Genomic DNA, 144,179 nt, shown 5'->3' on the forward strand with positions numbered 1-144,179 from the left:
CCGACCCCACCCACCTGCCATACCATATGACCGGAAGTAAGGAGAGACCATTTCAAGGAGGTTAGGTGATTTGTGTTTTTGATTAAAGATTATGAGGGCACATGAATTTTGTAAAAAATACCACAATATTCCCCATTTCAATTTAATTTCGACTTTAAACAGTTTTTCACCATTTAGGCGAGCCTAAAATCATGGCTTAACCCTCTGGGGTCTAAGGGGTTTTTAGGGCCCTTGGGAAGTTTTGACATGCACTGACATTTGTGCTTTTTTCAGTTGCTTAAAAACATATTAATGGCAAAAGTCTCATAACACTGTGTTCATCACAAACTGGGCTACAATATCATATAATCAACATGTATGTACATGTTTGTATTTTTGAGAGAAAAATGTTTATGCGTGGTTTTTGAAAAAGCAAAATTTTTAAGTCATTGATATAACTCCACAAAACTCATTCTAAATATGTTTTCCCAAGACTTTCCAAACTGGATCTAGTAGTCTAGAGTTTTTTCTTCAAAATGATGTGAAAATCATATGGCCTACTCAATCACATAAAGCAAGATATTGATTTACAATTTCTAAGACACTTTTTCTTGAGGGAGGCTGTATGCGTGGAGGCGGGAAAGCTCCTGAATAATCAGTGATTGACAGCTGAGAGACAAAAGAGTTGAATAATGAGCCACTAATGAGCCTTGTGTGGATGTTCAACAGGAATAACTTTCTCTGTAGTAAAACCATGATAAGGTTTACTTTTCAATATAATGTAAATACACACACACACACACATTATATATATATTTATATATATTTCTATTGAAATATTTTCTATTAATTTCACAAGTATAAGTTACCTTTTAAAAACCATAGTAGCTTAATCATGGTAAAGATACTGTTTGGCAATCTTAACATGAACACACTTCAACCCAGGGTTAGTGTTTGGTTGGCCAGCGAGAGGTTTACTTTTGTGCAGTAAAAAGCTCAAAAGAACAACTGCCTATCATTGTCTGGACTCTTATTTGTGTATTTGTAATCATTATAGTAGAAACACAAAGGGACACGCGTGGTAAACGTATCAATGTTTGTTTACAACCGCCGCCATTACCTCACGTGTTGATCATGAAAGCAGTGAATGTGTGCACACGCGAGTGATCCTGTGTTTAATAAACTTGCTGTGCGGAGATATGCGCTTAGACGCAACTAAATAAGGATTGTACTGTTTGGAATCGCGCATTATATAAGAATACCAAAAAGCGCGTCGAGTTTCCTGACTCGCGTGTTTGTGTATGTGTGTTTCAATCGCGTGAACTGTTTGACGGAAGAACAAAGAAAACACTCGCGTCTGGAGATACTGACACACATACGCAAGGAAATAAGGATTTATGTAATGTTTGGTGCAATCGGATGGAACAACAAGGAATGGAGAGACTGGATTGTGGATTGCATATCCATTGACTGCAGGAGGCATGAGTCATGCATATGGATGTTTCTGCTCATTCACTTCAATGGCGCGGGGGTGTGGCGATCCGATCTCATTACAGATAATGAGGTAACTGGCGAAATACGGTACTTCTCCTCCTTCTCATGCAGTTTACACCGAATGACAATATCTGTTTTCAATTTCACTTATATCATTTAAAAGGAGACATTCCAAGCATTATGTAGACATTTATCTTTTGTTTCTACACCAAGTATTCGTTAAGTTACAGTTTATTTTTCTGACGCGTTTCTGAAAGGACTTCACTGAGGGAGAGAGAACAGAACGTGCATCATGTTTATTTTCTTAATTTTGCGAAAAGCACAACATTCTGTTTTTATTGGGAGTGGACAGAAAAAAACTAGACACTTTAACGTTTGAAATGATGTATAAATCATATCTGTATGTCAAAAATCAGCAGAGTAATTTAAGTCTCTTTGCGGAGTGATTGAAAAATAAAGAGTTTGCGGCGCCCGCGCCACCGTCGACCCCAGAGTGTTAATGATGTCAATCTAAGCCAACGGGGATGGCCCCGCCCCTAACACAATCGCAAGCATTCATTCAGGTTATAGCGGTTATAAAAGTTAAGAGGGCATGGTTTCAGCAGTTACAACAGACATGCCCACAGCATTTGAGAGCAGATAATCCTGCCTGTTTTTCCCAAATTTTAATAATTATTTTATTTACTTGCCATTTTTCCATCATTCAAATAACACATTAATAACACATTTTCTGAGGTGGCAAACTCAGAAGACATTTAATATCTGACTTTTCTTTTTTTTTGTGTTACCAATTAAAGTAATTTAATCTTAATTTAAATTACCTTAATGTTTTACTTAAAGTGTGAAAATTTAAGTTGTAAAATGTTTTTAAGTGTTTTTAAGTAGATTCAACTTATAACCGTGTTCAGTAAATAAATATAAAAAATACGTTTTGGCAATACAAAACCTAAAACCTGAAATATTCCTTGGGCCCGTTTCAGGAAGGTGGTTAAGTGCAAACTCGGAGTTTGTTAACCCTGAAATAAGGGAAACTCTGAGTTTTCCGTTTCAAAATGAGAGGTAGGTTAAACCTGAGACAGCGGGGTAAGTCAAGCCTGTTTCAGAAGGAGAGGTAACTTATACTCAGAGTCTGTTTCCGGAGTAACATACTCTCTGAACCTAACCTGGTCGGGAGCAGGTTTTATCCTGTAAACTCAGAGTTTCTTGTGGTCTCCTCCCCATTTTTAAAGGAGTAGCTGTGTTTAATCTTGTTAGTTGCTTTAGTACATTCATTCTTGCGCACATTTTTATTATGTACACTGTAAAATATGTTTTTAGCTGACTTTAAGTTATAATCAAACTGCCAGTGCAAATCATTTTACCTTAGTGCTTTATATATTTTATAAATTACACTTAAATTGAAACAAAAAAAATTAAACAGTATATTGAGATGACTAGTAAAGCCAATTTGATATACTTAGGTGCAGTGACGTAAGTGACTAAAATCTCATATGCTTTTATAGAGGATCCTGTAGATGATGATGCTGCATTCATTTGTAGGAATTTACATTTATGTTGCAAGAGGATTTTGAGACCACGAGTGGATTTTTGTCATATCCACTTGCATTTATGTGAGCTGAATTTTTTTTTTTTTTTTTTTTGCAATCATTTTAGAAATATAAATATCCTTACGTCACTAATATCAGTCTTTTTGTGGCCGTGCTCTTTCATATAAACAGTTGCCTTGACATTTCTTTTGTATCCACTTGTCATTATCGCTGGTCCAGGGGTAGTGCTGTGCACAGTAGTTTGGGCAGACGTACTGTCAGTGATCTAAGTTCAAATCCCGGCTTGGTGAATTTCTGTTTTACTCATGACAAACATTTGTAAAGTTCGTAGCCTTATATGCAAAAGTATTATGCTTAATTTCATTTTTAGCATTTTTACCTCAGTTTATTTACTTCTGATATTTTAACTGTGATGAAAAATTAAATGTACGCATTAACTAGAGTAGCAATTTCCAAAAACAACACTTAACTTTAAAATATATGCTCGTAGTTGCTGTACACTTGCAGCAACACTTTTAGTTTAAGTAGTAAAAAGGATTAAGAACTCTTTGTCACGTGCTGTTGCCATTGTAAATCGTAATATCTGAGCTCCATTGATGATGGCTTTTCATTGTGGCTGTGCACGCGCTTAACTCAGAGTCAACCTACTCAGAGTCGATTGAACTAACTCAGATCAGCTGTTCTGTAACCGAAAACTCAGAGTTTCCTATCTCAGAGTAAGTCAACTCAGAGTTCAAGTTTAAACTCAGAGTTGGTTGAACCTCCTTACTGAAACAGGCCCCTGATCCCCTAGAAAATGATGTCTATGCAAAATGTGCGACAGACAGAAAATCACAGAGAAATTACTAAAAGCCAAAGAAAACCCTGGCCCTGCAGCAAAAACACACTTCATTACATTGTATAGGTAAGTAATAATTGACTCAGGTCCTTTGAATTGTTGGGAAATAATACACACCCAAGGTAGTAATGTGTTACACCGTGGGTGTTCAATATTTTCAAATAATTCAAAGGACCTGAGTCAATTATTCCGCTTATACCACGGTTACCACAAACATTGCTCTGGTTGTTATTGTTATAAGACATTTGACAAGTTAAGTGTGAGTTTTACAGAAAAATAATCAACACCCATAGAACATTTCTCAACCATAAATCAGAATAAAGCATTCAACAGCACCATGGTATAATACACTTTAAAACGCCACCATTGAGCATAAATCAGTGAACAAGTCAATTATCACACATGCAGACTTTAATTATGCAACACTAAAGCTCTTTATTGTCTGTAATGTTTTAATAATGAAACGTCTTTTCTCTTAAAACTCTTCAGGATGATATGAAGCCCTGCCAAGATGGGGTCCTCATTACAATGTCAATGTTTATTTTGTGACAATGACTAGCTGACTTTTATTATCACTTACAAATTGGTTAATATCTGCCTGTACATCTATCGTGTCTGTACATTATCCCTGACATTTACCGTGATATGTAACTCATAGATAGTTATAATACCAAAGCATTGCCACAAAACATGGCACTACTATGGTTAATGTGGGAAAAACATGGCAAGTAATGCATTTTAATAAAAAAGTATTTTCATACCATTGTACTTTTAGCAACCCTCACCGACGCTGTAAAAAACTGCGTTTTCCCCCATGGCCAAAAAACGAATTTGCATCTGTCTCTAAAAAGTTTATTTATAGTGGACCAACAGCAAACAGACATCACGCCGTTAGTGCCTTAGACCGAAGACATATGCTTTGATAATGAACACAACTCTCTCACCAGCCCACCGATAGCATTCAAGAGACACACCCCAGCCTTACACTCCACATAAATAATGTGCTCTTGTCCGTGCGCTCACATAATAAATAGTGTGGGAGAAACAGTCCGTACAAGAAAGGGAGGTTTTGAAAAATGTGCCGTATTTCACGGCCCTCTTCATCAAAGCTTAATAAACATCAAGATTAGAATTCCTATAAGAATCGCTCTTGCTTCTGCTTTGCAGGGTGCTTTACAACTAAATGAGCTTTTAATGAAATTATGCATAAAGAGAAGTGGAACTTGATAGAAATATAGAGACAGCAATGTCTTAATGGGAATTTGTAGTACAACTACAACCACAATAAAATGTATAATGTAACATACATACTTCATATGTTTCCAAACCTGTATGGCTGTGTTTTGTTAACCCTTGTATTGTGTTTGATTTTTGTGACGATTTTGATGGAGTGCATTGGATTCAATGCTAATTTTACATTAAATTCAACGTTTTTTTTTTTTTTAACATACCTATATTTAAAACATCCTAAATAAACATTTAAATATTGCTGTGAAATGAAATTAAGCTTTTCTTTCCCTAAACAGGTTCATTTTTTGTTCTTGAGGCTCATTGTACAAATTCAAGAAATATGATAGTTCACTTTTACTTTTCTGTGTCTGAGGAAGTCTTTATCAGTACTGAAAATAGTGAGGAAAAGCTCACTGTTCCCTTTCCAGGGTAGTAAAACACCAACATATACTCAATAAATGAATTTAATTTGTGTCTTTAAAGTTTCCTTGGAACAAAAAAATATGGGTTAAAAATGACCCGCGATCATCAAAATCATAAAAAATGTCTGTGTTAAAAACATTTCAAAACACATCAGTGTATCCTAACTTTGCATGCATGTTCATGGCCCTAAATAAGAAAAATTGACAAAATGTCTGGAATAAATTGATAACCTAAGTAGTATTTCATATACATTGTAAATAGAAATGATAGCTTACTTTTACCATCTCTGTCTGTAAAAGTCTTTTTAAGTACTGAAAAGGAGAAGAAGCATTTTTATCTACATTTTAGGATAGAAAAACTCCAATATAGCAACAAACACTGAAAACATATATTTAATTTGGGTCTGTACAGTTGCTTTGAAATAAAAAAAAATGCGGGTCAGATTGACCCGCGAACATCAAAATCGTTACAAAATTTGTTTGGTACACTTAAAAACATAACAGCATGACCAAACTTTGCATGCATGTTCAAGGCCATAAAAGAGAAAAAGTCACAATATTTCAAGAATAAAATCACAGGTTAACTGTTTTTTCCGACAGCTTACAAATCAAAACGAGTCAAATTGACTTGAAACATAAGGGTTAAACAAATTCAATGTGAAAATTCCTACCCACTCTCATGCGTATAAATAGCAAAAGTGTGAAAACTCGTGCAATACATAAGCCAAATTAAAAATTTGCATGCATATGATACGCCAGACCTTCCCCTTTACTTAATACGCCACATCATTTTGTGTCGTTTTATGTAACAATACACGTTTTAAACAATTTTCACTTGGGTTTGGGGTTAGATTTGGGATTTGCTTTAGGATGCTATTTAATATATGTTTTTTTTTTTTTTTATGCCATGTTCGCTTAGCCTGGCTCCGCCCTCCTACGTGCTTCCGCTTAATTTTCATTTCGCTTCAGTACTACGTCTGGGACTGCTGTGTAGAGTTTTCTCCTGCAAAAATCTGCAGGTCCAATCGGCGAACAGAGGGGGGTGGCTAAGAACGATGACGTTGAGGTCTTGCGTCAGTTTGATTTGTAGCTCAGTAATGGCAGCGGAGAAAGACGTGAGAAAATCTATTCGGTCCGTTGTTGCAAAACTGCCGAATATACAGAAGTTAAAGCCGGAGCAAGAACCAGGTTTGCTAAGTTTTGTTGGTCTGATTATTCGTACTTGTTGTTTCAGGCCGGTTTCGGCTATGATATACGTCACGACCACACGTTAGCGATCGCCTATGGCAGATCCTGAGTGACTCTGGGCAGATCCAATAATTTTTTACTTCAACAGAGGACCATCCTTAACGTAAGTAATGCTTTGCAATGGAGCGTGGCCAGACTCTCTGTACAAATGAAATTAATGTACGAGAGTCTGGTTGGACCAGGCTAATGTTCACTTTGAGTCGGGGTTAGAATTGGGATTTGAGAAGTCATTTTATGTAACAAAAAGTTGTTTTAACCTCAAACCCAAGCAACAATGGTAAAAAATGCATAACCCAATACACAAAATAACACATAAAGATGAGTCGTATTAAGGGAATAGGAAGGACTGGCGTATCATATGCACGCAAAATTGGAATTTGATGTATTGCACGAGTCTTCACACTTCATGCTATTTATACGCATCTCCATGAGACTGGGCTGGAAGTTACAAAGCTTCTAAACAATGACAATGAATGGGAACTAGGGCCAGTCAAGCTTAAAAAGCACCATAAAGGTAGTCAACCATTTAACATGTGCACTATATTCCTGTACTTTAAGTGTTTGGATGCTCTATGGTACAGTTGCTTTCTGAATTAAAACTGTTGAACTGAAAACTTAGCTTGACTTCTCTGGTCACCATACACTTCACCGGTTTAAATAAATCAGTGCGTTTCCGATGTGGATTTGTATTTATGGGTGAATGATTTCTTCAATACAGCATATAATCTAATATGTCGATTGTGTGAATCCTGCTAGATAAATCAGGTCATTCAACACAAGCACAGATTGTACATAAGCACAGAGAATTTGCCCGAGGAGGTCACAAGGAAGCAGATGCCACTGAGAAAAAGATTTTATGACTTTACCTCGAATCATCTTTGCAGAAAACTGTTCACTTCAAGCTGTTCAGTTTTTAGGCTGTGCTTAATGATGAAAGTTTTTTCCCATGAGCACTTACAGCTTAAGTACAACTGAACGCTAAATGTAGATGATGGCAAATCAAAGGTTGATGCCAAAGGTTAATAGCTTATTTGTGTGGTACACACTAACAAAACGTACACCTGTACAAACATTTGTGTAAGATTTGTATACATTTTTTCAAACATTAACTAAATGTCACATACTATTTTATATACACATGTATGTACTACATTTATAGTGAATTATTGTGACAAAATATTGTTTTAATTAATGCATGTACTTCAAAAATGCTGGCTTGTTTCAACCCATGGTTGGGTAAAATATGAACAAATACACTGTCGGGTTAAATTAACCTAGAAAATGTCCATATTTGACCAAACCAAACAACCTAACATTATTTTTTTTACTCGTAAAACCTTCTCAATGCCAATGTTTCAGACATCGCCAAATCATGACCCTGTAAGCATATCATCACTGCAGTTTCTGTGAATGCTAAATCACATCTGCTCCAACCTCTGTGCCACCAAACATCTGTTGTTGAATAAACATTGCTTACCTGTGCCATGCACAACACGCCCAGGTAAAGCAACAGAGTAGTTGGTTGGTTAGTTTCTGTAGCTCAGTTGGTAGAGCATTGCACTAGAAACCCTAAAGTAATGGGTTTGATTCCCATTGAGCACATCCTGATGAAATATATTAAATGTTCTGTAAGTACTCTGAGGTAAAAAAAAATAAAAAACTGTAAGTGAGAGGACAACATCAGATCAATAATTTGAGACTGCTGACATTGTGACCTTACATGAATACCTGTTCCCTCCAAAACAAAACATATTGTCATTGTGAACAAATAGAAGACAGACACAGACAGAAAGACAGACAGATGTTGCCATGGTTTTTAGTAAAGTTACACTTCTGGTTCACATTTGTCTACTTTGCACATTTTTAAAAGTCCTCTATCTAAACTAGTAGGTAAAACAAATATCCGTTTATGTGAGTTAAACATTTCTAGGAAATTCTGACAACGAAGTCTACACAGATTATCTGAATGAGCAACCATCCCATATGGCAAAAAAGTACATTTCTTTAGCCAAAAATATATCTTAAATATATGCTAAATACATTTTGTAGAAAAAAATATATATATTTTGTTTTAACCTTCATATTATTATTATTATTTTTAAATATATTTTAGGGGCAACAAATACAAATACTAATTTTACAACCCAACTGTATGTTTACAAGTTTGTACAACATTTTTCTTCCAAAGCGAGGTGAATATAAATGCTTTGAAATATATTTAAAATGGCCAAAAAAATTTGTGAACATTTTATTTTTATAAACATATTTCAAGCTATAGTTCTGCACATATATGTAATGGCCATCTTTTATATTTTGAAATATACAGTATAAAATTTTATTTGAATAAAATGTTATGTTTAAAATCCCTATATATATATATATATTTTTTTTTTATATATATTTTATGTATTTTTTGCCATATGGGACTAGTCTGCTGTGGTACACTCTCCATAAAAAAGGTACAAGAACGTACAGAAGTCATCGCTGGGGCAATCCCCTTTTAACTCTCTGGGGTCGACTGCAGCGTGGGCGACCCCAGATATATATAATGAGCTTACAAGACTCATTATACGTATCATTATGAAAGTCTTTTGTTTTCTCAGCTGTCAATCATATATTATTCAGGAGCTTTAACGCCTCTTCGCATACATCCTTTCCCAGGCAAAAGTGTCTTAGAAATTGTAAATCAATATATTGTTTTATGTAAATTAGTAGGCAGAATGACTTTTACATTATTTTGAAGCAAAAACTCTAGTCAACTAGATCCTGTTTTGAAAAGTCTTTGGAAAACATGTTTAGAATGAGTTTTGTGGACTTATATCAGTGACTTAAAAAGTTTGCTTTTTCAAAAACCAAAAAAATGTAGAGGGTTCAAAAGTACAATTTTGTACCTAAAAGGTGCATATTGGTACTTCAAATGTACATATCTGTACCAAAATGGTACATATAAGGACCTTTTCCTTTGTACATTTTTTCTAAGAGAGTGTACCATCAATTACATATTTACATGTTACATGTCCTGAATGTAACAGATGACCACTTCCTGTTTACATAAGCAATTCTTGGCCAGAATAAAGTAAAATATGCTCCACACTTCATGCAGATGGTCAAAAGTGCTGTTTGCTAGATTATATTTAAAGGGGACATATCATGAAAATCTGACTTTTCTCATGTTTAAGTGCTGTAATTGTGTCCCCAGTGCTTCTATCAACCTAGAAAATGTGGAAAAGATCAACCTATTAACTTAGTTTTGGTAAACAATTCTCTGCAAGCATGTGAAAAACTAGGCCATTGAAATCTGGCTCCCCTTGTGATGTCAGAAGAAGAAAATACCGCCCCCTAATCTGCACTATCCAACTATTATTTGAAAGTCTGTCCCCTATAAGAAGGCAACCAATTCATCATATAAAAACATTTGTAATCTACTAAGGAACTGGATTAAAGGTTATTGTACTTTCTGCAAAAAACCTTTACTTGATTTCTTATTAAGTTTGTTTTTGTTTAAGGATCGTCTTTCTACTGATGGCCTACAACAGGTGGCTTCATTCCATGCTAATGACAGAACAATAATTGCATAGTTTATCTCAGTAATACATGCATATTTCAAGCGCTTATCAATTAGCCGCTAGCAGGCCTATGTCTGAGCCAACTGCCATGATTGTTTTGTAATGAGTGGTGCTCATGTTTGTGCGCATGCCATACAATAACCTTTAGCCTGAGGCATCACGTCAGAGCTTTAGCACTGGCTAGCATGTTCATGTTAACGAACAGCGGGCTCGCGCCGTTGCGTGGTAATCGCGGCCCAAGGCCAACAAGGGAATGACAAAGGTTAACAGTTCCCTAAGGGGAGGAGAGAGAAAAAACAGTGAGGTGAAGAGCAGCCAAAGAGGCGGAATGATAAGAAAAACGAGCGGAAAGAAAACAAGGGCGAATAATGCACAAACAGAGCTGTGCAAATAAAGCGAGGTATAAAACAATTACACACACACACAGAAACGAGTAGAATAACTCACAGAAACACAAACGCGCAAAGAAATTTGTGGCACTTTAATCTTTTATAAGGTCTACTAAGTAACACACAATTACAGAAGAAACAAACACAAGCATGCTCCAATTTGCTGGCAAGAACGCGACCCCTTATCATGCTAGTTTTAAAAGCTCTTAAAGCATCCTCATTTCTCTCTTTTCCTTGCAGACTCATTACTTGGATAGCAGAAGAAGCCGAGCTCCCCCGTTGGCCCTGTATCCTTGTTAGCGCCTGCTGGCCGCGTTCCCCCGTGTGTTCGCGGGGCGGTCTGCTAAGTGAAGGGAGAAAAAGCAAAAGTGGCATGCAACAAATTATTTGACCCCTCGGGCCACCCTATAGTTCAAACACAACATTTTTAGGAGCTTCGGCACCCAACCCCCTGCCTCGCACCCTGCCCTCCACCCCCCGGCGTGCTTAGCACCCTGCCTGGGCATCAGGTCTGATCTCTCTCCTGCATGGCTCCCGAAGCGTTATTAACCGAGAAGGCTGTCCTTGATTTTGGCCCGTGGCACGAAACCTGCTTTTACGCTGAGATTGGCCTACTTCTACTCCATCAAGCTCTGTAGCATAAATGCACCCTCGCTTGCATAGGCCAAATAACATTTTGTGCCAACCTCACGTCACCTTGCTTTTAATGCGACCTAACGTTGTCGAGAGCAGAGCTTCAGACCCCGGAGGGGTTGAAAAAATCACTGTTTAATGCTTAAAGCTCTGTGCATGCGTTTGGATGAGTGCGCTTAATTGATGAATGGGTGTTATGCCGCATTCGCTGGTGAAAAACAGGTCATAAGCTAGTCAAACGGTCAAAGCTGTTTTTGGCTTAACACGACCTCAGCTTAGTCAAGGTTTACTAAGTGTACCAGCCTAGACATTAGGTTTACAAGATGGTCCAACAGGTTCGTCTTAAGGGCACTAAACATATACGCTTAAACAGTATACACCCTTTAAACTTAATCGCTTGGCTGTGCATACTTGACCTAAAATCGAAGAAAATGTATGGGCCAATAGCATCATGTCCTCTTTCACCTACATTACCATGCTTCATACACACAAAGCTCTTATACTCAATATTCATGTTTTTTTTCTTCACTATTTAAGACCCTTTGCGTAGTCCCATAGAGATTAAAAGTCATCTTTAATTAGACCACTGCACCTCTGAATATTCTTTTATCCTCTCTTTCTTCGTTTCTCCTGTGTATTACACGGCAGAGACATTCACGGCACTTCATTAACCATATGGAACAAGTTATTGTACATCATTAGCGAAGCGAGGTGGAAGTTCTTTACTCAGATGTGATATACTGTATTAAAATGAATGATAATGAGCAGTTAAGCCATTAGAAGTTAGGCATTTATAAAGATTTTCGTTTCAAGAACAAGCCCTTATCTGTGCTTGGTGGAGCTTTTATAATTCTTAGAGGCTGATGAAGTAAATTTACCGCCAAACCCCAAAGGGTTAAGGTGTGACTGATCAGCACGGCCACGTTTGCCCCTGATGGCTGATGCCGTAACAACACCATCTGGACAAAAAGCATTAGTTGCTTGGCAGCGAAACTAATAAATAAAAAAGTTAAAACAACACTCATGGTCACTAATTCACTGTTCATTATTTATTGATTATGATTATTTAAATTTAGTGCTAAACTCATTAAACTGTGCAATAACACATTCTGAATTATGAGAATAATAAAAACATATAACACAGCTATGACCACTGCACCCAAAGAGTTCTGTGTATCAAGGAAGTCGAATCACTCCGTCGCCACAAGACAAACAAGACCTGTGGCAGTTCACCAGTCACTCAAGTGGCCACGCCCTTAATTATTCAAAACTTAAAGGCTTAAAGGGACACTCTACTTTACAACCTCTTCAAACCTGAGGACCCTGTCCCGGGTCCAAAATTTCGTATTTTGACTTAATATAAAATATTCTTTTAATCTTTAATGGTCCGTCATGGACACCAGTAACACATATGAGATACTGTTTGAAAGCTTAGAGTCTCTACTTTCTGCAGATATGCATCACTTTGACATATCTTTTACTGTAAGAAAGTTATTTACACTTAATTTACACTATCACCCCCCCGTAATTTTTTTATATAATTTAATATTCACATATTTCATATTTTTCAAATATGACAAACATGGGCAAGTCTTATATCAAATGAAAGCTCTTATTCTCAGGAATAAGGTTACATCGTTTTTTTTTTTTATCTATTATCAACACATATCCAACAATCGTTGAATGAATAATAAGGTAAAAAATGGTCTTTTGTAAATGTATGTGAAACTTGAGCGTGAGCTGCCTCAGATAGCACAGATAGCCACAAATGATACACCATCTTTTATTTTAGGTCCTACTCTAAACAATGAGTCCATTCACAGCATTTTCTTTGGTTGTTTGCATAATTAATCCCTAGCTTTTTATTATATGTGCAAAACAAAAAATTAATATTTATATGAAAAATGTATTTCCGCACCCTTCAGTAAAATAAGAATATCTTTTGATTGCGACATGCTAATGAGTTCATTCTTTTTTTGGGTGTTTACTGTCTGCTGCTGCTAACAACCAGAACTGTCTGCAGTCTGCTAGAGCACCCAGAACCAGAGTTATACACTATCAAAGACAGTATTTACAACATAAAAAATAAAATTTGGTGTTTCATCATATGAAAAACAACATAAATAACAAAATTTGTCACAAACAGCAGCTTTTTATCTAACTTCAAAGGGTTTTCTTTAAAATGATATAAAGATATTGCATTTATTCCACTGTATGCACTGTAAAAAAAACTTTGCTGCCTTAAATTTCTTTTGTCAAATCAACTCAGATTTACAAGTCATGTCAACAGAGATGAGTTGTCACAACTTATAAAATATAGTTGGGAAAAGTCAACTTAATTTTATAAGTTATAACAACTCACCAGTAGTTATAACAACTCATATCTAGTCAAGATAAATAATAGTAAGTTGAAATGACTTGTAAATCCGAGTTGATTCAACAAAAAAATTTAAGGCAGCAAAGTATTTTTACAGTGTGTGGTTATGGGAGCACTTCAAATGTTTTTAGGCAGAAATTGTATACAAAAAGGGTATTAATCCTCCTTTCAGTTGGATCAAAATAACTTTTGCATTTATTACGATAGAGAAAAAATTCCTTTTTCTTCTGTAAGCTGACAATTGCTGGAATCAAACAAAACTGTCTGCAGGTAGCTGAGGCACTCAGGGCCAGAGTTATATACTTTCAAATAAAAACTATTGAAAAAAAACATCAAAAAGCGCCTATTTATTTTTGTGTTTATTAGAGGACTAACAACACATACAACCACTTTTAAAAGTGTTTTATGTAATTTCAAAGGGTTTCCTGTAAAATGATACCAAACTTTTGTATGTAAACCTCTGCATGTGGGTATGGGAAGCTTTTGAAATTGGGTAGGCCAAATCCAGGCAAAAATCCCCAAAATAGCTTCAGGGTGGAAGAAAAAAATATGCTCATTTTCCAGCTCTCCTAGAGTTAAACATTAGATTTTTACTGTTTTGGAATCTGTTCTCCGGGTCTGGCGCTACCACTTTTAGCATAGCTTAGCATAATCCATTGAATCTGATTAGACCATTAGCATCATGCTAAAAAATAACTAAAGAGTTTCAATTTTTCCTATTTAAAACTTGACCTTTCTGTAGTTGCATCGTGTACTCAGACCGATGGAAAATTAAAAGTTGCGATTTTCCAGCCGATGGCTAGGAACCATATGTGACCCGTCACGGAAACCAGTGACAAAAGTCGGCAACACAAGTTTCGAGAAAATGAGAAACAAAGGTTTTTTTTTTTCAAAATTTGTGATTTTCGTTTTATTGCAGAATCTGTTAGTTGAGATCACGAAGAAGCCTCTCCATGTTTGAGATAGCAGTTTTTGTACATTTAAAAGCGTAAATTTTTCGGTTGAAATCGGCTTGTTTTTCCGGAGATTCTAGCGTGCAGCGGGGGGCGTCATTGTCTGTGTGTATATGTACATACTGGATAAGCTTGTGTTTTCGCCTCCGCCCCCAAAGGGAACAGCGTGACTACAGAATAAGGATAGTTCGCCCAAAACTGAAAATAATGTAATTAATGACTCACCCATATGTCGTTCTAAACTCAGAAGACCTCCGTTCATCTTCGGAACACAGTTTAAAATGTTTTAACATTAGATTTAGTCCGAGACCTTTGTGTCTCCTCCATTGAAAATCTATGAACGGTTTCCATGTCCAGAAAAGTAATAAAAACATCATCAAAGTAGTCCATGTGACATCAGTGGGTCAGCTTGAATGTGTTGAAGCATCGAAAATACATTTTGGTCCAAAAATAGCAAGAATTACGACTTTATTCAGCATTGTCTTCTCTTCCGGCTCTGAACCGCGTGAAGTCACGTGACTGTAGTGACGCGGCTGACCTGTCCCTCAGACATGTTTGCTAAGTTTTTTTTTTTCGAATTAAAAAATGGTGCGTCTCCCCAGACTGTAAACAAAGCTCGGGCGCACAAAACAAAAGAAAAATAAAAGAAGCTGGGGGGCGGAACAGATAACAGTCAGCCGCCTTGTACGTCAGTCGCGTCACTGACTTTATGCGGCGACGCAGTTGGATGACGTCAAAGTACCGCAAGAGCTCTTCAAGAAATCTTACGGAGTAGTTTAATTTGGACTCGCTCTCGCGGTACTTTGACGTCATCTCTCTGTCAGTTCTTGCTGCGCAGCATGAAGTCAAACACATAATTTACACAGAGATTGTTGAATTCTTCATATAATTGGCTTCATGTTTTGTCTATCAATATTTTCCATGAAGTCATTGGCTGATGGAGGAACGAGCGAGCGATTGGTAACATCCCTGAAGGACTTCACGTTTTTGACGGCGCTGTTTGGATTATCTATTATACTACCGCCCTATTTTAAATACAAAATTTGAAGGCGGGTTCATGTGTTTAACGGAACGTAAAGACCGGAGTGTAATCTGATATACCCTTACATGTTATGATGTAAATAGTCCTCAGATTGTATATTATATTCTATTACCAGACGGTCATGCGAAATCTGATGTAAACAATAGACTATATATCTATATTTCACTGATAATACGCATTTGTGGACAAAAAGATCATTGGATGATTCACACATCTGAAACAGACTGGATTCGACTTGTACGATCCCCACAAAGGTAAAAAGTTCTGTTTATTTTTGCATGTTGTCATCCATACTTCTTTCACAAAATACTACATATGATGCTAAAACATCTGTATCTCAAAACGGCTTTACAGGGGGTATGTCTAAGCTAAATGAGATGTAAATGAGCCCCATTGTCTCTCCAGGCCAGGAAAAGGGAAAAGTGTTAACTCTTCTTTCTCAAATTTCTCAGCATTCTCTTTCTTGAATGTGTTATATTAAAATGGCCACAACTTCTCCAAATCTTATTAGATTTTCATGTGTTACACATCGTTGGAAAGCTTAGAAACTGCACTTTCAGAATATGTGAATAACTCAAAATGCCCCAGATCCGACTTGTGTCACTACTTTCCGTGACTTGTCACATATTGTCATTCTTAACTTTCCTTCGGTCTTAGTACACGATGCAACTACAGAAGAGTCAAGTTTTAAATAGGAAAAATATTGAAACTCTTTGGCTACTTTTTTTGTATGATGCTAATGGTCTAATCAGATTCAATGGATTATGCTAAGCTATGCTAAAAGTGGTACCGCCAGACCCGGAGATAAGCTGAATCGATTCCAAAACTGTAAATATCAAATGTTTAACTCTAGAGGAACTGAAAAATGAGCTATTTTCCAAAAAAGTAGAGTGTCCCTTTAATATAATTTAAAAAGATAAGTTACAAAAAAGACTGTCATTGAATTGCAGTTTAAGTCACTTCTGTGTTGGCTCCTTCAGAGAGAGCTGAAAGTTGCCCCTTGCTAACCACGCCCTTCAGCAAAGACTTATTTCATGATACTGCACAGTCTTTCGTAACTTATTGCCTATTATTGGAAAAAGTAAAGATATGAGCAGGTAAAGGGATGTGTTTTGTGATGCTATCAGCATTTTCCTGCAGTCACCGCACTCTTAAAAAATATTTGTTGTTTAAACAATCATTCCCTTGGACATTTAGATAAGTTTGTTCCTGTTTTGCGTACCTATGGGTTTAAACAACCCAGCTTATTTTTTAGAGTCCACACAGAAAACTATGGTCCTGTAAGCAAAAACGCCATTTTTAAAAACCTGTACATCTAGTGCACTGTAATGTATAGCTCAGTCCACCAGGTTTAATGCACCTCCCCTGCGAACCCCCATCACTGAAAACCGTCTTTGAAAAATAGTGCAGATTTTATGTCTGAGTCTCTCAGTTCTGCCACCGAACCCATCTTTCCTTCCCTCAATAACCATTTCCCGCATCTCCCCTCGAATATCCCGAACAACTTCAATTTCTGACTATTACTCTGTCAAAAGCTCCCGCAGGATGACAGCGGCGAAAATGTGAGCCGAGAGCGGGAGAGCAGGTGCCATCAGCTCTCAGGTCACAGATTCCTCATGTCAAAATGACCTACAATGAGGGCTTGCTCTGTGACAGGACACAAGAGGCCTGGCATGAGGGAGAGAGAGAGAGAGAGAGAGAGATATCATATGACCAAGTATAGGGTGGTTAATTTGCTCAAAGAAAATGTAATGGCCTATTGGGGCTTAGGCAACCCTAGTTAAAGGAAGAAAGAAAAACTTTGTCTGTGTGATGATCTGAACACAATGCCGTCTTTGTGCTCTCGGACGGGAGCATGCAGGCGGAGAAAACAGTGATGAGATGAGATGAAAGGAAATTATTAACATCCAGAGGTGGAGAGGAAAGCTGAAGCGAAAGGTAATCGCTAAGGACACGCAGCGGTGTGCTGTCATAGCGATCTTTTACACATTGCTTCTTTAAGATGGTGAGAATTATATCTAGAATAAATGCACTTAAAATATCTTGCTAATTACTTACATAAATTAACTCTTATTTATGTATGTTCGTTTAAATAAAACATTATTTCTATGATATAGTATATTTTTAAGTAATACAAAATTATTTACAAAAATATAATCTTATGTTGAAATAACATGAGCTAACATAATTCTTAAGCTTAAACTTTTTTTTCTTTTAAAGGGATAGTTCGGCCAAAAATGATATTAAACCCATGATTTACTCACCCCCAAGCTGTCCGAGTTGTCCATCATTTTTCAGACAAACACATTTTCGGATATTTTATCAAATGTTTTAGATCTTTCAGTTAATTAAATGTAATGTTACGGGGTCCACCCATAGTCCACGACCTTCAAGTCCAAAAAAAGCGTCCATCCTTCACAAATTAAATCCAAACGGCTCCAGGATGATAAACAAAGGTCATCTGAGCGTAATCCGTGTGGAGTTGTTGTAGAAATATCCATATTTAAAACTTTATTAACGAAAATAAATACCTTCCGGTAGCGCCGCCATCTTAGTCGCGTCCGCATTCAGGATGAGAGCTTACGCAGCCTACGGAGGCTACTCTGCTGCTGCTCTGTGCCCCCGCCCTCCGAATTTGTCATACGTCACTAAGAAAAGTGCGTACACTACGCTAATACTCTCTCCTGAATGCGGACGCGACTAAGATGGCGGCGCTACCGGAAGGTATTTATTTACGTTAATAAAGTTTTAAATATGGATATTTCTACAACAACACCGCGCGGATTACCCTCAGAAGACATTTGTTTATCATCCTGGAGCCGTTTGGATTTAATTTGTGAATGATGGATGCACTTTTTTTGGACTTGAAGGTCGTGGACTATGGGTGGACCCCGTAACATTATATTTAATCAACTGAAAGATCTAAAACATTTTATAAAATATCCGAAAATGTGTTTGTCTGAAAAACGTTGGACATATGCAACTCGGACAGCTTGGGGGTGAGTAAATCATGGGTTTAATATCATTTTTGGCCAAACTATCCCTTTAAGAAATTCACACAAAGTGGGTAATTTTAATAAACTATAACCCAGCAATGCTGAGCATTTATCTTAAAACAAATTTTAATTGCGTTCATAGGACAAGTAACACAAAAATAATGTTGTTAATTAAATGTAAATTGTACACACCATTAAAACAATGAAAAAACGCTGTGATCTCTCCTAAATCACATTTAGAGATTGCAATGTGCATATTATAATAATGAAAACCTCATGGAACTCAAAGGATTTGCTCTTTAAAACACACAGTGACACAAACACGCACGCACACACATGCTTTTTTAATTACTCTTAGTCACTAAAATTGGGATCACTGTCTAAACTAATCTTCATGCATGTCTGGTTCAGGATGTAATATCTGTAATAGAGCACTAAAATACTGTAACATCGACTTTCACTGCTGAAACGCTTATAATTCAAATGAGACTGCTGGAGTAGTTATATTTCATTTAATCTACCAGCCTAAAAAATTATCTGCAATCAGAAGCAGATTGTGGTGATTAAAATGAAATATGGTTTAAAATGTGCATTAATTTTAAATGTGACAGCGTGTTGTGCCAGAGATTTGCAGTCAATCCAAAGACTTACGGATTCATTAATAATACAATAATAATCACCGCCCCATCAAAGGGCAAAACTGTCGTATAAAATAAAAACTGACATATTTATAAAAGTGTTGGATTGAAATCGCTCTATTATCCCTAGAGGATCAAGGTTAATGCTGTCTGGTACAGGTTGATCAAGCTGACAGAAAAAAAGAAAAACGTTATTACAAAATTGTGAAAGTTACAAAAAGTACATCATTACTGCACAGGAGTTATATCAGCACACAGTGTTCGACAAAATACGGTTCAAATAAATGAAACTGACTTCGAGTTTAATAAAAAGGAAGAACATGAACAATTGAATTGTCCAATGTTTCACTTTTTTAGTATGTAGCCAAACTCTAAATGGTCCAATAATATATCAAAGTAAGCCATAATTATATAGGTGGAAGTCCAATATTTACATTTACATTTATGCATTGAGCAGAGTTTTCTCTAAATTGTAAAATTTAATGCAAAAAATTTGAAAAAATGTTTTTATTGTACATATTGTTCGCTACCTGCTTTCATAATTTGTCTAATGCAAATGTGCCACTGTCCTATTTGTATATACATGGTGTGTGTGTGGACACAGTGTCTGAATTTTTTGGATTACAGACCGCCAAACCATTGATTTCCATGTGAAAGAAATGAAAAAGGACATAAACAGTGAGCTCTCTGTCTAAAAGGAGGCATATGGTCGACGATGGAGTATCATATGACAAGAGCCCAAAAGCACTTGCATCTCATGACCGCTTTGCCTCTTTCTGGCTGAACATTTCAACATTTCAAATTCTAGTTTATCTCGTGCTTAATTTGTCAGGTATCTATGCAAACATCAAATAAAATACATCCCTAGGAAGAGAAATTAGATCATTTCCGCACCAAACTGTTTTCCCTGTATGAACACAAAAAGATGCATATCATTTATAATGCTTGATGTGGATCATCAGTTAGGCTAATCTTTAAAATATCTTCCCCATAGAGAGCTTGTATATGTTTACTTTTCCTATGAATTTAACAAATAGCTAAGTCTCATGCTTATTTTGTACTTCAGGTGTGAAAAGTTTAAAAAGAGGAAGGTGTAACTACAAACACAAGCCAAACCATCCGCATTCAGATGGTTTAAAATAAATACAAAGGAACAGATGCTAATTTAAAAGGATACAGTCTGCTTTACACTTTTTTTTCTTAAATAAGCGTTATTGTAAAAGCTCATTTGCTGTTTTAATTTAACTAAGTCTGTTTCCCTTACCAATGAGTTCATTTATCATTGCGTCTATTGAGAGGCGGATGTCTGCAGGTGTGTAACAAAGCATTTAGCATCACAAAAGCACAGGTAATGCAATAGATCAGTACGTTGAATAATTTTTGCTGTTGCTCAACCAACAGATTTCAATAATGTGCACTAAGGAAAGAAATGAAGAAGGTGGGGGGGTGACAAAAGGCCTGTTCATACCAAGTGTGCCGCACAAGCCCTGAAAAGTGAAGCCAAAACGTTTCGATCGCCCCCCAGTGACTGGTCCAAGTTTGGTTACAAACATTCCTCAAAATATCTTCCTTTGTGTTCATCAGAACAAAGAAATTTAAACAGGTTGAGAGTAAATGATGACAGAATTTTCATTGTTAGGTGAACTGTCCCTTTAACCCATTCAGACCCTGCGTCCCCTGGAATAGACATCACATGTTTTGTGGTTCAAACAAAAAAAATGCAAATAAATCTCGTTTTAATTTAATTAATTTGAGCCAACAATGGGTTGAAAGAACCCCGAATAGGTTAAATTACAACTCAAGGGCTGGGATTGTCTTTTTTTGACTTGGCGCTCGATTGAAAATAACTATCTGCTAAGTGACTATCTGCACCAATGGATGGCAATGTTGTTTGTTTTAAGCGCACGAGTTGGACAGTTTAAATGTGTGAAATGTAAATGTGTGTTCCCATGGTTCTTAGTGTTAAAAAGCCTTAAAATGTTAACTTGCAAGTTTGTGTTAAACTGAAGAAAGGGAGTTATATACACTCACCTAAAGGATTATTAGGAACACCTGTTTAATTTCTCATTAATGCAATTATCTAATCAACCAATCACATTGCAGTTGCTTCAATGCATTTTCACGCACAACCATTTCTAGAGTTTACAAAGAATGGTGTGAAAAGGGAAAAACATCCAGTATGCGGCAGTCCTGTGGGTGAAAATGCCTTGTTGATGCTACAGGTCAGAGGAGAATGGGCCGACTGATTCAAGCTGATAGAAGAGCAACTTTGACTGAAATAACCACTCGTTACAACCAAGGTATGCAGCAAAGCATTTGTGAAGCCACAACACACTCAGTCTTGAGGCGGATGGGGGTCAAACCCAGTATTAGTACGTTGTTCCTAATAATCCTTTAGGTGAGTGTACATCGGGATGTGTGTAAATTATAAGAGAGTTGCGTAAAATATAAAGAAACATATAACATTTGCATTTAGGCATTTGCCAGACTTTATTAGACATTTTTTTGATTATGTGTGTTCACTGGGTTCAAACCCATGACCTTTTGCACTGCTAATGCAATGATCTACTGCTGATTTATACAGAAGCCCATACTGTATACATATTATGTAAAAAATCTAAATCTAAAATGTCATTCTGTAATGAAATAAGTATTACAACTCAATTTTATTTTATTTTCACAACGAAAACGCATTTTTCCTAGCGAAGCGCATCTAATTCACTATTTCAATTAGAGCTGTAATTCGATTAAAATGTTTTAATAACATTAGTACAAGACATGCTGATTTATTAACAGTGTACATCCACATTACATTAAAGCACAGACATTACAGTATTGCAGCAGATACAAATGAATAAAAATAAATAAATGAAAAATAAGTAGCATTTTTTGTTTGCTTTATTTCTGTTATTAAACATTTTATATAAGAAAGGATGTGTTAATTGTTTACACATCTTTCTGTGTTAAGCTTTTAATTTTAACATAATTTTGTGTTGATTTTGTGTTCAAATAAAACACAAGTTGTGGTAAAAATTATAAAAAAATTTGTTTCAATAATTACACAGAGATGGGTGGATATGCAACACTAATGTATTGTTTTTAACACATCCGTTCTAAGATTGTAGAAGATACGGTATCACTGGCCTATACAATTCACATCAATCTATAAATAATAGACAATGTCTTCGAGTTTATCGATTAAATGCGTTGTTGTATGCTATTTTTCATATAATTCTAAATTAACATATTAAACCGGCAGTCCTAATTTTAACATAATCCATGTTAACAGAATGAGCGGGTCAAATGTATGAGCAAGCAAGCAATGTAAACCTCTCTGATTCTGCTGCTGCCTGCAGCACAGGGCTCTCATCATGAAATACAAAGCTGACAGGAGGTGTTCTGGATTAAACCTGTTTAAACAGGAGACCGTGGAGAGCGGCCGCGTTTCCACTCCCAGGGCCGCTTAGGTTCACGCTGTCTGGATAAACCCCCGAACAGAGACCACTCTCACGTCAACACACACAGACAGGGCTTAGCGTCAATAAGGCCGTTCACGGCTGACAGCCATGTGGCGGAGAGAGAGAGAGAGAGACAGGTAGAGGTGTCGTGCATGAGCTGGGCTTCGTAAGGAACCGAAATGGAAAAAGGAAACATGTGGCGTAATGAAAAATGCGATGTGACATGACAGCGCATCATCCTATGTGAGTGACAAGATACATATTTCTCACAAAGCAACTGCTTAAGACACGACTGGCGGAGAGTCAAAAACCATCTGGCACTTCGCTGCAATCTATGCGCTGTTAATGACATTTAGCTTGTGGTTTACAAAGCGTGAACAAAGATTACAATGATGGTAATTCTTTAACGCAGGTAGAATATCTGCAATAAGTTTCAGAGACAAGAATAGTACAAATTTAAAGGTGGATTTATTTTTTCAGTGTTGAAATGTAAAACATAAGTCCATGCTGACTTTCGCAGCCTCTATGGCTACATTGTCCAGCGAAGCAGACGCTCCATTTTCCTTCGGTTTTCCGAGCAAGGAAACTCTAAATGGACACAATGAAGACTGACAGCAGTGAGTGAACCCCGAGACAACTGCATGCAGGCATATGTGTGTCTGTGTACGTGTTTATGTGTGCATAACTGCTTTGCCCGTCATTCAAAATGTGTGGTGACATCACAGATGGCCATGCAGTTCCCCTGTCAGCTGTCCAAAATGAGAAGCCAGGATGTGATTGATGGACCATGATGCTTCTCCAGTATGCTGCACTGACCTGGAGTCGGTCCCTCTGAGATTGCCCGGAAAGACGAATCTGTATTGACTCTAAGGCTCAACGGTGATCCTGTGAATTCGCTCAGTTTAGTTTAAAGGAATCAAACATCTGAGATTTGTACAGAAACGGGGTGATTTATCTGTTTTGATCCGCCATACACAGACCGTGTCATCGAGGGGCCTTAAGCTAAAAGATTAAGTCCTGTTTCGGTCATAATATCTGAAAACTGGATCGATTTCATTCATAAAATCAAAGAAAAATGTCTGGCCGGGCCCAAAGCAGTCCTGCAGAGATGCTTGTAGGAAACATTATCACAAATGAGATCGCTTTCAAGTCAACATGAAACGGAACGCGATCCAATACACTTCTGTAACTTGACGCATTAGTGACCGTTGAACAGGATTGGATTTTTCCATTAGGAATTCCTCCATTTGATTGAAAAGACTTTATGGATTTGACAGATGCTTTTATCTAAAGTGACTTGTGGTGCATTGACGCTGTACATTTTATCAATATGTGCTTTTCATGGGAATCGAACGCACAACCAGTTGAGCTACAAGAACACTAAAAATGAGAAAAAATTAAAAGGCTTGACGGCATCATAAAATGAGAAACATTTTAGAAATTATTACATACTGATGAAAGGAAAAAATGACAAATGTTATTTTTTTTATTATCTTTGGAATGATGTACAATGATGAATCGTTCAAAATAAAACCTGAAAAATGCACTATTAAAGTATTTTTTAAAAATATTTCTATACACCAAAGATGTAAAAAAGGACCTTCTCTGCCGAAACAAATACATCCTGAATGTTATCTCAAGGTTAGAAGAGATTTCAACAATGCTTTAAACTGTTATTATTTTCTCAGACATCAAAAATGGTCAACTCATCATCAACTCAAACATTTCTAATTACAAATTCTTTAAACACCAAATTATCTCAGCAGTCTATGCTAATTCATTTTATAGTTGCATTTTTGTGCTTATTCAATCTCACTCATTTAATTACAAGCTTGTTGGGTTTCAGCGACAGCGATCGGCGATGAGAGAAAGTGGGCAACAAAGTTGAGAAAAGTTTGACTTTAAAAAAAAAAGTGCACCACTCACATAGTTTAACATTAAATAACATCATACCGTATTTTCCGGATTATAAGTCGCTCTGGAGTATAAAGTCAAAAATGCGTTTTGAAGAGGAAAAAACATATAGTCGCCGGCCGATGAAAACCACATATGTCCATTTTGCAGATTTTGAGATTTTTCGACGGATTGAATGTGCAGGTTCATTTCCGTATACAATATGCTTCACATCTAAATGGCCAATGAAAAGTTGTGAAATCATGTCATCTGATTTTCACGTATATCCATTTGGTGTCAAAGCTGTCAATCACGCCATGTATCTCCCGCCCTGTGGAAGCATCTCGCCAGTCTCGTGAAGTTTCATCGAAGCTCAGCACTGGATAGCCAAATAAACATTTATTTGTGGAATTTAATAAATTGAGTGTATTCATCTGTCAATATGAAACGCGACTTGGCCATTCTACTTAATGATCGGAAAAACGCGTATCGACCACCGTTACGGTAAAATATGCATGTATGTCCATTTAAACTCTATTTTGGGTAAATGTGGATTATATCATCACACTGGCAAGAATATGGTTACATGTAAAGATGCTGTAACAAGTATGACAACGCTACATTCAACTGCTTTTGAAATACGGTGTTTGTGTGTTCACTTCCTGAAAAGTAACCGTTTTGTACATATGTGAGTTTCATGGGACAGGGACGATATATAAGTCGCACTGGACCATACGTCGCGTTTATTTTGATTTTTTTTTTTTTTACAAAATCCAAGCCCAAGAACAGACATTTAATCTGGAAAGGCAAGTTATTCAACTAAACAATGGCACACAGAATAGCAGGCTGAATAGGTGTCCGTATGTTAATGTAACATTAACATATATTTATGTTCACGTTAACACAATAGCACACAGAACATACTTGGTAGGCTGAATAGGCTATTAACGCGACAAGCCAAATAAAGTTCACCAAGCTCCCCAAGTCATTCCACATCACTGAATCCTTTGAATTATATAAATACAGGAGCAGCATATATAGCGGACTCTCGCGGCTGTAGATGGTAATGGTTTCTCTTGGTTCATATGAATAAATTTTTTAATATAAGTCGCACCTGACTAGAAGTCTCATGACCAGCCAAACTATGAAAAAAAGTGTGACTTATAGTCCTGAAAATATGGTATTTGTCCCAAATCCTTATCGATTTACATATCATAGCATACAAAGCATACTTTGTATCTGAAAGTAGACTAATTTAGGCTATTGCATGTGCACATCTGCTGTGCGATATCTGCACGTTGTACCACACCAGTGGCAGCTCGTGACTGCTCATCCGAGGGACGCAATTTAAAATAAGTGTTTGGAGTGTCATGTGTGTTGCTTGCGTTTCAAAATATGTGTTTGTTGCGTCATGTGAACCATGTGCATTACGTGTTTTGTTAAAATAAGTGCCTGCCGCACACGCGTCAAAACCGTTTAAGATAAAAGAAACGCTCACGTTCACAAAATACACGAAAGACACTCCCTTAACAGTAAACTCTGATTACGCATGAGATTATGCGAGTATCTGGCAAACGCGAGCTTCTCTTTTATCATAAACCCTTTAGATGCATCTGCAGCAGGCACTTATTTTGAAAAGACACGTGATGCACATAGGATCACTCGATGCGCAGAACACATATTTTGAAAAAAGGAACCACACAGGACGGGCTACATACATGTTGTGACGAACTTCGCATTGAGCGCCCTCGAAAAAAGAAGTCACCGGCCGCCACTGTACCACAGGTGACGCAAAGCGGCGCTGCACTTCTTACCTGCTATGCAACCTCCTTTACTGTAAGCCAACTATTAGTCTATGTAATTTTATTTCTATTAATATGTTTACTTATAATATTTAAACAAAACAGCTTTAACCCCTTCAGACCCTGCTTCCACTGGAATGGACATCACATGTTTTGTGGTTCAAACCAATAAAAATGCAGATCAACCAATCAAAATAAGGCACACTTATTAAACACCTGAAAATCAGGTCTGTAGGGGTTAAAACATTTTATAGATATGACCTAGCTGCGCACATGCTCAAAACACACCGATGCTCATGCCAAAAACGTCAGTTTCGATTCCAGCCACCGTCATGCTCCAAAGCCATTCCCCCAAATCTCTCCCGATTAGTTTTCCACCATCCCTCTATACTGAATCTGTCAAAATATGCCCCCTAAAAATAAAAGCACTAAAACTAAAAACACATTAATCAACTGAATTGACCAGCGCCTCTTCCTCGGCAAATCACATGTCGGCTCTCTCATCTCAGGTTGTCATCTGTAATATCCCACCACTGGCACGCTGGCCGTCGCTGATATGCCCTCATCAGTCCGTCACAAATGCATCACACACACACGACTCAGCCCGGCTGCAGACAGCATGCGGCGAGGAGAAATATGTTCACATTTTCCTCTGCTGTCCTCAGCAGCTACCTTATCAGATCTAACAGCGAAGAAACACAGCAATGACTCAGTGGCCACTGTGTTTGTCTGTGTTATATCTGCTTTCCCGGGGCCCTGGACACCATATTGCCAGAGTCAGATATTGTAGCGCATGCACATTTAACCAAGTGCGCCCAGATGCCTACAAACTCACAAAACACACACACACGCACGCACGCACCTGCCGAGTCAGATATGCCAATACAGCATGGATCACGGTACATCATCCTGCATTGTCCACCAGCAGCTCGGCGTCAGATATCATATTACTGACTGACTCCAGAGACATGAACCGGGTCATTGGATCAAAACCTAATCGATAGGAGGAAAGGAGATACAGGAGGTTATATTAAAGTGGACAGAATTAAATTAAATTGAAAAATACAACTGAAAGGTGCATAAAACCTCTATTTTCTCTCGGTGACCAGTTTGTATTGCTTTCTCTCTCTCTCTCTCTCGACATGTCAGTGAGACAACAGTGCTCACCCACAAGTACTGAATTATATAGATGCTATTATATATTGAGCAAAATACCTGTACCACATTAATATATAACATCTCTCTACTTCACTGCGATCTAGACATGTATAAAACTTGAACTTGTCTTATACTGTTACCGAAAATGCTTTTAATGCTTGGCAGGTCAAAAGTTGATACACATTTAAATATGAATGTAAGAAGATCTAGACAAAAAATAAGCTTGAATGTGCATGAACTATTACTTTTTCATTGCTAAAAAACAATGTTATTTTGTGTATTTGGTATAATACAATTTGTTTTTGCATGGTTTATGGTTAAAAAAGCACATTATTTTCCACATACAGTACATTTTTGTAGCACCAGATTTCACTCTCTTCCTAAAACGCACAGATTTGAAAAGCTCTGTGTCCCTGATTGGCCAGCTAATCTGTATGTTGTGATTGGCCTGAATACCTCTGACGTCAGCCGGAAATGTGACGCTCCTTACCGTTTTTGAAAGATTTGGTTGCTACAGGAGTTAACTTACAGGCTTTAAGTCCCAAGGGGGAGGAATTATGATAATGTCGGTCTTGTCTACATCACCAATCCCAGGAAGTAAACTGTTGCCTACAATCCGTGTGTTTGTTTTATTCTAAGAAAATAGATTTACGTTGGAGATGATAACTTGCGTCATCGTTTACTTTGGGGTGTGTAGCTTTTGCATGTCGTAAACATGTACAATACACACTTAAAAACTGTAAAAAGTTAAAGTTGGATTATCTTAAAAAATACTTTAATAGGTAACACCTAAAAATAGATTTTTTTTTTCAACTTAAAAGTGAAAAAAGTCTTACCAATTTAAAGGAGACATATCATGCTAAATCGACTTTCTTGGCTCTTAAATGCATTTTGTTGTATATTTGTAGTGTTTGTAAGTACATAAAAGTTGAAATTAGTCTCTTCAGGTGCTTTGTTGATATCTTTATATTCTTTTTTGGTCATATTTTCCAACCTGTTCTGATTTTTCTATTATCTATTAAGTTTTTTGAACAATTACGTCACAGTATTTGCAGCGGAACGGCCAAATAAGGACATCGACTCCCAGCCCAACACTTCGAGCAATCCGCCATTTTTTATTTCTCGCTGCGATATTGTAGTCCAAGCTCAAGGAAGCAGAAGTTACGAGAGAGCAAGAAATGTATCCACATCTGTGGATAAAGTCATTTTTGTGTGCCCGAAGCACTTCAAGGATAACTACTTCACCAATCTCCGCCAGTATAAAGAAGGAATTGCCGATAGATTTCGTCTGATTGAGGGGTCAATTACTTCTTTCTTTGGAGACGACGAGCAGAGCACTTCGGTAAGCTGTAAATAACTTTTAAAAAAAAAAGTTAAGTACACGGTGGTCATGGTTTAGCAGTGTTTCTCAATCCGAAGGCTGCAGCATGCGGAAATCGCTTTTGGTCATCAAGCCTGGTTTAAGTTAGTTGATCATTACATTTGCAAGTCATGAGCATATTACAACAACTTACGATTAACTAAGAATAATAGTCAACTTTATAATTGTTAATATTCTGAAATAATAATATTCTTGATGACGTATGCACCCTAGAAATGCGACCTCCGAAGGCTGCAGAAAGGGGGCCTGTGGGGCTGTAATAATGAGGAATTCAGACCCAAGCATTGCAGTTCCGCTTTATATAGACCACAAATAGATGATTTGTATTTAAAAAGGACAGATTTAAAAGCATGATATGTCTGCTTTAAGTAATTTTTTAAAAGTTTTTTCAAATTAAAATTTTCAATTCAAGTGAAATAAAAAAAAAAAAGTGTTACAAATTGTACAAAGTTATTTTTTAAAATTGATCCATCTTTCACTTTTTCCAGTGGAAATTTTCTCAGGCTTGAAACTCTTAAATGTATTATGTAGGCTATAATCAGTTTCTCCCATACATTGATTTATTTGTGGCGCACCGCCATAGACTATTTAAAATGGCTTAATTCATTGTGGTGAGTGCTCAGCTCTCTCTCTCTCTCTCTCTCTCTCTCTCTCTCTCTCTCTCTCTCTCTCTCTCTCTCTCTCTCTCTCTCTCTCTCTCTTGTGTTGTGTGCAGCGAATCGACAGCACCTCTCTCTCACATGACACTGAGTGAAAAAATTAAGACCCATAGACCTCCATGTTAAAATGCCCAACTTTACAGTAGAAAATAATATGTTTACAGTCTGGTACAAATAGTGATCAATTCAGTTGATTAATGTGTTTTTAGTTTTAGTGCTTTTATTTTTAGGGGGCATGTTTTGACAGATTAAGTATAGAGGGATGGTGGAAAACTAATGTGGAGAGATTTGGGGGAATGGCTTTGGAGCCACTAAGTTTATAGACCTTTGAAACTCCGTTGAAAAAAACTGTTAAGTGTTGAGTTAAGTATTAAATGTTGGGCTCTATTAGTCCATTAAAATGAGAAAAATCCTGCAATGTTTTCCTCAAAAAACATAATTTCTTCTCGACTGAACAAAGAAAGACATCAACATTTTGGATGACATGGTGGTGAGTAAATTATCTGGATTTTTCTTTTAAGAAAATGGAATATTCCTTTAAGGGCGTGGCCACTTGAGTGACGGGTTAACAGTAGGTTATGCACTGCATGAGACAAACACGAAATATAGCCAAAATCACCCCCTATATATCAGCTCTTCAATGTTATTTTAGCAGCAGTTAAAGTAACAGCTGGTTGGAATAAACATAAGGTGTTATTGAGTCATGTTTAGTCACAATTTTATACTCTTTTTTTATGTTTGACAACAGAACAGATGTAAAAATAGCATTAAGTCGTGTTAAAATACAATATAACAGTGACAGAGTCATTCGAAAAAAATTTTTTCAAGTGCCAACTCTATACCAACCGCAAACATGACGTGATGATGACACCAATATGCTAATTAGTGTGTAACATCATTAGTGCCACAATCTCTCAAAATCCTGTGGAAAACGCTGATAATAATATTTTATTTTACTGTAATGCAGGCGTGTCAAACTTAATTTCAATCCGGGCCACATCAGCATTACGGTTGCTCTCAAAGGCCGGTATTTGTAAGACTATATAATTATTTGTATTTGTATTTGTAAGACTATATAATTATATCAACTCTTTTATTACCTCTGCATTCGATTACAACTGGTTTTATTAATAACTCAATGAATACCTAGCTTTGAACGTAAAAGCCCAGGCAAATAATGACAAAGTGTATTTAAGTGTGCAACTATTCTACAGATTATTTTAAAAATAAATGTGGGAACAAAAGATGTTGTATGTGAGTACACTCTCCGATTTCTCTGTTATCCTTCATTGTGCAGGTAATAAATTAAGAGGCATTTTCAGATTCCAATAAAGAGTTTTACAACCTCCAACACATTATATATAGGCCATGCATTTATTAGGCACGGATACCTGTCATTCTCGCTGTCATCATTTCTCGCCCTCTTTGCAAAAAATATTTTTACCTGGCTTTAAGTGTTCACATTTTTCAACTCGGGCGTCAAACGCAAATTCGCGTCAAACGCAATATGCACAAAAAGCACCATTCACGCGTACCGCTTAACATGTGAATCTGTGAAAACTGTGATGACATGCAGACAACTATTACATGCTAAGACACTGTGTGACATCACCAACTGCTGGCCCCGCATGCATATAATTTTTTTGCGCTTTAAGTTGTTTTGGTGAATCCGAGTGAATGTTGATTATTTCATAATGTTGATTATGTCGTCTCTAAATGAAACTTTACTAAAAAGCAAAGGAAAACTTTTTAGTTTAAGTACATCATTGTTATGTAAACATACCCCCAGTCTAAACAATGTCTGGTTGTCTCCTCAGTATATTTATAAAAGACAAACATTTCTAAAACTAAAAACAAGAAAATGAATTCTGACCAGCTATGCGTCCCAATTAGCACAGAAGAGACCAGAACAACACCGAAAAACATTGTTGTATAGTTACATCCTCTCTAAACCTGTCTCTCCACAAAAGGATTTGTTGATTCCCGTAGCTGGAGCTTATACAAACCCCAGACCTCCCGATATTTAAATTGATTGGTTGGATATTGATTAAGCCAGCTGCTTCAGGTGATATATGCGAGCGTCTGCTCGCCGAATCTCTCCTGGGGAAGCCATCAGACAGCACAACAATACAAAACAAACAACGTTCCACCAAAAACTCTGACTGAAGGAGAATATCTGCCATTCTTCTGTTCTTCGGTAAGAAAAAATCAAATTATGGGCCAACAAGTAAATGTTTCAGCACTTAAGAGTGGATTGATAAAAGGCAACAGTGATAGAAAGAGAGCGGGAGAGGGAGAGCGCAAGAAGGTTCATTTGCACAATAATACAGTTAGTGAGGTGATTTTAAAAGAAGAAAAGCCTATTAACATTTAAATGACTGCAATGAGTTTCCAAATTAAGCATTTTTTTGCAATCATTCAGCCGTGTCGGATCGGTCACGGGATAAAAAGCCTGACTTTGTACTGCTGGCCCAGTTTGGCCCGCATTAGATCGTCTTGGCCCTGTTTGGGCTTAAGACTGCATGAGATAAACTCGAGCCAGAAGCAGTCCAGTTGAAAGCAGGCACAAAACTAAACAGTACAAAGCAGATTAGACTTTAAAAGATTAAATAAAGAGTTTTGATCTGAGCAGAATATGTTAGTTTAGCGCATCAGCTAAGAACCGAAAATTACTTTTTAACCATTCTATGGCCATGCTAAATTAATAAACTGCTCAGCAAAAACACCCTTAACTCTTATGTGTTTGTGGGGCTATTTTTGTCCCTTTTTTTCTCTATGTTTCAGCAAATGGAATGATTTTTGGTGACACATCTTATTTCAAAGCATTTTCTTAAAATGTGTATAAATATACTTCAAAAACTCAACAATATACCGTTGGCAAATTTACCCTTTCGTGTTAGTGGCCAAAAAAGGCAACTCAATTAAACTGCTGTAAAAATGTATCAGATGAATATTTTTGCAAAAATGTGTTAATTAACCTCAATACTGATCAAAACTATCAAATGTTTACAAAAACTCCATGATTTTAACACTTAAATTGCCAAATTTATAAGGGGTGTCACTGCTTTGGGAAAAAAATCACACAAAATGAAAGATTTTCAATATAAAAAGTGATTGTGGACTGGAATTTTTTAAACCTTGGGCATGTAAAAGATTAGTAAAATCATTGGCTTTGATGCATTTTTAGTTTTTGTGCAGCATCAGATTTAATTTTTTCTCCCTCATTTATTGTTGGTGCCCATTTTTGTCCCATTGACTTCCATTATAACAAAATTGTTTGATTGCAGAGCCATGACACCTTATTATCTTGCATTCTTAATTCTTAGTGTTTTTTCCTTTTGCAAAGAGGTCAAATTTGTCATTTTTTCCGTTGATCACCATGTAGCACCATTAACCCTTTAGTGGGCCTGTGCAAAAAACAGAACTTAACTTCTCGCTTGTAGAACTGTGCTCTCTCCTTAATACTGAGGTTGATTAACAGATTTATGCAAAAAATAATTATAATTATATATATATATATATATATATATTCATCTGATACATTTTACAGCCGTTTATTTTAGTGACCTTTTTGGCCACTAACAACACAAAGGGAAGTGAATTTAAACAATGCACAAGGGTTAATAGAAATTTCTAATACATGTTTTTTTCTAAGTATGCATAAGTAGCCTTAACTCTTTACCCGCCATTGACAAGTTATCTCGTCAGTTATGAGATATTGCATTTTTTAAGAAACCTACACATATTTGAGAGGTGAACAAATGAAGATAAGATTAAACTTTATTTTTTTTTTTTTAAGTAGAGAGTCTGTTCTTTCATTTAAAACATTATGGGCCCTATTTTAACGATCTGAAACGCAAGTGCGAAGCGCAACGCGCAAGTGAGTTTGTGGGCGGATCTTAGGGCGCTGTTGCTATTTTCCCGGCGTGAGAAATAACTCTTGCGCCGGGCGCAAATCAATAAGGGGTTGGTCTGAAGTAGGTTCATTATTCATAGGTGTGGTTTGGGCGTAACGTCAAATAAACCAATCAGAACGCTATCCAACATTCCCTTTAAACGCAAGGGCGCAAGTTCCGTGGCGGGTTGCTATTATTATGACGGATTTACCAGGCGCACAACAGGAGCGGTTCACAGCCGAGGAGAGCGACGTCCTTGTACGGGGGAATCCCAAGCTTGCCAGCATAAATCGGGCACGCCGTGTAACGGGAGGTGGATCTGCCTCAGGACCTGCCGCCAGCAGAGGACATCGCTGCGTCCACCCTCACCGCTGAAAGGGTTTGGGGGCTTTGAAATCGGACCCAAGAAACGCAAGGTCCAACCCCAAAGTACTCTTACAAATCAAGTTCATATACATTAAGGTTTCTTATGAAAACATTTAAATTATTATTTACATAAAATAAACGTAATACAGCCACACAACAAACTTATGAAAATATTTTAATCAAAAAAAAAATATTTATATATTTAAATAGTTATTTGCATGAGAATTTTTTAACGCAGCCACACAATAAATAAAAACTATCACCACAATGCTCACCACTATGATTCCCCTTATCTTGTGTATTAATATTTTTTAGTGTAACAATTTATGATTTGCAAAAATAACTGTTGCATCTGTGTAGATTAGATAAGCAAAGTGTATGCGCGTTGTGCACGCTATACATTATGGTCAAGCATGCGCCCTTAAAATAGCATAATGAACAACGCGCAACGCGCCACTGACTTTAAACTTTTTTTTTCTGGTCAGTGGCGCAAATGTTTTTTGAAACTGCAAAATAGCATCAGGGATGGTTTGCGCCGGAACACGCCTTTTTTTTTGCGCTGAAACGCCCAGGGAGCGCAAGTTCATTCCCTAGTTTGTAGACGTGCGTCTGTGGAGGGAAAAACCCGCTGTGCGCCGTTGCAAAATACGAATGATACATGCGTCACTGACAAAGTCAATTGCGCTGGGTGCAAGATAAGGCCCTGTATGTTTATATATTTACAAAATAATATTTTCTGGAAGGCATTAAACTTTTGTGAAAATTATAAAAAATGCTGGCGCTTGCTGGCAATTAAAAAAAATGCTGGTGGGGAAAGAGTTAAAGGCCCAATATGTAATTTTCACCACTAGAAGTCGCTAAATGCTATATAGAGGTCGTTAAACTACACCAACGGCCCCAGCTTGATGACACTGTTAAAGGTACAGTATGTTTTTGTTAGTGCCATCTAGCAGTGAGATTGTGAATTGCAACCAACCTCAATTTCGAAACGCAATGATAAGCTGTGGTAGCTGCCAAAGGACAAACATGTTGTTCATTATTTTAATTTACAATTTTCTGCTGGAAGCACTGGGTCATAATTGATTCACAAGCTCTGTAACGTGTAAGGTTTTTTGTCATTTATTACTGTGTTTATTGGGGTTATTTTATGGGGACTTGTTAAGTGTTTTGTAAGTGTTTACTATTCAAAACTCAATAAAAATATTTGAATAATAATAAAGGACAAACATGTTGTTGTCTGAGACAACGTAGGGGAGAAACGCGCTCTATAAAACAGTTTTAGGGCTTACTGTAGAAAAATGACGACGACTTCCATGTAAGGAGACCTGCAGTGTATGTAGATAAAAAACGTCTCATTCTAAAGTAATAAAAACAATACAGTTCACTATGTAAGGTCTTTATACATCACTGATAACGTAGTCAATAGATTCTTCTAAAATAACACATTGCACATTTAAATGGCGTGAAATAATGGTACATGCAGTTGTAATCTTCTCCTTTAGTGTCGATTGGAATCGTTTTGACAAGACTCACAAATCATGTTCATGGATGATGTATTGAAATAAAGTCTTATAACAGAACTCCTACTTCTGAAATCTCCCTACAGAGATTGATCATGAAGCAATAGCAATTTTAGGTTTCCAATTGCTCTTAAGATATTTTGATGTTACATGTAAATCTGTCTGCGCAGTGCCACATGAAACACAATGATTTCTCTGGTAGCAAAGAATCCGAGGATAACCCGGACATGACACCACTGACAAGTCACCCAATATATCACCCTACTGCAGGGTTCCCCAAATCTTACCCTGGAGGGCCGGACCACTACAGAGTTTAGGTCCAACCCTAAACTTACCCACCTGTAATTATCTAGTGATCATGAAGACCTTGATTAGCTTGCTCAGGTGTGTTTGATCAGAGTTGGAGCTAAACTCTTCAGTGCTCCGGCCCTCCAGGGTAAGATTTGGGGAACCCTGCCCCTGTTAATGAGCAGGGGCCGAAGAATTTAAACTTAAGTAAAAGTGAAAAAAAAATGTGTAACACTGTGCTAATAGTTTTTGGATATTTTATTGTAAAAAATTGACATATCTTGGCTTTAAAACAAGAAGTTTTTTTTTTTTTTATATATATATATTAGATCTTGTTTATCTGATAAAAAAGAGGTTTATGCTTGCAATAGGGTAAGAAAAATAAACTTGCTTCAAATTAAGGGAGGTTTACGTTTATCCTTAATCTGTTTTATACCTTAGCAAATCATGACTATATTTTGTTCGATTTCTCCGATAAAGGCGATAAAATATTTTTACTGGGCAACAATTACTTTTAAGGTCTACATATTGATGCCTTAGTATCTCAGGGTTGCATCTTGTTGAATGTATATCTAATATAAAGTGTTTTTATTTTAAAAACAAAATGAGTACTGAAAACATGTGTGAAAACACTTCTAAATCAAATATTTGTGCAATTACATCAATTACTGTATCATCTCCCATCCAGAAATTTGTATAATCTCACACAATAACCAGCCAATTATTTATATTTCCGAGCAGAGCATTTATTGTTACAATCTCTCTTTACTATTTAGACCAAAATAGCTTCCATTACCAAAGCTAGCATAAACACAGTATATACGGTACACTGTTCAATCTATGAGTGTATTTATTTGCAGTTTAAGAGATGGATGGACAAACAGTCATGTGAACACAGGGGGTGACATAGATGGGTACAGGATGTGCTAGGGGAAAATTGGCAGGGGAAAGGTGAATCAGAAGACAATATGCTGCCTAAAACAGGCCAAAAGACACTCTGTCCAACGCTGTGTGTGTCTGTGTACAAAAGTAGATGATATAAACAGATTGTGTGCATAAGGGGATTGGATGTATGAATGAATTTGTGCGCTGGAGGGAGTTTTTGACTTGTTAGGTAACATAAGATTATGAACTAACTGCAGCTTTGTGAGATAGGGTAAGATTAGTTTATGATGTAAAAATACAAAGGCAGGCATGTGTCCATTGAGGGCACTGTATGTGTATGTGTTTGTGTGTAATTAAGGTTGTGTGTGTTTATTGTAGGTTTTTTTAGACGTTGTCTGAAAAGCAACAGCAGGTGAGGGCAGATGGCAACAGACACTTGGTGGCACTGGAGGGATACAAGATGGCACGCACGCACACACACATGCACATACGCTGACACACTGCACCTACTTGCAGTTCTTACTCCTAACATTTACACCCAAGTTTGAATTATAGAGTGTGCAAGTGTGATTAAATTCATTTCAATTAAAATTTAGATATGGATTCGAAATTGGTATTTGGTATTAAAGTTTATTTAAATATTGGTATATAGTGCTTTTCAAAATGCATTTAGTTTTAAAGCTTGTTATATAGTATAAATTATTGTGTTTACAGTTAGGATATATATATATATATATATATATATATATATATATATATATATATATATATATATATATATATATATATATATATATATATATATATATATATATATATATTGATCGAAGTGCGACCATATAAGCCCAATTTTGGCATCTTTTCACTGGTTACCAGTTAAATATCGCATACATTTTAAAACATTGCTAATCACCTAAAAAAACCTTAAATGGCCTTACACCTTCGTATTAGAGAACTACTATCTGAATACAATCCATCACGTACAATATGCTTGCAAAATTCTGCTCACTTTATTATCCCTAGAATATCAAAAGTGTCTAAAGGTTGTACATCTTTTTCCTACTTACCCCCAAAGCTCTTGAATGATGTACAAAAAAAAATTTTGAGAATCAGACACAGTCGATCACTTTAAGTCCAAAGACATTTCTCTTTAACAAAGCATTTACATAATTTGTCTAGTTAATGTATTTATCTTGCAATAGTTAGCTTGTCCAGAACAAAGCATTCGCTTAACTCGTCTGGGTAATATACTTATGCTGCAATAGTTAGCCTGACTGGAACCGAGCAGATATTAAACCACAATACTGTATGACACTTGCATTACATGTGAACAGCCCCTACGCTAATAGGATTTTGTTCCTCTTTCCCTGTCTCACCCTCGATCCCGAGGACAATGAGACTAACAGACCCAGTTACAGTATGGCTGCTGTGAAAGTCACTGATCTACTGGCCTTCCTTCAACGTGATGCCCAGCTGATGTGTGACCAACGACCACCGGCTGCCCACGTTTAATCTACTCATTCATTTATATATGTACTGTAGATATATATTTATATTATTTTAATTGTTTTAATTCCCTTACATTTTATAAAATCTTACCTGTTAAACAATATATCCTCTATAGAATCAGCTATGATTGGATCTCTCTCAAGGTTTTTTCCTTCCTGACTAAAAAGCCATTTTTTTCGTTTTTTCAACCCCTATGGAGTCAGCTGACATTGGCTTAACTTAGCACCCTCTTCTATACGTTACATTATTACTACGCTCGCTACGGTTTAATCTAAAAAGCTGTATTCTGCTGCTTATGTTGTCCATCGATTTTGTGTTTTCTCCTGAATCTATTAATGTAAAGCTGCTTTGAAACAGTTAAACAATTGTGAAAAGCGCTCTACAAATAAAATTGAATTGAAAAATACAAATAAATGTGATTATGATCTGGTTACATTTGAGTCTGATTCTGAACTGGAATGCAAAATCTCCACGGTATCTGAAAATTAGATCATTTCAACGTGTGTGTGCGTGTGTGTGCCATTTCAAAATGTGTGCAAGTGCGTGTTAAGGCAGATAAAATATATATAGAACAACAACAATTAATTATGTACTGATGAGGAGCTCAGATGCAAAAGCCTCTAAACACCACATCTGTCAAACATAAGATAATGATAGTAACCAAATGATTTTGGCACATATTAGGAAGTTTGTCAAATACTTTCGCATCAAATCCACTTGATCCTGGCCTCAGGTCATTCAGAAATGCCGTTTATTGGCAGAATCCATCAAAAGTCTGATAAAAAAACTCATTTACAAGGAAAATGTCAGACGCACTTGTCAAAGAGTTTTGCATCTGAGCTTTATATAGTATAATTATCCGATAAATCTGATTACATACAGTATCACAAGTCTGAAACATAGTCTGATTTGAAAGTTGAAATCTGCCACTAGAAATAGACAATTTGAAGTGACAGTAATTGCAGAGTTAAAACTTACAAATATTACAAGATCTGGGTAAATCTGAATCTAAATCGGAACTTTAATCTTATTTAAATCTAAAAATATACTTAACCACTCTTAAGTTTTGCACAACCAATGCGCAGGACAAGTAAAAAAAATCATAGATCATTTGCTATAAATAGATCTCTCTTTCACTGTCACTTCCGAAGTGGGGCAAATTGACATCCTTAGTTATATTCAGGCATTCAATCTCAGAGATGGAGGATATTTTGTACGGAGCCCGTTTTATGGAACACAGCATATTTTTAAGATTGCAAGCTCTATTGAGTGACCTGCACTTCAAAGTGAATTCAACACCAAATGTATTAGGTCAGGCATTTTGGTAGGATAGGTACATTATTGCTTTTCTCGAAGCCTCAAGGCTGTATCACTTAGAATGATTCATTGCTCCCTCTCCCTGCCTCTCTCGCCTTCTTCCATAAGCACTCTCTGGAAGAAAAAAATGCTCACATAGGTAACACCTTAGGATTTCCACGTGGAGTTTTGCCCAGTCATTCTGCCTGACCGCCTGATTCCAGCCAATGAATTTCTCTTCGAGCAGTTGCTACATGAAGCTTCTTCAAATAAATAAAAGAGACACGCTTTTGCACACTTTAGAGACGGGTTTACAAAGCGTTAAAGGAAAATTATTCCCATCTTCAGGTTGCAGGAGAGAGAGTAATAGAGACAGACAGACTCGCTCATGAATAGTAGATAAAAAATCAAGGTAGCTTTCCTTCTGTCAATCAATTGCTCTGTGGCCGCTCTCTCACTTTTGTCTCATACACATGTATGGATCCAAAGAAAAAATTCTGAACAAATCCTTATGTGTTTATCCCAAGGCCAAAGTTCCGGTCTCTCTCTTGAAAGTCAACACAGAAGTGACTTGGATTGCAATTTATCGACTGACCCCTAGAGACAGGATTCAAAAGGAAGTCAATCTCATAGACCCAGTCTAAACTAAATACATTTCTCCTCAACAAAGCATTCACATAATTTGTCTAGTAAATATACTTATCCTGCAATAGTTAGCGTGTCCAAAAAAAGCATTCACAAAAATCGTCTGGGTAATATACTTATGCCGCAATAGTTAGCCTGTCTAGAACCGAGCAGATATTAAACCACAATACTGTGTGACACTTGCATTACAAGTGAAGAAAATTTGGTGAAAATTTCACATGGATTGTAAAAACTAGTGGTTTATTCCAGTTCCAAGATGAGAGCTTGAAATTATGGCCTTGCTAACATCCCAAATCTTGAGTCATTGGTGTTGACTGGTATTGCAAACACAACTGATGGAGATAAGAACATATAAAGTAATATAACAATAAAGTGGAGAGTCTTTATAAGTTGGGACATTAAAAAGCACATCAAAAAGATGCTTGTGAGATGCAGATTTGGTTGCTCTGCGGGACAGCCTCTATAATTCTGCATGATTCCAGAATCGAGTGGCTCAATGGGGGCTCATAACCGCTCCATCGCTCTCACTCCCGTTTCCCCCATGTCTTCTTTATGAGAACATCAGATGATGAGAATTACCCTCATCAAACATGCGTAATTGATGGACGCTCCCTAACGACAGACACGTGAGTTCAAAAATAATACGGCATTCATGCATACAAACACTTTTCATGTGAAAGCTCAGACTGCATTCGAGTGGTTCCCACTAATTGAGAACAGCAACCAAAGCCTCCTGATTGACTCATTCATAGGCAAGCAGAAGGGGGGATAGAGAAAGAGAGAGAAATATGGACTAAGGGAGATGGGGAGGCTATTTGTTTCAGTTTAGTGTTGTGATTGAAAGCACTTGAGGCGCCACTGATGGAGGAAAACTTCATTTGGTCTCACTGAGCGCTGACTGCACATCAGTCTGCAGAAAAATGGCTTGGTCTGTACTCCAGGAGGACACGTTTTAAAACCTGCTTCCTCTCTGCTTGGAAGAAGAGGAAAGTTTATTTTTGCATGCTTCAAATATCTAGACACTACCAGGCGGGCTGTGTTTAAACCGGGACATTAATTTAACTGAAGGGCTTCATTCGACTGAGCAGTACTCACTGTTATTGAATCAGTTACAGGTCAGGATTGTCAGGAAAAGCAATAAATAACGATTTATGTTGAAATTCTTAGCTGTATAAAACTTGACAACGTGGCTAGACATTTTTTCCATTATTTTCAATGACTCCATTGCTAGAATTTGCTTAAGGGCACCGATACCCACATGAGGCCTCTGTACACTTCCTTAAAGGTGAAAACTGTATTTACCTAGGCATAGATGAATAATAGGAATTCTGTACATGGTAATGACATATCGTGAGCCTCAAACGCAATTGTTTCCTAATCATGCACACAAAAGGCCTCTGGAAAACTGGCCAATCTCAACATAGTCTCGCGTAGCCAGACCTTCAATACTGAAGGTCTGGTGTTTTTTGCTACTTTTTTGGCCAATGCCTGCCCACGAGGCAGTTTGACCGACATGTCAAACAACCAATCACAGTTTGTTTTGTCTAGCGTCACGTTTTTAGAGTGTGGAAATGTTCCAACAATAACGAACTGGTTGGCAACAAGTCAGTTGTTGAAATAACCAGCCGCAACCAAATATCATCTAAATAAACAACATTACTCACCATAGAATCCGGTGTGCAGTTTGTCAACAGCCACTCCAATGAGACACTCCCGGTAAACATCTGTTTTAAGCATATCTCTCCACTTTTTAATACTTACAAGCAATTCAGGAGAACCAAACGCCAGCTGCAATCTTTTTGACTCCACTAACTGCCTCAAGCTAAACTCTTGGACTATACCAGAGTCTATACCAGGAACTTTTATTTTTTTGAAAATGCAAAGTTTAGCTGATCACGATAACTGCTCATTATTAACCACGTCAACACAACATATTCTCTTTCTCATACGAACGTCAGAGATTTGTTTCCCGGGGGACCGAAAATAATCGCGACATTCGCGTCTCCCGGAATTCCGGTTTATTTCAACAAATCAGAAGACGACTTCGACATTCCCACAGGGTTTCCAGTTAAGTGTAAGATACACATCAGACATTTAGCCAGCATTATGTGGGCGTGACGTCTGAGGCTGAGACTAATCTCAACATAACACTGACTGTGGCGTTACAGTCGAGATGTACGCCCTTGACATTAAATTACACAATAAATGAAGTACAATGTTGAAACAATGCTAAAAACAAAGTTGTGACTGCTGAGTTAGCCCTATATTCTAGTTAATGCTATATGCTTACGTTTAGGCAGAAGTTCTACTATTGATGTTACAGTTGCGTTTTGCAGGTCCACACTGATAAACAAACACAAATTTACTACTCAGAAACGTCAATTTTTAATCTCAGAAGAATTGTAAAGAATATTTCTCAAAATTTGTATCGTTGTCTAAAAAAGACAGAAACATAAAGTCTGTTTAAACACACAGAGCTATTGTAATGAGCCACTCTGAGAAACAGCCAATCAGAGCAGAGCAGAGCTCAACATTATTATTCATGACCCTTTCAAATAAGGTAATAATAGACCATTTTATTCCAAAGGCAAATCCTAGGGTTGTAGAGGGACATGTAAACGTTATTGAATAATTTATGCACTTAATAAACTCACATCCCCTTTATGTAGATTTCAAAGAACAAATTAACATATTATTTTAATGCATTATTTGGCATTAAAGAAATTAAAGAAAAACACTCCCAGGTCTCTATGGTATTCTGATGCTTTGATGTGACAGGGGGCCCCATACTTCCTCAAGGCAAAAGATTGCCATATTCTGGCGTCTAGATACATATAAATAGAAGACCCGAGGGGCTTAAGTCTGAACATTCGTCTACAAGATTTTTTTATCTGTTTTATCGCCCACTAGGTGAAAATCATAAACCCATAAAACAAACTATAGTTGTCTTGGGTGGACGAGTAAAAAGAAGAAATAAGTACCCTAACCACAGAAATCCTAGCTTCTGTACAAATTCAACCACTCCCTCAGCCAATCACATGCCTTATCATCCGACTCATTTAGCCACACCCACCAGACAGCTATTTTTTTCTGTTGGGCACTACATGCTGATGAAGGTCTTTCCATTATGAGACGGTGGCAGTCTGCAGTTTCTTTTTTTGTGTCTATGAGGTGATGAAATAAAGCCCTGTCAACAGCACACCCCAAATGAGTGTCTTGGATTTGAAAGATGTGGCTTTTTTGTTACTTGTTAAAGTTGACAAAGTTCAACCTCGCCTTTATAAACTTAGGAAAACATGTCTTATCCATCTTACTTGTTAATCCCGTCACAGACAGACACGCGAAAAACAGACAAATTGGTTTCAGGATCGGGGCTCAACAAGACACTTTTCACTTTGTAAATGAGTGTTAATTGGTGTGAGGACAGTCTAGGCATTTCTGAGCACTTGAACACTGAAACTCTAAGATAACATTGTACAAAGAAAGACAACAAAGGTCTTAACGATGTTGTGCGTGTACACAAACGCCTCTCAATGTGCTTTCGATGGCTCCCATCGCTGAGAGCGTGTTAACCTCTATACCATCTACACTAATTGGAGCCTCAGACACAATGGCAGCCATTATGGTGGGGTCTTCACTGGAGTGTGTGAGCGAGGTGGGATAGGAAGGGGTCAGACGGACCCCAATTATAAGGGGAGACTATTAAGAGCAAAGCAGCGTGGGAAAGAGAGAGAGAGAGAGAGAAAGAGAGAAACTTAAATCTCTTTTTGAATATTAAACAGTGCTTAATGCTTAACAATTACCATATTCTGATGAGCCTACCCCTGCAGAGAAATGTGGTTTGCTCTGTGCATGTCAATGATGTGTATAGTTTTGACGTCAATCCACAATGTTGTGGGTTATTCTACAAATGCAATAATTGAAGATAAGACACACATACTATGTTTCCATCACACTGATTTTATGTGGATTTTGAAGTATCGCATAAGAAACGAGTGATGAAAACACAGAAAAAAGAAACTTTTTATGCTCACTTGGGGTAGTTTTTGGCTTATGCCAAAAAGAATAAATGCAAATAATGGGAGATGGAAACGTATTTGCCGAATAAATTCTGACACAGCGAACATTAAACGCATGTGACGGATCGTCTAGCTGTATCCGCTGATGTTGTCTTTCCCATATATGGGGTTCGACGTTGGCGCAGTGCCATTGCTGCTAGTGCCTGCTTCAAAAATTCTGCATTTCTTTTTTTTGGCACGGCATTCAGGTTGGCAATTACAAGCTGCACTGCTACTAAATGTATAACTTGCCAAATTGTTAGTAAATGCAGTCCTGTCTCCATTTTCTAAGCGTGCCTTGTTTCATTTACTGTTGGTTATCAATACCACCGGCAATCATTCAAACAACCTGATGGAAATTAATCTCATTTGCATTTGTTTGTTTTTCCTTTTTTTGCAAATTTTCATAAAGATTTTGATAAAAACCCAGCTACAGACAGTTGCCTAAAAAAAGATTATCCATATCTCTCTCTCTTTCTTTCTTTCTCTCTCTCTCTCTCTCTCTCTCTCTCTGGCCATCGTGAGAATAAGATTGATCAATTAATACACTGTTAAAAGTAAAAAGTTGGATAAAAAAATTAAATAATTTATTAAAAGTATTTTTCACATACTGTTAGTAATTTTTTTTGGTGTTACCATTTAAAAAAAATTAAGTTGATCCAACTTAAAATTTTTACAGTGTATCATTCAAACTTCCAACCTTTGCATCTAACACTGGACACCTGAGGCTGATGCTTCGCTGCGCTCTACCTAATGTGGCACTGCGCAAAGTAATCGATCTATGAACTCAGTGTACCGCGAGAACAGTTCAAAAGCTGTGCCCTCGCGGTAAATTGATCTCATCTGCCGATCGATCTGTGCAATATTGCATTGCGTCGAGAACACCATCTGCTTACACTCTAAAAATGGCTGGGTTATTTTTGACCCATAATGGGAAAATATTGGACAGAATATGTGCTGGGTTAAAAATTACCCCATGCTGGGTCAAAAATAACCTAATGTTGGGTTGTTGTTATGCAACCATGGGGTATAATAACCCCAGCATTGGGTCAATTGTTAACCCAGCACGTGTTCTGTCCAATATTTACCCATTATTGGTCAAAAATAACCCAGACATTTTTTGAGTGTATGCAGATCGAGCAAGGTTCATTGACAGAAACAGGAATGCTTTCAGGGATCACTAAGGATTGATGTTCTTATTGATATTAAACATTTATTAAATGTTCAAGTGGCTAATTTTTTAAGAAATCATTTCGGTGATCCAGAAAAAAACCACTGCTCTTAAATATGCTGGGTTACTTTCAACCGAGCATTGGGTCAAAAATTGACAAACCGAGATGTTGAGTTAAATTAACTCAGAAATGTTTTATATTTGCACCCACAATGAGTTAAAACAACCAAGCATAGGTTAAATTACAACCCAAGGGCTGGATTTGTCCCTGTTTGAGCCAACGCTGGATATAGATGAGAGAATGATAGACAGACAAGCCATGTTTCCATTAAAATTATTTTAGACGCATTTTAAAGTATTGCATCAAAAACTAGTGATGAAATAAAAATCACTTATTAGCAAAAAAGTTTCCATCGACGTCGTCTTAATGCCCTTGCTGCTAGTGCCTGCATCAAAAATGCTGCATTCCTTCGTCTTTCCACAACATTTAGTTTGGCAATTACAAGCTAAGCTGTTAATTTAATAATTTGTCCCATCGTGAGAATATGCAGTCTCTATTTTCCAAGCGTGCCTTGTTTTATTTATTGTTGGTTACCAGGTTACCAATACCACCGTCATTCGCTCGCACAACTTGATGGAAACAAGTGAAGTGCAGGTCATTGTATAAACAACCCGCACCCACCAACGTTTGCAACTCAGACCGCAAAAAAAAAAAAAAATAAATTATATATATATATACAGTATATAATATAGCCTATATATATATATATTGTACCCGACCCGTCTTTATTTCAAACGACCCAAATATCATTAAAATATTTTTGGATGACTCGTAACCGCGGGTGACCATAGGCACCCGCTCATTTTGGATCAATCCACGCATCACTGACGGAAACACACATAATTCGCATCTGTTTATTTTTCCTTCTCTTGCGAATTTTATAAAGATTCACTTCACATTTTAATTGAAACCCAGCTACAGACAGACAGACAGACAGAAACTCTGATAATGTTGTGGGTCATTCTACAGATGCAAACTGTTTTGTTAAAAGAAAGAAAGACAGACAGAACATAATGTTGTGGGTCATTCTACAAATGCCAAATGGTTTATGAAAAAAGACAGATAAATAGAGTAAAATCTAATAATAAAACTTTTTTTATATATTTCATAATTGTTAAAATATAAAAAAAGTTAAATATCCAAGGGCAAGTAAATGTCTCTTTTATATCCATTTACCATTATTTGCTTGGTTTTTCCAAAAGGGGAGAATCAATAATTAAACAGGTATTTATAAAAATGTCAGCACTAAACTCCTCTTCTAAGAAGCACCTTGCAAATTTCATGACCTTGAGCATGGAGCCTGTCCTGTAATATCAAATAAACATAAAATCCAAAATTATGTCTGAATGTCAAATATGTAAAATACAGTAATTTAGACTTGCAACTTACAGTACTGTTTAAACACATTATTTGTCTCAGGAAACTGCACTTTAAAAATCCTCATATCAAACTAAAATAGAACAAGACACATTTCACAGTATGACCCTTGTGCTGTTTTCGCCGTGTATGTGACCGTAAGTCAGCACACGGCCCCCACCCTTCAGCTCAACTCGACTGCCAAGCAAAACAATGCTACTCTCAGCATGTGTAAATTATTCAGATGGTCATAGGTACACAAATAATTCAAACAAAAGCACTGGCACAACTAGCCAACACTTACACAAACACACGCTCACCCAGAGAAAGAGAAACCACATCAAATATTTAAACAGCAATGGGAAAGACAATATAGTAGTGGGCCATACAAAAACACAATACTGTGGCCATTTCCTAATGAAGTGAAAGTGTGTGTCTGTTAAGAGTGATAGCTGCCGTACCAGACGGGCTTTGGGCGCTTGTGCCTGTGTAAATGAACATTCAAACATGGTTGCAGATGGGAAGTGGTTTGAAATGTAATTACGTTTGCCATTTCTAAAGGGAAGAGACAATTAAAGAGATTGAACTGGAAAGCTTGTTTCTTTTAAGAACGGAGGTTGGCATCGTAAAATTACTACTTACTTCACACTGTGTACTGTATGTATATAAAGTATGTGTGAGTGTAAAGAACATCATTTAACATAAGAAGAACCTTTCTGTTTTACAAAAGGTTTTTGTGATGGTAAAAAGGTCCTGAATTGTTCTTCTACAGTATGGCATCACTGTGAAAAAACTTTTGTAGCACCTTTACTTTAAAAGTGTAAACTAGTTTCAACAAGGAGACAAGTGTCATTACATGAGCTTCACAGGGCCTTTATGTCAACATCAGATCAGTGTGGGATTACATGAAGAATCACAAGCAATGGTAACGAATTCGTACCAAAACTTTAGCAACCCAAGTCACATCACTGACACTTGAATGAGCATTTTTCATTTAACGGGAGACAGGAGAACACAGGAGAAACACCTAACCAATGCCAAACACCCAAATATTACAACAGTCTAGCGGCGATTTACATTTTATTTTTAGCAAACATGAATTTATCACTTGATCTAGTTTCTCACATTTCTAGGCAATTATCACACTTTTCTTAAACCACACACCCATAGCTGGAGATTTACGCTACTATCCTTCGCCACAAGTCTTTACACAAACCCACACACCCTTATCTTCCTTCTTCCACATTAAACATACAATGGGTCCTTCTCGAAACCCCTTTCTCAGCTCCACAAACACACAAACTAGTACGACTGATACGAAGCCAATTTAGCAGAACAGAAAGCTAAATGTTTTTACAACGATAATGTATCAAGTTTATCCTTTGCGCTTTTGAAACAACTTTGTCACAGAAATCTGTGTTTACACGGATACGCAAAGACGACTGTAGAGAAGTAACTTTGTAACTTTGTAAAGAAGCACTACACAACTGCACACATGCGCATTCCTATACAGAGCGATTAATATGAAATAAATGTAAAATCGAGAAAGGGAAAATAGCGGCTCTTTAACATATGGGCTTGATGCACGGATATCACATATTCACATTCACGTAGTTTACATGAAGATGACAAGGCATTGTTATTGAAAACATTTATAGGACATTTATAGGAAACATTTATTATACCCCAAAATGCCATTACCGTGTAAACAAAGAGCCAAAGCGCATAAAAACTTTACCACTTACAGTTGAAAATGTCATTTAAACGGTGCCATCAAATCATAAAAAGGTAAGAAAAAAATGATTCTTGAAACAACATTAAATAATTGAATTGAAAATGGTTCTTCTATTGCAACTTTGGTAGTTTTATTGAAAGTACAAACACATGATCTCATGGAAAGTCTTGTTATAGTCACGCAAAATTTGATTTATTGATTCATGTCCATGGCACGAAAATCAGCTGTTTCTCGTGTCCGTGGCACAACTTTCTTTTTCGTGTCATTTTATGTACTATTTTCTATTTTTTTTCTTCCTATTTTAAAATCATTGTTGCTTGGGGTTGGGGTTAGATGTGGGGTTTGGGTTAGGATGTCACTTTAAGTATTGGTTTATAATATTTTTTCTGATGGATTCTTTTATATTTTCTAAACTTTAATCAATTGTTGCCTGGTGTTGGGGTTAGAGGTGGGTTTGGGTAGGGATGTCATTTTATGTAAATCTAACCCTAAACCGAAGCGACAATGGTAAGAAAATAGGACAAAACAGTTGAGTAACCAATCCGTGAGAATGCCACGGAAAAGAAAGTACGTGGCAGGGCCACCGAAATATGCGGAGATCCGTGAGAATGCCACGGAAAAATGAGCAAAAAGTTTCGTGACTATGCCACGGAAATTCGTGAGATCAGGCTGGCAGGGCCCTGATGTTAACATCATTTAGATCAGTCTGGGATGACATGAAAAGACAAAAGCTATTATAACTAAATTCATACAGTATAAGAAATTGGGATCCAGTATGCATAGAACAGCTACCTTAAAAAGTAAAGGAAACCCAGGCCATTGAGATTTTATGAGAGGGTGGAACAATGTCATCTTTTGGTGAATGTCCCATTAAAACAATTCTTCCAACACCACCATTTGCAGAATTATTAGCTCCTCTATTTAACTTTCAAGACCACACACAAACACACACACACACGCCCACACACACACACACACACACACACACGCGCGCACACACACACGCACACACACACACACACACGCACACACACTCTCAAGGTAATTAATTTGCACAGTGGGTCTTCCTTGCAGATGGCTGCAGGTAAAATGTCTCTCAAGGGGGTCACAAACGGTTAACGGTGCCGGCACCGTCCCCAGATTGTAGATCACTGACCTTATTCATCGTCCCCTGCCAAAGCGCACACACATTCGCGTGAATGCAATTCATTACACACAGGCTCATGGCTGCGGTGAACTCCCTATGAACTACCATACCAAACCTACCACAGACCCACATGCTGGGATAACTGAAATATATAAAATATCAGTAACGTATGGGGTGAGAACAGGCAGATGGAGTCCCTGTTCCCCATATGTTAAGCTAAAAGTTCCCTCTGGAAGAATATCGATATTCTTTCTTCTTCCATTGCTGTCACTCCCCGCATCCTTGCGAACTTAATTAATAGATAAAGTGCGGCGCGAGGCGAGAGGGGTAAACAAAAATATGTCGGCCATTTACATTCGACACATGCTGGGGTTAGCGGAAAGTATTTCTGGAGTGTGATTACTCATATCTGTCAAACTGCGTTTCAAATGAGAACTGCGTGGTGTTCCAAAATGCATTGTGACTGACTGGCATGGCTGGAAGCCAGTGATGGAGGTGTGGAAGAGCCTCAGGATGAGCGTGTTTGTTACGAACAACATTTACCAGGTCTGTTTGGGGGTTAAAGGGAGGGATATTGGGTCTTTTGGGTAAATAAGCTCAATGTTTCTAAATAAAAGGTATTTCGGGATTATCTGGATCAGGATGGGGTGATCATCAGGAATTACATTTGCTTAAAATGGGGAGAGAGAGAGAGAGAGAGAGAGAGAGAGAGAGAGAGAGAGAGAGAGAGAGAGAGAGAGAGAGCAAAAGCATTAACTTGATCTCTGCGGTTAAGTTGTTTGGCTGGGTTGTCCGTCCGACAGTAATGACAACACGTTGCCATGGAAACGGGAGTTTGATTGCTTGGCTTAATCTTCTTTAATGTAGCTTAATGCTGTTTATGTCCCTAAGACTAAGAGCACAGTGTGCAATGGTTGTCATTAAGGCTGTCCCCAGCACACACACACGCGCCCGCTCACACACACACACACACACACACACACACACACACACACACACACGTCAATAATATCACAGTTAAGTGACCCATCAAACCAGACCTCCTGCTAACCCAAGACAAGTTTGAGTTTTAGTTTATTCTTTTCCCTTGATTTTGCACATTGACCTGCTGAGCAAGCCGGAACGCTTACAGATGGATGTGGGTTTATGTGAGATTGCAAAGTCATGAACGCTTGTCATAGACATGTTTAACTCAAGTTTAACAAAGTTGTGAGAAGTGGTTGGATGTCCTCTGCCCTCCATGCCCGGTCATCAAAGGGACACAAGCCGATTAATAGATAGCAGCAAACAGAAGAGGAACATTGAGAGAGATGGTGCTATAATATAGTCAACATTTGAAGTGGATCAAAAAGTCTTGTCCTAAGACAAGAACAGGTATTGGTTTTAAGGCAACTTTTAGGAAAGGTTTTGATCCACTTCAAATTTTGACTAGTGATGTTCTTATATAATGTAGAAGGAACTCACAAAGGTGTAAAAGAGAAGAGAAAGAAAATAAAAGATAATCAAAAATATTTAAAAAAGCAGATGCATACACCAAAAATGCTGGGTTAACATGGTTGGTTCAAAAAAGGGACAAACCCAGTTGTTGGGTTAAATTAACCCAGAAAATGTTTATATTGGGCCCAACAATTGGTTAAAGGGGACATATTATGAAAATCTGACTTTTTTCCATGTTAAAGTGCTATAATTGGGTCCCAAGTGCTTCTATCAACCTATAATGTGAAAAAGAACAACCCACTAACTTAGTTTTGGTAATTATTCTCTGCAAGCATGTGAAAAAACAGCTCATAAAAATTTGGCACCCCTTGTGATGTCAGAAGGGGATAATACCGCCCCTTAATCTGCATTATCCAACCAGGACACTCTAGAGATCAGCTCTACAGCTGCCTTATGATTGGTCACGACTATTCATTTGCAGAATAAAAGTTTTTGTTTACATAATTATTATATACAGTACATCAACAAATATTATGTACATATAAATACAAACACATGTATGTATAATTTTAAGGAAAACATTTATTGATATAATAAATATTTATATTAGAGCTGTGCATAGATTAATCTAGATTAATCTCATACAAAATAAAAATATTTTTTTTGCATAATATATGACTTTGTGGTGTGTATAAATATTATGTATATTTAAACAAGCAGCACACACATACATATGTATACATTTAAGAAATGTTTCATTTAAATATCGTTTTTTTATTTATATATAATTTAGAATAAATAAAATATAAATAAATATATATACAGATGTAAATGTTTCTTAAATACATACATGAATGTGTTTGTGTATTTATATATACATAATAATTACACACAGCACAAACTCATATGTTATGCAAAAAATTACTTTTATTTTGCATGATATTAATCTAGATTAATCTATGCCCAGCTCTACTTTATATTTGATATAAATTATATAATATACAAATGTTTATACACATGCAAATATTTCTTAAATATATACGTGCATGTGTGTGCATTTATATATACATAGTTATTATACACATTACACAAACATTTAATATGTAAACAAAAACTTTTATTCTGCAAACGATTAGTCGCGACTAATCAGATCATTTGCATGTTAAATAACACACACAAAACGGCACATTTTATCTAAGTGGCAATTTTAACATGCTATGATAAATTATCTGTGCGGTATTTTAAGCTAAAACTTCACATACGCACTCTGGGAACACCAACAATTTATTTGACATCTTAAAAAAGTCAGCATTTCAGGCTGAAACAACCAAGCATAGGTTAAATTGGGCTGGGTTTGTGCATGTTTGACCCAGCGTTTTTAAGAGTGTACAGCAATTTTAACAGAAATATGTAGGCATACCGAAAAACGTGTGTACATGTTTGTATGTGAAGCAGAGTCTGTCTTCTACTGCACACAATTCATCACTTTGACAGAAAACGCATGTAAATTGAATTCTTCAATTGAATTCTGCTACTGCAGCCCCTTGTGGATCATAAGTCTCCATCCCCTGACTCACACCAGCAGGTCAGGTCAGCACGCGAGAAACAAACCAACGGTACAGATGGAAAACAATAACCTGATATATATAGAGCAAGAGCGAGATCGAGAGAGAGAGAGAGCGAGATCGAGAGAGAGAGAGAGCGAGATCGAGAGAGAGAGAGAGAGAGAGAGAGAGAGAGAGAGAGAGAGGTGTGTGTTAATATGTATTGTATGTAAATACGCTTGGCAGTGTAAAGACTCTTTTAACTATGCAAATGAAGCTATTTGAATATAGAGAAAGAGAGAACGTTACTGTAAATACCACCGGGAAAAGATGAGAAAAAGTAAGGGAAGGAAGGGAACCAGGTAGAGACAGGAAGAACTACAGGATTGTGGAGAGGTTGAATCTGGGGATAAAAGAAATACTTCAGTAAGAGAAGACAAAAAGAGAGGGAGGTTGAGAGAGAGAGAGAGAGAGAAAGAGAATGAGGGAGGGAGAGAGAGGATATAATTAAAGCGGTGGATAGCTTTCACCCCAGTGCAGCAGAAAGCTGAGTGTGTGCGTGTGGGTTGTGTGTGTGTGTGTGTGTGTGTGTGTGTGTGTGTGTGTGTGTGTGTGTGTGTGTGTGTGTGTGTGTGTGGCAAGCTGTAATAGCAGGGGATTTGGATCTGGTCCCTGTGGCTTCCTAACTCTTCCACTCTAAGAAGATTATTTCCCAAACTCTATTGCTCAAATAAGCAAATAAATCAATACATAATAAAAGAGAAAAATAAAATAGAGCCCTAATACCTGAAAGGTGAGGTACAGTACTTAATCAAATAAATAAAAATATATAAAGCAGGATAAATAAATCAAGCTGTAATAAAACACATATTGAAAAAAAAAAAAACGTTTCAAAAACCCGTTTCCCCCTAGGTATATATTCACAGACATTATTTTTGTGTAATAATAGTAGTATTACAGATAGATGGATAATGCAGGTAGATAGACAGCCAGACGGCTGAACAGGCAGCCAAACGCAAAAAGTTTTGGCGTTTGGGTTTGTATCATGCACTTTGAACTGGTAAACTTTATTTTGTACAAAGAATAATAAAAAGATGAGTAGGACTTGTATGTAATGACGTTTTGGCATTGGTTTGCGTCCCGTCTGCTAAAAGCTGATTTTAACATCGCATAGAAATTCAGGTGAAAGAGGTAAACAGTTTGACCTAATTTTGTTTATAATCAATCTGGAAACATTAGGGTAAATACAATTCGCTAATCCTTCGTACGTCTGCAAAGGCATGGCTACTGATGCGTAAAAAGAGGCTTAGCTCCCGTCAATAGATTTAACGCCACTAAACATATTGAATTAAACGATAAAGAGTCTGAAAGTCAAGGGTAGCGGGCTCTCTTTCATGTATTAAGAGTTGTGTGAAGTGGTCCTCATTGCAACGTTCTTGAAAGACGGTTGCACTTTGTGGGCAAGCTCTCGTCGAGCAGACGCTGCAACGCCTACAGTTAGCGAAAAGAACAAGCGAGTGTGCACTTCTGACGCTACAAGCTAAGCTTTATTCCTTGTTAGCGGGCCGCGGTTATTGTAGTCTGTGGGCGTTATCATTTGTAGTCCGGCGGCATTCGCGAGAGATGCAGGTTTTGTGGGCTGCCGCTCTGTTTTAGCCCTTTGAAAAGACAGACTGTTCAGATCAAAGCTGATTGGCTTAGGACGCGTTGCGAACAGATGCTAATGTAAGGCACTTGAAAGAGAATTAGCATTACACAGGATAGCGGCGGTGAGAGAGGTCAGCCAGTAGAAACACCAGGACTGGTACGGATGATCCAATCTGAGATTCATCCCTGTAGTTTGAGCTCTTGTTACAACAGACGTCCACTGTGAGACGAGAAACGGACCTGAAACTAAAATACAAAATTATAAAGAAAGCAATGTTAGTTGAATTCACAAAGGTGGGAGCTGTCACACGACTCCCAAGCTGTATCCCACTTAAGGGTCTGTGTTGTTTTATACTGTATATGAATGGCTAAATAGGATATTTGTTATGGCACTATTAATGCTCAAATTTAAATGTTAGATTTTGTTTCACAGACATCAAGGACTTCAGTCTGGCAGATGGTGACAGGCAAAAAAAAATTCTTATTGATGCTCAATGAAGGATGGACCAGAGCCATATATAGGGAACATGATATCATAGAAGTTTGGGCCAGTAATCAACCATCCAACAACCATCCAGACCACCCTGGCAACCACTTTTGGACATGCAGCAACTTTCAATGTTTCCCTGAACATGAACCACTCTCGAATTTCCTAAAAAAACATCTAGTTTTAATTTGTTCTTTGGCACAACTGCGATCCCTCATAACATTTAGGAAAATCAAAAAGCACAGGCTGATAAATATTCCCCTCACGCTTCTTCATACAAACATAGGCTGTTTAAATAAGGTCAGGTGTACACCGGTTCATTAGTAGACTTTGACGTATTAACCTTCAGAGCGGCTGACGGACTTGAGCACATATGGTAAGAGGTCAGTGAAGTTTTGGTAATTACCTGTACCGATAAATATGCTCATCACTGTCATCTTGCATCATCTTCTTGGGTCTAACAGGCATTCATAAGCGATCACTAAGTAGTGAGTAAATATAATTAGCTGATAGAGGAGTCTATTTAAATGGCTGACTGACCTCCGACTCATTTGTTGAGTCAGTGATTGAATAAGTGAGTTATGAATAATTAAAGAATAGAGGCATTAATCACCTGTCTGTCATTGAGAATAAGTGACTATGTGCATTTCAAGAGCCCTTGGAAAGATATGTCACTATAAGGCGATATATCTTGTTTTAATACTTCATGATTATTTTAACCTATACAATTTTACTAATTTATAGCAATTGAAAACGATTTTATAAGGTGTAATATGTATATACAGTATATGCAGTTAACACAACCTGGGGCTTTGCTTGCCTCATATTGTTTCTTGGGTCTTCGCAATTCAAGGCAAACAAACCAGCATGCCTTTACTTGTTGCTTAGTGACGATTGCATAGACAAAAGCCAGAACTGCGCAGGTGCTGCGCAATTCCCCTATATCTAACAGCAAATTAAGTTACTCTACTATAATGGGGAGTTCACACCGGAAGTGAATTTAACTATTTGCGCGATTACAGTAAGGGGCTGTTTACACTTGGTATTAACTCTTTCACCGCCATTGACGAGATATCTCGTCAATTAAGAGAAAATGCTTCCCCGCCAATGACGAGATTTTCCGTCTTTCCGCAATACTGCTATTATCCACCAGGATAATCCGCAACTTATACAACCTGGAAGTAGCACCTCACGTGAAAGAGAAAGAACTCTGTGTATGTTTTAAAGATCGCTCTGCATCTGATCTCTATCAAAAGTCCTTCACAAAAATGGAATTGTCTCAGCTTTTTTGCTCAAAATTGGGTGTTTTTGAAGAAACCTACCCATGTTTGAGAGGTGATTACAAGAGAACTAATGAAGGTAGGATGAAACGTTTTTTTTTTTTTTTTTGAAAGCAGAGGGTCTGTTCTTCCATCTGATATATTGTTTGTTTATATATTTAAAGAAGAACATTTTCTGGAAGACATTAAACTTTTGTGAAAATCATGAAAAATGCTTGCGCTGGCTGGCAACTTTTTTTTTAAATGCTGGCGGGGAAAGAGTTAAGATGTGTTTTCATCAATCGGTGCACAAGTGGAAGAGAGAGACACATTACGTTTACACCTGGTATTTAAATCCGTCTCTTTTGTCCACTTTCGACCGCTTCTGTCCTGAATACTGTGAGGGGGTGGTCTGTCGAGATGGTGGGCGAGTCTCCCTGCTGTCATTCAAACGCGAGCAGGATTAATGATGAGTTTATATGGACGCAAACTAATATTATGTCGAAGTCAGCTGCCTGTTTAGCAAGTAAACATGCTGCACAGAGTTTTGTACGTGTGTATGTAAGAGCTTTCTCTGAATTTTCAGCGCAATTGATGAAATATGATCGCGCAACTTTCAAAACGAAACTAGGGAGATCAGCGCTGCTTTAGTTTTATCAATGAAAGGCTAAAAATAGCACTGTTCACTGTGTGTTCACGGCAGATGTCAGAAAAATATGTAAAACTTGAGTTTAGTACCTCAGATTAGATAAATGGGCGGAGAGAAGGCGGTCGCGTGTGGCTGTTCGAACACATTCAACCACATTTGCGTTTACACCACAAAAGCAATCCGATCGAAAGGGGTTTCGACTACCTCTGAATGTGGTTGAAAGTGGTCGAAAGTGGACACGTTCAAAACGTTTTGAACACCGTTTACACCTGGCAATGCCAAGTGTAAACAGCCTCTTAGTCAATGCAAAGACAAGAATAGACACAAACTCGCGCCAGGGATATGCGAATGACGCAAATTTAAGCTGCTTTCAATCCAGTGATGTTGGTTTTAGGGGTGAGGGTTGGGGAGGAGATTCATTCTTGCCATTTTCTAATAAGCATGTGATTTTGTACAATTCCTTTTGTACATGTTAATGGGAGATCGGGTTGGTTTTGTCTTGAGAGGCAAACAAAATTATGTCTACTACTAAAATAATTAAATAAACTAAATGAACAAATAGAAAAAACAAATGACAGTTATTATTAAAATGCCTGAAAATGGCAACAAACAATCAAGAAAATGAAGCAAAATAAATTAAAAATATAAAGATTATTATTTAATAATATATACCAGCCCAGTCTCACGAAATTTCGTTATATAGTCACGTATTTTTTTTATTCTTTTTTCGTGCTATTATCACGAAATTTCGTGTTTTTTCGTGATCGTATAACGAATTCCTGTTTTCGTGTGATTATCACGTATTGGTTACTCAACTGTTTTGTCCTATTTTCTTACCATTGTCGCTTCGGTTTAGGGTTAGATTTACATAAAATGACATCCCTAACCAAACCCAACTCTAACCCCAACGCCAGGCGACATATAAAAAAATAAATCAGAAAAAATAGTATAAACCAATAGCTAAAGTGACTTTCTAATGCAAGCACCAAATCTAACCCTAAACCGAAGCGACAATGGTTTAAAAATAGGAAAAAGCAGTTGAGTAACCAATACGTGATAATCACACGAAAACAGGAATTCGTTATACGATCACGAAAAAACACGAAATTTCGTGATAATAGCACGAAAAAAGAATCAAAAAAATACGTGACTATATCACGAAACTTTGTGAGACTGGGTAGCATATACACAGAATAAAAATGCTCGACAACATCAATCTCAATTTTACATTATCGTATTTTAGTACATAATATTAAAACCGCTATAGATTTTTTATAATAAGGTTATATGAGTTAATACATGTGATCCAATCGATGATTTACTGTTTCTCTTTTACACTTAAATCCTCCTACATAATGTAAAGAAAATATAAGCTTAATATCTTTATTATGGACTAAGTAAGGCTGTAATCAATAATTGATTTTAAACTTGATTCTCCTAATCTCAAAGTTAGATTATACAAATTTTGCCTGGAATTCACAGCCAGGGTCTTGTAACATGATGCAATGGTCAATGATCCAAAAAAGCAACGGTATAAAATTAACAATAGTTAAACATCTCAAGACGCCTGCATTCTGTTCATGTTTCACTCCATCTAACTGCTTACAAGCATTGTGTTAGCTGTGCAAACGGTTTAATCCCAAGGGAAAAATGTATTCACTATGAGCAGTGCAAGTCATTTTGGATCAAAGCATGTGCCAAATGCGTACATGTAAGGGTGTACTCGCACTATGTGTACCGTACCAGAGAACGTTTCATCCCCAAAGTATGGTTTGTTTGGCTCTGACACAGTTTGGCACATGGACATCACATTTTTGTTGTTGTTGTTTGCACCATAATACTTAATTTTGTGTAACTAGAAACCTGTTGTACACAAACATGAACAATTACACTGCCTTATGTTCAAAGAAAAATATTTGGTTATTATATTTCTTGGTTCTTCCTAACCCCAAATAGCTGGAAGAAATCTGAAAAAGAAAGACAAACCAAAGTTCAGGTCTTAGTAGTGCGAAACTTCAGCTGTCACTGTAAAACTTTTGATGCGTTTAACACAAATAAATGTTCTAGTTTTCATCAAAACAATCGCATCTTTTAATGATGTTTAGCGTACTCTGGTACGGATCATATAGTGTAAGTGCAAACCAGCGGGGGAGTGGAGAAAAATCGCACTCCCTCCAGATGACAGCTCAAGCAAAGACACTTAATTTGACATAACTTGACTTTTTTGTTAGATACGGGCGCTTGGTCAATGCGCAGCAGAACTTGTACTTGTGTTTGGCTATTTATAAACACATTTAACAATGCAACAGTGTTTAAAATGTAAGATTTGTATGTTATTTGCCTAACCCTCTGTCTAAAGTTGGCACCAATTAGAGAACTGATGAATTAACAAGGCTGCAACATTATTATTATTATTTTTTTAAATTTAAATGCTGATTAAGCCATTTAGCAGAATGTGCCTAAAGTATTGTTTTATTTGTCTGCTATTATTGCTGCTGGGCTTTGTCCTGGCTTTGAAGAATGTTTATGTAGGAGAAAAAGAAGAATGGGAAATGTGCTGAGAAAAATAATATGTCTGTTTCTTCCTTTGAGGGCATAAATAAACTTTGATTCACATAAAGGCTTCATCACATTTTCTTCCATTCACCGGAGCTTTGAAAACATAAATTACATCAAACAGTTGCATGCTAACAAGTTTTGAGGCTTGTATCCATTCAAAACAGCATGTGTCTGAATAAATATTACCCGTAGTGTCTATTCTTTGACAAAGTTGTATATTGTAGGGCAGGGTTTCCCAAACTGGGGTTCAAGAACCCCTGGTGGTTTCATTGTGAGTTGATGAAAAAAGTAATCGATTACCATTAAATAATTAAATGTAAATCATTTAAAAATAAAACAAATCTAAATAAAAACTAAAATATATATTTTTATTTGTTTATCATGTTACCATTACACAACACTACAATGTATCAGAAAGCTGAGAACTCATGCAAAATGTGGCAATAAAATATAAATGAAAACATGAAAATTGGCTATTAAATTATTTAAATATTTACTTAAAATCTGGAAGAAATACCTTGTCGAAAATAACAAATGTTTGGGTTTTATAAAGACGAGGGGAGATGGTGATCATGGATCACCACTTTGTAAAGGCAGCTGATCTGTAGTTAACATCGTATACATTATATACTACACATTTTACACAGCACTTTAGCTCTAATTTAAACTAAGATTATCTACTTGTTGCTTATTTGGCTTTTTATCAACCGGAAGTTACATTTGTTCCACGAAAGTCGTTTGTTTATGTTGTTATTGCTGAAACCGTCTAAAGAAAGCAGCATGGCATTAGTAACCATCAAACTTTTTTATGACTCTTCAGAATAATTTTAATATTTCATAACTGGTGATACTTTGTATATGGATTGCAAGCATTAAAGGGATAGTCTACCCTTTTGCCATATTAAACTATGTTATTACCTCAACCTAGACAAATTAATACATATCTATCTTTTTTCAATGCGTGCACTGTACAGCGCATTGTGAATGTGTTAGCATTTAGCCTAGCCCCATTCATTCATATGGTACCAAACAGGGAAGCCACCAAACACTTCCGTGTTTTCCCTGTTTAAAGACTGTTACATGAGGAGTTATACCTGTAAGTATGGTGCCACAAAATAAAACTTTTTTTAACATTTAGCTAACATATTCACAATGCGCTGTACAGTGCACGCATTGAAAAAAGACAGATATGTATTAATTCGTCTAGGTTGAGGTAATAACATAGTTTAATATGGCAAAAGGGTAGACTATTTAAATTGTAAACTCCAAATCTCACAAGACTTTGCAATAAAATCACTTAAAAGCCATTAGCCGCAAACTTTGTAAACATGATTTGAGGATAACTTACATGCCAATCTGTCTTTGAGGGCAAAGTTAAAATTCACACTCTCAGCCCAAATCCGCTGTCACTTTCGATGTTAAACCATGGTAACAATGATGCAAACACATAACAATATTAAACTGTCTAAATCAGCTCTTTCTAAAATAATAATATCGATAGTTTGAAGGGGTATTTTTATATTTCAGTATTTTTGGCAAGTCTTTTCTAAACACCTACAACACAGCGAGACCATGGCCTCAGGGCACAAGAATTGCAGGGTCTTGCATCACTTGTGAAATCTGGGTGGCTTTGAAGTTAGGGGTGCCACTCCTATACTCACCCAGCCAGAGCTTCTCGAAGAATCCAAGCTGAAACGGTCAAATACCATTAAAAGAAAGTCGGCTTTTAGGGAGAACATCCAACGGTACTCATAAAAAGGCCGGTTTAGATGTAGAGTTTTGTAAAAACAGTTTGTACAAAGCGATTTGTAAGGGCATAGCGCTGATTTCCGCAATGGAGAAATGCATTATATTATGCTTATATTAATAATTATTATATGCTTAGACTATTTACACGAAAACTATTTATTCATTGCCATGTGGTCCCAAACATGTTTGACCTTTCTTTCATGGATCCCAAACATGTTTGACCTTTCTTTCATGGATCACAATAGGAAAAGTTAAACAGGTTTTTGACACTTATTTTAATGAATGTAAATACTGACTAGAGACTATTTTTTTGAAAAATTGAACAAATTTTGGATTTAAAGTTCTGTTCCTCACTGTTCCCATCATTCGCTCTCAAAAGACTTTGCAGAATAAAGCTCACAAGTCATGTGCACTGCTGTCAAAGAATGTTTGTAAAGCTTTTTGTCATGTTCAGAGCTTGACAGCCCCCGGTTACCATTTACTTTTACACCTACTTCCGTGGTCTACAGAGAAGAGTAAGTAATACCAGTTGGGAACAACATGAAGGTAAGTGAATGACAGTAATTTTTTATTTTGGTGTAATCTGTCCCTTTAAGACCTTGTGAAGTTCTCCGCAGGCCTTTGGCAGCTCTACAGCTGCATACAATAGGGAAACTTTTTTCTGCATCTCTCACTCTCAATTTCATCTCTCTGTCTTCCTGTCTCTGGGCCCGTGCATTCGCTTTTGGTAGCATGTGTTATCATGTGCAAATTCTGTCAGTCTCTGAAGAACCACGCTAATGCAGCGAGCTGGCACGCCGGCATGCAGAGGAGACACGCGTGCCCTTTTTCCTCTCCGTCTCTCACCAACTCCATTAATCCGATCTTTCCCGTACGCTCTTTAGTATTAACATTTCTCTCTCCCATGTTTTTCCAAGCGCCGCTGTTTAAACAATTCAGTCCTCTGACATTTGGATTAACTCGAACAAGAATTTATCGCGGCTCTCCCACCGGAACTGAATCAGATACACACTGGTGGTTAAATACGGTCTATAAACACACAGACACACAATGCAGGTGAAGTCGCTTTGTGTGCATGTATAACTCAACAGCCGGCAGATGCGCACAACCCTACATGCAGGCTTACGTGCGCACAGTGACAGATTCTGATGGAAATCAGTGGGTTTTGTCCTTGAAGCTGCTCTCTAGGTGAGTTAAACTCAAATGGGTCTTTAAAACTAGCTGACTAAGCTGAACATTGCACTCTTGCGCACACACAAAGACTCACACAGGGCAACCCATTGCCAGACAGTAAATATCAGTATAATAAATAAGATATGAAGGAGTGTAAATACAAGCTTTACAACAAGGACACTTCAGAACATATGAGCCAGTTTTACTGTACAATTATTGTAATCCTATACATTCAGTTTATTTGACACATCCCTCATTCTTAATTTAAATGCATATACATGAATAGATAGACAGGCAAACAGAGAGACAAAGAGTCAAGATAGATGGGGGCAAACCAACAGACAGAGATACAATCAGGCAGACATACAGACAGAAGCATGGATAAATGCACAGGCAGACAGGCAGGCAGGCAGACAGATACATGGATAAATACACAGACAGGCAGGCAGACAGACAGACAGACAGACAGACAGACATAAATATGGATAAATAGGCAGACTGGCAGACAGACAGATACACAGAAATAGGCAGGCAGACACATAGACAGACAGACAGATACATGGATAAATATGCAGACATACAGGGAAGCAGACAGACAGACAGAAAACAGCCAGACAAACAAATAGTCAATTTAGACAGATACATGGATAAATAGGCAGACAGACAGACAGACAGACAGACAGACAGACAGACAGAAACATGGATAAATAGGCAGGCAAGCAGACAGACAGACAAACAGAAAACAGCCAGACAAACAAACAAATAGTCAATTTAGACAGATACATGGATACATAGGCAGACAGACAGGCAGACATACAGACAAAAATATGGATAAATAGGCAGGCAAGCAGACAGACAGACACATAAACAGCCGACAGACAAACAAATAGTCAATTTAGACAGATACATGGATACTTAGGCAGACAAACATGCATACAGACAGATAGATGGATAAATAAGCAGACATACAGGCAAGCAGACAGACAGACAGAAAACAGCCAGACAAACAAATAGTCAATTTAGACAGATACATATAAATAGGCAGACAGACAGGCAGACATACAGACAGACAGACAGACAGACAGACAGAAACATGGATAAATAGGCAGGCAAGCAGACAGACAGACAGACAGACAGACACATAAACAGCCGACAGAAAAACAAATAGTCAATTTAGACAGATACATGGATACATAGGCAGACAGACATATACATGGATAAATACGCAGACAGACAGACACATAAACAGCCGACAGAAAAACAAATAGTCAATTTAGACAGATACATGGATAAATAGGCAGACAGACAGGCAGACATACAGACAGGCAGACATACAGACAGACAGAAACATGGATAAATAGGCAGGAAAGCAGACAGACACATAAACAGCCGACAGAAAAACAAATAGTCAATTTAGACAGATACATGGATAAATAGGCAGACAGACAGGCAGACATACAGACAGGCAGACATACAGACAGACAGAAACATGGATAAATAGGCAGGCAAGCAGACAGACAGACACATAAACAGCCGACAGAAAAACAAATAGTCAATTTAGACAGATACATGGATAAATAGGCAGACAGACAGGCAGACAGACATACAGACAGGCAGACATACAGACAGACAGAAACATGGATAAATAGGCAGGCAAGCAGACAGACAGACACATAAACAGCCGACAGAAAAACAAATAGTCAATTTAGACAGATACATGGATACATAGGCAGACAAACATTCATACAGACAGATAGATGGATAAATAAGCAGACATACAGGCAAGCAGACAGACAGAAAAAACAGCAAGACAAACAAATAGTCACTTTTGACAGATATATGGATAAATAGGCAGACAGACAGGCAGACAGAAAGACAGAAAAATTAATAAATAGGCAGGCAAGCAGACAGACAGACAGATACATAAACAGCCAGACAGACAAACAAATAGTCAATTTAGACAGATGCGTGGATAAATAGCCAGACAGACAGGCAGACATACAGACAGACAGACAGAAACATGGATAAATAGGCAGACAGACAGGCAGACATACATACAGACAGACAGAAACATGGATAAATAGGCAGGCAAGCAGACAGACAGACACATAAACAGCCAGACAGACAAACAAATAGTCAATTTAGACAGATACATAGGCAGACAGACAGACAGACAGACAGAAACATGGATAAATAGGCAGACAGACAGACCAACAGACAGATACATGGATAAATAGGCAGACATACAGGGAAGCAGACAGACAGACAAACAGCCAGACAAAGAAATAGTCAATTTACACAGATATATGGATACATAGGCAGACAAACAGGCAGAAAGACATACAGACATAAACATGGATAAATAGGCAGGCAAGCAGACAGACAGACAGACATACAGATAAACAGCCAGACAGACAAATAGTCAATTTAGACAGATACATGGATACATAGGCAGACAGACAGACATACAGACAGATACATGGATAAATAGGAAGACATACAGGCAAACAGACAGACAGACAGAAAACAGCCAGACAAACAAATAGTCAATTTAGACAGATACATAGGCAGACAGACAGACAGACAGACAGACAGACAAAAAACATGGATAAAAAGGCAGGCAAGCAGACAGACAGACAGAAAACAGACAGATAAACAGCCAGACAATTTAGACAGATACATGGATAAATATGCAGACAGACAGACAGACAGAAAACAGACAGACAAACAAATAGTCAATTTAGACAGATACATGGATAAATAGGCAGACAGACAGACAGACGGACAGACAGATACATGGATAAATAGGCAGGCAGACAGACAGACAGATACATGGATAAATATGCAGACAGACAGACAGGCAGGCAGACAGACAACCAAACAGTCAATTTAAACAGATACATGGATAAATAGACAGGCAGATAGGCAGACAGGGCTCTATCTTACACCTGGCGCAATGCAACGCAATGCGCGACGCAAGTGTCTTTCCCTAGTTTCCACCCTAATTTTCACGTTTAGCGCCGCGTTGTTTAAATAGCAAATGCATTTGCGCCCCCTTTTGCGCCCATGGGCATTCTGGTCTGAAAACGAGGTGTGTTCAGGCGCATTGTTGGCGCGTTGCTATTTTGAGGCAACTAAAATAGACTACGCCATTGACCAACAAAAACCTGGTCTAAAGTCTAAAGTCAATGGCGCAATGTGTTTTATGTTATTTAAAGAGCGCATTAGTAAAATGCGCCTATACACGGGAGGACAACGCGGGTTTGCTTATCACAAGGTACATAATGCGCAGCAGCACAAAAATGCTTTTAAATATGAAAGATTAAAGGATTGAATGTAAAAGATTATTATTGAGTCTCTTGGACATAAATGAGGACCAATTATGAGACATTAGAAGGCGCAAAGAGCTGCTTCACCTGCAGCCTGGTAAGTAAATAAATGCTTTGCTTTAAACAAATGCATCTGTTTTTAAATGTTTTTTTAAATGCTACCTCACAGATTTATTGTATATGATGACTCTGTACCTGTGGATATGGTGGGATGAGAAACATTTTTAAGTAATGCTTAAAAAAACTCTTTGCTAAAAAAAACGCTGTCCAAAGTGCTGAAACGTGAGGAGAGCCGTTTGTAAATTCTTTATCTCCTGTTTGTTACAAATAAAGTATTTTTATATAAGAGTACAAACCTTATCTTACATACTTGTAAATTATTTTTTGATGATATTGGATAGCCATACATTTAAAGCAATTACAAGCCTGCTTTTTACTTCCATGACTAAAAGAAAACGGGTTTTAAAGGTTTTAATAAAAAAAATAACAATTTCAATACAAGTGAAAAACAACACAATTATTTAACATTAATCTTAAACTGGGGATCTTCTTCCTCCGCTTAGTTTTTCAGTCTGAATCATCTAAACAGGGATTAGACAACAGACATAGCGCAAGCGCAACTTGCTTTTAAAGGGGATGAGAGCTGTGACTTACTGCACGTTACCCCCAAAATACTCCCATTACAATAGGACCTACCCTTTTCGACCATGCGCTCGGCGCAAAAAACATTTTTCCCGTCGTTAAATTAGCAAAAGTGGATTCGGACACGCCCATTTAGACGTTGCGCTGTGCGCTTTAGACAATGCGCTTAGATTGTTAAAATAGGGCCCACAGTCATACTGTATACATGGATAAACAGGCAGACAGATACATGGATAAATACGCAGACAGACAGACAGGCAGGCAGCAGGCAGACAGGAGAAATGGTCAAGATAGATTGAGACTGGCGACAGGCAAGCAGACAGACAGGGAAACAGACAGACAGATGAACAGCCAGACAGACAAATAGTCAATTTAGACAGATACATGAATAAAAACGCAGACAGACAGGCAGACAAATAAACGGACAGACAGATACATAGATAAATACGCAGACAGACAGGCAGGCAGACAGACAGACAGACAGACAGACAGACATACATGAGAAATGGTCAAGAAAGATTGAGACCAACAGGCAAGCAAACAGAAAGACAGACAGACAGACAGACAGACAGATAAACAGGCAGATAAACAGACAGACAACTAGTCAAAATAAATAAAAGATTGATAGACAGACAGATACACAGATAGACACATACATGGATAAATAGACACAGACAGGCAGACAGACAGACAAACAAACAGACAGACAGGCAGGCAGACAGACGAAAAGACATTCAAGCTAAGTGTCACCTAAAACATTTAGACAGAGATGGACAAACAGACAGACAGACACATCCATGGCTAGATACACAGACAGACAGACAGGCAGACAAGAAAAATGGTTAAGATAGATAAGAGACCGACAGACGAAAATGTTACAAATAAACATTAAATATATAAAATAAAAAGTACGATTTCATACATTTATAACACAACCTCTTGAACTCCATGTAACTGTGAGTTTCATATTTGCTAAAACAGTGCTGTCTGCTAACAGCCTGATATTCAAATGTGATTGGACGAGAGGAGAGACTGCCAATGACCTGTCAGCAGCACCACACATAAAGTCACTTATCCCATGCATACGTGAGCGTTTTAATAACACATTGTGCGGGAGGCGAGGAAGTTAGCACTCAATTGTGCTAGTTGCTGCGGAATGGCTAGTTGCATTCAGTATAAAGTCAGCATTAGATGGCCTAATGAATGAACATAGCACTTAGCTGTCAATCATTTGCCGTTTAATTGACAGCTGAAGAGTTTAACAGCGCTGTTAATGCACCATAGAGGGGAAACTGTCAGACTGACACAGCGTAGTGTGAGATACGGGTCAGTCTTCCTACCGTGTGTTAGGACACGACAGCTCGTCTAGGCCTTGACTTTATAACTGACGTTTATTGTACTGTATATAGACCGGGAAGCATCTGAATCTGACCTTGCTCTGGAAGTCAGCAGACATATGGGGAAAAATTAAAGGAACTGCGTGTAAATACCACTTGTTTAATGTATCCATACAGCAACATGGCCAAAGGCAGAAATGTTGTGTAAGAGTGTATAAAGCATTGTGCTTTTTATAATTAATACTTCATTAGTGCAGCATTAATGGGTTTTCATGCATCATCACATTTGCTTTAATGTGAAGTCATTAACCTGAATTACAAACAGCTAAAAGACGCAGATTGCTTTTAGGTAGCATATTATTGTAAACATGTGAATCATATAAACGCATGTTGTAATAAATGTACTCCTAATAATCAAACACCTAAAATCGATATTTAATTATGTCAAGGGCATGATTATTTGCTCTATGGGGGCAAGTTGTCACATTTTATAACTAGAAGAGTTTTGCTTAAAAGCCTATAACAGGGAATTTAATGCAGTGTTCAATTTATCTCATATAGTGGGTCAGTGCATGTTAAATGAACTGTAGCTTTTTCCTGCATGTGCAATAATGGTGAAACCTTTGCCGAGCGTTACAGTATGCGCATATAAATAATTAACGTAAAACAAAACAAAAACGAACTTAGGAAATGTTCATTGAAGTGAAAAGTGTGACAACTAACCCCCAGACTCCCCCTTGTAATATATTTACACATTATGCTCCAGCACACGGGCCTAAAAATGAACAAATCCAGGCTTTTAAACCAGTCACTCATCTCTATTTATATCCAGCAATGCTTCTCTTATCTACTGCAATTATCAAAAGGAAATAAATGAGGGAAATGCATTCAATTCAGCCATGCTTAACTAAAAAGGGGGGAGTTGGTTTTGTGTGTGTCAGTGGGGACCACGGTGCTGATTGTGGTGCTACAGGACCTGCCAAATCCATCTGTTCATCTAATTTCACAGAGAAAGCACTTAAAACATTACATTGAGTAAACATGCACGAACAAAACGCGCACAAGCCTCGTTTGGGTTTGAGTCAGAGCCATTATCAAAAAAATCATAAATAAAACCTGGAGGTGTTTTGAAAACGAAGATTCAGATGAAATTGAAAAAAATATACGTGCAAAAATAATGAAAAGCTCATTAAAATGACATGACGCCTTAAGGTTGGTATGTACACAAAATGAATTTTAAATACTCATTTTATAAGATGGTGTTTTTATATTATCACGTCAGAGATTTGAATTTACATATACAGTACTGCAACATTTTCATAATGATGCATCACAGCATAATTAAACCTTAAGTGAGACATATGCGGGGGATAAGTATGTATTGGGGGGGCAGGTGGTAGTAAAATAAGAAGAAATAAGAAAAATGAAAATAACAATTTATATAAGCATATATATGAGAAGCATATATACGTATAAAATAACAAAATTATAAATAAAGGAAAAAATCCAACAGTATTATGTATGCCTTCATTGTATAAATTAAATATAATAAAAAATTTAAGCTACAAAACAGAATTTTTCTTTGTCTTCTGTTGTTTGATTAACATGAACTCATTCTCCACCATCGTTTAAAAAAAGTTGCAAGCCAAGTTTAATGCCTTCCAGAAAAATGATTTTTTTTTTAAATATATATAAAAATACAATATATCAATTAAAAAACTGTTTCATTCTATCTTTATTTGTTTTTTTTTCTTTTTATCACCTCTGAAATATGTAGGTTTCTTATAAGAAGTTGAGATTTTGTTAAAGATCAGATTCAGAGTTTTTACTGTTTTGGGATCAGTGGATGCTTCGGCGTTTTATAAGTTGAGTAAGAGCACCACCTAGTGGAAAATAGCGTGTCAAGGAATCGTTTTCTCTCAATTGACCAAATAACTTGTAAATGGCGGTGAAAGAGTCGATGAAAGAGCCATATGCAGATTTATTAGGCTACTGTCATTTTATAGATATAATGTGTGACTTTTAGAAGAATCTCTTAACAGAAATGCAATATAATAATATAATACATAACTACAATATCAGTGGTGTATAAAGATCTTGCATAACAAACTGTATTGTTTTTATTAGTTTAGAATGAGCCATTTTTATCTACATACATTGCGGATCCCCTTACATGGAAGAGGATAAACTGTTATATAGAGCTACATTGTCTCAAATGACGACATATTTGTCCTGTGGCAGCTACCGTAGCTTCTCTTTGCATTTCGAAATTAAGGTTAGTTGCAATCTCACACCTAAAAAAAACACATTACATCTTTAAAGAGTAACTAAACCATAAACCAACTTTTTTTAGTTAATGATCTGTAAGAATGATGCTTTATTAGTGCTGTTCATTGATTTTAGTAAGTTTTTTGACATTTGGATATAAAGTGTTTCAATACTACAATATGGTGTAAAAACGTCTGAGTGCTGCCCTCTTCAGGTTAAACGGTGGCTACTGCAGTTGAGTTTTCCTATTGGATGTTGGGTCCAAAAAATAAATCGTGATGTAAGCAGGTTCAAGCTCACCACTCCCTTGTTACGATCTCACCACACACTTAGTTCCACCCCTTTATCTCCGTTGGGATCTGCCCACTTTTCTTGCATTTTTCAAATATTGCAGTGGGTGGAGTCAGGCTCTGACCAGGGGTTTAGTTACGCTTTAATACCAAACAGCACGGATCCAATAAACACAAGTGACATATATCTGATTTCTTTCTAAATGGTTTTCATTGACATAAACAACTGTTTATGAGAAAACTTCCAAGACAGTGATATTTGGAGATTTTTTTGCATATGTCCTGTCAAGAGCAGAAAGATTCTGTGTTTGCATGCTTTTTGAAACATGGCTATTCCTTTGCGTGATTTTGATTGTGTATGCGCCTGTGCGCACAGAAAACAGCTCACTTTAGTGTCTTATTGCACTTAAAATGTTTTAAAGTGCACCTATTATTGCTGATGTTATTTTGTGTATTTCGTATAATACAATGTGTTTGCGTGGTTTGTGGTTCAAAAAACAAATTTTTGTTGCTCCAGATTTTACTCTCTTAGTGTGTTTTCACATATACACTGTTTAGGTCGGCCCAAATGACGTGTCGCTCCGAGTACGGTGCGTTTGGGTCAGTGTGAACACAACAGCCACAATCGGGTGCGCACTAAACAGCCGCTCCGAGACCGCTCTAAACAGGTGGTCTCGGAGCGGCTGTTGCCGAACTCTGGGGCGACCCACCTGTGGTGTGAACACTGCTGGACCTCGGGCCGAACCAAATACAGGAAGTTCTCCACATGTTTGAGCCACTGGGCTTTCGTTGTGACGTGAGCCGGGTGTTATATTGTGGGTTAACAACAAACAAGCCAATCCTGGTCCGTTGCATAGAGATTCGCTGTCTCCTTTACGTTTGAGCTGATGATTTTATAAATGCATAGCTGTCCTCCACACACAAATAGTGACATTACGGGCTTTTAGCAGACGGCTCCGTGAGAAAGACTTTAATAGAACAGCTACGCAATTTCGCGTTAAAGCAAAGAAACTTCGCAAAGACGTACAATGTTTATCTCCACATCTTGATAGCTGCGCTCTCCCTGTCAAGCTGGTTGTCGTGGAAACGTGGGGGTGGTCATGAGACGGTAGAGCTGTCAGAGACCAATGACAGCGCTGACCATTGTCACATGGTGTACGGTGCGGCATTTCGAGTAAAGTTTAAAATATATATATGTGAACACGGACCGCACTAACTGAAAAATGATACAATGTATTTTGGTGCGCTCCGAGGCCGCACCACGGTGCGCACCAACATATGTGAAAACAACCTTACTGAAACGCACAGATTTTGTACAAAACTCATCGATATGAAAAGCGTTGTGTCCCTGATTGGCCAGCTAATCTGTACGTTGTGATTGGCCTGAATACCTCTGACGTCAGCCGGAAATGTGACACTCCTTACCATGTTTGAAAGATTTGGTTGCTAACAGGAGTTAATTTACAGGCCGAGTCTGAAGTGGGAGAAATTATGATAATGTCGGTCTTTACTACATCACCAATCCCAGGAAACTAAACTGTTGCCCACTGATTTTTTCAGCACTGAGCAAATTCTTTTTTTTTCTGAGCACACATTTCAGTACTGTGAGCAATTCGCAACCACACGACCTGCCGAAAATGACCACGAGCCTGCGTTAACCATAGGAGATTCAAAGAGATGACAATGTAGCGTGTAACGGGGTTTAGTGTATACACACGTATAATGTTTAATGTGGGCCTGTGTATCAGAAGAGAAAGGCACGGCTACTGGAGAGAGGAGAGCAGTATGACAGGTAAGTAAAAGATCAACACAGAGTCTTGGTTTCTGATTATTTGTAGATTTATATTGAAAATATTAATTTAAGAAAGTGTTTCTCTTTTCTGTATCTTGCTTTAGGAATATAAATCTCAAATACAAGAAACAATATGCAATAAATCCCAATACTCCTCTCTTTGAATTTACCAGGTACCTGGGTTTAGCAGATTGAACCGTTCAACTCAAGCTGAAAATCAGTTCTCATATACTACAGAGCAAATAAATAAATAAATAAATAAAATACTTGTAAAAGTGTAACACTGTTTCATTTTGTTTGTAATCCAAATTCATGATTCACTTAAATGACTCAGTTGGGTTGAATTCATGAATCAATTGACTCGGTTCAAAGGACCGTTCCTTTAAAAAGTTTAAATAGTTCAGTTCAAAGTAAGTGTCCTTTGAAGAAAATCCAAGAAAATACGGAAAATGAAGTTTCAGCGAATTCACGTCCTAGTAGTTGTCCGAAACAAAAAGGAAAAATATCCTCCTACCAGTTCTGATGAATTCAAAGCACAGTTCTGGTTGGCTCGCCTTTTTGTATACACCTTCAGTATATACTTAATTGTCTCGCGTGTCCAAGATGGAGCAGGAGAACTTTACAGATGTTCGCAATTCTCACAAAAAAACCCAGCCTTGTAAAAACACAAGGCAGAACAGTAATTAATCTTCAATTCAACAGATTTATCAATAAGCATCATGTAAACATTTCAAATAACAACCTAACTCAGGGTTTCAACACTTATTGAACATATGTTATTTTTTAATCACATTTACGTTACTTGACTGTTAACTTTCAAATGTAAATAGCTTCAGCTCGTTCGTTATACCAACGGCCAATGTAAACAAACTAATAAAACTCATAGTTTGCTGCCAAATTTGCAACACTTATGCCATAATGTCAAGTTAATATTTAGAATATAACTCACCAAAGCATACATTTTAACTTCTTATTTAAAAGAAGAAGTTCATTCGAAGTGTTTTGATGCTCTGTGATTCTGAATCTGCCTCCGTTCTAATTCTCTATTTTGCTCTCTCCTCACTCTAGCGACAGCTTTTCTAAGTTATCACATCACTTCAGGAATCCAATAATTTGTTTTAAATCATTGTTTTGAATCACTTTTTCCTCTTAATAAATATTTTAGTTTCTTGAGATCGCCCCATGCAGCTGCTCATCTGACTCGCTCTCACTTTGTGCTCGTGCCGGAAGCGGCACCTGTGTGAACTGAATGCGCTGCTACCATTGGCTCATAAAAGTGTCTGTCACCGTAGCAAGATCAGCGATTGGTTGAAAGTTTCTTCTTCTTCTAGAACACTCGCCTTCTCTCTCTCTTAATTCTTTTACAACAGCAAATGCATGAATGTTTATGTGCGGTCTGAAAAATGTGCGCGGTCTGACAAATCTATTGCGCGGCCACTTTGACTGGCCTGCGCGGCCGCGCACGCGCGCAGCTTAAAGGGAACATTGCCCGGGACCCGTACGGGTTCGGGTCTATATTTTAAATGATCTGTGATCTGTGACCAAGGCCGCCTTAATGCACGGGCTTACCTGGGCTGAAGCTCAGGGGCCTCCCAAGTTCAAGGGCCTCCCAAGTTTGCTTTCATGATGAGCTGAAAAGGTCATATTGTTTTGTAACTTGTCAGGTTTTCTGTCAATCACTCTAATTGAACGTTACATGGCTGCTGATTGGTCCGTTGTAACTTAACGTGAAATAAAATATCAGACGTAACATATTTTTATTCCGCGTAATGTAATTAAGTGCGCGTTGTCAACTTGACATTCCTGCACGTTAGACTGAGTATGACAGAGAAACGGGAAATAATCCACCAACAAATGAAAGAGTAATTTCTGAAATTTCATAATAAGCACTAGTGAGGTGCAGGTCTCTCTCTCTTTCGTGCGCGCGCTCGCTTGTTCGCTCTCTCTGTGCTCGTGCAGCTGTCTGAGTCTCTGGCATGCAGAAGTCTCTCCAAAAGTGCACAAGAAACTGCCGCTAAATTAAGAAAGGAGTTCTCGCACATAATGCTGTTAGTTGTTATAAAGTTTAAGTTTACTCGCGTTTATATCAGTGACGCGTGCGCAGCTGGAGCGATGTTTGACGCGACGTTAGCTCACAGTACATATATCTGTTGGTTTAGAAAGACGAGAAAGAGACGCAACGGTAAAGGTGCAAGTCTAAGAAAGTAAAGAGCGACAAGACCATCTCAAATCATCCCCTGATAGCACCATTATAATCTCATTATCTAAAGATCTTATATACAGGTATGTTCCCTGTCTGTCTTGTGCATATTCATACTTGGTCGTTTTACATGCTTATGTATGCATAAATACTAAATACAATGCATACTATATCTTCAATAGCCTACAAAATAAATAACTGATTAAAAACCAAGATTCTGTCTATAAAGACTTATCTTTTGTTATCATTAATGCATTTAACAAGATTCTGTCTATAAAGACTTATCTTTTGTTATCATTAATGCATTTTTACTTTAAAACTAACTTTAACTTATTATATTTTTAAAACTGTGGTGAGCATTTAAGTATGAGTGGCAATTTTCTGCAAATTTGTATATTCCAAAAACTATATAAATATAAAGCTTATAAACATATATACTTTCACACATTTTGGTTTTATTATCACCACATGTTGCTGTGTGTGGTTGTTAAATAAAGTGTCTTGTGTTTATGCTCAAGTGGGCTCAGTGATATGTTAATAACAATATTATGGTGTTTTCTGGCTCAAAGAGGAAAAACTCACAGTTGTATGTCTCGAAAGAAACTAATGCATTTTGTGATGTAGATTACCTAGATATTACATTTAAAAAAAAAAAATTAGACTATAAATCGAGGGAGAGGGGGGCCTACAAAACCTCTTAGCCCCGGGGCCTCACATTAGGTTAAGGCGGCCCTGTCTGTGACGCTCAAATTGCGTTAAAAAGTTTATATTTGGTTGTTCCAACCAGGCAGCTAATGCGCATGTTCTCTTGTAATGTTTTTTTTTTTTTTTTACGTTTTTTATCCATTTTTATTTTGATGAACATGACACATTACAACATAGCGACTACATGAAAAGAGCTTTTACTGATATAAAAGATTTGTGAGCATTAGTGGAACTGAGGGTGTGAAAATAAACACGAAACATGTGATTGTTGTCATGTGGTGAATCCGACCCATCGTGATCTTGTAATGTGTCTCTGGCTACCAGTCAGGAGCTTCTGCAGTGAGACGCAATGACTTAACCTTTGACAATTGGCTCTTTTATTTAGAAGGCGGGACTTATTCAGCCATACCGCGCGTTTTGCACGGACTTCTCCGATTTTTATAATAAAATAATATTATAAATTGGAGGGAGAAGGAGGGAGAAGGCTAATTTCTATGGGTAAGACAAAAATTTACATTTTCGCTACTTGTTTATTGACTTATTAATAACATTTAGCTCAAGATTATTTGTCAGTCGGGTCTGTGTCTTCCCGGAGGGTTCCGGGTCAAGCTTTTAACTCTTTCCCCGCCATTGACGAGATATCTCGTCAATTAAGAGAAAACGCTTCCCCGCCAATGACGAGATTTTCCGTCTTTCCGCAATACCGCTATTATCCACCAGGTGGCGCCCTTCCGCAACTTTTTAAACCCGGAAGTATTGCCCTATGGCAAGCTGCTGCATGTCCGTGTCTGTTTTAAAGATCGCTCTGGATAAGATCTCTATGAAAAGTCAGTCACAAAAATGGAAATATTTTTGCTTTTTGCTCAAAATATGGTGTTTTTGCAAAAACCTACCCATATTCAAAAGCTGATTGCAAAAGAACCACTAAAGGTAGGATGAAACGGTTTTTTTTGTTTGAAAGCAGAGGGTCTGTTCTTTCATTTGGTATATTGTATGTTTATATATTTAAAGAAGAACATTTTCTGGAAGGCATTAAACTTTGGTGAAAATCATGAAAAACGCTGGCACTGGCTGGCAACTTTTTTTAAAAACGCTGGCGGTGAAAGAGTTAAGGGCGTTTTCACATTAGCACTTTTGTCTTTTTTTTAAAAACCTTTGGTTTTGTTTTCAAAGAAATAATACAGAAACGCACTTGCCGCAAACATACTAAAGTCGTTTCGATGACAACGGGCTGTCCGCCGACATCAATTTTTGCGGAGGCATTCAGAAATCATCTCTCTGCTTGCAGTTCGTCAATCACGCTTGTCGTCTTCTCGTTTTCAGCGGTTGCCAAGCAACATGAAAACGCGCTGGCTTCAGCTTGATGATGCAAGCGTACCGCGGTTCGGATGCAAAAATAATATGCGAACACAGTCCATGGGGGGCATGGGGAGGAGGGAGCAATCGAACTCGGGTTCGGACCAGGCAATCGAACCAAATGTGAAATAATAGACGGGTTCGGGTCGGTTACGGGTCCAGCTTTCAAAATAACAGACGGGTCCGGGTCGGTTCAGTGTTGCACATTTACGGGTCTCTTCAGGTTCGGGTAGAATTTTTCTACGTTGGAGAAGATAACTCACGTCATCGTTTACTTTGGAGTTTGCACCTTTTGCATATTGTTAACGTACTAATACACACCTACACACCAAACGTGAATCAGACCATAGGTGCCCTTTAAATTTGCTTGAATGTTAACATTTGGAAGACTTAGAAACATGTGCAAATGATATTTACGCATTTGGCCGATGCTTTTATCCAAAGCGTCAACTTAAAGTGCACTGCAAGGTATACATTTTTATTACATGCATTTTTTGTGTTTTGAAACCATGACCTATTGCACTGCTCAGGTTTACTCTCATATTCTGCAAGAAGAGTTTGATATAATTTCCATTTTTGCAGCGACGTTAAAGCAAACGAAAAAGTTGTAAGCTGCCGGTCTTTGCATGTGTTTTGTACTACACATGAATAATTAAATGTGTTAAAATAAATACGCAACTAGTGAAATTGTGAGAGAGATGACAGTCCTACAGTATGCAATTATGTATGAATATTTTTATACGTGTGTGTGCTGTCTGCAGGGAGCAGATTTGATGGACTCATAATTAAGACTGTTTCCAAGCACATGAGAAGTGTGTTTTAAGAGTGTCTCGCTTTTGTGTGTATAATGACACCCATGGGACACATTAGGAAACTTCACGTCGGGGAGGTTAAACACACGTCTTTCGTTTCCGCACACTCACACACTTTATGAGCTTTTGTTTCTACAATTTCTAAGCTTCACGCTTTTCCACAGTACACAAGGACATGTAAACGGACAAGTCCAAAGAACTTGCACATCACTGCAACAACACGCTTTCACATGATCGCATCCTGACAATGAAAATGTAACTATGGTGACGCCGAATGATATATTTTACACTTGTTTTGTGTTTTATTTTTATTGCATTCTCTATTAGATCTAATTTAAGATGTCCCTTTGTATCTCTTTCTCTCCGGGAGCTTTTCAAACGCATTACTAACACATTTTAAGTCGGCGACGAGCCTTCTGATTTCCATATACGGTCTTTTGAGTGAAATTGCAGGGTGTTGAATGATTTTGACATAGATAAAAGTCTTTGATTCCCGCTGTGCGGGAGATCTCCAGCGAGACGCGCTTTGAGATCATAGCTAATTAATCCACATCTGAAATGCACTTTGAGTATTCGCTATTTCTGCACAAATTAGCTTTACAAATGTTACTATAATCTTCGTTTCACTTTAGGGGTTATGTAAACACTGCTTTTGACAATTGTTCTTTTAAAAAACACATAAAAGACGCGAGGGATGTGCTACAACTTTTGTTAGAAAAAAACAGAGAACAGTTCTATCAGTGCAAAATGCTCAAAAGATTCACTTTGTTCATTTTAATAGCACACGTTATTAGAGAACAAATTGCCCAATATTTCTATTAAAATGTCAAAAAAAAAAAAAAAAACATATACATGTACACGCAGGCAGCAGTGATTTATAGATGCACCTTGGTGGGTTATTTAAAAGTTGAAAATCAATCTTTTAATTATTGCTGAGTAGAAGTTTAGTGTGAGTCTCCTAATCGATATACAAAATCATTATGCAAGAAACTCATTCTACTGAATTACAAACTGCAACACTGTGGTTTTGTGCATGGTGCAAACTTTGTTTGTTTAACACTCCCATTAGCATAGCCCAACCAATAACTCAAGAACTTAGTGATTATTTTTGCTCTTCCATTTGGTGATGCTAGCTGAACAGAAAGGTTTAACAAGAAAACAATAAAACAGTGGTGAGATAATGATATATAGAAAGAACAATAAAACATCCAGAGTGGTCTTTGTTGAGCCGTATGGTAAAGAACCTTTAAAGTGCACCTGTTTCATTGCTAAAAAAAAAACAATATTTTGTGTATTTGGTATAATGTGTTTGCATGGTTTATGGTTCAAAACACACATTATTTTCCACATACTCTACATTTTTGTAGCTCCAGATTTCACTCTGTGTCCCTGATTGGCCAGGTAATCTGTAAGTTGTGATTGGCCTGAATACCTCTGACGTCAGCCAGAAATGTGACGCTCCTTACCACGTTTGAAAGATTCGGTCACAATGCAATTTTAACAATGCTTCTTCCTTATTTGAGGGCGCACCACGGTGTTGAAAAATTTTAAAAATTTTTATGATTGTCAAATGTGCTAGCATCACGTGCAAGGTATCATTTTTTTTTCACTTTGAATAAAATGGTTTTTAATAAATTGCAATTATAAAATAGACTTTAAAAAGACAAAAATAAATAAACTAATATTACTGTATTTATTTAGAAAATATAAAAAAATCTACTGAACAAAAGACTCTAACACTTTAGACTTGAAAAATATACTGTAGTACATGCATACAAGTCTTTTTAGTGTTACTGATGTACAATGTTTTCATTCAGGACACTTTTTACCTCAGTTCTCCAGGTTTTTTCACTCCATTCTCTCAAATCTAACTCACTTCTTAACTTGTGCTTCGTTTCTCACTGTTGAAATCCGCTCCTTTCGCTCTCCCAGAAAACAGCAGCGATTGGCTGACAGAAAGTAAAAAAATACCATATTAAACCATATAATTGTCAAAAAGCGCAATTTGTCTACTTTCAGGAGGAATTCAAATTTTTTTCATAGCGCTAATGGTTGAAAAGTTACGACATGGCGACGACACATCCGGATTAAAGGGTTAAGTGTGGTGGCCCTGATCAACTCTTTGGCTGTGTCCAAAATAGCCCCATTCACTATTCCCTACATTAGTTCACTTGAATGAGTGAATGAAACCGAGCGGGTGGACGAGTAATGGCTAGCATCGATTGTACAATCATTATAACGGTGCATTGTGGGGTTGAATGAGTGCACTCAATGGCCACTATGATTTCGGATATCACTAAAAATAGATGTTCCCTTAAATAATGAACTATTTAAAGGGTATAGGGGCCTATTTCGGACACAGCCCCTGTGTGCCCTAACAAGGACGCACTTAATGCGGAACTGGATTTGAATCATGAATCATTAAAGTAACTATCGCATTTTATGGATAAAAGACGCGGTTACTCAAGGAGAAAATCAATGAAGTAAAGACTAAAGCATTCTAGAGTAGAGAAGTTAGAGATAAACTAGACAAACCTGTGAATTAAGACTAAAACAATGTTTAAACGTTTGGATGTCCCAGCGGGACCCATTCAGACACAGCTTAAAGAAGGTGACACTCCAAAAACCAAAAAAGACGACTTATGAGAGAAAGAGTTCAAACAAAGTGCTGTAAAGGTGAAGCAGCCTGGCATACTTTATACGGTAAGGCGGCACAAAAAAGGGCATTACCGTAAAAGAAACACATTAACGCATGTACTGAATATACAATAGCTGTCCAGCTGCAATTTTGGGGAAAGATTGAGTGATTTTAGGAGCTTCATGGAAGAAATCCTAAAAGATGCAATATGCTTGGTGGACATTAGCAAAAAAAGTGTTTTGATGCTCATGTGCTTCACATTTTTTTTCAACCAGACGGATTATAATCTGGTGCAAAATGCAGCAAGACAGCCTGTATCTAAAAATAAGTAAAAATGTAGCTTGTCGTAATGTTAATCTTTCATTTGCATGTAAGCATCTTGCAGATGTTGTACATGTTATCATGTTAACATATCCCTAGGGATCGATCTTTCAGTAGACCAAATTAACAATGGATGACTCGAATGCCCTTCATTGTCCCGGTTAAAGTCCTGATCTGCATGCAGTTGGCAATATCTGGAATGGTTCGGACACTGCAGTGCACTTTTTAAAGTGTCATTTCAGTAGCTTGAACAGCCTTAAGCAAATCTACCTGGAAGAAGCAAGGAGGTCTGTAATACCCACAGAAAGCTGCTTGTCAGCTTCCCACATTCATCACTGTGGCAGTTAGTTGGCCGGTGCAGGACCTCCAGGAAGAACGCAGAACAAAGTGTTTGAAATCTGCCGTTTTGCTCACCATCACTAAATTATTATAAGCGAGTTTTCAAGCCAATCTAAAAAACTTTAATTGTATGGTTTCTTTAATCAGATGCCATTCCCCTTTAAAAACTATTTTTATTGTTGATGAATAGCAGCAACTTTATCCATTTGTATTACCAACGTTTACCAAAATTGTACCAAATATTATAAATAATGATATTACTAAATAATAATATTGTTTATTATCGTTTAATGACAAATTAAATATTTTAATTATTTGTGCATCAATCTTCTTTTCCATATTTAGTTAGGACTCATCCCACTGTGCAATGCCTTCAGCAGTTTATATTATAGTTTAGATTATTATCGATCTTTAAAAGTTAGTTTAGAAAATAATAACGTGACGTTATCGGAATCAAAAAGTGGAACTCAACTGCGGGAGCGAAGTGCACACCGCACGTGTACCTACAGTGGAGCTTAGATGAGCAGTAGAGAAAAAAATACATCTAGTTTGACTAATGCTAAACTGCAAAACCAACAAAAACATTTTGGGATGATCTTCCTCTGCCTTTTCTCTTTTCAGTGAGCAGCAGTCTGACTGTACAAATAACTTAGCATTTCCCCAAACCTGTCACTGACTTTTTAGACATAAGCAGGGCCGGCCCTGGGCATAGGCGGAATAGGCAAATGCTAAGGGCGCCGCCGACCCCTTGGGGCGTCCGTGCGCCCAAATTATTTTTTTTTTTAAATATATGTATATAAACATTTAACTATAAATATTTATGTATTTTATTATATAAATATTTTGCACAAGAAAACAGCAGTTAATAATGAATTATTAGTAGCATAGTATCTCGGAAGATCGTGCTTGTTAAATAGCTCTGTGGCTACTGCACTGAAGCGGCAGTTTAAAATATAAACCCAGAATTCAGCGAACGTCAAGAACAAGAAAACGGAAACAACAATCAGACAGAGACGCGGAATTTACATAATGTTACACAGACCATGTTTAAATTTCAATGTTTCTGCAAAGAAATAGCAACTTGTTCACTTTGTTTGGTATTAATAAGCTGCGCATTGGAGTGCTGGCCGCGGTGCTGAAGACGCGCTCGGACGGAGTACTGGTGGCAGAACAGATATTTACGTGCAACCTATTGGAAACTATTATTCGTTATTATATAATTATTATTCGTTATTTTACTTTATTACTTCCTCTTAAGAAGAGTTTTGCAATTTTATTTCAATATTTCTCTTTATGTAAATACTATTTTGTACTTAAATCTATAATTTCATTATTTTACTAACCCAACTAACTCATCTGAAAAATATATATCTCTTTACAAAAAAACTTATTTTCTTCTATTTAAAAGCTGTAATTTCGTTATTTTACTAACCCAACTAATGACTCCTCCACTTTCCAATAGATTGCACGTAGATATCTGTGTATATGTGCCATCACGCGTCTTCAGCACCGCGGGGAGCAGCCAGCACTCCAATGTGCAGCTTATTAATACTAGACAAAGTTGGTATTTCTGTCCAGAAACATTGAAATTTATACATGGTCTGTGTAACGTAATTTAAATCCCGCGTCTTGGCCTTATTGTTTTTCTCTTGTTCTTGACGTTCGCTGAATTCTGGGTTTATATTTTAAACTGCCGCTCCAGTGTTCTCACCAAGATGCGTACAAATGACACGCAGTGTGATTATCGTGCAATAGATACGCCAAATTCCGATTTTGCGTGCATATGATACGCCAGTCCTTCCCATTCACTTATATGGCGAATCGTTTCGTGACGTTTTATTTATTGTTTTCTCATTTGTTTTCTGTTTTTTAAACCATTTTCGCTTGGGTTTAGGGTTAGATTTCACATTTGTTTAAGCAGGTTATTTAATATACAGGTTTCTCTAAGTTTTTATCTATATTTAAGCCATGGTCGCTTGGAGTTGGGGTTAGAGTTGGGGTTTGGGTTAGGATGTCATTTTTATATAACAAAAAGTTGTTCTAACTCTAAACCCAAGCGAAAATGGTAAAAAAAACAGAAAACAAATGAGAAAACATTAAATAAAACGTCACGAAACGATTCGCCATATAAGTGAATGGGAAGGACTGGCGTATCATATGCACGCAAAATCGGAATTTGGCGTATCTATTGCACGATAATCACACTGCGTGTCATTTGTACGCTTTTGGTGAGAATGGGTTGATTTAACAATGAGCACAATCTCCCGAGACACTACAACATGCTACTAATAATTCATTAATAAGAGCTGTTTTCTTGTACACAATTAAATATTTTAAGTTTAATGTACAGTGTTAAAACATGTAAAAAAGACAAGATTTTAACAATGTCAAGATCAAATGCCTGAGTAACAGGGTATTGTGTGTATGTGTTTGTGTGTTTGTGTGTGTTTCCAAAATATTTTCAAAATAAAGAAAAACAAGACAAAGCTGTGCAGTTTGTTTCTGTGTAAGTTATGAACAAAATGATTGGAACACAATTGTGATTCTGTGATTCTAAAGGGCACCAGGTGAAATCTTGCCTAGGGCAGCAAATTGGCCAGGGCCGGCCCTGGACATAAGGACAAGAACATACTTCTGTAAAAATATGCACAGAGTTTGTCATCCAGAAAGAGGTGCTGGGTGCGCTGCATTAGACAAATACAGTAACGCTAAAACCACTGCTCCTTAACGTAGGTGTATGATGATGATCAGATGATGTTGTCAGTTTGTGGAAGTTACTAGTTAACATGTCAGATTAATGAGTCACGTTTACTCTTTATTTTTTACTTGAACAGAATATGTAAATATAAATGGCTTGATTAGTGCATTAAGTAAGGGATAATCCACGGCCAGCCATGCATTAAAGGGTTTTAATGCACGACGTAGAGGCGAAGAACCACCCGACGCGTAGCGGAGGGTGGTTGCCTCTGCGAAGTGCATTAAAACCCTTTAATGCATGGCTAGCCGTGGATTATCCCGCTTATACCTTGGTTATTTGCCAAGTTAAAGCTGTAATTAATGTTTACAGTGTAATTTTAACCGACAGGTAAAAAATGACGGTCATCTTCTTAAGTTAAGGCTCGCACTCCGTCCGCTTTAAATAAAGTAGTGCCATTGTATTGCATTTATTTAAATGAATTATCATATTTATTTAAATTCATTAAATAATTTATGAATGACAGCCAAAACTGACAGTGACAAGGCAATCTTTATTTGAACTAATCATTTATTTAAATGAATTATGTAAAGTGTGAAATAAAACCGACGTCTCTAACCACGATTACTATATAAGGACACATTACATTTATTGAAATGGATTAAATTAAATGAAAACAAAAATCAAACAGTTGGAAATCTCTCTCTCGCTCTCTCTGCAAGAGTAACTGTGTTACTATGGTTACCAATGTTTATAGTAGTGGATTAATTTCTAACTTTAATCAAACTGACTGGAACTACCTGTGCGTTAAACGGTTTTAATGCACACCTTCCAGCCAATCAGAATCGAGTATTTAAACAGACCATGGTATAATACAGTATATGACAGTTCAGAGACTAGAAGAAAAAGTGCCAACATGAGTCTGACTTTGAGTGCAAATGCAATGTAACAACATCACAAACATGCTTATTAGTCCATAGAGAATCGATTCTGACTCCAATTTGGACTTTAAGAATCGATTCTGAATCGAATCATGGGGGTCCAAACGATTCCCACCCCTATAAAATATACATTCAAACTAATGCTGGGCATAATAAATTTAGATTAATCTCATACAAAATAAAAGTCTTTTTTTGCATAACATATGAGTTTGTGCTGTGTGTAATTATTTAATTATTATGTATATATAAATACACACACATTCATGTATGTACTAAAGAAACATTTACGTGTGTATATGTGTGTGTGTGTGTATATATATATATATATATATATATATATATATATATATATATACATATATACATATTATGGGGGCCAAACAGGAAATAAACAATTATAAAAACTGAATATATAGTTATAAGTTTGAATATATAAATGTAAATCATTAATATAAACCGCGAATATATAAATATAAATTTTGAATATATATATATATATATATATATATATATATATATATATATATATATATATATATATATATATATATATATATATATATATATATATATATATATATATATATATGTGTGTGTGTGTGTATATGTATGTATATATATATATATATATATATATATATATATATATATATATATATTTATATATTCTATAGTATATACAAATAAAAAGATATATAAATAAAACATTTCTTAAATGTATATTTATGTATGTGTGTGTGTATGTGTGTGTGTGTGTTTAAATATACATAATATTTACACACAGCACAAACTCATATATTATACAAAAAATTACTTTTATTTTGTATGAGATTAATCTAGATTAATCTTTGCCCAGCCCTGATAAAAACATTAAATTATTGTCATTGCACACGAATAAAGGTACAATATGCGGATTGTCCTGAACTTATGAGTTAAAGGCAGGGTGCATGATATCTGAAAGCCAATGTTGACAACCCAGGCAACAATGTCGGTTTGACACGCCTCTTACTGCTGATTGGATACAAGTGTGTTCTGGTAGTCGGCCCGACTCATGCCTTTAACGATTGTTTCGGAGTGGTCATACCTGTACATCTACGACAATTTCCAAGCTCTTAAGTTACTATGCTTTTGGAAAACAGAGTCTAAGATGATTCCTACGGTCGTTTTTACGATCTACTAAGCCTTATGATGCTTTTGGGTAACACAGCCCAGGCAAATTTAAATATAAGTCATTATTCATTGAAACAATAGAGACAAAAGTATTATTTTCTTGTTGTAATTTTTTCAACTATTTACAGGTATTAGATAAAAAGGAGATAAAATGACTAACTTAGTCCTATTGTATTAAAAGACAAAAGCAGATTATTTCCCTCCTGCAGTCAAACACAGAACAATTTTGCAATAATAAATTCATCATCATTAAAAAAGCACCAAACGGTATGGGGTATGTGCAATGTAATACCGAGCATAAACTCACTTCCTCCGCCACATAATCTTAACATACTCAATTTGCTTATTCACAAGCGTGAACTGTGATAATGGTCTGTCACCAGGAGTCCACGTTTTCACTGTGAGTTTTTAGCTCCTGATTGATCACCTGCTGGGACAGCTTCTCTTTTCTGACCTTGTTGTAATATCCGTGTTGTCTTAGGCTTGTTTTGGCAATTTTAAATAAAACAGTATGCCAAAAAACTACTAGGCCGTTCTCTGGCACGGCTTCGACTCCGCAGAGAGGGAAAACTTGTTATTTTACTCACCTGAACGCGATATGGGGATAAATTTATCAAGCTAGCCAAGCCATCAATTTAATTCAGTGCTGGGCTCTTGAGAAAGTGTGCATCACAGTATAGATCCTGAATGTGTGTGTGTGTGTGTGTGTGTGTGTGTCTAAAAGTGTGTGTCAGGGGAGTTCCAACACAACCTCTAGTGAAGGATTGCCTAATCTATTATCTTATTTAAATCGATTAGGCTTTGTGGAGGAGGATACCTTTGTGTAAAAGTGCTTTCTGCTGCGTACTGCTGGTGTAAGATTCACTACTTTGATGCTGGGGTGTTGGGATTGGCATTGCTATGTGGTTGCATACACTGTGGAAGTCATGGGAGATTGCATGTGCACTACTGTAGATAGCACAAGTCAAAAAAGCTCAACCCCAAAACTGTGATATCCTAGTCCCTAGATATGGCCCGGGTCCCTGCTTCAATATGATTCTAATGGGTTTTTTCCACGGTTTTATCATCCAACCAGCAAAAATTGTGAATCAGATTGCTTTGAAAGGTAATAGGGGCGCCTTACTTCAGCAAGATGCATGATTTCAAGTATCATTTATGTCTTTAGCTCAAGCGGTGTGAGGAAAGCTATGCATCAAAGTTTAATACTTGCGTTAGGTGTTTTATTAAATCTTCAACCCTATGTACAAGCGAATACAAAGTTTTGGTAAGCAACATTAATAAATGATTAATATTAGATCAGTTTAACATGGACAAACATGGCTGATCTCACAACGAGGTTTCAGAGATCTCAGCTGATCTCTTTCTGAGCAGATTACATAAACATATGTGTGATCCTGGGACATAAGGGTCCATTTTTGTCACTCATCTCTGACAACATCTCAATTTATGTGATACATGTGCATTTTATCCTAAAAATATTTGTTCCCTTTTTTCAATTTTTCCCCTTTTTATTCCTTTTTCTTTTTATCTGTATTTTAATGTATTTCTTATTATATTCTGTGCATTATGTATCATTATCAGTTCCAGTATTTAGTCTGGACTAAGTTTATTGTAAATGCTTATGTTCACAATAAAAAAAAAATAATTGATGAAAAAATAAGGGTAATTTTTTTTTAGATTTTAAGACTTCATCTTAAAGTTAATAAATAACCTTTCCATTGATGTATATAGTGTGTTAGGATAGGACAATATTTGGGTGAGATACAATGAAAAATTGCATAGAAGAATAAATCATTATTATTAAAAAATAATAATAAATCGATAATTTTGACCCATACAATGTACTGTTGACTATTTGTTGGCTACAAATGCTATCTTATGGCATTTAATACGTATTTTACGAGGTGTCTAATTCGTATTCATTCAAATGGCCAAATTCATACATTTATGTACGGTTTGCCTTGACCCCAGTGACGTTGGGGTTAGGGGTGAGGTTTCATTATTGTTTTTTATGATAACCCTAAGTTTTTGCCTAATTAACTTCGTACTAATTCATACAAATAACTCATAAATATATATACAAATTCTTGTGGGATGTTATAACTTATGTTGTTTTTGTTACTTTTTGTTAAAGGTGATATATTTAAAAACATGAATTTTTAAAAAAAGATGCACACATCTTGTATCAAGTATTTTGCCTTTTAATTACTAAAAACTCATATTTTCTTTTTTTATTATTTTAGAAACAATTGCAGTTTAACATTGCAAAAGCCAAATGTTAATAGTTTAACAATGAACATTGCACAAAAATACAATGCAGAGCTCTTTAACTTATTTTGTTTATAACTGTTACATTTGAAGTGTTCACAACATATAGCCAGTCTTTTCCTAATGACTAAAGTTGCATTTCATGTTTTCCTTTTTAATATTTTAGACATATAGGCTAAACCGCCTTTCTATTGTACACTACATTTGGACACGACTGTCGGAGTTCGCCCCCTAGTGGCAGTCGTAATGAAATTCAGTTTAATCGTAAATCCGTGTCAACATGGGAGAGAAGCTCATTCCAGTGCAAGAGCCTTTAATCTATGAAAACGGTTATACTTAATAATTTACTTATCAGTAATCAATCGTTTTTAAAGGATTCAAGTGTTACTGATAAAGTTAATCAAAAAATTATTAATAATTTTCACCTTGCACACAATGTTTTGAATAGAACACACTAAAGTCCATGACGTCCGTTCGGTGTGTCACATGCGGTGTAGTCACACAAGTTTATTTTTTTCATGCATCCAAAGCTCAAATTGAATCCGATAATAACGCACCCGCAGATGGTTGGCATCCCACCATTTCCGACTCTCCTTCCGGTTTATCAGCCATCATTTGTCATGTACAGTGGAAAGGTAAAAGTAACCAGGCTGATTTTTAATCAGACAAAGATGACCGGCGGGCCGAATAAAGATGATTGTAGGACCGCATTTGGCCTGAGGTCGCTCGTTGACTAGCCTTGGTGTATAATGTATAAAACGTATGCTAATAAAAAAAAATTGCACTCCTTAATTAGGCACATCTTTATAATGGCAGCCAATCTACTGTACTTTAATTTAAAGGGCCCAAATCGCAGTCGTTCACTGTAACTGTAGTGCATGTTTGAAATATTGAGTAAGGGTGAGGTTCTAATCCAGAGTAAGCATTTAATATCTAAAAATGCTTATGTCAGGTCTTAACGCCACGTTGATCTTCAAACCCAGATGTAAGCAATTCAGCTGATACTTTTGTAGATATCGCCTCATATATAAGCATTCTGGGAGGGGACATGACAGGAACTGTGTGTCTGGGTCTATTAATCTGTGCCATCTGCCTCGCAAGCCTCAATCTGAATATTTGCATTTCAGAGAGTATCTCCCTGGCCTCGGTGCGCTAGTACACATGCATGTTTTTATGCTTTGCGCGAGTCGTTGTGTGGGCGAGTGAAATTTATGGAGATTGACGTGACCACGGCTCGACATCAAACGAATGAATAAATTACAGTCGAAGTTCTCGGCGACGCTTTTGCTAAATTATCCGAAAGAATGACTCTTCTTAAGTGATTTACAATTTACTCCGCTCATTAAGTCTCGGTGCTTCAAAATGAGTATTGTTGAGGGGGTTTAACCTGCTGCGCTGTGAGAGGTAAACACGGAAAGCGCATTTTGCCGCTGTATTGAGTGCAATTATTTAGCATTTCCACCTGTCGGTTTGCTCTCATGAATTCCCAGTAGAAATTATGCTGCTAATCGTACGAATGGGAGTTGTGAGGAATTTAAGGAATTCTGATTTATCTTAATGCTTCAGATTCCCCAATGATTTCATAAATTATTATTTTAGTAGCTTTACAGAATAAAATCTAAAAATAAGAAATGCAGTTTGCATTGATTTTACTGCCTTTAGCTGATGAGATTATTTTTTGTTTAACAAAAACGGATATATACAAATTAAGGGGACATTTCACAAGATTTTTTTAAAAAGTCAAAAAAATCGTTGGTGTCTCCAGAGTACATATGTGAAGTTTTAGCTCAAAATACCATATAGATAATTTATTATAGCATGTTAAAATGACCATTTTGGGTGTGTCCTTTTAAATGCAAATGAGCTGATCTCTGCACTAAATGGCAGTGCCGTGGTTGGATAGTGCAGGTTAAGGGGTGGTATTATCCCCTTTTGACATCACAAGGGGAGACAAATTTCAATGGCCTATTTTTTACATACTCACAGAAAATAGTTTACCAAAACTAAGTTACTGGGTTGATTTTTTTCATGTTTTTTACCTTGATAGAAGCACTGAAGACCCAATTACAGCACTTAAACATGGAAAAAAGTCAGATTTTCATAATGTCCCCTTTAAAAATATATTTCATACAATTTATGGGACCAACTGAGCACAAATAAACAAAAAAATGCTGGGTTAATTTTTTAACAAATGTGAAGTCAAAAGGGATAACTCCAACCTGTTGGGTTGTAATTTAACCCATTATTGGCTCAAGTGTAAACATTTTCTTGGTTAATTTAACCCAACGACTGTTTTCATCCGTTTTTGACCCAACACTGGCTTCAACATAAATTTTTTATAGCGTAGTAGTAATTTTTACTACTAAATAAATAAGAGCATAAATGCATCCACCCATTCAATAATTTTTTCATACAAAAGCACAAAAATGTTCTACTATACAGATAAAACTAGCAACGTCTTTGTCCTACAACTTCCTCCAAGGGCGGTGCAAGCTGAACACAATGCTGCATTATAATGAACTACATTTCCATTTGTGACACTGTGATATTGCTGTAAAACTCCGAGCTGTAACTTTCAATAGCTGATGTGGGTGTTTAACACAATACTGTAAGTAATTAGTTGCCTGTAAGCTTTAGATAAGGAGAAAAAAGCTGAGCTTTGATGTTGATTACAACTTATCTCAGCATAAAAGTGACAGAATTAAACGGTGCCTGTTCGCAGACCCGGAAAGAAAATATCTGAAGTCTCACGTACAATCTCCCCCGTTTTCACATATTTAAATGGCAACTTCTGATATGCAAAAGCAATCAATTTCTGTACGTCCTTATCGGTCACATTTGAGCCTGGGCTTGTTTTTGTACACTGCGATTGGGTAAAATGCATCAGTTTTGGGCAAAGTTGCATTTCTCCTAGCAAAAACAAATAAAATAAAATAAAAGGGAAAGGCAGGGGTGTGCATAATACGATTGACAAAATAAATATAAAGAAAGATATTTTGAGAAATTAACCAAACCAACCAGAGGCCCCATTGACTTGCATAGTAAAAAGAATAATATGTAAGTCAATGGGGCCTCTGATGAGTGATTTGTTTACAAACATTCCTAAAAATATCTTTCTTTGTGTTTATCAAAATACATTTGAACAGGTTTGTACCAACATGACAGTGAGTAAATAATTTTTGGTTGAACTATGCCTTTAAAAGATGTATTACATCGGTATGGGGGGACTGCATGAATCTTAAACAGACAACATAAACACAAAAAAATAGTGTGGCGTGGCAACGGGTTACCATCAAACTCAAGTAATAAATATTACATCAACACAGAATAAAACAGAAGATGGATTTTATGGACCTGTGCGCTATGCTGAAAGGAAATCACTAGGAATATTCTTACCTATGCATCTCCTTACTGTCGACAACTTCAATTCCACACACATCCTCACAAGTACAGACATCAATCTATAACCAATGTGCTTTCATAAATCTAATATCGTTTTCCCTCAGGAGGCGTTTCAAGGAAAATCCCATATCTATACTGTAGGCCCATGCTTGTATATGAAAATGCTTTATGAATTATGCATAATTATATTAGCAAATTATATTAGCAGCTAAACAATTTTAATGAAAAGTACTGAAGTGTTTAATTTCTTTGTGTTTTGTTGCCTTTTGGCTTTATTGACAAAATAATGTTCGGCATCGACTCCGCAAGTTTGTGCAAAACCATAATGATCCATTTTAGTCCACCACGATCTAAAACTGTTTCAAAGAGCATCTTACGTGACTCGATGGAAGCAGGAAACCTGAGCTTTTGTTCGGAGAGGCTAACAAAATCAATGCCACAAATTGTTTATTTGATTAGTGAGCAAGAAATTCATAGACAATCTGTTTCTTCATTTACATTACATTTCTTTGTTTAAAAACTTTTTTAAGGCTGTAAAAAATTATATCACACAGTATCAACAAATATTTTTGTGTAACAAATTAAATTAAACAACTTCAACTTGTTTTCTAAGTTACGTCAACTTATCACAAGTCAAAACTTAAAAAAATAGGTTGAATTTACTTGCATAATTAAGTTGCCTAAACTTCATGCTGCCACTTTTTACAGTATGAGTTTAAATCCGCATCGATGTAGACTTTTGGACCCCAGCTACAATATTAAACACATCGAAAGTAAAAACTCTATATTGTGAGACAGGCAGTCTTTTATTTTCAAAAAAGTGACAGCGAGACTGCATTTTCGAGCATAGACAGATGACTTAAAGGGATAGTTCTAAAGTTTTGACTTTAGTCACGTGACTGCAGTGATGCGGATGACGTACGACGCGGATGACGTGTTATCTGGTGCCCCCTAGCTGTTTTTTTGTGCGCCCGGCCTTCGTTTACAATCTGAGGGAAACGCACGCTGTAAGTTTGAAAAAAAAACTTTGCAAACATGTCTGCATAACACGTCATTCGCGTCACTGCAGTCATGTGACTTTAGTCTCATGCGCTTCACAACAGACGCGGAAGCGAAGACAATGCTGAATAAAGTCGTAATTTTTGTTATTTTTGTACCAAAATGTATTTTCGATGCTTCAACAGACTCTGTCACATGGAGTACTTTGATGATGTTTTTATTACCTTTCTGAACATGGACAGTATACCGTACATAGATTTTCAATGAAGGGTCAACAAGCTCTTGGACTAAATAACATCTTAAACTGTGTTCTGAAGATGAACGGAGGTCTTATGAGTTTGGAACGACATGAGGTTATGAGTCATTAATGACATTATTTTCATTTTTGTGTAACTATCCCTTTAATAAGAATGCAATGATAAATGCTATGAAAAGCATAGAGCTAAATTATAACAGAGTTGCTGGTAGTGTATAACATTGAATATTATACAGCACTGCCCTTGGGGTCAATCCATCTATTTATTCAAACCACTGACTCATGAATATGGCTGTTAAAGCATGATCAAAATCATGCGTTTCTCTAAAAATTTATTTAAAGCCACATCCCTGATCCCAGGCCAGATCAGAGGCCACGTGCACGCAACCCTTTCAGATAGACGTTGTGATAGGCCGGCCATTAAAGATCAACAGATTATCGCTAGTGATGCTAAGGCAGTAGCGGCTGGTAGATTATTGAGTGGATTAAATGAATCTGGGAGATTAAAACTAAGATGCTGTAAGTATGTGTGTCTCTGTGTCAGAGCCGCTGTGTGTCTCTCGTAAATCCTCATGATAAAGAGATGCTAGCTGGTGTGCTTTAACACGCCTTCATTTACCAACAGTGCAGCTAACAGACAAGATTAAATGCTAGTGCAGATGCTAATGCTATCATGTCATGTGGTAAAACCTATGAATCAGATTTTTTTGATCTTTAGGCCACTATCTGATCTGGCTGAGGTATTATGGTCAAAATTAAAGGTAGATAACGTAAAGGTCAGGATGACTTAATGGATTGACTATGCCGAATTATCTATCTGTCTATCTATCTATTAGTGATGTCACAAGATGGCGCCAAACAGTAATCTTTATTGATCTTTATTGGCGCGGAGCGATTTTACTCGTACAAGTAGTACCGGCTATGCGTTATTACTTTGGAGCGGTTATTATTTGAAAAGAACGAACCTGCAAATGTCTCAACTGACCAATCAGAATCAAGCATTCCAGAGAGCCGTGTATAAATATTTATATTATGTAGAGTGCGTCATATACAAAGTGCTTTGGTTTGTGTTTATTAACCCTTTAGTTTCATTTCATCATGCAGCTATTCCTGTTAAAAAACATTTTATTTAAGTATTTTCATTTTCACCATGACCCATAACATGGGTTTATTTTTTGTACCTTTTGGTCAGTGTTCTCTGTCTTCTATTATATCCATAAACATTAACAGAAACCTGCTGATATATTATAGTACATTGCTAGTCTGTCATCCTCTGGCACACAACAAAAATTCAATTTTGTGCTGATTTGTATATTGATGGAACCTATTGATGTAAAGAAATACAGCAACAATAAGTGTATTTCTTTGAGTGTTTGAGCACCTGACCTTCCTGGTGCTTATATTTCATATCAGTGATGTACAATGCATGGTTTTCTTCTGATCTACAGTAGATATTTTTTTGGAGGCCAACCCAGAAGTTGGCGAGACATTGGTTTCCTCGCAAAAAAGGCCAGTGATTTTTCCAACAGAATTTGGATTATCGTAAAAATAAGCTCTGTGTTTAACAGAGGACATTTCACAAGACTTTTTTAAGATGGCAAATACATTTTTGGTGTCCCCAGAGTACATACTGTATGTTGCGTTTTAGCTCAAAACACCATAAAGAAAATGTATTATAGCTAAAATGTGCCATTATGGGTGTGTCCTTTTAAATGCAAATGAATTGATCTCTGCACTAAAAGGCAGTGCTGTGGTTTTACACTGCAGATTAAGGGGCGGAATTATCCCCTTCTGACATCACAAGGGGAGGCACCTTTCAATGACCTATTTTTTCACATGCTTGCAGAGAATGGTTTACTGAAACTTAGTTACTGGGTTGATCTTTTTCATATTTTCTAGGTTAATAGAAGCACTGGCAACCCAATTAGAGCACTTAAACATGGACAAAGTCAAACTTTCATGTCCCCTTTAAACACAAAGCTTGTTTTTTGCACTAATCCAAAAGTCTATGGGAAAATTTTAATGGGCTTTACAGCGAAGGAACCAGTATCCTGTTAAATTTTGGGTTGGCCTACAAAAATACGTCATCCCTGCGGCACTCTATACCTGCCATTCAAAAGTAATCTGTGAAGTTTGGATATAAACATTAAATTTAGATCGGCTGACAGGTATGCATTATTTAAAAATAACCGTGAGACATTTTTCTGTATCCCTGAAATTTCAAAGCTATTTCTACCTGCGCTACAGCAAATAGCATACGACACATTCCTGCATCAAACCCCTTATCTATCCACCACACAATGATCATGGAGCAATATCTACTTTCTTTTTCATTAAAGATGCATTTAACTCGGATCACAGATAGTTTCTAAGCATCAGGTTCTTTTTTTTAGTTTTTAATGTCGTTCCCTATTGTCAGGTAAGATGAAATCATGTTTTATTTAGCTCGACTGGTAGCACATGGTGAATCCTAGTGCACTGAACCATGTTTAATGTACCATAAGTTGCTTTGTATAAAAGTTTCAATCTAATGAATAATGCACAGTACATTCTCAGAAAAAGGTAGAAGAAGGTGCAAAAGTTGTCACTGGGCCGGTACCTTTTCAAAAAGTACACGTTTGTACCTAAAAGGTTCATATTGGTCCCTCAAAGGTACATATATGTACATTACCAAAAAAGTACATATTAAGGGAGCACGGATGTTTTTTTCGTGTCACTCCCACGTATTTTTCGTGTCATTTTATGAATTGTTTTGTCATAGTTTTTTCCTATTTTCTTACCATTGTCACTTGGGGTTAAGAAAAGACATCGGTGCTCCCGACACGGAAAAAATATGAATTTCGTGACATGGACACAAATAAAGTGATCAAATTTTTTCGTGACTATAACACGTATTTCCATGAGATCATGTTGCGCATTGCGTTAGCAGCACAAAGATCATAGGTTTGATTTCCTGTAATTGCATATTTATAACAAAGCACTTTAATTAGTCACGTTGGATAAATGTCTGCCAAATAATGAACATAATCACTTATGTAAAATTCAAAATATAGACAAATTGAACAGAATTGTGACCAATCTGTAAAAAAACCGGTCTAAATATGTTTTAATGATTTACTATTTTCTATATAAATCATAATGTAAAGAACATTCTGTGAAAATATAACCTTGATATCTTTAATATTGTCTGTGTAAGGTCATCTCAAAGATTGAAATCAATGTGAAACCAGTGATAAAAATCAAACATTTGATGCTCCAAATCTCATAATTAGATTATGAGACTTTAGCCTGGGTTTAACAGACAGGGTCATGCAATACATCTTCTTATGTCAGTTACCAAGCAATCTAACAGCTGTCATCATCAAAATTGAACTGACCTTAAGGAAAAACATCTACAGGGAGAGAGTAGCCGTGGAATGGCCGACCATCTGTCACAGAGCCGGATAACTGATGTCGCCTATGAACGATGAGAAAAACAAGAGAACCCTTGTGTTAATGGAAATGGCATTCACTTTAAAGTTATTAGTAAGGATGGCACAGAAACAGAGGACACTGATCTCAGACAATGAAAATATCAATACTGTAAGCAGTCGATATGGATTTCTGGCAGTCTGTACTCCCACTACTAAGACTTTGAAAAGGTAAGGAAATGAAAATATTGAAAAATTAAAGTCAAAGACACAGCTTTGCTGCCATTGGTACAGTATTCCATATACAGCGGATTTCTTTTGTGGAATATTCTTCATAGGCTTGGATATTTGTCATACAGTAGCCTATAATCAAATATAGTCACATGACATTGTGTCATATTAAAGCAATATAATGGCCATGGATTATAAGACAGATCATAAAAACAGATTTTAAGTTAAAAAAGTAAGTAAAATGATTTAACCTTGTTACAAACAGAAAACCTTTCCGTCTCATGTCAGACGTACCGCGTCAAATCAAGATACAGTAGTGAGGCATGTGACACAAAGGCTGGAAAAGAAAACTATTAAACTATTTGTCATCCTCAACTGTACTGAAGTCTGTTTCCTTCATTTGCAGTATACATTTCATTTCTCTCCCCTCAGGTAGACTACCGGTGACTATTTCATGACGCGTTCCTTCATTCTTTATATCCATTAGTCGCTCTGTTATGCCACCCGGCAACCCTCAAGCTTTCACTGTCAATCCCAAAAATGTCAGAGGGAAAAATGGTCTGACCTTGTTTTTCTTCAAGATCCAAAACATCAGTCTGTCTTCGCCGAACACACTAAATGAACATCAATCATTAAGAAACGTAAACATAATGAACGTTACCTAAATGCTTGTGACTGTGTGTACACGTGTGGCTGTGCATATTTTAAAAATGAATGAGTGAATTATCAGGATTTATGTAAAATATATATTTTTTTCCCTGAAAATAACCATAATTTTATATTGGTTACTTGTCTGACCACTTCTCATACTAAATGCAGGATTAGCGCTGAACAAAAATGAATCTGGGGTCCCTGCTGTTCTTTTTTATTATTCAACAGTTAACACTTCAGTCAATGGTAAAAGTGAGATCTTAAGACAAAGAATTAAAAACAATGTCTAAATGAATGTCTTTGCACCAGAAAAAAAATCATCTCTCATTAATTAAAATCAACACTTGTTAAAGATATAATACTGACAGTAATGAAGCAATTTAAGATAATTAGAGATAGTGTGTGAGTTCAAAGAAGGTTATTATATTACAGCCTAAGTAGAATTAAACTGTCAAACAAACAAAAAATGCAACTCATACTTTTACTAAGAATAAATATTTTACTCATAAAATTGTGTTTGGAAAAGATGAAGCTTTTGGTACCTATTTTATATCAAGCCGTAAACAACAGTTGTTTGGCCAATTTAATGGCATTATGGAGAAAATAAGACACAATTAGAAGTTTACTGAGAGAAAACTGGTTTATTATTTGTCAGTTGTAGTAATGCAAGTAAGGCCCTGTTTACACGAGAACACTCGAGGGTGAAAACGATTAATATTTTATCCGATGTGCCTTTCGTTTACACGGCCAATGGCGTTTTTGTGGCTTAAAAACGCAAAAAAGCGAAACCACCCTCCAGAGTTGAAATCTTAAAAAACGCTCTACCGTCGCGTTCCCGTCTAAAGGGTAAAAATGCAGTCTGCTCACGGTGGCACTCGTCGCATATGCGTTTACGTCACAGGCATGTGCCAGTTCAGGAAAATAACAACAAACATGTTGGCTTATTTCCATATGTCGGACCTTCAAGTTGCCATAGCAGCTCTGATAAATATACAAGAGTCTTTCCAGCGGGTGTGTATTAATTACCTCTATGAAATTGTTGACGCGCCAATTTGTTTGAGGCAAACCAGATGGCTTTGGACGAGACATGGGAGAACAAGGAAGAAGGTTGTATGCAGGCGCGTGGACTTGGTGTTGTTGTGTGTCAGTGCTTCACATTGCCACCTAGCCGCCTGGAGTGCATACTACATCGAATATCACACACTTTTGCGTCACCATATGCACGCAGATTCCCCCCCAAAACGCTCGTATAAAGGTGCAATAAAAAGTGATAATGCAACGCCACATTTGCGTTTTCTCTTCAGATCGTTTCCTTGTAAACGCAACCAAAAGGTACATTCACATTATAGGCAACTAGCAGTAGCAGAGCGACGCAATCTCATTGATTTCAATGGAAACTCGGCGGCATGCGGCGACAACAGCGACATTGTCCGTTGACTGCTGGATGGGCTTGTCCAGTCAATCATCAAAGTTGACATTTTTTTAACTTTATGCAAATTATGAGCGACATTCGGGAGCGACTACCAATGAGAACAAAGCAGTGGAGTTCACGTCATCCGCATCTCGTCAGTTACTGGAGCGGACGTTACTCATTTGTTTATGACAACAAGATATAGAAACGCCTCTTTTGAAAGAGACGAGCGACACACAGCGACAAAGTCGCTTATAATGTGAATGTACCTTGAGACATAAATATTTGCTTTATAAACACATGTATCAGGCAATTACACCAAGCATTTAATAATTAAAGGGATAGTTTACCCAGGGTTTCCCGCAGAAAATTTGTTAGTTGAGGTGGTAGGGTTGGGCAGGTGGTATTGGGGCCAAGGGCGGGGCAATCAAAGGGGCGTCATAATGAAAATTAAAATATTTTAATAAAATAAATAAATAAAACATTTATTTTTAAAACACTCAAATAAAACTTCATTTTGAAGAAACTATGACAAAAAATGAACACATACTAGATTATTAAAGAATTTTAATATTTTTAACAGATACCTCTAATGGGAATAGCTGCGTTATGAAGTGAAACTAAAGGGTTAATAAACACAAACTAAAGCAGATTTTGTAGATCGACAGACAGTTACGGTCCGGACCACGTCTTTCTCATTTCGGCCGTGTGGCGCACGTCCCCGCATGCGGTGTGATGCGCGTACACGCTGTTCTCCGAGATGAACTTGACGGCCTTTTTGGACAAGTTAGTTAAGGCGGTAGGGTTTCCAAGCTTAGGCGGGCCACCTAAACTGAAATATGCTGCGGGAAACCCTGGTTTTCCAATAATGAAGTTCTGTCATGAATTACTCATCCTCAAGTCGTTCCACACCTTTAAAGGTCCCATACTTCCTGTGTTTTTGAAACTTTGATTACGTTTACAGTACGCCACATAACATGTGTTTATGTTTGACATGAAAAAAATTTTTTTTTTACACAATTTTCACTGTTCTAAAAACGGGCTGATGTCTTCCTTGTTCTATGAAGTCCCTCCTTCAGAAATTCATAACGAGTTCTGATTGTGTAGTTTGTTTAGTGTGTTGTTATTCGACAGCAGCTTAGCTTAGCAGAGCAGTTTGAGCCAAAACTGGTGACTGACGTATTCCTATGGGCGAGGTTTAGTCAGAAACTCTTAAATTGACATAATTTAACCGGGAAGTAGAGGGCTGTAGTCTAAACTGGCCGTTTGCTGTAGGCTTTGAAAGTGTGTTTTTATTAAAGAAAACATATCGCATGGCAGTGAACTTTAAGCTTTATCATTTTGCAGGTATTATTTATGCTATTATAGCAACATTACACACTAACTAACGTTTGAAAAATGGGATCAGGAAAAATGTAACCTCTCCAGACAGCAAATAAAAAAATGAATTAAATTTTGCTTTTTGATTTATTGCACACATAAAATATTCTCATTGCTTCATAAAATTAAGTTTGAACCACTAGTCACATGGACTTATTTTAACAATGTACTACCTTTTTAGGCCTTGAAAGTGGTAGTTTTCTGTCTATGGATCTCAGAAAGCATTTGGATTTCATCAAAAATATCTAAATGTGAGTTTAGAAGTCCACAAGTTAAATAGGTGTATGAGTTCCATAAAACATGTTTCAAAATTTTTTGCTCGAAATAGCTTGTAGGAAAAGATTGTTTCTCTAGTAGACTCTGTTTCAGTGCATTTCAGATTGTGCCGTTTTGAGCTGGTCATTAGATATTTATGAGCTGCTGCTCCTTTGATCACGCCCCACTACTAACGTCATGTGCGCGTGCTCAGTGGTATCGTGAGCAGTACAGACCATACTGTGTTATTTTTATATATTATTTTTAATGGTTTATGTTGCCAACAGACAAATCAAGCATAAAAGTATCACTAATAAGTACATTCCAGGAGAAGAAACTCATGACACATAATGCTTCCAGAGTAAATTGTGATGTAGCAGTTTCAACAATACACTCGTTTCCCCTGGACAATGCTAACATATTCCGATTATGAAACATTTTCAAACGCATTTTTTTTCGCAAATGACAGAAATTTAGACCCGGCGGGGGATGTATACTCCTTGTGGACCGCGTGCTAATTGCTAGAAGCTAGCGGGAGGTCCGGACCGTATCTTGGGAAAGTGATAAGAGAATCGGGGGTACGTTAGCCTCGTCAGAAAAGCCAGGTCGGTAAGGCCCGGTCTCGGTTAGTTTGTCAAAACTATTACTTAGTTCATGTAGAATTGTAAGATAAAGACATTAATTTTTTTTTACTTTCGAAACCACGCAGCAAACTATCTAGCCTGCAAAAAATATCTATATAGCCTACTGTCTAAAAACAATAATATTAACATTACTATACATTAAAAAGGTATAATTTACGGGATTAGCATCAATGTATGGTCTCTGTTTTCAGATACAGATGCTCTAGCATCATAAATGTAGTATTTTGTGACAGGAGATGACAACATGCAAAATATAACGTGACTTCTTACCTTTTGTGTTGATATAACGATCGCGAATCGAATCCAGTCTGTTTCAGATGTGTGAATAATCCATGAAAGTCCAATAAATAACATCCAATGACCATTTTTGTCCACAAATGCGTATATTTCCGTGAAATATAGATACATTGTCTGTTGTTTACATCAGATTTCGCATGAACGTCTCGTAATAGTATAATATCGCCTACAATCTGAGGACTATTTGCGTCGTAACACACTGTATATGAGATTACACTTTAGGTTCCAATAAACACGCGTTAAAACTTTGTTTTTAAAAGTAGGCAGGAGTATAATCCATAATATCCAAATAGCGCTGTTATTTCCGTGAGACATGATAACAGCATAGAGGATATCAGCGAAGTAACTGCTCTCTAGCTACCTGCTGGGTGGAGACCTGCGAGTGGGGTGGTGGGCAGGAAAATTCAAACGGAATGTGACGACAAGGCTAGTTACGTCACAACCGCGCTGAGTTTGAAATGGTGCAATCTGAGACTCAATGCAGAAGACATTCAGAAACCTGTATCTTACTCAAAACAGCATGGATGGATTTTTTTCCAAGTTTGTATGCGTGTGGGAGCATCAGAGACACAAATTAACACCCCAAAACCCAGATAATATGGGCACTTTAATATAAAATGTAGGATGTAGCAGCCTAGCAGTACAGTTTACACAAGGACAGTTCAAATCACAACCTAACATAGTCTATACACCATATATAACCAAGCAGAAATACAACTAAAATTAACATGCACTGATTATATTATTACAATGGGAAACATTATGTTACATCCTTGACTGTTTTCCTGCCCATCTTTCCTATTTATCCCCAATCAAACTGAAATTCCCATCATCCTCTTCACTCCCTTACCTGAACTGTGTTCCTGCCATCCATTACTGTATGTTCATCATCTTTAATGTATATTTATACTCTGTTGTTTGCCATAGTCTTTGTCCGTTATTGTCTATTGTTGCTTTATGTTAGTTAGTATCTTAATCATTGTCTTTCTTTGAATAAACCTGTATATATCTCTCCTCTCAGCCTTCATCCTCCACCAACCACCCGTAACACATTCATGGCACTGACATAAAAGGCTAGGTAGATGAATTCTTGGATTTCCAGTTTAAGGTGTGACTCGATTGGACTTTTGCAAAGTTTAAGCTTTTGAAAGTTGCATTTAAAAAGGCTCAAAAATTTAAGAGGGCACATACTTCCATTTGAATGGTCATGATGCTTCTAGCTATAGTCTGTCATACAGCTCAAAAAATAAATGAAATCCTGCAGGTACAGAGACGGAAATCAGAAATAGAGAGGAAAAAATGAAACGGTGGTGATTGAGTGCGATAAATGGTAAGGAGATGATAGGAGGAGGAGGAGGGTTGTAGGGGGGTGAGCGAGATCTGGGAGCAGATCATTAGAGGCTCGGATGACTGTGCTGAGAGCCATATAATAGACAATATGAGGGTGAGAAAGACACTTTCAGACCAAAATGTCAAACAACTTCAGTCGTCAAGCTCAAAAAGCAGCACTGTTAAATGTCACATTGACCTAAACTTTAAAAAAGAAAAGAAAAAAATTAACAATTAAGTAAAAACATACAATAGGGACCTTTTGGGCCTGGTTAATACCCACAGGTCCTTATCTATAGTATGTGAAGTTTTCAAGTGCACACAATATGAACAAGACACAACAAATATTTAACACTACACAAACATTAAAGGAAATTCACACAGAGATTTTAATGGAGGCTTTGTTGATGTTGAAAGAGAACGGCCAAGGGCTAAAACCATTTTGTTGTCTCGCCTTTAATTTTTCATCGGTTGAATCTTTGATGTTGCAAAAAAATATAATTGCCAATGCTGTATTCTCTGCTTTCAAGCCCATTCCTAACCCCTTTTCATTCGTGTCGTATGATTAAGTAACTCATTGCATAAATAAATCATATCAAAGTAACATTTAAATCAACCAAAGCTCTTTTAAACACTCAGAAAAGCTTCCCAGCAGAGTTCCCATGTCTTAAGCATACCGGCACACGGGGATATTTTCAGTGATTACAGACATTAAGGATGTTAGTATTACCCGCCAAACTGGGTCAGGAAGCATTCGGGTCTAATGCATGACTGTGTGCTTCCGAGTGAGGAAAAAACAGTTTTTTTTCTATAATACATAATGGGCTGTTTTCATATTCAGGTCAGTATGTGGCGAATACACATCAATAATATGTGGAGATGGATGCTGCAAGTTGTTCCTATTAGCTCTGCATATGAAACAACATACGATTTAATTTTTAATTCATTGCAGGGTGTTTAGGCAATCTTTAAAAGATGGAGCCACATCAAGACAAACATACAGTAAGAAAAACAAAATAAGATACAGTGATGGTATCATATATTAACCCTATTATTCAAAAAGGAATTTGGATTACATTTGTTTTAATGACCCCCAGGCTTGAATAAACCATTATCAAATTAAAGCACATTTAGGCCCAATTCCATTTCTACCTCATACCCCTACACTTTCCCCTTCCCTACAAAAGGTGATGTGAAAGGAAATGTTAAGGTGCATTCACACCAGCCATGGTAGAGGCGGCAAAAACGTGCTATTTGCGAGTAGTTGGACGCTTGAACATTTAAGTTTATTCGCTTTATTTGCGCATGAAAGCCACGCATGAAATTGTAGTCATTCGAGACATACACATGGAAATTTGTGTCATGGGAGGGGCTTTAGCGACTCCACTGAGACTCCGCTCGCTTCCTGTTATCACGTCACTACTACAGCAATGTCCTGATTGGTTAATGCGGCACGAAAATCCGTTAAAGTTCAGATAAAGTAATTGCGTCTTTGCATTGACTAAACATGTAAATCACTCGCGCTTGCCCCTCTACCGTGTCTCTACATTAGCTCGTCCATGTGGTAGTTCTTCGTTTTTTACGTTCTGACAAAAAGCGGAAACACAAGCTGCCGAGCAACTTATTTAACCACATATGTATAATTTTTTCTGCGTCCGGCTACGTGCGGATGGCCGTATTCGCTATAAAGCGCTGTTGTACGCATACTGTGCGCGCACTTTCTGCACGGTCTCAAATTTTGGGCCACACACAGACGACAGCGAACATACAGTGTGTCATACGGACGGCACACGTACGCAAACATCCCTCGAATAATCTGCATGCTGTCTGTCTGCATCTACCAGAACACAACAAACAACCCAAAAGTAGTCCACAATGGACAGGTACTCTACAGGGATGCCTTATGATGAATCATCCAAGCGTTACAAATGTTAATCTACCTCAAAGTTTGCCTAAATTGTTCTACATTTACACTGCACAGATTTTGTACAATTTTATTTAACGAGTTTATTTAACACCAATTTAATGTTTATGTAAGATATATAAATAATTTTGTACTGCAGAACTAATATTGTATATTGTCTGCCTTAATATCGGTATGATGACAAAATTTCCAAAAACCCCAAAGCTCAACATTTATCACATGGCTAGACAGAGCAGACATTCCCATTTACAGAGATACCTCAATTGTAAAAATCTGTTGAGGATTGAGAAATGATTATGACATTTTTAATATTAGAAATCAGAGGATAAAGTTATATATGGATGTCAATGGAAGGTGTGTGACCGAATATGCTGCTTATTCACATTTTTTTTGCTTGTAACTTTTTCATTTCATCAGATATTTGCATGACATTTTAACAGACAGGAGAATTTTGTTAGTTCTTTCAAATGAAATCATGAACATTTACTGTTTTAGTTGGAATTAGTTTGTCATATTCAGACTCAGACCCATGGTTTTTAGAACGATGCCTGCAGTTCTGATGTTCTGACAGAAAAACACCTCAGGAATGAAAGCTCAAAATATTAAACGCTTCCGGTGGTTCTTCTTTAAGTATTTAGTAAAAAAAAATAAAAATACAACCATGCGGCAAGAAGTGGATATTGCATGACCCGCATTTTAAAGTAATAAGCTGGATGAAATGTTTCGCGCCAAAATTCTAAGTGTGCGCCCGCGATGTCAGCATTGCTACTTAATAAATTGTGAAAATAAAACATACAGTGGTTAAAACATTTTCAACTTGTCATTTTTTTTAAAAAGCCTAATAAAATGAAACAATAATTATAGCTATCGATGATATACATTTTAGCTCTAACTCCCAGCCCAATTAGGCGGCAATGTAGTAAACATTGCATCTACTGTACTTTGAAATAGGACGTATGATGTCATATGACGGTGTTCTGTATTAGTAGTGTCCCATTGCTTAGACTTAGGGGAATATTTTTAACCCTTCCCCTTTTCACTCTGTTTCAAGGGGCAAGGGAAAGTGTTAAGGGGTAGGCATAGGGATATAAAATAGAATTGGAATTGGGCCTTAAAGGTGCAATCAGGGAGTTTTAGCGCCTGTTACTTAAACTTAATCATTGAAAACTTTACTTAAAAGAATACCAATAAGGTTTCAGAACATGATGATTGGATTCAATAATTAGGGGAGAACTGGGGCGAAAGTAACGCTGGACGATAGTAACAAAGCAATTATTCTAATTTGATATAATTTTATTTTCATAGTGTTCAAACTGTTGAAAAATGTTTTATTCTCAACTATTTAAATTTGCACTGTTGGTTACTTTTTAAACATTTGATAAAACTGAGATTTAAAATTAAAATGTAATTTTAATATTTTTATCAAAGATAAATGAAAAAATATGTTTGCAGTTACATATTAACGAGGTCATAGTCATGTATATTTAATAAAAACACGTGTAACACAAAAATGTATCTTGTTTTGTTGTGTTACTTTTGACCCACTTGTGTGTTACTTTCGTCCCTGCAGGTGCAGTCGAAAGTAAAAATTCACTTCTTATGTTTAAAGTGAAATTATACTGAAGTCATTTTACATTTTTTCAGAATTCCACTTGGTATTTATAGACCACACTTGTGAGTTACTGACCACAGCAAAAATACATCTCTGTCTACAACATTATCTTTTAAAATTATGTTTTCTGAAAAATTTTACTTTCGCCCCTGCTCTCCCCTACTTTATTATTTTCCATATTTGTTTTGTTGTAGTCTAGTGGTTAGAGAGTCACGCTTGTAACCCAAGAGTTGCCAGTTTGAGTCTCAAGGCCGCCAGGTTGCGACTGTGGTGCCCTTGAGCAAGGTACCTTAACCCTAATTGCTTCCCAGGCAATGGGATAGATGCCCACTGCTCCGTTTTTTCGTTTTTACTTCTATTATAGTGTTCAATAGACCATGGTAACATATGGTAAAACCACAGTTCTTACGGACACACAATCATGATAGTGAATGAGTACCACAGTCATACACCATGGTATTAAAAAAATACTATATTTAAAATGCCACAATATTACCATGGTACATGTAGAAAAATAATGGTACACCATAACTAAAAACTCATGGTAAGAACACACAAGTTTTGGGTACTTTTGTTAGTAAAAACCCAGAAGTAGCGAGACAGCAGAACTCTATGTATGTCTTATTTAACATTCCAAACTGCATTGTGTCTGTCATTGAATATGCTGTCTCAGCTTTCCGGTAGAAGCAGAGGTTGTACACGCGCAGGTCAAAAGAAACAACCTCACACGTGTCCAAGTCCATTTCTTCTATACAGACTCGATGGAACCATGACTTTCGTTCATCCCCCATTTTCAAACCTCTTTTATTTGCATGAAATGTGAGCTGTTCAGGTGCACGCTAGCACAAACCACTGTAACGCTGGATTAATATTTAACGACACTGTGGTCTGGTATCGATCATGTGACTTGGTGGACAGACACGGGCTCTCACAAAAGGTGCAAATGTTACAAGAACATCATCAAAATAAATGAGTGCAAATGCAGACATCGGCCCAAAGCAAATTAAATAGCTTGGTGCATTTTAGCTGCTATTTTAAGATATATTTCTTTCAAATGTAGTGAAAGTAACAAGTTTCCAGAAAAATGATACTCAAGTGAAGTACAGATGCTCAAAAAGTGTACTTAAGTACAGTACTACTCGCGTCAATGTACTTTGTTAGTCCACCTGGATGGATGGATTGATGAAGTGTGTGTGTGTGTGTGTGTGTGTGTGTGTGTGTGTGTGTGTGTGTGTGTGTGTGTGTGTGTGTGTGTGTGTGTGTGTGTGTGTGTGTGTGTGTGTGTGTGTGTGTGCGTTCAGATCAGTGAGTGGATGTCTCCTGCTTTTCATCAGACATTCAATCAGCGCTCATTACAGAGTCTTTTGAAGCATGCGCTCAGTGTATGATGTTGTTTTTAATGAGGACACGCGCACACACATACACTCTCTACCTACAAGTACCCTTTACTGCAAGTAAAATCTGCAATAACAGACACACAAACTGTCCATACTTTTAAACAAAGAGCATACATGTGAGTGTTTATGAGAGCTACAGTACAAAACTGAAAGAAAGATCAGAGTAAGCTCATCGCTTTGGTTCAAGGTAAGGGATTTCAGCAGTGTTTTGTGATTTGTGTTTATTTAATGTGCTGTTTTTGTGTGATGGTGGTGGCGTTTGGCTGAAAGAGCAGGAACAGGAAATAGTGCAGATGGTGCTGACTGACTCTGGCACTGCGGAGAGCAATCATGCTGATCAGCGCTAGTGGCAGAAACACAGCCGTGTGCGCACACACACAAGCAATGCTGAGAATAAGACTACGGTGACGTTAACACCGGTTGTTTATAACTTGCATTAATGAAACTTTGCCCCCTAGTGGTGAGGACTGGACATAATCATCATCTTGTTTGAAGCCAAAAGTTGTCTGTGGCCCAAGTTTTTGAACAACACTGATGCTTTACATCCCAAATGCATAGTATCTGTGTTACATAAAGTGTAAAATAAAGGTTAGTTGGTCTAATTATTTTGAATATCAGAAAGCAAGGGAAGCTGAATTTTATTTTATAAAAAAAAATGCATACTATTTTCGTATGTTAAAGGGATACTCCACTTTTTTAAAAAATATTCTAATTTTCCTGTTAAACATTAGATTTTTACAGTTTTACAATCTCCGAGTCTGGCTGTACCACTTTTAGCATAGCTTGGTGATAAAATAGTGCAATGACATTACGCACTGCCCAAAAATAGTCCCCTGCTATTGAAAGTAACTAAGGGGACTATTTTCAGCTGCTGCGTAATATATCATTGCGCCTCCTGCAGCCATGTTACAGAAGCAAAGTCCTTGATTATTATGCCAGAATGAGAGTATAGTTCCTAGCCATATCGGCCTAGAAAATCGCAACTTTTCATTTTCCGTCGGTCTTAGTACACGATGTAACTATAGAGAGTCAAGTTTTAAAAAGGGCAAAATATCGAAACAATTTGGTCATTTTTGAGCGCGATGCTAAAGGGTCTAATCAGATTCAATAGATTGTGCTAAGCTATGCTAAAAGTGGTAGCGCCAGACCGGAGATCGCCTGAATGGATTCCAAAACTGAAAAAATCTTTGTTTAACTCTATGGGAGCTGGTAAATGAACCTATTTTTAAAAAGTGTTTGTGTCCCTTTAACACCATAGCTGGAAGTGCATTGCGTTAGCAGTAAGAAAGATCATGAGTTTGATTCCCAGGTAACACGCACACTGATAAAACATATAGCTGGAATGCATTGACCCTGTCCCAAATCGCACACTCCGGACTTGTGGACTTCCTCAGACTTTGATGACATCATTGTAGTGCATACCTTAGGGACCCTTGACGCGAGTCCTTGAGGGCGCACCAAAGTCATATTTTCGGACATACTCGAGTGTCATGCCGGAAATAGGAACAAAATATCAAGGGTGGAAGGGGGGCGCTGATGAGGGTAAAAATTACAGATGGGACACCCTATGGACTCGTAGACTAAGCAAGCATGCGCAATTTGGGACAGGGCCATTGTAAGTCACTTTGGATAAAAGTATCTTCCAAATGCATAAATGCAAATGTAGTCCATAAACTATTTGATGTTCTTTATTTTGCATTTTCTAATGGCCAAAAAGGCAAAAATATTTTTGTGTAAAATTGTGTTGCAATCTTTTTATTACAAGTATGCTTTCTCATCACGACTGAAGTACAATTAGTGAATATCATAGAAGTATGCAAATGGAATGCAATCTACCACTATCTGAGAGGGTTCTCTTTCTTTCTCGCTCTCTATCTCATACACGCACACGCAAACCATACTTTTTTGATACAGCTTAATACAGTCTGTAAATCAAAAGTGAATGATTTTGCTGGTTGCATTGTTTTTATATGCAGTAGGGCTGGGCTAGTCAACTGGTGGCCCGCCAGTCATCTTTGTCTGATTTAAAATCAGTGTGGTTCCTTTTACCTTTCCAATGCACATGACAAATGAAGGCTGATAGAAACGGAAGGAGAGTCAAAAAGGGGCAGCGTGTGGTGCCAACCATCTGTGTGTGCGTAATTTTCGGATCCAATCTAAGCTTTGGGTGCACAAAAACAAACTAGTGTGACTACACTACATGTGACATGCCGAGTGGAAGTAATGTATTTCAGTGTGTTCCAATCAAAACACAAGGGAAAATCCTTAATACTTGATTCCTTTAAAAGTTATTGATTACTAATAAGTCAATTATTAACTATAAATATATTTATCTTGATGACTCTACGATTAAGATTTACGATTAAACTGAAATTTCATTACGACTGCCACTATGGGGCGAAATCTGACAGTCGCATCCGAATGTAGTGTACAATGGAAAGGCGGTTTAGCCTATATGTCTTTAACTTATTAAAAACGAAAACATGAAGTGCAATTTTAGTCATTAGGAGAAGACTGGCTATATGTTGTGAATACTTGAAATATGATAATTTATAAAAGTTAAACAATTAAAAAACAAAAGAAGTTTAAGAGCTCTGCATTACAGTTAGTGCTATACAAAAATACATGTGTTGATTATTTACACTTACATTTTTTTTGTGCAGTGTTCATAATTGAACAATTAACATTTGGCTTTTGCAATGTTAAACTGCATTTGCTTTTAAAATACAAAAAAAGAAAAGAAAATATGAGTTTTCAGTAATTAAAAGGCAAAATACTGGATACAAGATCTGTGCATCTTTTTTTGAAAATGCATGCATGTAAAAACAACATAAGTTATAACATATATAATAATCATATATACCGTAAATTGGTAAAGGTCAAAAATATACAAAAGGTAAAAATAGGGGTAAAAGTTTGGTCAGCATCATATTATTTTTTTTTTAAATCTGACTCTAAATGAAGAGTAGTTGAAGACCCCTGCTGTAGGGTCAGAAAGTTTCACATTGATTTGCCCTTGTGTATGTGTGTGTGTCTCCAGGACCCAAGCCACCGACATTTATGAGGTATGGCAAGGTGAGAGAAAAACATCTGGTGTTAGTAAAACTGGCTGAAAAAGCACTGGTCACAAGCCATGACCACTTAAAACCAGAACACACACACTCCCAAAAACTGTCAGACGTCTGGCCTGCTTGCAAAACCACTGGTGAGATGTCAGAATCACTTACGATATCCCGACTCTTACAAAGGTGTGAGTTCTTGCTCACTTTGGCATAAACCCACACACATGCACATCCACAGAGAAAGTTCAGTCTGCATCATGGTCCAAACAAGCCTTCAACAAGACTCACACCTTCAAACTCGCTCTTCAGATTCAGAAACAAACTGCCTGGTTGTCTGCTCTGGGACTGTCTCAGCAGGTGAGAAGAGCTTCTGAAAGCTATAGAAAGTTCAACATCTCACATACTGTCTGCACACTGCCAGATGAGAAACACCATTTGCATGTGACAAGACCCATGGCCAGACGTCCACTAGACTCAACTCTGGACTTCATTTTAACCCATTGCATCCAGCGAAAAGAGATGGCACAGCACATGAAAATTTAAAATACTGAAAAAATCCAAAATATGAAAATTCCTTCATTTGCCATCCCAGATGCACAACCTATCAAACTCAACATTATAGACTTTCTGCCATAATGAAATTTACTGTTTTGGACTGTATGTTTTATGGATACAGGACATTTGACTGCCAAATGTGACCCTGGACCACAAAATCAGTCATAAAGGTCCATTTTTTGAAATTGTGATTTATACATCAACTGGATAAATAGGCTTTCCATTGATGTATTTGTTAGGATATGACAAGATTTAGCTGAGATCCTATCTAGAATCTGAGGGTGCAAAAAAATCTAAATATTGAGAAAACCATTATTAAAGTTGTCCAAGTGAAGCTCTTAGCAACACATATTACTAATAATACATTTTTTATATGAAGAGTTTGGTTCCAAAACGCAATAAATCCATTTTGATTAATTTCGGTAAAAACGTGTTTTCTATACCAAGAAAGTGACAAGATGAAAAACACTATTTCTGTTACACACTTTCACATAGCATGTTTAGGCTACAATAAAATAAAAAAAATCAAATCCATAATTTGATTTTCAAAGATTTATTATAAAAACTGATAATTTTTTCTGCAAAATGCAATAAATTAATCTGTTTTTTTCTTTCAAAATGCTATAAATCACTTGAATCAATATTTAAATGTGCATTAATCTTTGCCATGTTATATTCACTTAGTTGACTAGTTGTATACACTGATAAAAAATAAACATTAACTCTTTCACCGCCAGCGTTTAAAAAAAAAGTTTTTCATGATTTTCGCCAAAGTTTAATGAAAATGTTCTTCTTTAAATATATAAACATACAATATACCAAATGAAAGAACAGACCCTCTGCTTTCAAAAAAAAAAAAAAAAACGTTTCATCCTACCTTCAGTGGTTCTTTTGTAATCAGCTTTTGAATAATGGTAGGTTTCTGCAAAAACACCATATTTTGAGCAAAAAGCAGAGATAATTCCATTTTTGTGACGGACTTTTCATAGAGATCCCATTCAGCGCGATCTTTAAAACAGACACGGACATGCAGCTGCTTGCCATAGGGCAATACTTCCGGGTTTAAAAAGTTGCAGAAGGTGGATAATAGCAGTATTGCGGAAAGACGGAAAATCTTGTCAATGGCGGGGAAAGAGTTAATGGCATTAATCAAAACACTTTGTCATATTAAGAACACAGTCATTGCAGCTGTCATCATTGGGACTTCATTGCTGAACTTTTTGGACTGCGATCAGCTGTAAAATGTTTTGGTCCTGCTTGATTTTCTTTGACTTCATGTAAAATAATGGAAAGTTTTTCATAAGATCCCCTGGGGTTAATGTGTTAGCATGACAGAAGCTTTATGCTGTCTGGAGAACAAGCAACAGCTGGCATTTTTCCTTCGCCCGAGTGCCTCTAGCGTAAATTATTAGATTTTGATGACTTGTTTCTTTCCCTTCACAGAAAACCACCACAGGTTTATCAATGCCATCAAAGTATTATATTGTTTATATTGTTTGTTGATCACAAAGTACAAAGTAGATAAGGGAAACTAGCATTCCGTGTGTATTAAACACGAGGCCATTGTTGTTTACAATGCATGGGAATGGTGCGCTGTGATTTGTTGAGCGGATTTATTGCATTCGGCAGAGGAGGACTGGCGTTAGTCACATTTCAAGAAAAAAGGGAGGAAGATGACCGAATAACACGGCGTATATAATGGATTTTGCGTAAAATTAGGAATTTACTTTTTAAAGGACAAGTTCGGTATTTTAGACTTAAAGCCCTGTTTTCAGATTGTTTATGGTCAAATAGAATGGTTTTGACTGAAATTTCGACATTTTCGGCTGCCCTGAGAATTTTCGCGTGTTTGTGTTTCAGCTCAGACCTCTACAATGGGTTTAATGGTGCACTGGAACAATCCTTCCTAAAATGCATTAAACTTTCGTTTACAAAGACTTGAAACTCACCGAGTGGTCAGGGGTGTTCACTGATATGCTCACACAAAAATCGCTGCAAAAGATGCTTTCCAACAGCTGTTTTAGCATTCGTTGTTAACTTGTGGACCTATTTCCCCAAACGCCTCACACCCGTACATTCTTCCGCTTAGAGCTTGAATAATAGACACTCCAGCCCAGGTGGTGGCGCTAATCCGCCTTTGCCAATTGCAAGAATAGAAACAAAGTTCCCGGCGCGGAGTAATACCGTACCTCACAGGACGTCTAATACAGTCAATGGAGTTGGTATAAACTACGATAAAACCTGTTGGAATGCGTCTTTTGGAGCGATTTTTGTGTGAGCATATCAGTGAACACCCCTGACCACTCGGTGAGTTTCACGTCTTTGTAAACGAAAGTTTAATGCATTTTAAGAAGGATTGTTCCAGTGCACCATTAAACCCATTGTAGAGGTCTGAGCTGAAACACAAACACGCGAAAATTCTCAGGGCAGCCGAAAATGTCGAAATTTCAGTCAAAACCGTTCTATTTGACCATAAACAATCTGAAAAGAGGGCTTTAAGTCTAAAATACCGAACTTGTCCTTTAATACTGATCTTATACAATACTGATTTTGGCAGTATTTTTTTTTAAAATGCCGTTTATCGCTTTTAAAACCAAACTTATCATATATTTACGGTATGAAATTTACTAAATGTCTTAATGGAACATGATCTTTATTTTCATATTAATATTATTTTTTTCCATATTTAAGGGCTATATTTTTTCTATATTTGGGTCCCCTGTGCTTCTATCAACCTAGAAAATGTGAAAAAGAACAACCCAGTAACTTTTGGTAAAAAAATAAAAATAAATTGGTAATTGAAAAAAAGATGATTGACATTTCGCTCCCCTTGTGATGTCAAAAGGGGATCTTACTATAATAATATCATGATTATAACTATCCAACCACGACTGCCATTTAGTGCAGAGAGAGAGAGAAAGAAAGAGAAAATAACAGCACAATTGAGTTTCATTTTTAATAACCCACCATCATGGCGATCAGTGTTTGCATTTCATCAGCTAATTTGCATTTAAAAGGACACACCCACACATTTCTGCTCACACCTACAAAGTGGCAATTTTAACATGCTATAACACATTGTCTATATGGTATTTTGAGCTAAAACTTTACATACGCACTCTGGGGACACCAAAGATTTATTTAAGTCTTGTGAAATGTCCCCTTTACTATCCTAATGATTTTTGGCTTTTAAAACCCCCCGATAATTTTGACCCATACAATGTATTGTAGGCTATTACTACATATACGCATGCTACTTATGGTTTTTTGTTGCAGGGTTAAAATAAGTTTAAAACATGATTTTATTTTAGAAATCCACAATTTTGCTTCAGAAGACATCCCACTGGATTCGTTTGGATTGTTTTAGTAATGGATGGATGTGCTTTTTAAGGCTTCACCATATTGGCTCCATAATAAGACGACAAAAAGATGCCATTTTATTTATAAAATTATTAGTTTGTGTTCAGTTGAAAAAGAGAAGCCATATACATCTAGGATGCATCACCATTCACTTTCATTATGTGAAAAAACGTTTGTGAGATGTTTTCTGCATCAAAAAGAAAGTTTTACAAGTTTAAAACGACTTGAGAGTAAATTATTTCATTTCTGGCTGAACTCTTCACCTTAGAGTTGTATTTACTTTAAATATTCATTTATCAAATGCACTTTACACTTCCTTGCCTAATGAGATAAAATGATGATGTCCGATTTAATGCGTCTGCTTTGAAACCAAGCAAAACACTCATATACTCCACACACACACATACAGTACTGTACTTATAAACTTTGATTATAACTTAGAAAGACATGCGGGGCATTGTCCAGACAGCACACCTACAGGACACACACATACAGTGCCAGACAAATATTCTCAAACTGCATGAAATGCGAACACACGGTTTACCTAAGGGTCTTTGTCTCACATACACACAGATCACTAGAGGCTGTGCAGTTCTGTAGTCAAGGGCACTGGAACAAACCCAAAGCGGCCCCCCGCGGTCATCTACAACATTTTGCATGGGGAAAAAACATCACAGACATCCCAAACTGTGTGTGAGTGTGTACCAGCATTTCCCGTTAGCAAGGAGAGGACGGTATGAATGCAAGATTGTTCAGAGTTGTGCCATCACAATGCAATTCTCTCTCTCTCTATTGAAATTATGCAGTGTTGATTATTTTAGATGTCTCAAATGGCTACTAGCATTACATATGCAAGCATCGAGTTCATTTGGCGGTACTCTGGAGCTCTGATGGAGAGCAAAGTGCTATTAATAAACTGGCCTGTGACCCGGAGGTTCACGTGCATGACAAACATCCTTTATGAGTTTATAAAGAATTTATTCGCACCCTAAGGGCGCATTTAACATCCACAAACATTCACAGCGCAGGTCAAAGGGTCAAGGAGAAAGTGGGAATAGAAAATAATTCAATCTTGTTGATCTAGTTCGGCTCCGGAAGACTGCTACAATGGAAATAAAAAGCCAGGGGAAAGTTAAAAGGGGCCATTTTAAGTAAAGAGAGTGGGTGCTTTTGTAAGGTTGTAAGTGCGTTTGTGACATCTTCACGGTTGACGGGCTATAATGTTGAAATTATAGGGATGTGCGAGATGCCGTGACTTTTGCGCGAGGTGCTTCCTGGCAAAAGCTCTAATTTAGAGTCGCAACACAATCCGAAGCTACGTAAAAGAAGAGAAAAACAACTGACTTCAGATCAACAGTGTTTCTCTCTGTCTAACCGAGCCAAGAAAAGCTGCAATTAGGTTTGCAATTAACCCGTTGTAAAATCCGGTTTATGGTTATTGCAACCCCAGACTAGCACGCTCAACACATTCAGCAATAATTAATAGTAAAATGTGCGCGATTTCATAAAGCGGACCTGAAAGCAAATCGACAGCGATGCTGATGAAAATTCATTCACGCATACATTCATCCTCCCAAATGAGACTGGCGGGGCGTCCTAATAGCAATAAATTCGACATTTCAGCCACACAATCGCTTCGTGTGCCGTGGGTGAAAGCAGACTTTTTAGACTTCCTGTAGGGCAGCGCAGGAAGAGCATGTCTAACCAACTTGCATCATTAATGAGGATAATTATCATATATTACAGAAATTAGCATAAAATTAGCAAGGCTTCAGTCCCTATGAGACGCCCAAAAGAGACACAACTTGGAGACGCTCACGAACGTGGATACACTTCACCGCTACAAAACAACAAGCGCTCCTAGCCACGGCGTTAGCGCTAGCATTAGCATTAGCATTATTATTTATGTTGTGTGGAACTCTTTTGTTTTGACAGTTTATCAGATGCAATAACATTCTCAGATTGCCCACGATATGCAAGCCCATGTAACAACGTGAATAATTTAGCAATTTCGCATTCAAATTGTACTAAATAATGAATAAGAGCAGAAAGGATTCACCTCTAACGTCTCTCCGTTTACACAAACGGGTAAATGCATTTGACGTAGTGTCTGTGGGATAGCTGCTAGTGGATCCACTCACTGCCCGAAACAAGGAAAACCGGCAGGAAGGTGAATGCTGGGTGTTATAATGACTGATAAACATTTAAAATGGCAACCATCGGCTAAAATTAGCCATGAAATGTGACATGATATCCTTCCAATGTTGCTTTTAGGTAACAACATAACAAACTTAGCTTGTTCCTCACACATGTGCCTTTAGTTATATAAATCCATTGTATGACACTTTTATAATGTTTTGTCATTTGAACTTGACAGCCCCGGTCCCCTTTCAGTTTCATTAAATGGAAAAGAGTGGGCAGGATATCAATATCCTTCAAAAAATCTGCTTTTCTGTGCTACGAAAGGAACATTTTATACAGATTTAAACTGACATTTGAATAAATGGTGTAAAGTTAATAGCATGGCAGATTTATACATAGTGTGTATTTGGCCTTCCAAATCTGAAAAGAGCTTACGTATAATGGAGGTGCACTTACTGTAGCCAGATTGTGGTTCTTGAAGGGTACATATTTGTCAAAAAACCAAGACACTACCTTGTGGAGGAAAAAACTCATTATGTACAGGAATTGAGGAGATATGTATGGTTGGCAGGGGTCAGAAGGGTGGAGGGAGGTTGAAAAATGGCTGCCTGCCCTGAGCTGGAAGCTAAGTTGAACAGGCACAGGTGTTAGGGCTACGGCCAAGAGGGAGGAGGAGAGCCGCTTCCCGAATCACTGACATACACGCTGGCACCAACTATATAGAGAGGGATCGCACGGAATTCTGGCAGGAACATCTCTTATTTTCTCACTCTAAATCTTTCTTGCTCGTGTATGTCTCTCGCCCCCCCTCTTCCTCCTGTTCTGTCTCTCCACAGCAACTCAACAATTAACCAGGCAGCATCTGGTGTTGCAGAGGTGTATTCAGTTTCTCTCGAACAAACCAGACAGTGACTCTCCACCTCTCTCTGGCAAACAGAGTGTAAATGGTATTATTTGGCAGGACTGAAGATTTTTAGCATTGCTGTTTTCAGAAAATCCTTGTTATTCGTTGGCACAGACACGACGTATTTGGAGCGGACAATTGGAGGAAGTGCTTGCCAATGTCTCACTTATGTAAGTGCAGGGTATTTCTGTAGATGTGCTTTTCCATCCTCCTTTTCTAGGTGATATTAATATGATAAACCTTTTATCTTTAGCGCTTTGCTTTTTATATGACGAATGTTGGCTAAGAGAAGGTAAAGCGATAAAAACTCAAACTATGTTAGGATCACTTCACACAGTCACATCCACACAAAAGCAAACGTCTTCGTACTAAAAGATGCTACTATGTACAGTACATCATTTTTAACTAGAACACTAACATATCATCATCCTGAATTGGGAATAAATAAAAAAACAACGTTGTTAACTACAAGAACATAACATATCGTCATCTTTAACTAAACAGTAATACACATAACCATAGTAAACTAACATATATAAAATTTTAACGAGTAGATTACATCCACAAGTCAATGCAAAGGTGTGAAAAGATGCAAACTTGCACGGGGTGATGCTAATGACGCAAATTGGGTGAGTAATGCTAATGACGCAAATCCCAAGAGTAATCTAGAGTAGTGGTTCTCAAACTTTTTCTGCGTGCAGCCCCCCTTGTGTACGACGCACCTTTGCGGCCCCCCAAAGGAAATTTATTGCAAAAACTGTTCTAAAACTCAACTTTTAATTAAACAAAACATATTTAATGATACAAAGTAGTGCTGTTGGTTAGTAGCCTTATTTTTTAGGTTTAGTTGCACAGAATTCAATATAAATTAATTTATTTTATAAAATGTCATAAAACTGGGGCCCCCCTGGCACCATCTCGCAGCCCCCCTGAGGGCCCCGGCCCCCAGTTTAAGAACCACTGAACACGATGCTTAGTGTTTGGTGTGTATGCAGCATTAGGTCTACACACTGAGGCTAAATTGGGATGTCACTTCACCTTTTAATGGTTAATCCTGTTCTTTACACACACAGTTCAATAATAATTGTTACGGGGAAGTGATACTATCAAATTAACTCCCACAAAATGCAGGTAGTGACAACCGCATTTAAACAAATTATGGGTAGTGTTAACCGAACTGAACAACTAGTTGCCGATGAAGTATTTCAACTAGGGCTGTCAAAATAACGCGTTAATTTCGATTAATTAATCTGTGAAAAAATAATGCGTAAAAAATAAATAACGCAGATTAATCTATTTTGTATTGACCTTTGAACCTGGAAAAGTTTCAGCCACCATTCGATGGTAAAATGAAGGAGGGAGACGAGAATGCGCTGGCGGTGACTGGATCATTGATTGGAACATTTACTTATAAAAAATGTAAAGAGGCTGATTTTTTTTTTAAGGTTTTTCAATTGCACAAAAAAGCCCTGCAAATGATATTGCACTGTAAAACTTTTGGTAAATAATCTTCCAGAAGAACTTTTGAATAAATTCCCTTAGCATATTACTGTAGATAATTTTGTTGATTGTTATGGCCTTTACTGGAACATTGAAAATCTTTCTGTATGTGTGGTAGAGGTCTACACGGGTCAAAAAATGCTTACCCAAAGAGACCCGTAAATGTGTTTCACTGAACCGACCTAAACCCATCTCTTATTGTAAAAGTTGGACCCAGAGCCGTGCAGAAACAAGAAAGTCAAAAATGTAATACCTGGAACCAACGAAGACCCTTCTATTATTTGAAAGCTGGACCCGAACCTATGAATACAGACCTGACTCGACACGATTGGCAAATATTCTTCAGCTAAATGGTATTTATTAATCAATAAACAAGTTGCGAAAATGTAACTTTTTGTCTCGGGTATTACCCACAATGCTAAAAAGACCTGGGACCCGAAGTAATAGATTGGGATCCGACCAAGACAATTATTTAAAATAAAGACCCGAACCCATATGGGTCCCGGGTCCTCGGGTCTCAGGTTTTCCATGTAGATCTCTAATGTGCGGTGGAAATAATCCAGAAGTACAAGCATTTAGTTATGTGTGTCGCCAGATCTTGCACATAAAAAACAGTGAACAAAAAATCCCATGATAAAGCAACATAAATCCGAATGCAAAATAATGGGACCGGCACCTTCCCACTTTAATAACATTAAAAACTTGATTGCTTTATGAGCCAAAGTCACAAACGGTTAAGTGCCACAACAGAAAGCAAGCCCAAAAAATATGTGGACATGGCAACACTGCAGCACAGCGCTCTGTGAAGCAGCCTCACAAATGCATACAACACACAATGCCAAGACGAAGGTTTATAAAAATATGTATGCAAAACATAACGCTGTAATATTATTAGTGATGGGGGCGAGACCGCCTATGCTGGGTCTGAGTCTTTGAAGGGTCGAGACCAAGTCCATGGTTTTCAAATACAGTCGAGTACGAGTCAAGACAGAGTCTTTGAGGAAGCAAGTCTGAGTCAAGACAGAGTCCTTTAGGAGTCGAGACCAAGACCATAAAAACATGTAAGTTTTCACCCGAAAGTTTGAAATTTCAGTTTGAAATATCACCCGAGTTGATAATCAACAGTTAGGCCTACAGACTAAGCTAGATTGGGAATTGTTTAGAGGAGCAGTCTTAACGTCTTAATATGGACTATGCTTTTACTATCATTAAAAAAATCCCTACCACATGCGTCATCTTCTGCCTATTTTTCTAGAGATAAATTAACGGCTCTGATGGCGGTATCTTTGCATTGCTCCATGGGATGTCATTTTCAAATAATGCCCCTCAACATTGCATTTTATTATTATTGTTGTTAAAATGCGTTGGTCTCGAGGACTTTCTGAAAGTCTGAAATTACGAGTCCTTCTCCTTCCACTGTGGTCTGAGACCGATTCAATACCGATTCTTTGAAGGAACAAGTCAGAGACGAGTCAGAGAAAGCAGAAACTGGACTCGAGTACTACATCACTAAATATTATATTGGTCAAAGCAGTAAATGGTAACCATGCAAGACGGCAGAATGTTGCTATTCACTCCTGCATTTAAAATGCAGTTTTCACTCTCGAACTTTAAAATGTGCATGGAGCTTAACATGCATACGCACATTTTATCCTTAATCTGAAAAACAATACAAACTGTACACAAACAACTCTGACATAAAACATGTAGGTAGATAAAGATAATGCTGAAGATTATGTCTGACAGATGTTTTTCTTGTTGTCGTTTGTCCTTTGAAAAGCGCAACAGGTCCCAAGAGAATCAGAGAATTGAATTATTGATTTACTGCTGATTTGAGAGCAGGAAAATGCAATGCCTCAAAACAGAATAAAAAACACCTTGTAGCTACATCACCTTGCTCCATAATATCTGGTTAGACCCCAATACAAATAAGTGATATGGATAGATTATATTATATGGGCATGCCATGCAAATTGCATGTATCCATTTATCCACAATTATAGCAATTGAGCTATAGCTTTAACTTCATTTAAAAACTTCATAATCCTGTTTAATCCATAACTATGCATTTTTATATGATTTGAATCACAACCTGGTCAGAATGCACAACTAATTTAATGAAAAATAACTCAACCTTGTATTCCAAAAATGGAAAACTCATCTATAAAATTAAAAATACAATTTTTTTTAAACCTCAAACGCAAAGACGACCTTGCTCATCCAACCAGGAGTCTTCCATTTGACCCCGAGCAGCACATATAGAGACTGACCTAGTGTTAACAGCCAAATGGACTCTTTCCGGGCTTTTTGCACCTTTTCACACCCTCTCCTTGTTCAACTCTCCCGAGACCTGAAGAACAGAAACCTAGTTTAGCGTTTTAATAGTTTTCCACGCCATGCGACTTCAAAGGTCAAAAGAAGGGCACGGGCAGCACGGCCAGGTTCCTCTTAAAAGCAGGGCTAAAATATCTGAGCGCAAGACACACTTAGAAAGCGCGAGGCCCGCACCTAATTACGGCACGTGCCCTCATTCCCTTTCCTAAATTGTCCTCTGAAGTGTGCGTCTGTCGTCATGGAGAGAGCTTTTTATTGTGCTTGTTAGATAAGAGGCTGGTGATATTGTGGCTCTGGTGTTGTAATGGGCCTTGATTAGCTGCAAAAATAGATTTGTGTGACTGCCGTGTAGCCGGATACCTCACCGAGACAAAATTAACATTAGTGTCAATTAAATTTTAATCAGAGCAATATGCTGCGAATGGGAATGAGACGGGGAGCGTACATTAAAACAACGAGCTATGTGATGAGATGGTTGGTTCATTTTCCTAGTCGTTGAGGAGAAATATTTGGCGCTTCAGCCTAATTTTTTCCTGCTATACACACTCCTCTGCGTTTCCAATTCTCCCATCTATTTTCTGCTCTTCGTTATGCAATTTATTTATTTCATTGGTCTTGCTCCGGTCGAACTTGCCTGGGTTACCGTAGATCAGGGGTCTTAAACTCAAATTACAAGGTGTGGGGTTTCCATCAGGGGCCAGTTGAACAGTTACAACTAATACAAGTGCTTTCAGTAGTTATGCGCTTGAAGTCCTTATCAATCTAAAATAATTGTTAGTTTGAGTCGTTCATAACATGCATTTGAAAAACCAACATTTGTCATAAATAATCATTATAAATATTCTTTATTATCATGAAAATACCTGACAAGGTTTGAGTAACAGCAATATAAATATATGATTAAGCCATTTCCTGGAGCTGCGTGTGTAAATGGTACTTCTCCTGTGTCCATATTGAGTTTCTGCACAAGAGCGCCCCCTGGCTTCTAGATGTTGCGGCATTTCACCGTAATTCACTGAGAAGCACAGAAAGCATCATCGGCCGATTTATCGGCCCAACACTATTTTACTGGACCTCAACAGTTTACAGTTTCAATGCAGTTTAAAATTGCATTCAATGCAGCTTCAAAGGGCTCTAAACATCTCCAAACGAGGCATAAGGGTCTTATCTAGCGAAAAGGTTGGCTTTAGAAATATGCACTTTTAAACCATTACTTCTTGTCTTGCACTAGCCGTGTGACGTGCTAGCGTGACCTTACAGAGGAGACGTGAACGTTCTGATGACGTATGATATCTGCGTGAACAGGGTGCACAGCGGCATGCAAAACACATTCACAGGAGAGATTTACAGATTTACAATCTATCTGAAGATGTCCTTATGCTGCGTCTACATCAAACGCTAATAGAGCATCTGGCTCAAATTATTTCAATGTTAAGTCAATTTGAAGACACAGCTACACATGTCTGGAGGTCTCGCGGCGCGAATGAGGCATTTAGCGCGTCTAGTTCACACGAATGATGCGAATGACACGAATTTGCGTCTGACGCCTGAGTTTTTGACCTTTGGCGTCAATTCGCACCAGGTTAACGAATCAAGAGCCTGCTTGCTGCTGTGGCGGCAGGCCCGGCCGGAGTCACTCCTTGCCTTTCCCACAAGAAGCGAATTTCGCCTCGGACGCGCATTAATTATGCTTCAATCGCTTGCTTTTTATGCATGTCTATTGCGCTCTAGACGTGCGAATGAATTCGTAATGTTCAGGCAGCAAACTAGACGCAGTAGACGTGAATTTGACACTCTATTCGCATTTGGTGTGAACGCAGCATTAGACCTTAGCAACTGCATTCACTCACAAAAATAATGTTTTCATAGATTTACACGTGTCTGGAGGTCTTGCGGAGCAAATGAGGCATTAAGCCCGTCCAGTTTACACGAATGATGTGAATGACACAAATTCCCGTCTGACGCCCGAGTTTTTGAACTTTGGCGTCAATTAGCGCCGGTTTAAGAAATCAGGAGCCTTCTTGTTGCTGTGGCGACAGGCCCACCCAGAGTCACTCCTTGCCCCTCCCACAAGAAGCGGATTTCGCCTAGGATGCGCATCAATTTCCCTTCAAACGCTTGCTTTTTATGCGTGTCTATTTTGCTCTAGACACGCAAATACATTCAATGTTCAAGTGGCAAACTAGAAGCGGTATACACGAATTTGACGTTCTATTCACGTTTGGTGTGAACGAAGCATTAGTCCTTAGCAACTGCATCCACTCACAAAAATAATGTTTTAATAAATTTACAGTAGGAAACTTACTAAATATCTTCATGGAACATGATCTTTACATAATATACTAATGATTTTTGGGGTAAAAAAATCAATAATTTTGACATATACAATTATTTGTTGGCTATTGCTACACCCCTGCGACTTGAGACTTGAGAGGTTTTGTGGTCCAGGGTCACATATAAAGACAAAATATTATAGAATGGGTACCCGCAACTATATCTGTGTTGTGTAGCGCATAACTGCACATAACTGTCCTTGGTAAACACAAGCAAAAATTGCTCCCTACTACCTCTTTGGTTCACTATGAGGAATTCAATATAAAGGGAATAAGAATGAGTTTTGGCAAACGGGAACATTATCAGTCTTCAGGCCTGGAAAAGCTTTGTTTGTAGATGCAAGCATGCTTGTTTTCATTACCCAGAATCGCCTATTCACATTCATATTTAAAGGAAAGTCACGTTTATTTGTTTAGCACTTTACACAATCTACGCTTTAATGCATCATTAGAGAAAATCATGCGCTAATGTCTTAGTGGCTCCCAGCGAGCGACCCATAGGCCAGCAACACACCGTGTAATGAAAATAATTTGTTTAATTAAAAAAACTTTCATAATAGTAGAGCTTAACGTGTACAGTAATGAATAAATATAATATAATAAAAATACGCTGTATACACAGATTTTTGGTTACACAAATAACTTTTCTTGTTTTTTATACAGTCTGTTTAACCTTTTACCGTAGTATAAGCACTACAGTGAACTTTTGTGCAACAAAAATTATCATACAACCCAACAAAGAACCTTTCATTTCTAAAAGTGTCCATTGACTTGAATTCATTCTTCTTAGAATCCATCCAACACAACTGAAGTAATTCAGTATTGGAATGAGTTTATGGATAAACTATATTAATACTTAAAAGGCCGAATAAAGCAGCAGTTTGACATCTCTGCCATTAAATAATTATGTACACGATCTTTATAAAACATAAATACATCTTATTCTTTCTTGTCTTCATCCATCCTGCAGGAGAAAGGTTATACCAAGGTGACCAAGCTGGTTTTTGGAGCATGATAATTGGTTAGACCACTGGATCTTAAACTGGGAGCCATGAGATGGTGTCTGGGGGGACCCCAGTTTTATGACAATTTATAAAATACATTCATTTATCATAAATTAAACCTACCAACAGCACTACATTCAAAACGTTTTACAACGTTTTGTGTCATACATTTTCTTTGGGAGGGGGCACAAAGGGATGCACCATACACAAGGGGCCCCGCACCACTAGGTTACACAATGGGTGTCCCATTTCAACCTCCGTCTTAAAGCTTGTAGATCAACCCACCACCAAAACCCCACTGGACTAGGCAAGGGTCATAAATGATAGTTAGACAGTCACTTAACCTTTAAAACCTTTATAAAAATGTAGAAAATACCAATCCAAAACTCTTTCTATACTGTACCTCTCAAAAGTCTCTTTACCATATGGCCAATCACCTGCCAGCTCTCCGCTTTTCTCCTCATACGGCCTTTTTTCCTTTCTCAAAGCTGTGCCTCTTTTACAATGAGTCTCCTCACATCTCCCATCTCCAAAACACTTTCCCCCTACAAATCTCTGAAATTCATCGACCTTCCATGCGTCTCCGTCTCTGTCAAACAGGTATAGGGTTTTTTAAATGAGGTGATACAAACGATTTTTACAGGCGTGCCACGGTTCCAGAGAAATCTAAGCCGAGGATATCACCGAGACTATTGTCTGCCTGCGTGCTATTCTTAATGTGCTCCATTTGATTTAATATCTTCTAAAGGTAGGATGAGAAGAAACTGGGTCACAAGTGTCCCTACTTTTTTAAATAATAAGCGACTATGGGGCGTGTGCGCGTCTAAGGTAGTAAAGAAAAGAGTGCAGAAAAAAGCGCGAGGTGGGAGGGAATCTAATTCAGCGAGAGAAATGGCATTTACAGGGCAAGCGGGAATGGAGCGGGTATTGGAGGAGAAGAAGCGACAGGAGTGGGTGATAGCGCTGGCAGCTAACTAGAGAAAGAGTTTGTGATTGCCTCTCAGCGCCCGTGGTGACATTCGTCTGATGCAGAACAAGTGAAAAGGGGAATTTACATTACTAAAGCTCAGCGTATTCGTTCTTCACCCCCCATGCATCTCCATTGATAGCGTCTGCATTCCCCGCTGCTGATTGCTCTCGGCCGTTTCTCTACATGCATTCCACTTTCTAAAGTTTGCTCTCTCTCTTGCTCTCTATCTCCTCAATGAGGATAAATTGCTGGAGCTCTTGATTGTGAAATGCTAGTTAGCTTTTTGCTGAGAGAACCTTGCAGCGTTATGGTCTGGGTTGCCATGATTGCATTGAGAGGTTCTGACCGAGTTGTTTTACTGGCCACTTGGATTGGATTCTCAAGGAGAGTGATTTTAACTCCAAGTAGGTGATTATCCAGCATTGAATGCAACCCTAAACTTTAGACTTGAGTTGTTTTTTCTGCAGCAGTTCTACAAAGCCAGATGTTTGACCATAGACGTTTAGTCTGGTCCACACAATGCATTTTGGCTCACATAGGAAAATTAGCTTTTCGATTGACGTGTAGGGCAACCGACCAAAGCTCAAAGCATTCAAAAGTAATGAGAACCAAAAATTGTGTGTGAACGTACAAAACAAACATAATATTTTGAGGTCTCATTTAATTTGAAATTTTGCTCAATTTAAAGGCACGCAATCTGAGAGTGAATGCAAACATATCTACTTTATCCTTACTTTTACCGCTATAAACATCATAGGTGTGTTTGACCTTATGTGGCGCTGCGCAGACTGATCTGTGGATGTAAATGAATTCAAAGGGACTTAACAATCCCACGCCTCTAGTGGCAAAAACCTCTAATGGCGAAATAACAAATTGTGCGTTCTAAATCTAAACTAACCTAATTTGAATTTGAGAGTGTATGCTAGGCTGGTAATAGTGAAGTTCCTGCAAAGTCATTTTAGAGAATTGTTTCTCAACACATTCTGAATGTTAGAAATGTATTGCTGAAACACGTTACAAAACCTGTGATGTATACTAATACTGAGTTGTTGAGTAACACCGTTAAACATTTTTTTCATGATGCACTGGAGCTACCAAGCATGGCCCCGCCCCTAATACAATCGCAAGCATCCGTTCAGGTTGTAGAGGTGTTTAAAAGTTGAAAGAGACGGCACTTCCTGCTTTTATTTTTTATGTCCATTGTGGTACAATGTTGCAACAAACTTTCATTTTTAAATAATTTTAAATGTAAAGGAAATATTGTTTGATAATGTTATTGTCCAATTTTAAGCAGGAATTTTTTTTTATAGCATAATACGTAACATATAGGGTTCATGCATTGTTAACAGTTAAAGGGAAAGTTCGGCCAAAAATTATATTAAACCCATGATATTAACTAGGGATGCACCGATTGGATTTTTTTTGGCTGATACCGATACCGATTTAAACAGACAACTTCTGGCCGATACCGATATTAAACACTTGTATACAATACTATACAGTTGGTCTATTAGTTTATTTCTGCATCCAATTACTTTTACTGAACATGGATTGGATCTAATTAACATTCAACTGACCAACATAATAAGAGAGGCACAAATTAAGCTAAAACAACCTTCAAAGGTGGTTTTTGCTATTCAGCATTTATTTAATTAACAACATTAACTCATTTTTACATATAATGGATTTCTTTATGCAGTTAATTAATAAACAATCGGTATCGGCCTTTCTCGTGCTATTGCCGATATGCCAATGGTTTCAAATTCATCAAAAATCGGCCGATAAATATCGGCGACCGATACATCGGTGCATCACTATATTAAACCCATTCCAGCATTACCGGAAGCTAGTTATTTTCATTTATAAAGTTTTTAATATGGATATTTCTCCGCCCGGATTACTCTCAGAAGGCCTTTGTTTATCCCCTGGAGCTGTTTGGAATACTTTTTTGAAGGATAAATGCGCATTTTTTTGACTTGAAGGAGTGGAGCCCGTTACTTTACATTTTACCAAATGATAGATCTATGACATTTTCTAAAATAACTGAAAATGTGTTCGTCTGAAAAATCTCGGACGGCTTAGGGGTGAGTAAATCATGGGTTTAATATCATTTTTGGCCAAACTATCCCTTTAAGTCTAGGAGTTGGTCTTTGGTATAAAGATAAAATAACAATAAAAAAAGAAAATTCTACCTGGTAAAGTCACCGCGCACGGCCCCAGTAGGGACATTTTCACCAGTACATTAGTGTGGATGCAATAATGTGACCATTTACCGTCTCAACATCAGCGCTCTGAGAGTACTCTGTTGTTCTCCTGTTCGTATTACTTCACACTTCGAGGCTTTTAATGCAATGGTTTGCTCAAAGTGTGTGTGCGAGGAGTCTGTAATGATGCTTTTTGCCCAGAGTGTGTGTTTGATTGACAGATGGGTGTTTGGCCTGAAAACAAGCCGCAGTAATTAGCCTGGCACAAGAGCATCTGGTCCTGGCGTACACCTGCACCTATTGTACTCGAGTATGCGTGACATATTGTTATTCAAATCATATTGGCTAATAACGTTATGCAGCTCACTTAATTAATTTTAGAAATGTACCTGCGCTTCGTAACAATAATTCAAAAAAATGGGTAATGGGCCAAAAGGGAGGTGTTGCGGAGAGCTGATCACTACACAAGATACCATTTTTGTCTTATACTTGACATGAATACTTTATTATCTTTATTTTATGTAAGATAGTTTTATGTAAAAACAGTCGATCACAAAAAAATGACTTTAGTTCAGTGACAAATGGTCTATGTACTGTTGACTATGTAAAAAGTTATAACTTGTGTTATAGAGACTTGATTATGCAATTCAAAATGTTTCATGGGATTTAACGGACGCTGTTGTGCTGCTATGATTTCTATTGCCATGGTAACAGCAGCTTACCGTATCTGATTGGCAGATGTCACTTAGGGATTGTGGGTAACGTAGTACTTCATTGGAATTCTAATAAAAGGCGGCTTATTAAAAATAACATTAAATTCCCATTGACTTATAGCTTCTTCTGAAGCATATATCATTTAACAAGCTCGCAGCTCAAAGCGGGTCTGTTTTTAAAGGCTCATACATTATTGCTGAAAATCAATTTTCTCTATAGCGGGGAAAAAAGACGTTTTTATGGAATCCTGCTGCATCCTATTATGCTGGTGAAAACCGTTTGATTTGTACATCATTGACTGATAGGTCAGAACAAGCATAGTAATCACAGCACTATGAAATGTCTTATTAGTAACAGTTTACAGAGGAAATTAAACATGAAAGTCCACGGGTGTTTTGCTGAACAAACGCGTGCACGGCCCTTTAAAGATTACGTTCTCTTTGATTTCAGGCTAATCACTGTACAGAGAGGGATATTATGATTCTTTAAACAGAGAAAACAAAATCCATGTGCGCTCGCTACATCTGTGTTTACATTCATGCTAATTAAACTTGTGAGCAGAAGTGTTTGTAATTACTGAACAAATCTTCATTTATGTTTAAAGGCTACCTGCTACCTTACTCCCCCAATCCCAGACCCATCTGTGACATAATGATGTCAGATTACTTTGTTTGTGGTAAATGTGGTATTTATCGCTCTATCTATCTATCTGTATGTCTGTCTGTCTGTCTGTCTGTCTGTCTGTCTGTCTGTCTGTCTGTCTGTCTGTCTGTATATCCATCTATCTATCTATCTGGCGGACCAGGGAAGAAGTAATGATGTAATTATATAAAGAAGTGAAAGAACTGTTCATTTACAGACTATTCAAAAGTACTGATTCATGAAAATGAGTCTGATTCCTAATCACTGCTATAAAGCCTATGCAGCTGATGAGCAGAGTAATTCAGAAGTAAAACCCAGCTGCATTCACAGGTGGGATTGGCCAAGAACGTACAGTATCTTGGCGTACTGGAACATCACCTTTGGTTTTCCTGCCGCACCCGCACAGATGGTTATACAGAAAGAAAGCCACCACCCGCAACACACCTTTAATGCATCGGTGGAACACTACAGATGGTGTGGAGAGGAAGACGTGGCCCTCAAGCTGAGACAAGATGCCTGCCTGAGATCAGACGACACTAATGCGACTCCGGGATGGTGATCAGTCAAGCACAAAAGCACACAAAAGACACGCACTTGAGATTAACTTCAGCCGTGTGTCACCGCTAGCTTTGACCACACCGTAGCAGAACAGATCTCACAGTGAAGATTTATCCTCTACCCTGAAGACACACACACACACACACACACACAGATATGACTTCTTAAACTATAACTTCCATCTGTGATAAAAGCTTGAAGGTAAGCCGAAGGTGAAGTCTGACAAAAAGCAAACCCAGCCTCTCTCCATCCATACCCACTGCTTCTTCCGTCTCATCTCCATTTTCTTTATTCTTGAAAAGCTCTCACCCTGTCTTTTTCACAGGTTAACTTTTCACTCGACGGTTGGCACAGTTCTGCTGTGTGTTAATGTGCACTGCCAAGACCCTTACTGGGGTTTTATACAAATCCACTGACACTAACTCTTCCTTTTCTCATTCTTTACTCTGACACATGCTTTGCATGGCCCGGCATAACGTTGAACAGTTGCTGACAGCTTCAAAAGTGGTTGACAATGCTTGACATCTTAAAGGGGTAATATGACCTCCATCTCCCTTTAACCTTCGGAGACTGGGCTAAACTGCTGAATCCTACACAGCAAATGTAAGGCTTTAGATGCAACAATATTCTTGTTTCAATACAAATATCTACAAATCCCAATTTACATCCTTGACACAGGCTTTCGGTCTCATAGTCTTCACTTCTCCAAGATCATCAATTGCCATTATAGACGGTTTCAGCAGTAACAACATACAACTTTACCCAACTGATTTTTAAGGGCACCTATTTCATTGATAAAAACAATGTTATTTTGTGTATTTGTTTATGGTTCAAAATAAACATTCTTTTCAACATACTGTCTTCCTGATAAGTTTGTTAAAAAATGTATTTGAAACGCGCTGTGTCACTGATTGGCCAGCTAATCTGTACGTTGGGATTAACGTATATTAATATGAATGCCTCTGATGTCAGCCGGAAATGTGACGCTCCTTACAATGTTTGAAAGATTCGGTCACAATGCAATGCTAATAGGAGTTAGAGGCAGGATCTGATTTGATCCAGAATTTTTTTTACTTATGATGGTTAAAAGTCTCCTCACATCCTGATAGCAATCACTATGTTAAGTTGTTTAAATGTATTTGTAGAAATTAATGTCATCTGTGAAAGGCATAGGACCAAAAAATTTTCAACCAATCATAGATATCGGTCTGAACGGACGTTGCTTTTTTTGTCCCTCATCCATAAGCGTAATTTGAATGCCAACAAGTTTGATGAAACATTGTGTTGCTTATGAAATTTGTGTTCTTTTGAGGATTAGCGTAACGACGTCTACACAACCAAAATTGTGCTTTAACGAATTCTAATGTAAACCAATTGTTTATGTTGGTTAGTTTGGTAATGTTATTCACTTTGCACTGGAAAGTTTTCTCACTGGTGAATGAGCAACCTGATCTCACGAATTTCCGTGGCATAGTCATAGAGAATGCCACGGAAAAATTAGCAAAAATTCAGTGACTATCCCACGGAACTTTGTGAGATCATGTTGGAATGACACATGAGATGTGGTCATCTGATCTGTGCGTGTTCATGTGTTTTGAAAGAGGCGTGACTTTGATGGCGATTTGAATGGACGGTGGGATCGTGATTTCATTGCTAGTCGGCTACGTTAGCGTTTTAGATACCCTTCCTTTAACTTACAGGCAGAGTTTCGAAGCGGGAGAAATTATGATAATGTAGGTCTTCATTACGTTACCAATCCCAGGAGGTAAACTGTTGCCTACAATCCATGTGTTTGTTGTAATCCAAGAAAAGAGGTTTACATTGGAGACGATAACTCGTGTCATCATTTACTTTGGGGTTTGTACCTTTTGCATATCGTTAACATGTACTAATACACACTTACACACAAAAGGAAATGTAAATTCCTGAATCTGAAAATAGGTGCCCTTTAATGACGTCCATTTAATAGGACAGCATCATTGTGCCTTTTCATCTTAAAGATCAAAATTAACTAAGCAAATAAACTGCATCAAGAAGCCAACATTCCTACATTCCATCATGCAAATGCCTGGATAGAAAAAGATTACAAAGTCCTTGTAAGCATACAAAGATAAGTGACCTTCTCTGTTATTATCAATTCATTTTAAAGCACGCCGTTTTCTAGCACTACCCTGTTGTTTCTATTAACTTCATCTGCTGACTTTTCAAACAGAAAGCTATAAAAAGATATCAACTAGGTATCTCTTATTTTATTGTCTTTGAATATAATGCTGGAAAATACCAATATTCATAGTGTTAGCTTACCCTGCACTATAATACTCTAGTGGGTTGAAGCTGTCCGAATATTTGATCTAAGGTGTGAATACAGCTTAATTCAACAGTACTGAATGCTATATGATATATAAAGATCTATACATATCATTTGACTTTTAATGCTACAGTTTGAAGTGGCGATCGTTTGAATTCTCCAGCACATATTTAAATATACAACTAAGATCGTGGTCTGCTGGTATATAATGTAAGAGAATAATAAGGTGGCACTAAATAATAAATATCTTAACAAGTACTAAAACCAAGAAAATGGAGCAGATAGGAGACCCCCGCAGTTTAACAAAAAAGAAAATTCTGTGACCCAATTTAAAAGCGAGTCGTGTCATTTTAAGGTAAGTTAATTTCAAAAGTGCCTGTGTAATTAATTTTAACTCAAAGATTTGCACTTGGTTAAATCGGAAAAGCGGACCTCACTTTTTTACTTTCTATTACACATTTTATATTACAGATTAACGATTATAGAGTGAAATTACTGGAGAAACCGTATGAAGACCCATCCTCAATCTCCGACCCTTAGGATGATCTCCGCTTCACTGAACCTGCAGCAGCTCTGCCGAGGTCCACCTTAAAGCTCACCTTGAACTGTCAATCAGAAAAAGGAGTTCAACGGTCACCGGCATCGCATGGCAAACCGAACAGGAGCCAATTACAACCCAAAGCCTCTCTGTTGACAAAAGAGTCCTCCAAACTGAAATAGAGTATAGATTTTTAATTTAAAACCGCAACATCAAGGTCGAAACGCTCTCATTATAATAAAAAGAGAGAGAGTTATGAGATAGGGAAATTACGTTTGAACAGAAAATAAATGAGTACTTTCTGTTGCAGTTTAATATGCATCCTCAAGCCAAAATATGCACGCTTTTACACCGCTTCTGTCAGCCAATTAGCTATGTGTGTTTATTATTTTTATTGCGCACTGCCACTGTTATTTACTGATTTTAAACCCTTTCAAAACGAGGACATTAAATTGTAAACGCTGCTAAATAATTCTCTAAGCATCTCGTTGCACAAAATGTGCATAAATCAACATTTAAAAATAGTGCGAGCTGAATCTAAGAGCCGATTGAAGTCCGACAGTAATTATCTTAAAACGCATTACTGAAGGAGGCAAATTCATTACAAAAGCAACACTTTGAGGGCTGTGAAAGCGTTGCTTAAAGAGAATGAATTTAGAGATGCAATATCTCGGAGACAGATTACTTTGCAGTTCACATGGTGAACCAATAGATCCTAAAAGAACCAAATCACCAAAGATATTGAATAAAATGATGTAGCACTGCTACTATACTAGCCGACAATGCAATGTTTAATATGGCAGCTCTGGCGATGGAAGTCCCACCAATCATCAATTGATAAAAAACAATAATTAAAGGGATAGTTCACCTTAAAATAAAAATTCTGTCATCATTTACTCATCCTCATCTTGTTCTAAACCTGTATGAATTTCTTTTTTATGATGAACACAAAAGAAGATATTTTCAGAAATGATGGTTAACACACAGCAGATAGTGACAATTGACTTCCATAGTAGGAAAAAAATATTTTGGAAGTATTGTGATACATGATGAAGAAAATATTTTGATAAATGATGTTAAGCACACAGTTGGTGGTACCCATTAATTCCATCATATTTTTTTATTCCTACTATGGAAGTCAATGGTCATTATCTGCTGTGTGTTTTCCATCATTTCTCAAAATATCTTCTTTTGTGTTCATTAGAAAAAAGAAATTCATACAGAAGAAAATATTTTAATAAAAGATGGTAAGCACACAGTTGGCGGTACCCATTAAATTCCATCATATTTTTTATTCCTACTATGGAAGTCAATGGTCACTATCTGCTGTGTGTTTACCATCATTTCTCAAAATATCTTCTTTTGTGTTCATCAGAAAAAAGAAATTCATACAGAAGAAAATATTTTAATAAAAGATGGTAAGCACACAGTTGGCGGTACCCATTAAATTCCATCATATTTTTTTCCTTCCTACTATGGAAGTCAGTGGTCACTATCTTAAGTGTGTTTACCATAATTTCTCAAAATATATTCTTTTGTGTTCATCAGAAAAAAGAAATTTATACAGAAGAAAATATTTTGATAAATGATGGTAAGCACACAGTTGACGGTACCCATTAAATTCCATCATATTTTTTTATTCCTTCTATGGAAGTCAATGGTCACTATCTGCTGTGTGTTTACCGTCATTTCTCAAAATATCTTCTTTTGTGTTCATCAGAAAAAAGAAATTCATACAGAAGAAAATATTTTGATAAATGATGGTAAGCACACAGTTGACGGTACCCATTAAATTCAATCATATTTTTTTATTCCTACTATGGAAGTCTATGGTCACTCTCTGCTGTGTGTTTACCACCATTTCTCAAAATATCTTCTTTTGTATTCATCAGAAAAAATAAATTCATACAGGTTTAGAACAACATGAGGATGAGTAAATGATGACATAAATTTCATTTTAAGGTGAACTATCCCTTTAATTGATAAAGACTGAAGATTATCTGGGGGAAGGACTCAACAAAGAGTCACATGAGGCGCTTGCCAACCTGTGCACATGTTCAGTCGCTACAGTAAAACCACTTTGAGAAAAGGTGTTTTATCGCAATTTAAGCTTAAGAAACAATAGCTGTGGTACAGTTGATATCAGGTTAGATTGATAATAGACAATATGTTGTTTATTTGTGATTTTAGAGATATCTATTTCCCCATTCAAGTAGATGGAACTTGGCACGACATTCCTAAAGGGACTTTGCCCCTGCAGAGAAGTTGCGTCCTTTTGCCTGCAAAAAGTAAAAAAAGTTTTTTTACCCACACTAATTAACTAGTCCCAGGGTGTTCTGAAAAGTTCTGAAAAGTAGGAGAGGACAGCTTAACTCATGAATATTATTTAGGTGACGTAACATCCGCACAACAGTGCTTGCTGAAAGGCAAGTATACTGTATGAGCACTAGTCATAGCAAATTACTGTTTAGGTGTTGCTTCGGTTGACTGGGGAAACGTCCAGCTGGATGCCTAGTTGACCATCCTGCCCACCAGCGATCTGGCTTTTTATGGTACATTTTAATAAATGTGAGTCAGAAAAGAAAGAGAGAGTGTGTGGTAGAGAGAGAGAGAGAATGAGAGAAAGAAAGAGATGGAGCCACAAAAATAGAGAAAGTGTGAAACATGGAGAGGTGAGAGTTTGACCTTTCATGTTTGTGTCTGGTGTGGCTGTCGTGATGTTGCTAGGGGGGCATCTTGACTGGCGGACCTCCTCGCACCTGATCTGAGCGTGTGCGTGCGCCATGTCACCTAAATTTATCTCAATGGCAAGTGTGAAAATATAGCATGGAGATACCCACACATTCATTACAAATACATCACATCAGGAACAACACACAATTGTTTTTCCTCTGCCTTCTATAGCTATGTCACTAAGATGATGAATCATAAACATGATACAAACATTTTTGTGTAGACACAAAGACGAAACATCTTCATCCATTCATATTTGCAATCCTAGATGAATGCAAACTCTCACATGACATACAAAGATCAAACTGACCAAACCCTGTGCAAAAACCCACACAGTCTTAAAGTTAACCCAATGCATCTAATGACACCACAACCAAACACTGCCTCACACACAAAGACGCATTAAATCAATGCTCTAACCCTGCACAAACAAAAGACCCACAGCACACTCGCGAGCTCCCTGAACATACACAGATTGTAATCCGTGTAAACATCGACAAGAGGATAGCTGTCACTTTTGAGCTATCTGCAAGCTCACTGAAACACAGGGCAGGCCTGAGGTGCAATACGCTCTTCTTCGAACCTTCCTGTCAACATTTCAACCTGCATGCACACACACACACACACACACACACACACACACACACAAGAAAAAACAATATTATTCTGCCATCATCTCAAGCTGTAACTGGTCTAACTAACAGATTAAATAAAGCAGGACTATGTGATTCTTCTAGAGGTAGCAGACGTAGGTAGCTGTCAAAATTGCTCATGCATCAAATTGACTGGAGATGACAGGTTTAAGATTTATTTAATGCATACGCACACCTTATGTGGATGGCGCTGTGAAATAAATGGTCCAGAAATGTTCAACTGTGTCATACAGTCTATGTGTATGACTGTGTCACCTTGATCTCTATGTGTGACTGTGTCCTCATTGCGTCTAGATAAGTGGTTCTCAACCAGTGGGTCTTCACGCCAAAATGAGTCAGATGTTTGTTTTGAGTTTTCTAAAGAAAATATGTGACTGTGTCCCCATGGTCTCTATGTTTGTCTCTGTCCTCACTTTGTCTGTGTATGACTGTGTCTTCAGAGTGCCTGTATATTATTGTGTCCACACAGCTTCTGTGTGAGAGCACAGAATCTGTGCTTCACTATGTCCCCACAGTCTCTATGTGTGACTATGTCCTCACTGTCTGTGTATGTTGTGTACTCAAAGTGGCTGGGTATAACTGTGTCCACATGAATTATGTGTGAAACCACATTGCCAAAGTCTCTGTGCTTGGCGGTTTCACCTTTGTCTCTATGCTTGACTCTGTCCTCACTGTCTGTGTATGATTGGGTCTTCAGAGTGCCTGTGTATAACTGTGTCTACATAAATTCTCTGTGTGACCACATACCCACAGTCTCTGTGCTTGGCTGTGTCCCCATAGTCTCTATGTGTGACACTGTCTTCTCAGTCTGTATGTTTGTCTCTGTCCTCACCTCCTCTGTGTATGACTGTGTCTTCAGAGTGCCTGTATATTACTGTGTCCATGCGGCTTCTGTGTGAGAGCACAGAATCTGTGCTTCACTATGTCCCCACAGTCTCTATGTGTGACTATGTCCTCACTGTCTGTGTATGTTGTGTCCTCAAAGTGGCTGCGTATAACTGTGTCCACATGAATTATGTGTGAAACCACATTGCCAAAGTCTCTGTGCTTGGCGGTTTTACCTTTGTCTCTATGCTTGACTTTGTCCTCACTGTCTGTGTATGATTGGGTCTTCAGAGTGCCTGTGTATAACTGTGTCTACATAAATCACCGTCTCTGTGTGTGATTGTGTCCTCAGAGGGATTGTGTATACCTGTGTCCCAGCTTCACAACTCAACCAATGATGTCTCCGTTGGTTCTAAGCGAGTGCACGCAACAATCACTTAAAACGCTCACCCTGTATTTTTGTTATTTGGAGGTCACGGACTGGAAAAGCAGCGTTTGCTCTACATTAGAAAATGTTTGTTTTGCAATGGCAGAATAAGAAGTGTTTGCAGAGCTTCTTGAATATCCCCCTTGACAAATGACTCATCCATCAAAGTGAGGTAAACTGATTTGTTCATTTGCGTTATGTCGCTGCCGTGAGATCTTGATTGCCTCTCTGCATCATCTTTGAGAAGTTCACGCTAAACCACCCACACAAAAATACTTTCAAAATGTCAAGATGCTGAAATGTAAGCAAAAATGAAAGTTTCGACGCTTAATCCAGATACATCTGCAACACCTCAGAGAGAAAGACTACAGGAGATTAAAGTTAGATTTGCACTGTATCAGCATTCCGGTCATGCTCTTAAATAAATGTAATTCCGATCCCATTTTTCTAACAAATTAAATATGAACCTCTAGATTCTATCGTGCAGGTTCACTGCTTTCTGTAGACAAGAACATTTTCCCCTTGACATTATCCATATGATTGCCGAACCCCAGGCCCCAGTGGAATTTACCCACGGTAATACTGTCGCTGTTCTAACCAGGAGCCATCTGTGGCAAATCCAACTCAGTTCAATTGACCTGTCTGATTAATTGACTGTGTTCAATGAAATTCAATGTAATAAGACCATAATGACTGCACAGCCCCGATAAATGATTTTAATTACAGAAAATATATAGTGTGTGTTTGTCCGTATGCGCGGAGGCGTTTGTTCCCTTTAGTACAGAAGGGGGTGGGCTGTACTTCCCAAGATGGATATCTTGCATGCGATTATTATAACATATGTAGCTATAACACAGGCACTAATGGGAAATAAGAAAAGCAACACTTAATTTTATTTTTTCTTTAGTTTATTTTTGAAAATTGGCTGGGAATACGTGTTGTAAAAATACATTAAAAAACTATTTATTTTCAATTTCATTGTCATATATTCAGCCACAGCGAGACACTGTACAAACAAACTATTTTGTATTGCCTCTTTCAACTTGTCAAGAGTCAAGACTGGTTATGATAATACAGGTGCCTTAGCTAATTCTGCACAAGTTGTACGAAGCCTTTTTAAATCAAATTTATTGTCTATCATTTTTTTTATGCCACGCAGTGCTGATTGGAACATCCATCAGCTGTGCAGTTTACTTGGACACTGTGGCCTTATGCAAATGAGGAGAATGAATAAACCAATCACTGTAGCAGCTCAAGCTAAGCATAATTCACATTTCCTGCAATACGGTATAATATCAGAGGAGATAGAGATAGAGAGAGATTTTGTGTACAGTAATGTCTGATGTACTATGCTCTAAATATCAATAGAGGGTTTACTTTAAGTTTTCCATTTAACTTTTATTTAGTAATTTATTTCTCCATTAATCACACTTAAAGACACATCTTGCAGGATGAGGGCATTAACATAAACCCATCCAGTAAGAACTTATTAGCTGGAAGAAACAGTAACCTTAATAGTATCTTTAAAGCTGCTTACACCTGGTATCAAGATGCATTGGGGTAGATCAGATCACAAGTGGACAGCACTGAATTATCAGAGAAAGCTCTAACATACACTATATATTGCCAAAAGTTTTGGGACACCTGCCTTTACATGCACATGAGCCTGAATGACATCCCATGCTTAATCTATAGGGTGTAATATGGAGTTGTCTCTCACATCTGACCAGGTATAAAAGCCCCTTTGATTGACTGTTTAAATATTATTTGATTGATAGAGTGAGGGGATTTGGCTGCTTATTCGACGTGGGTTGTATCGCACTTCTAGCTCCTTCTTAGATTTTTACATACCTATGACTTATTTTTTGGATAAAATATTAATGTCACTGTTATTTAAGCTAAAATCATACTTGTTTATTCCCACAATTAAAAAGATTGGCATGACTTCCAAATAATTTCACTATTGTGGTTTGATTGGATTTTACTATTTTTGGGTGAGCTATGAAAAATTAAAAAGTAGCAATTTATTAAGAAGTCTCAAAGGTGTTCACCTTTTTTTTATTCTATTAGCTATCCAATTTCAATTATGTTACTTTTAATCATGCACACCACAAATTATTTTAAATTATTAGCAAGTATTCATTTTTTTTAATTTTGTAAAGTTTTGTCCTTTAGTTTGTTTTTCTCTGTATAAAATTGCAGAAATTTACACTGTTAGAAAGGTACAAATGTATACCTTTTCTGTCACATGGGGTAAATTCTTTGCTGCCATTTTTTTTTTAATCAAACTTAATATTATTTATCTTGACTAGAGATGAGTTGCAACAACTTATAAAATATAGTTGAAACATGTCACTTATTGTACGTTGCAACTTAATTGTAGCAACTCATATCTTGTTAAGATAAATAATAGTAAGTTGAAATGACTTGTAAATCCGAGTTGATTAAACCAAAAATTTAAGGCAGCAAATAATGTCTTACAGTGCAGCTGCTTGCCAGTAACTTACTGTATGTTTACAGTTTGTTTAAAGTCAAATGAACATTAAAGGTTAACAAGCATTTGTTTTTTACAGAATAAAACTATAAAATAACAGCCTCACGCAAAGCATTCTGGGAACCAGAAAAAACCCTTTTCTGTTTTTTTCTTCAGATTTTGGTTCCCAGAATGCTTTGCATGATGCTGTTATTTTGGTTTATTATGTAAAGATAAAGACTTGTTAATATTTAATTTTCATTTAACTTTGAACAAACTGTTGCTAGTAAATAACATAAATATCTACAGGCAAACAGCTGCCAGTAATACTGTAATTTCTACAGATTATAATTTTTTTGGACCTTAATGCTGCGTTTACACCAGCCGCGTTTGAGGCATCAAAATCGCGTCTACCACGCCTAGTTTGTCGCTTGAACAATTTGAATGCATTCGTGCATCTAGAGTGAAGTAGACACGTTGGAAAAAAAAGGATTTGATGCGTCAGAGGCGAAATCCGCTTCTTGTGGGTGGGGAAGTGCTTTGCGGTTGTCTGTTTGCAAGATGGCTGATGTTGATTGTGCATTTATCGAGAGAGTTACCGGTTTATATTTGGTCACCTTATTATGGGGGAAAATAAACGGCACTGGTCGATAAACGTCACTTGACTCAAAAGTGAAATGTGTATTTATAACTTACTAGGTTGCCCAATGTCCTCACTGACACTCTTCCAAGCGAGGTCCTTTTTATTCCTGTTTCTATAGAAATAAGAACTTGTGTCGTACAGCTCTGGGTGACTGCTCACGGACAATATCAAGCATTCCTTCATGTTGAATGAGTGACTCCGGGCGGGGCTGCCGCCACAGCAGCAAGCAGGCTCCTGATTGGTTAACGCGGCGCGAAATTCCACCAAAGCTCCAATTTTTCAACTCGGACGTCAGCCGCAAATTTGCGTCAAACACAAAATGCACAAAAAGCACCGTTCATCCGTACCGCGGCAGATGCTCAATTCGCGCCATTCACGCAACTAGAATGGCGAATTGGGCGGAATCGTGTCTACCGTGAAGCGCTAAACGCTTCATTCGCGCCGCGAGACCTCCAGACGAGTGTAAACGCAGCATAAGGATCTATTAATCTATCTTTAAAGGTACAGTTAACAGTTTTGTACCCCTAAAATGTAAAATAGTTCCTTCGGGTACACAATAGGTTCTTAGGGTATAATATTGTGCCCCAAAAGTCACAACATTTCAATGTTTTGTATACCCATAATGGTACAAAAATGAACCTTTGAGGGTACCACCCCAGCGACAGAAAAGGTACAGTTACCTTTTTTCTAACAGTGTAGTGAAAACGTTTTAAAAGGATATTTAACAATATATAAAAATTAACTTAAGTTGTTGCTCCGTGAGCTAATTTTTAATTTGCCCCAAGTTTGGCCCACCTAATTGTATCTTGGCCCAAGCTTGACCAGAGCACATTTCTTTAAGTCTGGTGTAGCCTTTCAAATGAATGCTTCAATTACAATTATGTTAATTTGTTAAATGTACAAAGGGTACCGCATAACAAAAATGACCTCCACACACACAATTTTAAGACCACAATTTCTCCTTATTCCACACTGATGGCTTTGGCGGTGAATCTCGGAGTGAGCGAGATGTTGAAACTGCTGGAGGCAGGAGAGAGAGAAGCACTTTGAACATCAACGTTGGATAATTCTGTAACGGTAATCTGTGGAGCGCAGATAGCGTGTTTGGGATATGAGTGGAATATGAGAGTGATGATATCTCGTTCAGGCAGGCTCTGCAGCAGCGCTGATTATTAGGATAGATACGAATGTTGTTTGATTAGGCAAATATGGAATGCAGATGGCGCGTGTACGATAGTTGTCGCCGTCAATAGCGGCCGCCGCCCGGTCAATGGCGTGACACGCTACAAAGATCCATAACTTAGATTTAACCTTTTCACCTCACACAATGTCAAGAAAACTAAAACCCAACACATAATAATCTTCTAAGGAGACAGAACAATAAAACAAAGCAGTTATTTGCGCTGTCCTCTAAACGTTGGTCTATAAGAGGAGGGGGTAAACCTCTCTGCACATCAAACGAGATGCTAATATGCACATAAATCATAACTCTTGTGAGTCATGATTGGGGGTCAACAGCAAAGCCATGGACTGATTCAAATTCATGTTAGAGAAAACCTTCAAATTTTCACTTCAGGTCGAGACAAATCGCTCAATACCTGAAAGACAAGGGAAATTTAAGCAATGTGTTTTCCTCTCATTCGGCAGCGGTAATTTCTCATTTGTAATCCATTTTTCTCCCACGGCTCCATGGTCTCGGAGTCTGGGAACACATATGGGATGCGGAAAAAGGAAGGCGAGAGGAGACACATCATTTGACTCGGGAAAAAAACAACAATCTTTGAAGTGGGCCGCACGCACAAAGAGTCCCGTACTCTCATTTAATTGCAAATTCCAATTTTCTCATAAAATGACCTCGGATATGTAAATCCTTGTTGAGGGTGCTTAGATGGATCAGATTATCTAGTCTTCCACTATAAGGATGGAAGGCGGGCAGACTGGCAAATCTTCTTTAAAAAGCTTTAAATGCAAAAACAAGTCCCTGCATGGCCGTCCACATTATCATTTACGAATGGAATGGCTGTGAGAGGACCCTTACAATAATGAAGAACATTAAGACCAGCGAGATGCATTTATATGTTCTACAATGATTCAAAGAACTGAAAGGTCTCGTAGGACTCTTAGTGTTAATTAAGATCATATTTAGTTTCTAGCTAAACATATGTTGCTTGTCTCTGGTGTGTTTGTTTTCTATACATATCAAGAGAGTTCATTTATAATTGAAAATTCTGTTGTATTTTTTCACCCTCGTGTTGTTTCAAACCCATATCCTGTTATTTTTTCTATGGAATATTAAAGGTCGATTGGGAACCCTTTGGCTTACTCGATTAGTGCCAAATCATTGCGTAATCTTTCCATTCCTTGCCGATCCTGGCCGTACGGATATGGTTTAATTTTCCACCGTGGGACTGATATTAGTGTCCTTTGGAATATGAAACAAACATGTCAATCATTGATTTGGTATCACAAGATTTTACAGATTGTATGTGATGTAAATAGCAACCGTGTTTTGGAGGATGATAATTTCATTACTTTTTGTTTTTTACTTTTTGTCTCAGAGAAAAAATTTAAATAGATAAACTAGTCAGGCGACATAAGACATATGAGTGACGATCCAGAGCGGTGACGTATAGACGGTTTCAGCTGTAACAACATAAACAAACGGCTTTCGTGGAACAAATGTAACTTCCGGCAAAGAAACAATAACAAAAGAGTCCTTTTAGGGCCCACGACTAATTCAACATTTGAACCTAGTATGCTGATCTATACGCTCATTTAATACGTAACGTTATGTACGCTAAGTATGCAAAAAGTATCGTTTGGATTAAATAAATGTTTTAAGTCATAGCCATCTGAAATGACATAAGAGTAAATTATGAGAATTTTCATTTTGAATTTTCAACTGTTTATAACGATTTTCAATAATAAATTACTGAAAGTTTTGGTGTGTTTCTCATTTAAAGCATTCATATAGTTTTTGAAGTCTTTGAATACACCTCACAAGTCACATGGATCAGCTTTTGTGATGTTTTTGTGACCTTTTAAAACTTTGACAGAGCCCCAATCCGAACTCATTGAGGTGTCATGGAAAAGAAAACGACCAGTACAATTTCTCTGAATTTTCATTGAAGATAGAAAGTCATAGTGGTTTGGAATGACATAAAGGTGATTTTTTAGGGGGAACTATTTCTTTAAGGTCACCTACGGCACACTTATATATAAAACACACCCGAAAAGGCCGTCTGTCTTTCAAAAGGACCCTTAAACACATCACTGTCTATATTGATATGATGCTGATGAGGTCTGAAAAAGCTCTCTCCCACACAGATGACTTAGTTCATAGATGGCTTATATCGAAGGCACCCGGCAAGATCACTGAAGACATTACGAAGGTGACTATTATCAAACGAAACATGGCAGTAATAAGCTGCCTGCAGTGAAAGAAGAAGAGACAGGGACAGCACAAGGATCATTTTCCATTTCTAAGTGTGGATGAAACAGTCAGTGCCTCCAGCATGGCCCTCGGTGACCTGTTCCAAACATCCACATTGCACACAGGTAATTTCCCGCACTGTGTCAGGGAATGTGTGCGGAAAGCAAGACAAAGAAACAAAAGGAGTGAGCGAGAAGAAGGCCATCGAGGGGAATGCACAGATAGCCAAGCACGGAGACCGAGATTTAAGAAAAGCCTAGTGTTGAAACGTTCCCCTTTGGCGAAGTGACAAGCCTGTAATCAATATCGCTGCATTACAGAGGAAAACCCCTGGAGGACTGCGAGGAGTTCTGAGAGGAACCTGACAGTGATGAGAGGAGATATTAGCTGTGATGTCGCACCAATATGAAATTATAAATTTGCTTCAGAGGGCTCACATTGACACCCTGGGATCCAAGCTGCACACAGTAGAGGCTTTGCGATGTGGAATTACACTACAATGAATGGAGAGAAATGGTCTGCACTCCTGTTATTTGCTGGCAGCGCTCGTTGAAGAGGTTTCAATGCTGAATTTGGAATGAGGACTCCAGTAGCATTACAGCAGCATCCTTCTGAATTCTGTACCAATACATAAGGCGTACCTGTTAAATTGACATTTACATTTATGCATCCTGCAGATGCTTTTATCCAAAGCGACTTACAGTACAATGCATTCAATCTATACATTTATTTTACTGTGTATGTGTGTTCCCAGTGGATCGAACCTGTGACCTTTACACTTCTGCAATGCAATATTACCAATTACGCTAAAGGAACATATGTGAAAGTGACAGGTTAGTGTGTACTTTGGGAAACACTCTGGCCACATATTAATCAATATATTTTTAACAAGACACGATTTGTTACAAAACAACTAGAAATTGGATGTTATTCCTGTTGTAGCTTTCCGTTTGGGTGGTAAATACAATTCTGGAAACTATATGTAATGGGCAATAAGTGAACTGTTTCTTGAACAAGAATTCCTAATACTAGTATATACAGTAGCCTATATACACTTACCTAAAGGATTATTAGGAACACCATACTAATACTGCGTTTGACCCCCTTTCGCCTTCAGAACTGCCTTAATTCTACATGGCATTGATTCAACAAGGTGCTAAAAGCATTCTTTAGAAATGTTGGCCCATATTGATAGGATAGCATCTTGCAGTTGATAGAGGGCACGAAGCTCCCATTCCACCACATCCAAAAAATGCTCTATTGAGTTCAGATATGTTGACTGTGGGGGCCATTTTAGTACAGTGAACTCATTGTCATGTTTAAGAAACCAGTTTGAAATGATTCGAGCTTTGTGACATGGTGCATTATCCTGCTGGAAGTAGCCATCAGGGGATGGGTACATGGTGGTCATAAAGGGATGGAC

Source organism: Paramisgurnus dabryanus, chromosome 4 (assembly GCF_030506205.2).
Source record: "Paramisgurnus dabryanus chromosome 4, PD_genome_1.1, whole genome shotgun sequence".
Taxonomy (NCBI): domain Eukaryota; kingdom Metazoa; phylum Chordata; class Actinopteri; order Cypriniformes; family Cobitidae; genus Paramisgurnus; species Paramisgurnus dabryanus.